Source organism: Haliotis cracherodii, unplaced genomic scaffold (genome assembly GCF_022045235.1).
Source record: "Haliotis cracherodii isolate W230 unplaced genomic scaffold, xgHalCrac1.p SCAF_2, whole genome shotgun sequence".
In the NCBI taxonomy this organism is placed as follows: Eukaryota; Metazoa; Mollusca; class Gastropoda; order Lepetellida; family Haliotidae; genus Haliotis; species Haliotis cracherodii.
The window spans coordinates 32456973-32571388 of NW_027266275.1; the positions used below are offsets into that span (position 1 = coordinate 32456973).

The 114416-nt window shown below is 39.4% G+C and overlaps 4 protein-coding genes across 12 annotated transcripts; 1 reads left to right on the forward strand and 3 right to left on the reverse strand.

Moving 5' to 3' along the window:
- Window positions 1–14522: 14522 nt before the first annotated feature.
- Window positions 14523–24226, reverse strand: LOC139469011 (cyclic AMP-dependent transcription factor ATF-3-like). Of its 2 annotated transcripts, none has more exons than XM_071251147.1 (4): window positions 24212–24226; window positions 17895–18090; window positions 16475–16582; window positions 14523–15743 (listed from the first exon to the last, which is right to left on the reverse strand). In XM_071251147.1, exons 2-4 carry the CDS (start codon window positions 18084–18086, stop codon window positions 15600–15602), a joined length of 444 nt encoding a protein of 147 aa, XP_071107248.1. In that variant the 5' UTR covers window positions 18087–18090; window positions 24212–24226; the 3' UTR covers window positions 14523–15599. The 2 variants fall into 2 exon arrangements, with proteins under 2 accessions (XP_071107248.1, XP_071107247.1); XM_071251146.1 differs by lacking the exon at window positions 24212–24226 and adding an exon at window positions 23099–23157.
- Window positions 24227–31200: 6974 nt separating this feature from the next.
- Window positions 31201–32886, reverse strand: LOC139469012 (uncharacterized). The gene has a single exon (XM_071251148.1). It carries the CDS (start codon window positions 32438–32440, stop codon window positions 31487–31489), a length of 954 nt encoding a protein of 317 aa, XP_071107249.1. The 5' UTR covers window positions 32441–32886; the 3' UTR covers window positions 31201–31486.
- Window positions 32887–35472: 2586 nt separating this feature from the next.
- On the reverse strand, window positions 35473–78715 carry LOC139467999 (palmitoyltransferase ZDHHC4-like). Of its 2 annotated transcripts, none has more exons than XM_071249638.1 (6): window positions 78628–78715; window positions 45923–46164; window positions 42496–42569; window positions 40842–41146; window positions 38142–38389; window positions 35473–36814 (listed from the first exon to the last, which is right to left on the reverse strand). In XM_071249638.1, exons 2-6 carry the CDS (start codon window positions 46049–46051, stop codon window positions 36515–36517), a joined length of 1056 nt encoding a protein of 351 aa, XP_071105739.1. In that variant the 5' UTR covers window positions 46052–46164; window positions 78628–78715; the 3' UTR covers window positions 35473–36514. The 2 variants fall into 2 exon arrangements, with proteins under 2 accessions (XP_071105739.1, XP_071105738.1); XM_071249637.1 differs by lacking the exon at window positions 78628–78715 and adding an exon at window positions 48608–48738.
- Window positions 48862–113425, forward strand: LOC139467997 (delphilin-like). Of its 7 annotated transcripts, none has more exons than XM_071249630.1 (29): window positions 48862–48959; window positions 50013–50508; window positions 55567–55763; window positions 69260–69414; window positions 70302–70430; window positions 73260–73415; window positions 74424–74515; window positions 77218–77336; window positions 77547–77617; window positions 81128–81276; window positions 83570–83620; window positions 84678–84822; window positions 88916–89061; window positions 92810–92844; window positions 93104–93281; window positions 93529–94158; window positions 94985–95088; window positions 95972–96050; window positions 96554–96613; window positions 97369–97496; window positions 99235–99303; window positions 99846–99932; window positions 100438–100506; window positions 100947–101033; window positions 102336–102465; window positions 103243–103295; window positions 104647–104727; window positions 105874–106038; window positions 109377–113425. In XM_071249630.1, the coding sequence occupies exons 2-29, from the start codon at window positions 50142–50144 to the stop codon at window positions 109407–109409; spliced, it is 3765 nt and encodes a 1254-aa protein (XP_071105731.1). In that variant the 5' UTR covers window positions 48862–48959; window positions 50013–50141; the 3' UTR covers window positions 109410–113425. The 7 variants fall into 7 exon arrangements, with proteins under 7 accessions (XP_071105731.1, XP_071105735.1, XP_071105736.1 ...); XM_071249634.1 differs by having other exon boundaries at window positions 93532–94158; XM_071249631.1 differs by lacking the exon at window positions 48862–48959 and adding an exon at window positions 49398–49607.
- Window positions 113426–114416: the final 991 nt, after the last annotated feature.

The window sequence follows — 114416 nt, forward strand, 5'->3', positions numbered from 1 at the left end:
TCATAAACGTCAAATTTGAAAACACCGTCAATAGCGTATCAAACGTTGAGTTGTCAAAAAAACAGTGATACTTTGATACCACCCAATCCAAACATCTCAAAAACTGTTTCTAATAATCTGCCGAGATCGATTTTATCGATCAGTAACCTGATATACACATATCGGTAAATGTATTCAAAATGCAACTATGTTTTCGAAATGATAAGACTTACGTCTTTGTCCTCCTGCATGTGAGACCCGTGAAGATCCGGGGTAGAATTTGTCTTCAGCAACCCATGCTTGCCGTAACAGGCGACTATGCTTGTCGTGGGGGCGACTAACGGGATCGGGTGGTCAGGCTCGCTGACTTGGTTGATGCATGTCATCGATCCCAATTGCGTGGCTCGATGCTCATGATATCAATCACTGGATTGTCTGGTCCAGACTCGATTATTTACAGACCGCCGTCATATAGCTGGAATATTGGTGAGTGCGGCGTTAAACAACCAACCGACCAACCGACCTCCTGAAACAACCAATACAGCTCATGATCACGTGCGTGTTACGTGAGTATCACGTGGGTTGTCAAGGTGGAAAGGCAAGTCTCCCAACTTGACGAACATTCCTCCGACAATCATGTCAGTAACAGAAGGCCGTGGTTCCACTGCATGTCCTGTATCCACCCAGACACTCGGCGTCTGTCTGGAGCGGATTTCCGGTTTCATTTGTTGGGTTGTTTAACGACGCTTTCGAGTCTGGGACCTGACAATCCAGTCACTGGCATCATGAGCATCGATCTACGCATTTGGAGCACGGTGATATGCATCAACCAAGTCAGCGAGCCTGACCACCCTATCCCCTTAGTCGCCTCTTACGACAAGCATTAGACTAATTCTAACCCGGATCTTCACGGGGGACAGTCCATCCTCCCGAGGTAAGCGTGTCCACTGGCCTATATCCAAGCCAAGTTTATATGCTTTGATTAGGATAGTGGACACGCTTGCCTCGGGAAGATCGGTCCAGTCAAGGTCTAGATGTAAGTGTAGTTTGTTAAACTGAAACATTTTGTTTGTGTATTTATCATTATATATGGCCTGGGCCGAATACCCCTTTAAGAATAGTTTAATAGAGGGGTAAATACCGTCGTGTCAATACCGTATTCAACACTAAACTCTCGTATCAAACACAGTTTCTCGACACACCAACCATATCGACGCTCTGGCTAACTCGGCACAAAGGTAGAAACCTGATTATCGATACATTGAATATCTCTACACTCCAGTTATCTCGAAACAAGTCCACAGTAAAACCTTCGTATCCCGACACTCGGATCTTCTCAAATATTGTCCGGATAAACGAGTTTCCACAATCTGACTCCTCCCTTCTCAAGTGGCCAGAGTTACCTCCCCTACCCAAATTCTTCCGTGGCAAAAACAAGTCTATTAATGCATATGCTTTTTCGAGTATTGCGCGCAGTAAAAACAACAACATCGTATCCCTTTAGCGAGTTCAGGTAAACAAACTGATGAGAAGAAACTTGCTTAATAAAAATGTAAAGATTTTAGGTAAAACATCACTAGACATGATGATTTACTATTAAATTGCATTTCCTGTTCTGCAAAGCATTTTTTTAAACTAAGCCGGAAATAGCTGAAATCAGCTGTACACATGTTCTCCTAATCTACCGATGATTCAGTTAAAATCTACCCGATAATATAACTCCACGGGATGTTGGTGCAATGGATGGGAGAAATTGTATCTGAAGCTGTTTATCAGGATCAATATATTCCAATATCGTGCCATTTTAGTTGTCACTTTTATTTCTTAAATAATAGTGAGTGAGTGAGTGAGTTGGGTTTAACGCCGCATTTAACAGTATTCCAGTTATATCACGGCGTGTCAGCTTAATGTGGGAGGAAAGCCCGAAGTGATGCAGGTTTCAGACGTTTACCACTTCGGTGAAACCCACGAGCACGGGTATGGTGCTGACAAACCTAGAAACATAATTGGGGCGAACCGGGATTCGAACCCACAATCATAGGTTTCTGTCGTGCCCAAGGGACGCGACTGCACAGCGAATCGCGGCGCCTTAGACGACTGGGCCACCCGTGCCCCCCAGTGAAGTAAGTAATATCTGGTATATAATGATTATGTAACATATGTTGTCTGGAACTGATATGTTTAGTCAACAGGTGTTGACTGCCATGATATCACTAGACATCTCTATATTCAGACTCTCTATTGGTATTGGTATTGGTAGCATGGCAGAAAGTGGGGGCCATCTCGGCAGTGGAATGGTTAGTGATGATTAGAGTGGGATCTGGCATGGTTAATTGATATAACTTTAAACATAAAACAGAACTTATATCTGATTTCACTTTTAAATGTGACCCATCAATAAAAGCGACAAACTTTTCCATAATCATAAGAAATTACTTAAGAAATGACAAGACTTAATTATACGATTCCGACTATATCATGAGCATGTGTTTATGAATCACTACCAAACAGGATTCAATCATGGCACATCTGTTATGTCAGAACAGAACATCAGAACAACCGCTTTAAAGGTTTAGATGACCCTTCGGTTTAAACATTCGAAGGTTGTTTTTTTTAAATATGAACATTCAATCACCCAGGTGATGACTAACTTGCAATCATCGTTGACCCTTTTCTCTATTATTTTGACGATTAATATTATTAAAACTGTTTCGTTTTGTTTGTGGTCTGTTTTTCTTCTTGCAGGTTACCGAAAATGGCGAGTGGTAACGAATGCGAACACAGAGTGTTATCGATTATCTATGTTGCAAAGTCAAGTCTCATCGGTTATCCAGGTAGACTAGAACAGTGTTATCGGTTATCCAGGTAGACTAGAACAGTGTTATCGGTTATACATGTAGACTAGCACAGTGTTATCGGTTATCCAGGTAGACTAGAACAGTGTTATGGAGTATCTATGTTGCCTGGTCAAGTCTCATCGGTTATCCAGGTAGACTAGAACAGTGTTATCGGTTATCCAGGTAGACTAGAACAGTGTTATCGGTTATCCAGGTAGACTAGAACAGTGTTATCGGTTATCCATGCTGCCTAGTCAAGTCTCATCGGTTATCCATATAGACTAGAATAGTGTTATCGGTTATCCAGGTAGACTGGAACAGTGTTATGGAGTATCTATGTTGCCTGGTCAAGTCTTATATCGGTTATCTAGGTAGACTAGAACAGTGTTATCGGTTATCCAGGTAGACTAGAACAGTGTTATCGGTTATCCAGGTAGACTAGAACAGTGTTATCGGTTATCCAGGTAGACTAGAACAGTGTTATGGAGTATCTATGTTGCCTGGTCAAGTCTTATATCGGTTATCCAGGTAGACTAGAACAGTGTTACGGTTATCCAGGTAGACTAGAACAGTGTTATCGGTTATCCAGGTAGACTATAACAGTGTTATCGGTTATCCAGGTAGACTAGAACAGTGTAATCGGTTATCAGTGTTGACTAGCACAGTGTTATCGGTTAACTATGTTGCCTGGTCAAGTCTCATCGGTTATCCAGGTAGACTAGAACAGTGTTATCGGTTATCCGTGTTGACTAGCACAGTGTTATCGGTTATCCGTGTTGACTAGCACAGTGTTATCGGTTATCCATGCTGCCTAGTCAAGTCTCATCGGTTTTCCATGTAGACTAGAACAGTGTTATCGGTTATCCAGGTAGACTAGAACAGTGTTATCGGTTATCAGTGTTGACTAGCACAGTGTTATTGGTTAACTATGTTGCCTGGTCAAGTCTCATCGGTTATCCAGGTAGACTAGAACAGTGTTATCGGTTATCAGTGTTGACTAGAACAGTGTTATGGAGTATCTATGTTGCCTGGTCAAGTCTCATCGGTTATCCAGGTAGACTAGAACAGTGTTATCGGTTATCCGTGTTGACTAGTCAACTCTTATCGGTTATCCGTGTTGACTAGCACAGTGTTATCGGTTATCCGTGTTGACTAGCACAGTGTTATCGGTTATCCGTGTTGACTAGCACAGTGTTATCGGTTATCCATGCTGCCTAGTCAAGTCTCATCGGTTATCCATGTAGACTAGAATAGTGTTATCGGTTATCCAGGTAGACTAGAACAGTGTTATGGAGTATCTATGTTGCCTGGTCAAGTCTCATCGGTTATCCAGGTAGACTAGAACAGTGTTATCGGTTATCCGTGTTGACTAGCACAGTGTTATCGGTTATCCATGCTGCCTAGTCAAGTCTCATCGGTTATCCATGTAGACTAGAACAGTGTTATCGGTTATCCAGGTAGACTAGAACAGTGTTATGGAGTATCTATGTTGCCTGGTCAAGTCTCATCGGTTATCCAGGTAGACTAGAACAGTGTTATCGGTTATCCGTGTTGACTTGTCAACTCTTATCGGTTATCCGTGTTGACTAGCACAGTGTTATCGGTTATCCGTGTTGACTAGCACAGTGTTATCGGTTATCCGTGTTGACTAGCACAGTGTTATCGGTTATCAGTGTTGACTAGAACAGTGTTATCGGTTATCCGTGTTGACTAGCACAGTGTTATCGGTTATCTATGTTGCCTGGTCAAGTCTCATCGGTTATCCAGGTAGACTAGAACAGTGTTATGGAGTATCTATGTTGCCTGATCAAGTCTTATATCGGTTATCCATGTACACTAGAACAGTGTTATGGAGTATCTATGGAGTATCTGTGTGTATGCAAGTCGCTATATACGTAAGTGCAATAATCTTGGACGCGACTTTATACCCAATTCACCTCACTTTAAATGGATTAAACATATTGACGATAGTACAGCTAGTGTCTTATATATTATCCATGTTGATTAGCAGTGTTTTATATATTATTCGTGTTGACTGGAACAGTGCATTATCGATTATTCGTGTTGACTAGTACAGAGCATTATCGATTTTTCGTGTTGATTGGTACAGTGTCATATCGATTATCCCTGTAAATTAGCACGGCGTTGTCGATTATCAATCTTCTATTGTACAGTGGGTTGCCGATTGTCACTGTTGCATAGTGTGAACGCTACAATGTATAGTCGATTATCACTGTTGCATAGTGTGAAGGCTACAATGTATAGTCGATTATCACTGTTGCATAGTGTGAACGCTACAATGTATAGTCGATTATCACTGTTGCATAGTGTGAACGCTACAATGTATAGTCGATTATCACTGTAGCTTAGTACAGTGTATTATCGACTGTTCTTGTTGACAAGCAAAGTGTTATCGATTATAACCATAGACAGGTAATTATAATGTTTGGTCGACTATCCTTATTGACTAGAACAGTGTATTCTCTATTGTCCAGACAAGTAGAGAGGTATGTTGATGATTCCTGGCAACGACCAGGGTGTATATTCGATTTTCCTGGCTAGAACACAAACCCCAAAGCCTGTTTGTCTAACACTCAAAACAAAGAAAAAAATAGTTCAAGCAAAACATACTCTTCTCTGTTGCACAAAAAAAACCGTTCAAAATGTTCTTGTTTTAAACACTCCCTTCGACGTCCGGTTAGGTACCGACAGGAAGTACCCATGTGACGCCAGAGCCAGCGTGCCGCCCCCTGCATCATGCTCGCTGTAGACACTACATTGTCTGGATCTGGGAGGCAATGATGCGTGGCCGTTTCCATGGGTACCTAACGTGACGTCAACGAGGTCATGTGACAACTGACGTCCTAGCTGGGGCATTCTGACCTCGTCACCACCAGCTAAGTTGAGTTAGACCACACAGTCGCGTTGTCACTGAAGGGACTGTTTTAATTTGATTCAAATTTAGAATAAACGTATTCAAGTATTGGTGTGTGTGCCAACAGTATCAATTCAAGTGATTACCAACTAGGGCGTTTTTCACAAATGACGCGTTGGTATGAGAACGAGGCTAATTATCATATATATATCTTGTATGATAGTCACCATAATAGTGTTAGAACAGGTATGGTTATATGGTTCAAAGTTGTCACTTACCTCGTTCGCTTGATGTCTTTTCCATCTTCGGAGAACGCTTCAAAATGCGGACCAGAATTAAAACTATTGTTTACTAAATCTTCTGAGTAACAGTAGTCGTAACGCTGAAAATGCTTAAAGTGAGTGAGTGAGTAGGGATTACGCCGCTTTTAGCAATATTCCAGCAATATCACGGCGGGGGACACCAGAAATTGGCTTCACACATTGTACCCATGTCGGAAATCGAACCCGGGTCTTCGGCGTGACGGGCGAACGCTTTAACCACTAGGCTTCCAACCGCCCCTCATTGCTTAATGTACTTGATCATAATTTTAAAAGAGGTCAAGTGTGTATTATTTATGATATTACTCAATGAACAACGATCACGAATCACATAACAAACACAATAATACTAATATAAGACATTCCTGCAAATGATGGTCCAGTTTTAGGTCCAGAATATATATACTCGTATCTGAATGCTTGCATGCGATGAGAGAATGAAAATATTGTGCCAGTGTGGGGAGTCGAACCTGGGTTAAAGCAATGGTCAGATCGGAAGTTTATAAAACTGGACTATCAGTTGACGAACATATCTGAAATTATATACAGACCATCGACAATGTCCGTAGATCGACACAAGCAGAGTGCAGACATAACACCCTAGTGTCGATTCCGCGTGGACCATAATGTAACAACGGTTAATACGACCAGTCGAGTCACAGGGATTGGAATTCACGAGGTGAGGTGAGGTGAGGTGAGCTGAAATTGGGTTTAACGTCGCGTCCAAGATTATTGCACTTATATAGCGACGTGCATGCACGTGTGTGTGGGGGTGGCTGCTTGTACTAGTCCGGACTGATGCAGATTTATAGTGCTAGCTCACTGAGATACCATGCCGCACTTTAACATGAATTCCCAACTCAGACACAGTATACTGACTCCGAGCCGACCAGTCCTTGTTTTAGCCCCTTAATGCCGAGCGGCAGACAGGGTAACAACAAGTACCATCTTTTAACGTCTTTTGGTATGACGCGGTCGGGGATCGCACCCGGACCTTCCGCTCTCAGGACGGACGCTCTAGCACAAGACCACGGAGGCGGCTTGGAATTCACGAGGTTTTGCTGTATTTCACATGAAGGTATGATGATAAAAATGATAAAATGTAATGATAAAATGATATGAACCAATCGGGAATTACATTTTTAAAGTGAAGGAACATGCTCGCAGTATATTAGAAAATGGAGTGACAGACATTTCAAACCGTTGTCAAGGTAACCCGGCTGAGATATTTGTCCTTTACATATATTCAAAAATAAAAGTAAATAAAAATAACTTTTGATAAATAATGATGATAATGTAATAATATTACTGATGATCATGATAATATTAATATGGACTATATGACTGTACCCATTAATCAGTCTTCGTTTTGTACATAACAAACCACTCGTTAATGTGGACAATGTGGCTCAAGCTGTTTTAATACGTATTTTTGTCAAAAGAAAGTCACACTGCAAATCGCGGCGTTAAACAACAAACAAACATCGAACCCTAATTACTAACGGTGCCAGTAAATAAAGTTGTGGGTGATTCTTAAAGAGGGACGCCGCGGTCAAATCAGGCAGCTATCGAAATTACGAGGTTTGGCTCGTTACTTCGATTATTTTCTCGTTATTTCAAGTTTATTTCAAAAAATCCAAATTTCAAGTTTTTGAGAGAAACTTGAAATAAAGTTAACGAGAAAATATTCGCTCTCTTAGACTTTAACTTCGGAACAACTTGTACGCCTTTTGGTACGAAAGCCTAATGGTGCCCCTGTGGTAGTATTATACGTTCTCTCGTTACTTGAAGATTTTTCGCCTTATTTCAAATATTTTCTCGTTATTTCAAGTTTATCTCAAAAACTCGAAATTTGGATGTTTTTAAATATACTTGAAGTAACGAGAAAATAATAGAAATAACGAGAGAAAACTCGAAATTTCGAGAAAATAATTGAAATAACGAGAAATTTCGATTTAAAAAAAAGGCTACCAAAGTGGCACTATTAGGCTTTCGTACCAAAAGGCGTACAAGTTGTTACGAAGTTAAAGTCTAAGAGACCGGAAACGTCATCACTTCTTATTATTCTACTCCTCGGACAGTACGTGACGCGTTAAACAAAACTTTCTCTACTTCGCTTCAGAACATGGCGTTACATAAGAAAGGATCGGTCCTTGTTAAATACTAATAAATAATTGTTTGAAAGTCTTCACACAATAGTTAAGAAAAGGTAAAGTCTTCAGGACAATTAAGTCCAATGTGACATGTTATATTGTTTTCAGTTGAAACGTAAGAGTACAACACAGACGGTTTTAATGACGGCACCCCCTGATGGCTGGCCTAAATGAATATGATGAGTTATCTTGGACTGCTCTTGTCAGGGAAGGGGGCATCTTCCCGAGCCAAGGGAGTTAACTGACTTTAAAAGTCGAGTTTCCACCCTTGCCGAACTAGGCTGGAATTCCTGGGCTCGACCGTAGCGCCACCAGTGGTTATCACGAGTTATGTCCCTTCTAAGCCTCTCATATGGACCAATCAGATTCCACCTCTCGTATCCCTTGCATTTGTTTCAAACCAGATGGCGGCGCCAAGTCAAGACGATCTGATCGATAATCAAGATCTATATGATGATAAAACGGGTCTTACAAAGCGAAGTGCATCAAATCACATGAGAAACTTGATTAAAAACAAGAAAGGACTTGGAAAATATCTGTTGACAACGAGTTGGCAGTGCACATGCTTTGCAAATCCTGCAATCGACAGAAATCTGCACAACAGATTTCGATTTCGGTGTGCGATTTTGATTGGACTATGCATAGACTCGTTAGTCCAGCCAAAATGTAACTCCACGATACCAGCCTAGTTCGGCAAGGGTGGAAACTGGACTATTATAGTCAGTCAACTCCCTTGCCTCGGGAAGATGGGAAGGGGGGAGGGAGGAAATGTGTGTGAGTATTTAAGTTCTTATTTTCTTAAATTCAGAGGAATTCTAACGTTGTACTTAACTATTCGATGCAAATATATAAAACTAAGTATTAAAGCCTCTTTTTGTCTGCTGGTTATCATTGGAATACACGCCACCTCTACATAACAATATAATTAGTTGTATCAGAGAACGAAAATCGATGTCTTGGCAGATCGACATAAATCCCTGAAACATACAGTACCGTGCAAAAGAAAGTATACATCCATGTTTGATTGTGGCTAAAAGTGAAACAAACAAGAAATGGTTATTCGATGGTGAAGTATTTAATACGAGTATCATAGTTGTGTTTCGGCGACTGATTCGGCCTAGTAACGTTTAATAACCTTTGTAATGTTTGGGTCAAATCCAATTTTCAATGTATACGTCCTTTTACCCGGCAGTCTCGTTTCAATATTCATACTGAATGAAAACGTTAGTTAATAAATTATACATATAGATAATATTTCAATATTATTTCTACATTTAATGTAAAATTAAATTAATTACTCTAAATATTTTGCTCCACCTTTTATAGCATATATATAGGTGAGTGAGTGAGTGAATATGGTTTTACGCCGCTTTTAGCAATATTCCAGCAATATCACGGCGAAGGACACCAGAAATGGGCTTCACACATTGTACCCATGTCGGGAATCGAACCCGAGTCTTCGGCGTGACGAGCGAACGCTTTAACCACTAGGCTACCCGACCGCCCTATATATATAGGTACAGTGTTTGTAGTGTGTATACATACCGGACGTGGCGTGATTTCTTGGAAATGTTCGATAAATATTCATTAAAAGCTAAACGTTTTCAATAAGAATTTAATACCATTTCATCAATATTCGATTTGAGGAAAGCCGGGATTATGTTAATGTCATAATGTATACATGTATATAAAACAAAACTGTTTTTTGGTGAGGATACTTTTCCAAAAGGTCTATCAATTAAAATGCATAAAATGAAAATACCAATTTACACTCTAAAACTGTGTGTTCCAATATCAAACACTGGACGTGTCCCCACGTTCTCCCACAGAACACATCGGCATGTTCTAACTGTGTAAGGGGACACGGGTGACCCAGTCGTCTAAGGCGCCGCGATTCGCTGTGCAGAAATGCGTCCCTTGGGCACGCCAGAAACTTATGATTGTGGGTTCGAATCCCGGTTCGCCCCGATTATGTTTCTAGGTTCGTCAGCGCCATACCCATGCTCGTGGGTTTCACCGAAGTGGTAAACGTCTGAGACCTGCATCACTTCGGGCTTTCCTCTCACATTAAGCTGACACGCCGTGATAAAACTGGAATACTGTTAAAAGCAGCGTTAAACCCAACTCACTCACTCGCTCTAACTGTGTAACATCCATGTGTTCTGTCTGGTGTTCAGAAGTAGAACACTTGGTTTTAGAGCACAAACTAAGCACTGTACTGACGCTCCAACGTCTCGATTGTTGAAAACATACACAGGAAACACTGAGCCAGTACATGAAGTGTTCTCGGCAGGAGGTCAATGTTCGTGGACGCGGTCCGTATTCAAGTAACAAGATGCCGACCAAGGAAAACTAACACGCTTGCTCACATTTAGGAGATCTTACATACAGTAAACTACGTTTATAACGAACATGCTTATAACGAACTGACGGATATAACAAAATGTGTTTTGATTCCGTCAATTTGCTGTATGTTTGCTGTATATATTCTGTATATATGCTTACAACGAACTACGGTTATAACGAACTAAAATAAGTGGCCGCTTTGAGTTCGTTATAACCGTAGTTTACTATAGGTTATATTATTAAAAATGTATTCAACCCTTTCTGTATAAAACCATGTTTATCTCAGCGAAGGAAAATTGAAAATTATTGAAACAAAGACCGTTTATTTCATCAATTTATTTTGGTATTGTAAAATGTATCCAATCCTTCTGGTATAAAGCCATGTTCATCTGAGCGAATGAAACTTTATATTAAAAGAATCCAACCCCTTGTGTTCAATACCACGTTTACCTCGCTGAGTGGAGTCTACCTGTTAAGGGAACACGATATGAAACCCAATTTCACCTCACATCACCTTCCTAAGACGTAACAACTGCAATATTTATTATTCAATTGTGTAGCAGTAAATTGTAAATGCATAACACTATACCAACGCTAATTTATACGCCAAGGAATAAATAAAGATTCGCGGTGAATAAGTAGACTAGAATCCATACTCAAACGGGATGTTCATCGCTCCGTAACAGTGTAGGACGACAATAATAACTGGTGGCCTAATATAACTACAACCCGGAACAAGATATCGCCGCACTTACCAGTTAAATATTGCCGATAGCGTTGTTTACAGTATCCGTTATGGAGTATTCAGCATCCAGTATTCTGTCGTCTATAACAACAATCAGTTATTTCTAACAACATACTGCTTTGTGATGGACTGAAAGGTTTCATTGCACAGCTCATGTCGAGACTGCTGACACGAAAATTCAACCGCTCGAACTATGGGAATTCCTCTTCTATTTATAAACAGTCTTCATATAACCTCGACATATGTGTGTTTTCCGTGACGGTTGATAGAATATACGACGCAGATCGGTGTATTAATAGTCATTTTGATGGAATTCCCGTGATAAATTTAGCAGATCCCAAATATTTTATTCACCCGTCAAAGAAACACATTGAAAGAGGCACACCTGTCGCACCTCAATGTTCAAAGATTAATTTAAATGCAAATTTATTGAAATTATGGCTATACGACAAGCATAAGCTCCTCTTGAGACAAGCATGGGCTGCTGAAGACCCATTCTAACCAGGAACTTCACAGAGGCATTTGTAGGTTAAAGGAGAGTAAGACGTGAATCACGTCACTGGCAGTATTAAATACAGTCTAGGACAATAAGAAGAGGATCCACATATAAAAAAAAGAATAAAAACTGCAGTTTTAATTAATTTTCGAAAAATCTCCTCCAAAACATGTTATTGCCTGTGCCACCAAATTATTCCCATTAAATCGTTTCGCGCATTCCACTTGTTATAATGACCCAGACTTGAATACAGTATTGACGTAACGACTATGTATTGAGGGGCGCTTTCAGTCGTGCACCATGAATGTGGAATTTATATTTTTTAGGTATGTTTTTTACTAAAAGCCTAGGCAAGTCTTTACCAAACTAACCAAGTCTAGTTTTGCTTGATCCCACAACAGCAGAAGAAGAAAGGTTCTTCCAAAAAATATTTTATTATTTTAAAGGCATGTTTTCATTGACTAAGTGTTAGTCTAGGGCGCTTTTTGATCATACCAGATCATTTAATTCAACTAAAGCCTTGCATACTCACACTGGGGTGGAGAAGGATGTGTCCTGGCGCTGAACACTGAGGGTCCTGATTACGGCCGGGTGGGCGCGGGTGCCCAGGTTCATGGCACTGTATATCACGTGTTCCGGAGACACATACGTTTTGTTCCCGAGCAGTTTATGGTTTGTGTCATGTACATTTCAGTCAATCAGTTGTATATGACAGCGTCATGACAACCACAGCCGACATCCCGCTCAACCGTTACTGTGGTATACACGCAACCCAATACTCTCACGGTTGAGCGACCACTGTTTGAATACAGCATGGGGAACGTTTTGAAGGGGTGTTTACACAAGATAGACACAATTTTTTTTTTTTTTTTTTTTTTATGGATAACAACTTCTTTAATACTGTAAAAGGCGACGTTTCGGTATAGATCCCTATACCGTTGTCAAGCAAGACTGAATAAGGGACATAGTGTAGAATATATATAGCAAGTGGATGATAACAATAGAGGATTAACAGTAACAACAAGGGCATACATGAGTGGGATAACATAGGTAGGTGTGACACACACGATGACACACACGTTTCAAGACCGCTGACTGACGATACGGAACATTGATTGACGTCAGGGCGGTATTGAAAGTACCATGTTTGAGAAACATATTTCAAATACATGCTGTTATTTTATTATAGTCAATGTATGTAGTACGATGTTTGTAGACGTTTTTCGTTTTACCATATTTGTGAATACAGTGAAACCCCGTTCATCCAGCCGGTAGCTTTCAAAGTGATGTCTGGATTAACGAATGTCCCGATTAACAAAGCATGGTATTGATGTTTGTTTGTTTGTTGTTTAACGCCGCATTCAGCAATATTCTAGCTATATGACGGCGGTCTGTAAAATAATCGAGTCTGGACCAGTCAATCCAGTGATAGACATCATGCGCATCGATCCACGCAATGGTATTGATGCAGTGAACTTAAACATTTTCTACTCAACTGAAGTTAAATAATACCTGATTCTTTCAAGACTATGGAGATGTGAAGGGGTTTTTTTTATCATCTGTCGTTATCAAGGCTAAACCATGTCTGCTCTTCTTCATAAACTCAATATTGACAGCATTAGAAACACTAAGATATACAACTAGTAGAATGTGAATCGACCTGAGAAAACATGAGAATTATCTGAGTGTTCGAGACATCCAAAACGTTTTTCAGCGTCATTCACAATTGGAGACGGCGTTAAACGCAACTCACACACTCACATACGATCCAATTCGACTTATCCGAGGCAATCCATCTTCTCGAGGTAAGGGAGTTAACTGACTATAAAAGTCCAATTTCCTCTCTTGCCGAACTAGGTTGGAATTATAGAGTTATATTTGGGCTTGACTAACGAGTTTATGCATAGTCCAATCATAATCGCATAACATGGCTGCTGCCGCGCAGATTTCGATCGATTGCTGGTATTGCAGAACATGTGTACCGTCAACTGGGCGTCGAAAGATATTATTCAAATATTTTCATTTCACATCATATCATTTGCTTCAAACACAATGGCGGCGCCCAGTCAAGAGGATCTGATCGATAATAAAGATCTTTTATTATTTAAACTGGTTTTACCTCGCTAAGTGCATCAAATCACTTGAGCACCATGATTAAAAAAATGAAAATATTTGGAAAATATCTGTCGAAGCCCAATTTTCATACACGTTGGCACAAGCGACAAGCATTGGGTGTAGGGGGCATTACATATGGGTCAAGCTGACCCGGCTCGACCCCATTCAATGCACAATGCTTCAAAACTATTCTTGGTGTTCCAAATCGTATTATTGCTGGAATATTGCCTTTAGGCGGCGTAAAACCACACTCACTTACTTATCTTGACGCACGACACTGTCGGAATCCGGAACTGATGCCAGAGTTTTTCTTCAGACATTGGCGGCGAGGATACACATTCTTGAAAACAAATATACTCGAATGACGCTGCTATCAATGCTATTTGAATAGGTTGATTGCATTCGCGAAAAGATAAATACTCAATTATTTATACTAAAAGACAGACCATTTTGAAAACCATATACCTTTACATTCATCGAGTTTCCTTTGGACGTTCATATTAAACTGTACAAGACAGGGCACATCGTTCTGCCATGGACCCTTAACCAAACTATGGCCATTAGAATATGACACTTTCGTCGGCGATATAAATAACAACAAAAGAATATCACAGGAATCAAGCAAAAGATCCATATAGCTCGATGGGTCTCTTTATTCTTGTTCCATCATAGAAATAAACGTGTAATAATAACGTCAACACAGAGATAGAGGTAAACAGATGTATACGTCTAGCACGTACATAAAACAACAATATCTGCAAAAGAGTGCACATTGTAAACAATCACGTCATCGCATACACTAGTAGAATTGGACAGTCAACTAAAAAATATGATTATGATTTTTGTCATTGTCTAAACACAGTACACGTTCCCTTATCTAACTCATTTAAGAATTGACTGTGGATTCTTTTTCGGTTCATTGAGGTATGAATCGAAAACACGATGAGCAAACTATGAATCCGCGTAGTAAAAGTAGTCCGCGTCGATGAGCGTGGCATAATTTTGTACATGTTTTGGGAATGAATGCTACAAACGCGTGATCTATTAAGCTAATCAGAATGCAGGAATTACAATGAACACAACGAACTTTAATTATTTCAAAATGACTAGGGCACTCAATCTATACCACACGACAACTAAAAACAAAAGTGTCACGTTTAAAAGATATCTCAGCACTACGAATGACGTCACCCCATACACATACACAGACTTGTAAGCTACTCTTACTGCTAAGGTGGTTTATTGAAACGGTTCCGTTTCACAGACCGAACTTAGCGCTTTAAATCATGACTCCCATACTTTAACATATATTTCAGACGGTTTTGTCGCTAACACCGCTTTATGAAACAGGACTCAACTGCAGGCCGTATAGCGTCAGTGTTCAACGTTAAGCGTGACGTATCAGGTGATACATGATGTCCGATCAGGGAGCATTACACTATCTTCTGCATGTTCTCAATCGAAGCCGATCGCCATATCACGAACTGCTCTTGGGAAGGTACGATGGTGCTTGCGGGTAAATCTTCCTTCTGGGCATTTGTAAGTATTACCCTATTAACAACACTATTCCCAGGCACGATCCGTACAGCGATACTTGAATAAATATATAAACATATATACAATGCTCTCTCCGTAACAGCAAATTGTTCAGTGTCACGGTGCCCTCATGCACATGCGTCAGAAATCACGTGGTGGGTCACAGTCTTTATTGGGCTACGGAGGTCCGTGTGGGGTCACCTGTCGGTCTGTATCAACACCCACACATAGCCACCCTCGGGTGTGACCGGGGTTGAGCACTGTCGGGTCTCGTGGATGTTCCGCCATTGTTGTAGTTCTTCTTCCAGACGCTTGTTCTCAGCAGTGAGTTTGTTTGCTTTCTGCAACAGACAATATTTACCCGTAAGAGCCAATGCCCGTTTCTTCCTTACTATGTCCCCTCTTATAAACTTTATAACGAGTATTTACAGAGACCATATAGCAATGTATCTAGAACACTGCGGTGAATAAGGTAGACTGACATTCAGTTCCAGAAATTACGAAAAATATATATGCTAATTTCAGGGAATATGTCTAAAACTACTGATGTTAAATCAGGGAATATGTATAATACCTGAAAATTTAAGAGATTATGTATATTCTCTGAGTAGATCAGACATTAAATATATTCCCTGAAAAGTTCAGGGATTATACATATTCCCTGATTATACATATTCCCTGTAACATATAGACAACATAAAAAAAATCAAATCCAAATTGAGCCCAGTACAAAGTTTATTTTTTGCTGAGGCAATCTAGACTTGCCCAATCATTCTAGACTTGAGTTGGACTCCTTTCCTTATTTATTCTCTAGGGTCTGGGAGACAGACAATGAATCACGTCTATGTTAACACTGATGTTAAGAATGTTATTTGAGCTTCAAATGCAAGTTTGTCTTTTTTAACGACAATATTTTGATAATATGCCGCTTAATGGAACCTTATCGTATTTTTAATAAGTGTGTCACCATAGCGACAGGGAGGTTCGTGGTCACACCATTAACCACCGGGTCTGATAAACCGACATCTGTTATGCTGCTGACTCAGTGACTACATCCATGCACGTGACTTACTTCCTCCAGCTCCGTTATCTTATCCTTCTTCTTCCTCCGGAACTTGAGCGCCGCCATCCTGTTGACCTCTCGCCTCCTCGCCTGCTTCTGCTTCTCCTCATCCGTCAACTACAACCAACAGCATCATCACTACAACATTGTCACTGCAACTTCAACAGCACTGCAACAACATCGACACTGCAACATCATCAACACTTCAGCAACTTTGCACTGAAACAACAGCCTTGCAATAACAGAAGCTGCAATGATTCGGTGGTATATTTAGAGGGTATTCGGAGGGTATTCGGAACTCAGCAGTGTGGTACGCGGGACGAAAATAAAATCGTTCTTGGTACGCATATTCAACTCGTAAAAAAGTAATGGTGCACGTAAAAAAATCGTTTATAATATAAAAAATGTAGATATATTTTCATAGATTATAACTTCAAATCGCACCACTTGTTCAAAAGGATTTTTGTTAAGTGGTATTCGGGATTCCGGGCTGAGGACTGTGAAAAAATAGAAAGTATTCAGGATTCAGGAGAGGAGGGGCATAGCATCCTCAAGACCCTCATTCGATGTAACGACACACAGGGTTGCATGAGCTCTAAGGGACGTAACTCTTCACGGCGAACCACGGACCACAGGGGACTAAACATCAATCTCATTAAAATCAGATCTTAGTTCTCGCTACCGCCAAACAAAGATCTGAGGACATCTTATTTCGGGTCACGTCAGACCGACCTTGCGCGAACTTTGACCGACCAATTAAATGACCAATCAGAAGGCAGCTTTCTCGTGCTTTACGGCACAAATTTCAAATTGGCGACTACGCTTCCAAGCATATTTTGACAAATTCTCGATTACAAATTTGAAACCTGAACAAAAAAACATTCTGGAATGACTAATAGATGGTCTAGATTCTAAGGGTTCAGTCGTTAAACCCGTAACTATCGTTCGGAATACCCCATGTTAAAGTTTTCGAGATTGCATGATTAGATTCCGACTGTCACTTTCCTAATCTGGTAAGCGACGCACTGATTGGTCAGATAAAAAATTCGTTCTGACGTGACACCTAATGGGATATCTTCAGATCTTTGTTTAGCGGTAGCGAGAACTAAGATCTGATTTTAATGAGATTGGACTAAACATTGATATAGACATCTAACGCAAGATCTTGTCTGTTGGGGTGAGAAACAAGACACAGCTGTACTGTCACCGAAAAATGCCATACAACAAACTCTATCAACTAAGTAGCTTCCAAAATACTTATACGGCACCTCTTGATAAAACAGGTTACAAATAAAACTAGTCCCGCAAAAAAGAATTCCACAGCGTGTGCGCGTGTGCGCGTGTGCGCCCGTGCGTGCGTGCGTGCGTGCGTGCATGTGATTGTTCTGCTGCGGGAATATAAACTCTAATTCGTATCCATTTTATGTACCTCGTGTTTTGGTTTCGGTTCAAAGGTGACCTTCAGTTCGCCTTGACCTTGCCGAAGACGTCTGATCTGGATCTTGGACTTGAGTTCCTGCTTCAGCAGAGGGATGCAGGTGTTGGATGTGAGGGAATCCTGGAACGCCGTCTCCAGGCCCGACAGCAGCGGCATGCTGGTGGTGATGTCGTAATGCTCCATTGTGCTGTCATACAGATACATGTTAGTCTCAATGAGAGTGAGTGTATTTCGTTTAACGCTGCACAGAACAGTATTTTCAGTGATATGACAGCGGTAAGGCCGCAGTGATGCAGGTATCAGACGTTTACCACTTTGGTGAAATCCACGAGCACGGATATGGTGCTGACAAACCTAGACACAACCAGGGAGAATCTGGGATTCGAACCCACGATCGTCAGTTTTGGCCCAAGGGACGCAACTCTGCACATCCATTGGCGGCGCCTCAGACGACAGTGCCATCCGTGCCCCTGGTCTCAGTGGGAGAGTGAGTGAGCGAGTGAGTATGGTTTTACGCCGCTTTTATCAATATTCCAGCAATATCACGACGGGGGACACCAGAAATGGGCTTCACGCATTGTACCCATTAGGGGAATCGAACCCGGGCCTTCGGCGTGACGAGCAAACGCTTTAACCCCAAGGCTACCTCACTGCGTCGTCAGAGTAAAAACATAAGACTTTGTTGTCTTGTATATTACATGTAAATATATACACCATACGCCGTGTATGCCACTGTCGGTAAAGACAAATGCATATCAGAGTTAAATGTCTTTGCAATTGGGGATTTTCTTTTTCTTTCCAAAATTATATTTGATTACACAAATCTTTGTCAGCCACCAAGGAAAGGGTTCATAGGGTATCCTTATCATTCTTATTCTATAAATATTCCCGGTTTACATTTGGAAGCCTATTTATTTTGTCCCAAAGTTGGAGATATTTCTCACTGAAAGCGAAAGAAAAGGGAAATAAAAATTTCACGATGAACCTCTAAACATTCTACTGTAACTGTTTATTCCTATATTGAAAAACGACCCGTGAAGATCCGGGGTAGAATAGGTATTCAGCAAACGATGCTTGCCGTAAAAAGCGACTAAGCTTGTCGAAAGAGGCGATTAACGGGATCATGTGGTCAGGCTCGTTGTCGTGGTTGATACACGTCATCGTATCACAGTTGCTTGGATCGATGCTCATGATGTCAAACACTGGATTGTCTGGTCCAGACTCGATTACTTACAGACCGCTGTCATAAAGCTGGAAGATTGCCGAGTGCGGCGTTAAACAACAAAACAAACAAAGAAATATTGAAAACGTGTGTGTTATCTTTGCATGATTGTAACAGGACTGGTTACGGAAATGAATGTGAAATCTGTTCGAGATCTCCTGGTAATATGTATTGTTGTGTCTGGTATGTAAACTTATTGACAACTTTCCGTCCTAGATTTCCTTGTAATATATATTGTTGTGTCTGGTATGTAAACTTATTGACAACTTTCCACCCTAGATTTCCTTGTAATATATATTGTTGTGTCTGGTATGTAAACTTATTGACAACTTTCCGCCCTAGATTTCCTTGTAATATATATTGTTGTGTCTGGTATGTAAACTTAATGACAACCTTCCGTCCTAGATTACCTGGTAATATGTATTGTTGTGTCTGGTATGTAAACTTAATGACAACCTTCCGTCCTAGATTACCTGGTAATATGTATTGTTGTGTCTGGGATGTAAACTTAATGACAACCTTCCGTCCTAGATTACCTGGTAATATGTATTGTTGTGTCTGGTATGTAAACTAAATGACAACTTTCCGCCCTAGATTACCTGGTAATATGTATTGTTGTGTCTGGTATGTAAGCTAAATGACAACATTCCGTCTTAGATTTCCTGGTAATATGTATCGTTGTGTCTGGTATGTAAACTAAATGACAACTTTCCGTCCTAGATTTCCTGGTAATATGTATTGTTGTGTCTGGTATGTAAACTAAATGACAACTTTCTGTCCTAGATTACCTGGTAATATGTATTGTTGTGTCTGGTATGTAAACTAAATGACAACTTTCCGACAAGTTTTCGTAATATCCAACATTTCATTTCTTTCTCTTCGACGTATCATCCATGCCTAGCTTTGTACATAAAACGACTGGTCACTTATTTAGGAGGGATGGTTGAATCGGCGGTTCCTTATCACGAACATATTTGTTATGTTTGCCAAAGTGCATCTCCAATATTACTCTGGAAATACACATGACGAACATAATTTGGATATCTACAAATAGTGTATATAACTGCCAGCTATTCAAATACATTTTTGGGGCACGGGTGGCCCAGTCGTCTAAAGCGCCGCGATTCGCTGTGCAGAGTTGCGTCCCTTGGAAACCTATGATTGTAGGTTCGAATCCAGGTTTGCCCCGATTATGTTTCTAGGTTTGTCAGCACCATGCCGGTGTTCGTGGGTTTCACAGAAGTGGTAAACGTCTGAGACCTGTATCACTTCGGGCTTTCCTCCAACATTAAGTTGACACGCCGCGATATAACTGTAATACTGTTAAAATCGGCGTTAAACCAACTCACTCACTCCAATACATTGTACATCAGTAATCATAATCATCACATCTTAGTCTGCCTGACAGTTATCGGTAATGTAATGCTGTTTCATGTCAGCCAGTACTATTCACAATCAAGCCATTTCACGAAGCCCTGTAAATAATCAAGTAGGGCCAGACAAACCGGTGATTGAGAAAAAAAGCAATTGTCCACTCCGTCGATCCTTGTCAGACCTTACAAGTTAAAGAATCATGTTATAGATGTAAGGTGGATGCCATGCGGGTCATTCTGAATTTGAACATGGCAATACCTCAGCATTCTTTAAAGAGCACATGAGCCGCATCAATGAGTGAATAAACAATAATTTCACAACAGATTTTTAGCACAATCCTATACCACATTCACCTAATACCACGAACTAACACTAGAACAAAGTATACAGTAGCCGGCATGACGCCTGTCGTGTATTCATTCTGAACATGTATACATGGGGAACGAGAAACCGATAACTGTCCTCACATTTGAACAATGGTTAAAAACATTTAAATGGCTTGTTTTTGTACAAAACAACCAAATGTTTATCATGTATGACATGATAGTGTATCTATGAAATTATATGGGGTTTTTTTGTCTAAAGTTTGATATTTAAACCCAACTTTGCCTATCAGTGTAGAAATGTATTGTTACAAAAATATTTTATATAATCTATATGTTCTCCTTTCAACTTAACTAAATTCAACGACCATTGTGGGTTCTTTTTTAATATTAGTTGCAATTACGTGGTGACAAGTTGAATACACACTTGTTAAATATGTCGCTGCATTTAAAACCCGCTGCAGCCTGACATGTAGAGTCAATGATAAATCAATTGAACAATTACCACCACCCCATGCCCCATGCCATGCCGTGCATCGCTGTTTTGTATCCACAGACGAAGGAAATTTCTATGTGTGCCTTGTTCTCTTTTTTCACTTTATAAAATACACGATAAAAAGTCGTACAAAACACTCATTCTTCATTTGAATATCATCTGTCGACAGTTAATGTATTTATCAGTTTTTTTCAATGAATAAAATATACAAATGCCTCCAGTTTCTCATACAGTTTCTATTTTAATGATAGTGGGTTCGAATCCAGGTTCGCCCCGATTATGTTTCTAGGTTTGTCAGCACCATACCCATGCTCGTGGGTTTCACCGAAGTGGTAAACGTCTGAGACCTGCATCACTTCGGGCTTTCCTCCCACATTAAGCTGGCACCGCGTGATATAACTGGAATACTGTTGAAAGCGGCGTTAAAACCAGCTCAACTCAATTTTAATGATAAAATAACCTTCTCGGATACAAGATCCGTCATATAGCTGGAATATTGCTGAGTGCGGTGCTAAACAACAAACAAACAAACACATCAAATACACTTACATCTCGTTAACAGGAGTGAACTGTTCCCAATGAAATCAATGATATGAACGAACCAAGGGTACGGAGTAATGTCCCTTTGTAATTGAATGCACCATCATTTTAAGACTTGGTTTTAAGAATCCGCTTACTCCAAAAAATTAAAGCTTTAAAAAATCCTGTACTGTCGCTCTCAATATAAATAAATTATTTAAAATATTATAATTTAAACGTGTTAAACATTTATCTTAAAAGAATATCGAAACTGAAGGAATTATGACGAATCGCGACACATTATTAATCTCTCTTCTTTTCCCCAACCTACATAACATCGACAAAAATCAAAATGTTATGTAGGTTGGGGAAAAGAAGAGAGATTAATAATGGGTCGCGAAACTTCGTAAACAAACGATGTCTGACCTAATGGTCCTGAAGCAGAGATTTCCGGATTATCGAGGTTCAGAGTAACGAGGTTTCAAGGTGTGCAATATCGCTCAGAAGATTAGTGAGTGAGTATGGTTTTACGCCGCTATTAGCAATATTCCAGCAATGTAACGGCGGGGGACACCAGAAATAGCCAATCTCTGAGTAGAAATTGAAATAGCAAAAGGCCATGTGACACGTCTTTGAAAGGTTTTCAGCATTTGGAAAACAAATTTTATCATCAATAAGACTACGTAAACGAATTATCCTACATCCAATAAGAATATGAAAAACTGACTTTTACAAATTGACAAAAAAAAACATGCTGAAATATAGTACCGGCAAGAATTCTAGGATCGACAGTAAATAAGAAAAGAATGCATATTTTTATGTGAGTGAGTTAACCTTTAAAGTCCTGTCAGCAATATTATAGCCATATTGTTGTTTTTCTGTAACCTACAGAGAACATACTGACGCATAGGACCAAGAAACACATGTTCTATACCAACAAACTCTAAGACCTCATCTGTGAGGGTTTAAGTATGGATTATTAGTCACAATGTCCCGTGACTGACGGTACATACCTCTAGTTGTCTTGACTGGAGTCAATTGGATACGCAATGTCAGATAATTCCGTCTGAATAAATCTATATTTAGTTTAGCTTTTTCTATAGCCCCACGTCACTCCTATTTAACAGTATAAACTATTTCGCTATGATTAACATCTGAGTAATATATCCCTCCCCAAAAGACATTACCTGATTCCGAGAAATTCATAAATATGAAGTTTGAAAAAATTAATATGCAGTACCATCAAAAACGAAATACCTACTTGTAATAACCTTTGCTGACCATAACTTGAGTATGGAAAATAACACTAAACAAGAGTAATATGGCGCAAGTCTACTTGCATTGGACGGATACTCACTGGCTGATCTGTTCGGCTGACGGCTGTGTATTGCGTGAGCTCTAAAAGGGGAATACCCTATATCGCGGCCATTAGTCACGTGACCGAAGGTGTGCACGATACAATACAGTGTATATAAACGCTCTGTTTGACCAATACCTGCAGCTCATTCACAAGACTGGGATTGGCACTTTGACTGTGATATGTTGTTTATAGTTAACTAATACTTGTATCAATGACCATGCATATATGGTATCGGCTTTATGAAACTACGCACATATCATTCATTCTCTTCCTGTCGTGGTTGAAATATTTTGAATCATTAACTGTATATTTTATGAATAAGCCTGATTCTATACCGACACTAGTCAAGGAAGTGAGAAAGTAAAAAAAAGAACGTTGTTCATTTCAGCTAGTCTTATCAAATGTTAAAATGTGGGAAATTCCCATCTAAAAATAGATTGAGTTCTGGAAAACCCCTGTTATTTATAGACACGGATTTTAATTCATAATGCCAAGCACGGATTCATTCCACTAAATAGTTTATGAATTAGATTTATGTTGAACATGATACTTGTAACATGTTGACATAAACCACAATATCTGTCTATAATGATTAATTCCCACATTATTGATGCAAACGTTCAGGCAGAGACCATATTGTCTCAGATAGAAGGAAGTGTTAGCCAAAGCCTTATCTTATCTCACCATTTTTTAATCGGTGTTATTTACAGTATGGGCTTTGTGAAATAATTTATAGCTTAACAATCGGATTACTGTCATACATCTGACAGACAGACAGACAGACAGACATACATAAAAACAGAGTTTACAAGCAGGGTTTTGAACAATTTGAATCCAATCAGCTGGGTACTGAAGTTATAGAGGAAAAATACTACTCCACTTTTCATAGGGATGATTTGATATGTCTGATATATTTAAATATTGCTCAACATATCATGAGAATCCTTTTCGTGTATCATTGAATGCTAAAAATAATATTATATAAGTGGAGTGGTATATATTCAGTGTACATACCAACTGGCTTAATCTGTGTAGTTTTTGTCAGTCTCTCTTCATTACTAGTCCTGTTCTGTCCGACCAATGTACAGCCAATTCAACATGAATGTTCTTCAATGTGACTGTGATTCATTATCATATGTAGATCAGTGTGACTACTTGTGAACTTTCGAGTCATACATACAAAACACAAATCATTATGAGTCTGGAAATATTTAATCAAGATGAAAAACAAGAAAATGCATAGTTTGTTATTACACAGTGTAATATGAAACAAATGTAAATATCACTGAAATAGTCAACAATAAGAGAAAACACTACTGTATATCTCTCACAGACATGACAGAGCCAAACAGTCAAATGACGAATAGGTGCTTGAAAATCAACAAGTAAATAATTCTTTACAGGGAGAGATCAATGTATCACTTCTTGTACAAACTAGGTCTGGGACGGGTAACGCAGGTACTCGGGTCAATGGGGTACTGAGGAGGACCCGGGTACCCACAGGACTACCCGGACCCGTGGATAGTCACATGATATATTGTTAATGGCAAAAATTATCTAGACCTCCATGGTTACACTACAAGTCACGAATGTTCGCATTTCTTTCGGACTATGAATGCATTCCTTTTGATTTTTATATGTTTTAATATGAAAGATAAAGCTTCAGTCTACTTCAGTGTAAGCATTACCAAATCATTTTATAGGGTACCTAAATGCTTATTGGTCAAACAATTCCAAGGCGGACATTTTGTACCCAGCTCCTGAGACCTACAGCAGGTACACGGGAAGGGTGGGCAGTAGGGGTCAGGCAAGGGTAGGGCAGTAAATTTGGACTCGTCCCAGCCCTGGTACACATAATACCAAAGGCAGGAAAGGTGTTGGGGAAACGAGGGCAGAGAGAAAGAGTGGGTCGGGTTGGGCGGGCAAGAGTGAATAAATTTCTTTTTGAAATAAAACTAATCAATGACTACTGCACGGTGCCCATAAACATTTTTTTCGTTTATCATCCAAAACTGGCTTCCGAAGAAGCTATCACCTGGGGGAGATCAAGGGATTTTTGTTTCTCGGAGACATTGCTGCAATTAAATTTGCAGACCATTGTGACATCACTGTTACAATGAGGTCACCATCAAAACATTTCTAATCTCTCTGACACTAAAGCTGATTAGCTGTACCTATTATACTCACTGCATTATAATGATTAAAACTGTTTACAAATGGAAGAATGATTTGGGATGATAAATAAAATATCTCATCTTCTTTTGTTATTAAATATATTATCATGAGTTGATAAAAGTTTTAAACTCTGAGGCTTGATCGCACCCAAGCAATACCTACTGTGAAACTGCAAATCAATTTTTGGATGAAACAAAGTTGGCAAACCTCAGTTTTAAACTTAAGATTCATTTTTTGTTCTTGTGTTATGGGAAAATACTATCCCTTTCCTTTAGGTGAAGTCTAACCTGAAGCAAGTGAGAGAGTGAGTGGGTGAGTGAGTTGGGTTTAATGCCACTTTTTAACAGTATTCCAGTTATATCATGGCGTGTCAGCTTAATGTGGGGGGAAAGCCCAAAGTGATGCAGGTCTGAGACGTTTACCACTTCAGTGGAACTCACGAGCACGGATATGGTGCTGCCAAACCTAGAAACATAATCAGGGCAAACCGGGATTCGAACCCACAATCATAGGTTTCTGGCGTGCCCAAGGGATGCAACTCTGCACAGCTAATAGGCCACCAGTGAGAATGAGAGAGCATGCGCAGTCAAAATGTAATTGTAAATTTAAAGGTAAAGTTACTGGATATTACAGACAACATACATGTTATAATTGCTACAAAGTGACAGGTGATCTGTAAAAAAAGTAATTAAAATAGTCAGCCCTTGTGAAAATACCCCAAAATCAACATGTGAGCTTCCTCTGAGGGCGATGACAGATCACTGAGACCTAAACAGAGCCTGAGGATCATTAGATTTGTACTGTAAAATCAAGGTGTGGCAGGTTGGAATAAAAGATGAAGTGATGCAGGTCACACACATTTACCACTTTGGTGAAACCCATGGCCAACGGTTAGGTCCAGACAAACCAATGTCCATAATCAGGGCAAATCTGGGATTCGAACTCCCATTCATAGGATCATGTCATGCCAAAGGGATGCAACTCTGCATATTGAACTGAGGCACCTTTGACAAAAAGGCCACTGATTCTGCCCTCACACTATCATATATTTGCCTTGGAGGTGGATGAGTTTGCCATACAACAAGCTTAACACTTATTGTGTTCATTCCAGCAGTAAGATACAAACTTGGATACAATGACACCTCATCAATCTGGACACTCTGCCGTCCAGACAATTACCCAGCTGTTGATGACATGCTTGATAAAGGTACTAGCATCTGTACCATAATGTTACATTAAAAGAATAAGTCAAAATCCATGAGTCAAATCTGGGGACAATAACTGACGGGGACATCTATATATGAAAAAGGTACTTCACTACATACATGTACGAATAAATGGAAAAAATAGAGATAAAATTGGGCAATTGTGTATCTGGGTTAATTGGGGGCTAACATGAATAATTAAAAAACCTACAGTAATAATTATCGGTGTGATTGACTATGGTTTTGATGATAATAATCATCATTTGTATTGCATTGTATCACCCAAACTCCTCAACATGCTCAAAATACAACTTCAAATGTCAACCTCCCCTTCACAAGTTAAACCAAGGGCTTATCAATTATGGCTGTATGTGTGACAATGCCTGTAGCAAGGTCAATTACAAGTCTAAATACTAGCAAGGTTGTATTGTGACAATATTCTTGATATATTTTACATAATCATTGTGGCAGAATTTGGTCAAAAATATTGTTATAATTCTGATAGATATCCAAATGGTTGGCATATCTGATTACAATCCAGGTTTCTTTTAATCTCAGTGGTTTCACTGGGAACAATTAACAAGATTTCACTATACTAATACCACTATGACACAGGTTTGTTTGTTGTTGTTGTTGTTGTTGTTGTTGTGTAACGCTGCACTCAGCAATATTCCAGCTCTATGATGGCTGTCCCTGACAGGGGCTAAAGACTAAAGGCTTTCTTCAGATGACAATCCTTAATGCTTCATCTACATTTGTTTAAATGTGAAACTACAACAGTAACAGCATATAAAATTAAAATAAATTTCAAGAAAATTTAATTAAAAAATTCTAACTATCATTGAAAGATAATAATCATCTTCATAAGTGAGTGGACAATATATCATGGAGTAATACTATTGAAGAAATATGTACCAGTATACAGCTGTGCTGCTGACAAAGGTCTGTTTTCAAGTACACTTCCTATTTTAACTGGTTACAAAGTTGACATTCTAGTGGTATAAAACCCATGCCGGAATTTTCCCAAGCCAGCCTTATACATCATAATACTAAACATCATAACTAAAACAGTCGCGAGTTTGTATAACACAATCACTATTTAAAAGTCACAATGACATCTAGACAATTTACCAATTTGTGTCGCATTTGCTTGCATATTGTCTCGTTCATTCAGAAATGTTTTAGAACAAAGTATCACTTTCACAAATTTTATGTAGAAGTATGCTATCAATACTGAATGATATAATTCCATGAGTAGAATTTGGGTCACTTGGGTCATAGGCCTTCCCAAACATGAACAACTGAATCACATGAATCACTTGATATTCAGGTTATGAAACTATGACATACAAAATGCCACTGTGTGGCTGTTTCTATCTTCCTGCCTCATAGGCAGGACATGACTAGATCCGATGACAGAAAGGGATTGATTGATATTGCCTATGTACACACAGCACTGGCTCACATGCATGGCGCAAAGCTAAGAATTGCTACTTATAATGATTGCTTTAAAACAGGCCCCGAGTTCTGTACTGCAAACACAATGTGGTGAAAACCGTTCAAACATCTGTCTGTGAAATAATAGGTCTCTGCTCTTTAATATCATGACTATGAGGTCGAGGAATTTGCATAGAAATAAACAAACACATGACAAGGTAAACCTGCCAGGGCAAGTAGCATCTTACTAGGGCTGGGAAGGGTAACTAGGGTCGGGAGGGCCCTGAGTAGGACCCAGGGAACCACAGGACTACCCAGACCCCTGGTTATAGTCATGTGACATATTGTTTACCCAGTAGACAAAAACTCGCTATAGCTCATCAGTAACACTACAAGTCGCTAATTTTCACAATTCTTTCTAACGATGCACGATTCTAACGATAACGTTAAATAATAATCAATAACGATTTTAGTGTACGCAATTTTGAACCATCGCAGCCCTACACCTTCCACCATTTTGGGAAGTGATATGCACAAGCTTCCTTTATGGAACAATTTCTACATTTTCCAGATGCCATTTGTAGCCACATTGCTAAAATAGCTGGATTTGTGGGGCTTGCCCCTACACCTTGAATTAAATGCTTTCATAAGTAAATGTGATTTTTAGCTACCAACATAAATGGAAAAACACTGTTTGTTGAAAATGGCCCCAAGTGACATCAATGATGAGATTACAGCGCACAATATTGGACCTTCTATTTTCAAGTAACTTGGACGCTGACATCCAATTATGTTTACAAATTGCTCTGATTTCCAATTCTGTTTATTCATATTAAACCAAACAAAAGCAAGCAGAGTAATTTGTTCTGTTTAGTTAGAGCATCATTTTCAAATAGTAATGCTGTCGCATGCCATTATGGTGGATAGATGTCAGGTAAAATGCATTTGTGCCCACACCAGAAGTTTACGTCCTGATTCAACATAACACAAAGATTCTAGCAATATAGCTGAGTAATTAAACATAGTTGGCTGGATGAATATGTTGAACGTAACAAATAACACATTATCATCAGCTTGACAGGCCAGGTTATCACACACTGAAACAGGGTAACCAGTAACTTATTATAGGGTGGGATTGGGACAGCCCCTACTGTCCACACAGCAGCTTGCAGACACTGTCAGAACAGTAGTAAGTCCATTTCTACAGTGTCAAACTGAATGAGGCGTTCTCTTATAAACCTCCCGGGACTTCATCCCATTGGTGTAATGTCAGCGGGATTTTACATAATATATCTGGAATTTTATAGGAAACTCCATGATATTTGCTATATTATGTGTTAAAATATCCCGGGATTTTATTAATACAACTTCCATTCAGATTGTGACCTGTAATGAAATGTAAAATCAAATCAAAAATTTATTTTTTTTATATTCCTGGGGATTGAACACAAAACCTTTGAATCTGTAGCCCAGTGAGTGTACCATTAGGCTACACAGGCTGATAAATCGCAATGCCTTTTTAAAAAAATGCACCCCAGCAATAGATATTTTACGCCTGTTTCCTTAGGTTCAAGAAAAGTATGTTTGAAACATACAAATCCTTTGTATCTGTAGCCCAGTGAGTGTACCATTAGGCTACACAGGCGCTGATAAATCGCATTGCTTTTTTGATTGTCTTTTTAAAAAAACATATGCCAGCAATAGATATTTTACGCCTGTTTCCTTAGGTTCATGGAAAGTATGTTTGAAACATAAAAATGTGGATAAATGTTGTCTTAAGTTTTTTTTTTTTCAGGTCATAAGTTAGATAAAACACTTCCCCTTGAGTTTTTATGATATTTAAAGCCATGATATGACTTATCCCCCAGAAAATGATTTTAATAATAGGTTGGATTCAAAGAGTATGAAAAGATGTCTTCGGCTCTGAATTGAATAGTGACAGAGATTCTACTGATCATAAGGACTCAATACCTTACTCACGATCCGATATGTATCACGATACATGCATGTGCTCTTATCTGTAGTGCGTAAACCATCTTTTTCACAGAGAGGATGGTCAAATACCTGGCACACTGATGATTTACAGTTGGCAGTGTGAAGTATGGCACAACAAATGAAAATATGTATGTTTTCACTATTAGCTTGCACTACTGATCAGTGTTTAGTGGAACAGTTATTCAAGCAAACATTTAAGGTCAGAATTGATATTTTTACTTAGTGTGCGACTGACGCATCGGTGCATTGTCCCACCACTACTGGTTTGTCACACTGAAATCCTGGAATAATGCTAAAAGCAGAATGAAACCTCACTCACTCACTCACCATACTGAGTTTTATCAGTCATAAGTGAGCAGTTTCTGTGATAATCAAATGACAGTTTGTAAGATTCTTGCATACATCATAAATATTTCACAACCAGGTAACTGAAAGACAACCGTGTGTAATGTGACAACAAAGAAAATTATCCATATTATTATTATTTTCACCTGATCACAATGTCCTCTGAATCAATAGGATTAGCTTAAAACTTAAAGAATAAATTGTCCATGACTTTAATGTTTTTGCACATGTAAATACAAAAACAAATTCGCATTTTACATGAAATAGATTTTCTTTTAATCCATGTATACATTGATTAACTCCTTATCTAATAAATGTATAACATGCTACTAGAAGCCATTCTGAGACTGGTTCTTTGTCTTCTTTGCATTGCATCATGTTTATGATGTATAAATATATGTGATAAATAATAGATGGATTATTATCATGATCTATTCAGCTGAATCTTTTATCAGCCATATTGGGATTTTCTGACATTTAATGCCGATATCACTACACAGGACAGGGATATAAATGCCATCAACATCGGTCCAAATTTAAGCAAAAAAAAGGTCAGAAGAAATCCTGATTCTTTTTAAATGATGATAATTAGCCAGCCAAGAAAAAAATAAGATTGTGTCAAAAACTCTTCAACAAAAAAAAACATACAACATTATTACATTAAGGCATCTTAGAACATAAATTTTGACCATCAAATTTTAGAACTGAGAGTTCTGAGAATTAGCTAATGAAATACACCATGGGATGCTAAGATTAAAAATAGGAGACTGGAGGGTCACACCAAGATGGAGATAAGCTATTAGAGCTATCTGCCAAGTGTTCATGAAGCATGCTCAACATGCTCAATGTAGCTCCAAGTTGATCACTTTTTATGATGATGCACTGCATGAGAATACAAAGATCAGAGTTATAGTATGCCCCTGGCCCACGCACCTTATGATACAGACATCACAAACATGATGAAAGGAAGGTCATTTCATTACAGATATAATCAATATATAGTGTTAAACACATGCTAAGCTAATTCAACAGAATAATATGCCATGTTTAATGGATCCAAAAAACCTAAGAGGAGTATGCTAGTTGTATAGAAAGTGAGTGAGTTATTATTTAATGTCACATCGGCAGTGTCTCAGCCATATCGTGAAGTTGTATAGAGGAGCCTGACAGTTGTGTAGAGACCTAGCTCCATGAGTAGCCTGACAGTTGTGTAGAGACCTAGCTCCATGAGGAGCCTGACAGCTGTGTAGAAAACTAACTCCATGAGGAGCCTGACAGCTGTGTAGAAAACTAGCTCCATGAGGGGCCTGACAGTTGTGTAGAGACCTAGCTCCATGAGGAGCCTGACAGCTGTGTAGAAAACTAACTCCATGAGGAGCCTGACAGCTGTGTAGAAAACTAGCTCCATGAGGAGCCTGACAGTTGTGTAGAGACCTAGCTCCATGAGCCTGACAGTTGTGTAGAGAACTAGCTCCATGAAGAGCCTGACAGGTGTGTAGAGACCTAGCTCCATGAGCCTGACAGTTGTATAGAGAACTAGCTCCATGAGGAGCCTGACAGTTGTGTAGAGAACTAGCTCCATGAGGAGCCTGACAGTTGTGTGAAGAACAAGCTCCATGAGGAGCCTGACAGTTGTGTAGAGATCTAGCTCCATGAGGAGCCTGACAGTTGTGTAGAGACCTAGCTCCATGAGGAGCCTGCCAGTTGTGTAGATATCTAGCTCCATGAGGAGCCTGACAGGTGTGTAGAGACCTAGCTCCATGAGGAGCCTTACAGTTGTATAGAGATCTAGCTCCATGAGGAGCCTGACAGTTGTATAGAGATCTAGCTCCATGAGGAGCCTGACAGTTGTGTAGAGACCTAGCTCCATGAGGAGCCTGCCAGTTGTGTAGATATCTAGCTCCATGAGGAGCCTGACAGTTGTATAGAGATCTAGCTCCATGAGGAGCCTGACAGTTGTATAGAGACCTAGCTCCATGAGGAGCCTGACAGGTGTGTAGAGACCTAGCTCCATGAGGAGCCTTACAGTTGTATAGAGATCTAGCTCCATGAGGAGCCTGACAGTTGTATAGAGATCTAGCTCCATGAGGAGCCTGACAGTTGCTGCAACACATCTGTCCTCTTCACTGACTGACACACTGAAGCATGTACCTCCACAACAGTTTACCACACAAACCAACGCTGTAATTACTGTATGACACAGGAAGGAAGGATTGAGTTGCAGGCCATACCTCAATCAGTCATAGTAGTTGTTGGATGGCTGGACAAACAAGATGTACATACCTATTGCTGCGTGGAATACCATGCCATTGACACATTATTGCTGGTATTGACTCACAATGGAACAATGGACATACCTGATTAAAAACCTGATTAATAAGCAGTGTTTTCATCAAGTTTTAATGTGTTTGATAACTGCCAACAAATAGAAATCTTACAGGACAATCAGGGCAAGAAAGTGGCTTTCTAATGAAACAGGTGAGGTGGAATCTTTACATCTTCCCGAGGCAAGGGAGTTAACTGACTAAAAAAGCCCAGTTCCCCTCCCCCAACCCCCCCTTGACAAACTAGGCTGATGTTATGTGGCTCGATTGTAGCGCAACCAGTGACTATTTTGAGTTACATCCCTTCTATGACCCTCCGACTGACCAATCAGATTCCACCTTTCATATCATTTGCATTTGCTTCAAACAAAATGGCGGTGCCCAGTGAAATTGATCTGATTGATACTCATGATATTTACTGTAATAAGATGAGTCTTACATCGCAAAATGCATCGAACCACTTGAGCACCTGATTAAAAACATGAAATACAGAAAAGATTTGGAAAATATCTGTTGAAGCCCAGATGACGGTACACACGCCATGCAAATTCTGCAATTGTCCGAAATCTGCACTGATGTTTATGAACAGAATGTCAACATCGTTACATGATTCTGATTTGACTATGCATTGACTCGTTAGTCCAGCCAAAACATAACTCCATACCGGTAATTCCTGTCTAGTTCGGCAAGGGTAGAAACTGGACTTTTACAGTCAGTTAATTCCCTTGCCTCAGTAAGATGCATCTTTGCAGCTTGGTTGGACCCTGCAGTCCTGCCTAATGGTTAACACATCACTGTCATCATTCAATGTTCTCTATTGCAACGAGTGACACTGTTACCCACAGGAAAATACTCAATCCTGTAGGAGAGCATCATTACAGGGAAATTCATCACAGAACTCGAAGACTATGAAGCTAGTACACCATCCTCCACTTCAGTTTACACGGAGGGAGGGTAGCAACAGATCACAATACAACGACGGCACAACACACTTAGATTGCTTGTCTAACCTGTGTTTCAGCCTGTACTACACTAATATTGACATCCACAGCATATAAAGGTATAAAAGCACATACACCACCTAGTTCGTACATCGTCAGTACTTCACAGCCTTGCATACTGTACATTCCTCCATCATCCATGAAGATGTGTCCACGATGCCAGCGAGAGCACTGACCAATGAGTGCTGAGTGTACTGTGAATTAACAGCAATGTTTCCCTTATCAACCACAGCCACAGATTGATTAGGTGTCATCGTAACCCAACTGCATAGGGATGTTAGGCCTGGGATGGGTAACTTGGGTACCCCGGTCAGGTGGGTACTGAGAAGGAACCGGGTACCCACTGGACTATCCGGACCCCTGGTTAGTCACGTGAAATATTGTTTATTGACAAAAATTATCTATAACTCTATAGTTACACTAAAAGGTCACTAATTTTCGCATTTCTTTCCGACCATGCACCATTCCTTCTGACTTTTCATATGGTTGAATAAAGATAATACTTCAGTCAACTTCAGTGTATGCATGACAAAATCATTTAATACATGTATCTAAATACATTTTGCCAGGGTCATGGTAAAATAAGTCCCAATCGGACATCTTGTAATTATCTCTTGAGACCTACAGTGGGTACCGGGTAGGGTCAGGTAATAAGGTAGTTGGTACCCAGGTAAAAAATCTGGACTCGTCCCAGCCCTATAGGATGTTGTTCATAAAATCAATCACTGGTTTGTCTGATACACACCTGATCATTATACACACATCCCTCATATAATTGAAATATTCAATGCAGCGATACACAACAAATCACATCTTGCTTCAATGTCAGGTGACAATAGGGTCCACAAAAGTAGAGTACACCTCACTTGCCTTCTACCCGATTTCATTAGCTGACCAAAATAGATATGTACAACATGCAATGGGAACAATTGTTTTCAGATGATGGAGGAATGTAGTGTATAAAAGCCAGACCAAGTATAGATGATGCATCTTGAATAACTCAACTCTTCAAAAACTCACAAACTCCATCTAAACTTAATGGAAGATGGACGGCAGGGTAGGTTGGTGGTTACATGACTTGAAATGAAGACAGTCTATGTTTGATCCTACACTGCAAATATCTTTCAAAGCTCTATTAATACTGGCATCGCACTATGAATTGTGTGATTATTAGTGTCAACAGAGCCTGAGAGTGAGGCTGTGCTCAACTGGGTTGCAAATATAAACAGAGACTGTACACGTGTGATGTCGTCTTCAAAGACGTGAATATTAAAGCCTCATTTCATGAGACAAATACAATCCCAGAGCATATCTCGGAGAGAGTGAAAGAATGTTCCTGAACTCTCCATTATGCTGCAAGAAGTCCTGTAAGTATTGAACACTGGAGGAGACACACCAGCGACTGAAGACATTGAGCAACTGCCGGACAGGACATGATGACATGAAATAACATGTCGCCGAGTCTGACCATCCGATCTAATTAACTCACCTCACTCATGCTGCTTGGAAGCTATTCTTACCCATGCTCCACTGTCAAATCAATTTAGGAGATCTCTTGTAAGGAATTTCACAAACAAGGCTTTGTAGTTCACCTAACACAATACAACCATAGTTAAAAAATTATTGTTTTAGTTATTGTTATCAATAACTACACGAACAGGTACAAAAATATCACGTAGCTTTGGTACAAAGATGTGCGTAAGGCTCTAACGATTGGAATTTGGCTACTGGTTACGAATAAATTCAACACAATTTGTAACATAACTATCACAAAAAATGAAAAATGACATCATCAACATCAACATGAAGGATGAAAAGTACCATGGTGAAAAGTAAGGCATTAAAGAAAATATATACATGATATAGATCATATACTACAAAATAAATTATCTACATATTACAGTTTGTAAACTCAAGGATACCCACATCATGAGCATCCTCATGTATGGCTTGTCATCATCTCCCCTCCGAAGCATGTTAGTAAATGTCTAACAAGGAGTATCAGTACATTAGATGGAAGGTGCGATTCATGAACAGATGCTCATGATGTAGTCTGAATCATACAATCGACACTGTAGGACACTGTAGGACACTGTAGGACACTGATAATGTTCCAGCAAAAATTGCTAAAATCCTGATTTCTCAAGTTTCCTAATGCCATTTGCGTGCGATTTGTCTCTAGCTAAATCAAGAGTTAGAAATTGGCACTAGTCCTGGGTGCCGTTGTACAAAGTGATCTTAGCGCTAAGGTGATCATAACTCCATACCTTAACACAGTCGCAGCGCTAAGGTTGGGTTTTTTTACAACGGCACCCTGTAGTCCTAGCCAAACTGCCCAGTAGATAAGGTATCATAAGGACTAGTAGAAATTTGCCCTTTTCAAGGGGTTTGCTATATATATTATCATTAACAGGACTAGTGGACTAAAACTGTTAGTTTTTAATGCTGAAATCACAGCTTAATTACTTCATAACAGTCATTACCATCTTTTGATAGTTCCTGTTATGGAATAACTACAAATGCATTTCTATAACAAGAGACACAAGCTTATACTAGATGTAACCATGAGAATACTTGCGATATGGTCATTTACCTCATGATTTAATTCAAGCACTCTTTCAAAGCAAGCATTATTACAATCAGTTTGGCGTCTAGATTAATACTGTTAGCAATAAGTCAAATTTAAGTGTAAACGAAATACTACAGACCCTATAACATTCAGCATGTATGTATACACATGAAACCCTGGCATGGACCATACACATCTGGGTTATCTTGCATTCAGATAAACTGCCTTGAAAGGATCCTGAGTGATGGATATAGGAATGTAAAGAGTTATCTCCCTTTGGCTTTCAGCGCTGACTTGATGACACTCCAAGGGAATAAGACTTCGGAAATATTTTGCAGTAGGCCTTTATCATAGGGTCTATGAGCCAGGAGTTTCTTTCGCCGTTGAGCATCTCCAGTTTCAATGTATTCCCTCTCAGCCAGATATGACACTTTGTATCGTTCATTGGTGGTTTGGTTGGTGACCACTAGGTAGAGATGATAGCCCATGAATGTGCCCAGGAGCACGATGAGCACAGACAGGGATGCTGCCAGGAACACACAGCGGGGATGCTGCATGAACAGGTGCTGAAACAGAGGGATACTGCATGAACAGGGGCTGAAACAGAGGGATACTGCATGAACAGGTGCTGAAACAGAGGACTGCTGCATGAACAGGTGCTGAAACAGAGAGGGATACTGCATGAACAGGTGCTGAAACAGAGAGACTGCTGCATGAACAGGTGCTGAAACACAGAGGGATACTGCATGAACAGGTGCTGAAACAGAGGGATACTGCATGAACAGGTGCTGAAACACAGAGGAATACTGCATGAACAGGTGCTGAAACAGAGGGATACTGCATGAACAGGTGCTGAAACAAAGAGGCTGCTGCATGAACAGGTGCTGAAACAGGGAGACTGCTGCATGAACAGGTGCTGAAACAGAGAGGGATACTGCATGAACAGGTGCTGAAACACAGAGGGGTACTGCATGAACAGGTGCTGAAACACAGAGGGATACTGCATGAACAGGGGCTGAAATAGAGGGATACTGCATGAACAGGTGCTGAAACAGAGACTGCTGCATGAACAGGTGCTGAAACACAGAGGAATACTGCATGAACAGGTGCTGAAATAGAGGGATACTGCATGAACAGGTGCTGAAACAGAGAGGGATACTGCATGAACAGTTGCTGAAACACAGAGGGATACTGCATAAACAGGGGCTGAAACAGAGAGGGATACTGCATGAACAGGTGCTGAAACACAGAGGGATACTGCATGAACAGGTGCTGAAACAGAGAGACTGCTGCATGAACAGGTGCTGAAACACAGAGGGATACTGCATGAACAGGTGCTGAAACAGAGGGATACTGCATGAACAGGTGCTGAAACAGAGAGACTGCTGCATGAACAGGTGCTGAAACACAGAGGAATACTGCATGAACAGGTGCTGAAATAGAGGGATACTGCATGAACAGGTGCTGAAACAGAGAGACTGCTGCATGAACAGTTGCTGAAACACAGAGGGATACTGCATGAACAGGTGCTGAAACAGAGAGGGATACTGCATGAACAGGTGCTGAAACACAGAGGGATACTGCATGAACAGGTGCTGAAACACAGAGGGATACTGCATGAACAGGCGCTAAAATGGAGGGATACTGCATGAACAGGTGCTGAAACAGAGAGATTGCTGCATGAACAGGTGCTGAAACAGAGAGATTGCTGCATGAACAGTTGCTGAAACACAGAGGGATACTGCATGAACAGATGCCATTTTTAAGTGAAGGCATATTAGAGATATTCTTGTATAAAAATAGAGAGCTTAAATTCAAACATTCAGTTCAATATTTTAACTATTTGGGGCTCATTCATCACACGTTAATCATGTTAAACAAGTTAAAACGTACCTGACACAAGACTGCTAATGAGATGGGCTTCACCTCGCCCGTCCTCATGTCCACGTACGATGTCTGCAGCAGCTTCATGCGACTGACGATGAGGTACAGGGCCCGGAAACACATGTAGGCCCCGTTGAGGCACATGACCACAAGGGAGACGAGGAAGGAGTTGAAGAAGCGGACATTGGCTGCCCCCACACAGTTGTTGGTCCACACGCAGTGGTGGTCGAAGCGGTGCACACACTTGTCACAGATACCTGCCAAGAAACACATGTAGTTTGTGTACACATCAGACAGGAGACGCAAACAGAACAAAACATCAACAAATCATCGTGGGGCGGTCAGGTAGCATAGTGGTTAAAGCGTTCGCTCATCACGCCAAAGACCCGGGTTCGACTCACCAACATGGGTACAATGTGTGAAGCCCATTTCTGGTGTCCCCCGCCGTGATATTGGTGTAATATTGCTAAAAGCGGCATAAAACCATACTCAGTCACTCACTCAACAAATCATCCTAATGAAGGAAAATACTTTATGATGACAAATATGACTGCAAATCATTCAGCAGAATGTTGTGGTTAACTCAAACACTTCACGGAGAAAAAATATGTGCTAATAATATATTATTTTAAGAATGACATAATATGATAAGATCATTACCCTCATGTGGTTAAATATCATATATTAGAAATACAAAATGTGTCATGATGTATTACACCAGCCAATAGCTCAAGTAATACAATTTTTATTCCTAACATATGATATTCACAGAATCACACATCTACTAGTTACTATTTATCCTAAAGAAAAATCTGTCTAATTCCAACGATCCACGCAACTGAAACATGATGACACACAACCAAGTCAGCGAGTCTGACCACCTGATCCCGTCAGTCGCTGCTTACAAGCATAGTCACCTTTTACAACACGCACGGATTGCTTAAGACCTTTTCTACCCTGGATCCAAGGTTTATTTTATGCATCTTACTGTGCACTAGGCACGTTAAGCCTGTTCCTTTGTTCATTTAACATGCTTGTCCAGATAACTATTGTCATGATTGTTAGAGTGAGTGAGTGAGTGAGTGTTTGAGTGTGTGAGTGAGTGAGTGAGTGAGTGAGTGGGTGGGTGGGTAACGCCGATTTCAAAAGTATTCCAGTTATATTAATTTGGGACGAAAGCCCAAAGTGATGGAGGTCTGAGATGTTTACCACTTCGGTGAAACCCACGAGCACGGGTATGGTTCTGACAAACCTAGAAACATAATAGGGGCGAACCGGGATTCGAACCCACTATCATAGGTTTCTGACGAGCCCAAGGGACGCAACTCGGCACAGCGAATCGTGGCGCCTTAGACGACTGGGCCACCTGTGCTCCCCTATTGTTAAAGCACAATTACCACTGGCTTCATGTGATGTACATCATCACATTGAACTGAAAACATAAGATTTCTCAGTGTGCCCTTTAGCATGTTCAGTCACGAGAAACATATCCTAACTGTGCCTTTACGAAATGATGTGTGCTGTTACGTCTATTTTAGAGGTGTAATGATACGGTGGGGTCGTGATACGATACATATCCCGATACAATACTTTTATTTCATAAGTTGATATTCTTTCTTTTTCCAGGAGAATCACAACCCCGAGTCATTTGTTTTTTAATGTCAGAGATCAAAGATGGGACAATGTAAGGCATACACATATAAACTTGAGGCACTGTGAAGGTTATGTTGTTTATAGTCAACCGGGAAATACTAGCTATTCTGCATAAACTGGTTGTTGAACAGTTTCTGTTATTATTAATGCATTTAACACCAATATACCTTGTAACGTATTGTATGGTATGTATCCCGAAAGAGGGGTTGAATATTGATGTATTCTATCATGGGCCTTGTATCATGATACCATACTGTATCGCTGTATCGTTACACCACTAGCATATTTATTTATCAATATCGCACTCAGCAATTCTCCAGCTATATGACAGCAGTCTGTAAATAATCAAGATTGGACCCACACCCAGAGCTGTGCATCTATGATATGAACCATGCCATTGGTCCTCTAATATAAGTAATTTTGAACCATGCACATTATACTATTCTCCAGGGTGCCGTCGTACAAAGCGATCTTAGCACTCAGGTTTTCGTTACTCCCATACCTTTAAAAAGCAGAGCTCCAGATAAGCTGGGTATCTGAGTAAAATATGCATCAGAAATGCAGTAAAATAATATCCAAGCGTATCAAATACGCAACGAACATTACAGAAACGCTACAAAAATAAAACTTGTGCGTATCATCAAAATATTGTGAAGTAACCCTGCGTATTCGATTAGCAAATCAGCAACTTATTTTGAAATTATAAACAGGCATTCCGTCAACCTTGCCAAACTCAACGATGACAGTTACATCATGATCATTTGCCATCACACTTTCTTGTGGAAGTATCGTGGTATTTTTTAGCCCTTTAAAGCTCACGAACCCACACGACATCACTTTGCAGGGACTAGATGAATAGTGTTTTTAAATATTTAACTTAAATACCCACATGTGTAAAAACTAGTGGGTAACAGAAAAATTGAATACCCAGATAGAATTACTGATACCCAATGATTTTAAAATGCATGGGTACAATACCCACAACACCAAAAGCTTATCTGGAGCTCTGACAAAGACTTATGACAGTTGTAGCCCTAAGGTACCCAGTCCACTTACTACAGTGCTTGGACCGAGGGGGCTTCTCTAGTTTACATGTACAACACACAGCCCCTGATCTGTACAGCAGCTTATCGGGCTTGTACACAGAACACAGCTTTTCCTGGTTGATCGGAGTTATCTCCCCTGCACTGGTGGTGCAGCTGTAATGAAAGCAGGCCAGGTTGATGAAAGCGATGGAGATGGGAACGATGATGTGGTTGGCGTCGGGGTCCAGGGTGTAGAAGACTGGGAGCAGATCAAACATCCAGATAGCATGGCCGAGAAGAACCAACAGACCAAACACACACTGCATGATGTGGTTCCTGGAAGAGGTGGAGCATGGTTTTACAGCAGTATCCTGATTTCGGCAACACTAGGAATGATGACTATCTGAGGAACAAAGCTAGCTTATGCTCAGTCCTCTTAACATGGAGCATTAGTAAATAAACACCTCAGGTCCAACTTGCTTTATTGTTTGGGCCATAGGAAAACAATCCTGAATAGTAGCCACGTTTGGCATGTTTGGTAGGAACAATAATAATAATAGACATTTTAGGCTTAAAACAAAAAGGAAATGGCTTTTGAATATATAGTGTGGGCTGGGAGGGTTTTTTTGTTGTTGGTTTTTTGGTATGTTTTTTTTTTTTTTGGGGGGGGGGGGGGGGGGGAGAGAGTTGGTTGTCCAAACAAGGATGTAACAAAATAAACAGGTGTGTACAGTCAACCTGGGAAAGGGCCTCCCTACATCAATGTATTCCTTGGTGAGTAAAACACTGGAACACAGTATTTGACTACCCTTGTACTAGGAATATTTAAGGATTTGTTTTGTTTTGTTTTTTAAATGGAAATAAAAAACGAAACGTGTGGGCAAACTTTACAATGATGAGGGCGGTGCCTGAAAACCAATACTATTTTTTTTAGCCTTAGATTTGTTTTTGGTTCAGGCAATATATCTGCGCATGTTGATCTTGCAGTTTTACCTTTTGTTTACACATTTATCTGTTGTGAACATGTAAGTATGCATTTGGAGGAACAAACAAATAGGACTTTCAGTTTGTTGGTTTTTACTCTTAATTTTTAAGGGTCAGTGGACTCTGTAGGCCAAATGAAAATATGTCTTGCATTACTAAACACATGCTACATGCAAATTCTGATACCAACTCATACATATTCAGTCAGCAGAATATATTTTATATCTATTTATTATTGAATCATGTGACTGTGCATCAATTTTACACATTCTGATAATCTTTCCTTACTTCATAATTATCTTATCTTTCGTACACACTGGTGTTAACGGTGTACAGTTTTCATGGGTAGGAGAGAGAGACAGTGACAACACCAACTGGCAGCTTTATAGTGTAGAGATCACATGATTCATGGTTACATCAGAAATGTACTCCTGACATCTGATAAGAGCAAGGTTACAGACAGCAAGGCTCATGTATATTTCCCCACGCTGTATTAATACAGGACAACTGAGTCTTATAAACTTCTGTGAGTGAGTGAGTATGGTTTTATGCCAATATTTCAGCAATATCACGGCAAGGGACACCATAAATGGGCTTCACAAACTGTACCCATGTGGGGAATTGAACCCGGGTCTTTAGGGTTATGAGCGAAGGCTTCCACCACTAGACCAACCCACCTCCCTATTAACTACTGTCCCTACCTTGTATTAAACAGATAGTGTGCTGTGTCTGAGCTGATCTGGCGGACTGAGCTTGGGATGCAGAACATCACAGTCTGAAACACAAACATCACCAGTATATTACATCAAGTTACACCCAGGTCCTCACACACTGATTCTATCACCATGTGGCCAATTAAATGTTTTGTTCACTTATCAAAGGATCAGGGATGTGAGCAGGTTTTCCCGAAAAAAGAGGAAAAGTCTAGGGGGGTCTGCGGGCAAGCCCCCCCAGAAAATTTTTAAACATTTGATTGCATTTTAAGCAATTTCGTGCAGTTTGGACAACATTCACACCAAGAAATGTAATAAGTCAATGGCAAAAGTCAAATAAACAAGATGGCAAATGCAGTAAAATTTCGATTAGGATAATGGTCACAAATTGTATGAAGTCATTTCTCCATAACCATTTTCAAAGAAACATTAATTCTGACATTATCTAATCTGTGCTCTTGTGTTCTTTTCCAGGGGCTATTACTGATGACATGACAAGACTTTACAAAGGCATCCAAGTGCTAGGCAGGGGCAGATTTAACAACAAATTTGGATGTAACCAGAAGGTTTTGCTCCTTTCAAAAGTTACTGGCCCTTCTACAAACTAACTGGCCCAAAACTAAATGTTGGAGGCCATGACTGAGTTACCCAGGGGGCTCTGAAAAGATTACAGGTAGAACTCCTCACCCCTAAATCGTCATTTCCTGCACTTATATGATGGCTTCCATTTGCCCCATGTTGTTGTGATTAATGAGCAAATAAAGATGTTGTTGCACACACATTGTTGTACATTACAAAATGGACGCTGATTATGTCATTCTACCGAGATGATCTTCACACGACCTCATCTCCACCCTAAATATTTTCTCATCAAAGTACACGATTCACATGCAGTGTCCAGTTAAAAATATTAAACATACACAGAGAAGGGGTAAAATTTTGACAAGCAAGATGGGCCATCTACTTTATGTTTCAGCAAGCCCTTTGTAATTTTAACTGGCCACAAGCCAATGGGCCAGCTGTTCAATGAACCCCTGCTAGGGCTGTTAGGATACACTTGGTTGTGATACAATACACATCTTGATAGTGACATCATGACAGGATACTTGACACAATACATGAAATGTTGACACTTGACTGTTGAGGGAGACATTCCATCATAAAAAAAAAAGTGAAGAGTTGCCCAACTCAAACATATAAGTGTTGTCTGTACTAGGGCTGGGACGGGTTACTCAGGTACTCGGGTCGGGTGGGTACTGAGAAGGACCAGGGTACCCACAGGACTACCCGGACCCATTGTTTATCATGTGACATATTGTTTAATGACACAAATTATCTAGAACTCTATGGTTACGCTACAAGTCATTAACGTTAGCATTTCTTTCAGATTCTGCACCCATTCCTTTTGAACTCTATAGGTTTGAATAAAGATAAAACTTCAGTCAAGTTTAGTGTATGCATGACCAGATCATTTTATATGTGTGTCTAAACTTTGACAGAAAGTCAAACTATTCCCAATCGGACATTTTGTACCCATCTCTTGATACTTACAGCGGGTACCTGGGTAGGGTCTAGTAATAGGGGGTCGGGTAACTGGGTAGTAAATTTGGACTTGTCCCAGCCCTAGACTGTACATAAATATAATGCACTATCATTATTCATAAATGTACAATCTCTGTTATACATAAATATAACCATAATGTAATGAAATGTATATAGAAGGCCTCGTAAGTGTATCATATGTGGCAAATCCATTTAAGGAAGAGAAGTTATGGATGTCAATAAATTCCATAAATTCTCTTCCTAATGTGTATCACTTCTAAATGCCATTCAAAAGACTAATTCAACGTTAGAAACAAACAGTTTTCATCCACTAGTCCTTATAGTGATAACATATAGCGAAACCCTTAAAAAGGACAAATTTCTACTCGTCTTCATGATACCTTAACTATTGGGCAGTTTGGCAAGGACTATAGGACTAGTGCCAATTTCTACTGCTGTAACCCAATTGATTTTTCATAATGTAATATGTTTAAATCAACATATTTAGTACATTTGAGTCAATTTAACAGTGACTTCAGACCTCTGACTTATTCAAGTAGTACTTAATAATTCATATTCATACCATTGTACATGTCACCCCTATGTATATTTGTATCATCTTGTCATTATTCATTAAAGATTCTAGCTGGCAGGCAAGTTTCCATCTTGTAAAAACCCATACAAGACGGCTGGCGAGACTAACCCTTTGTCTCTGAATTTCATAAAATTTTGATAGAAACAAGCAACTACATATAAATAAAGAAAAGGAGCCCCAGTGTACCTGTAGAAAATCTAGACTTGCTTCATTTAGGGCTTTAGCATTACAGTAAGGACTGGGCAAAAGGGAAAGTATTATGGTTCAGGGATTGTGAGACAGACTAGTTGGCCAACATGCCTGTATGGATGTACATGAGGTAACGAATAGTAGCCATGTTATTATGATTGATGTGGTGTCACTTGTCACTTGACAACTGACCCTGTTTGTACTTCGGGTTACCACACAAATATGATGGCAGTCACAAGACAGATCTAATTGTAACGCTAAAAGATTTCATCGAAAATAAGTCTCTGAAACTTAGCAACACAAAATGACATATTTCTCACAGGAGTGGGATGTGGAGAATTTTACCACCCGAACATGTGTATACACCCTCGACCTTCGATCTCATACATCCTGTCTTGACACACATAACCCATGTTATTGATATAGGACCTATCAATAAAATGCTCGTAACATGCCACGGAGTAGCTTGGTACATCAGAGTGAGTGAGTTTGGTTTAACGCCGCTTTTAACAGTATTCCAGTCATATCACGGCGTGTCAGCTTAATGTGGGAGGAAAGCCTGAAGTGATGCAGGTCTCAGATGTTTACCACTTCGGTGAAACCCACGAGCACGGGTATGGTGCTGACAAACCTAGAAACATAATCGGGGCGAACCGGGATTGGAACCCACAATCATAGGTTTCTGGCGTGCCCAAGGGACGCAACTCTGCACAGCGAATCCCAGCGCCTTAGACGACTGGGCCACCCGTGCCCCCTGGTACATCAGAAGTTTAACAAGAGTTTGCGACTAACGTGGCTATATCCTCTGCCCCTGTTGCAGAGTTTATGACATAATTAAAACTAAACAAACCATAACCATTTATAACCGAGGTGGAACTTGTCATGGAAATTGTAAAAAAAAGAAGAGTTTCGAACCTATGTCCATCTTTTTGCCATGGAAACGTAAAAAATAAAAATTTCAAAAATTTCTTAACAGCAAAAGGCACCAGTTCAGCTTGTACCTGACAAACCTGCAAAGTTTCATGAAAAAATATTGAATGGTTTAGGAGTTATGCAGGGGATAATAATATTTCCAAGTCTACTCAGTACCTGTATGACGTTTTCCTTCAGTCTGCCAACCACCCCGCTGTTCAGCAACGGGTGATCTCCAAACAAGTAGAAGACAACAAACAGTCCAAAAAGGGAAAGGTAGATGGTGAAGAGGAGAATGAAGTCCATGATGGCGCAGGTCGGTAGGTCGGTTCAAGGCCGATGGGTAAGGTCACGCACTACTATCAACGGTGGCTTACTGGCGTGAAGACGTTATAAGCACTACATCACAGTTTTGTCACCTGCAGATAGAAAGAAATCAATGTGATGTGATTACAACATTACAGATTTAACATGAAATAGTCAGGAAAGATTTTGACAAAGGGCGCATGTTAATTCATTTTTTCAGCCTAAACAATATGCCCAGACAAAAAGAACGTCGGAAGCTTATCGGATGTCGATATTTGGAAATACCCCTGATGGTTATAGTTTAATAATAAAAAAGGTATCCCTGCAGGGAAAGCATTTTCGCATATCGGATTGTGTGGATAATACCATTACTACTTTTGTCATCTGGTATAACCCTACACTTGTGTATTTGTCGTCATTCACTTGATGTTCAGTTAATGAGTTTATTACAGGTATAATTAGTGGTAGCACCACTTAGATTACCTGATAAAGGTTCCCATTTGGCATTTATTGTGTCTGGGGTAATTATTCAATCTGAATCCAGGTTTGGAGAGAGGTGAAATGTGTGTTCTGTAACATGCACGTGGCATCCCAGCAAGAGATGAATGATCAGTTGATTTACTTTGTTGTAAATCAATGGATCATTCCTATCCATCAAAGGATCAACAGAAAATATGTTGATTGATTAATCACTGTTATCTTGCACGGTGGATTTGTCAGAAGTAAGTGTTTACATGTGTAGGTTCACTAAAGCCGATGGAATACACCCATATATGGGCATGAAGGGCCGATGTAAAAACAACATACTTTGTTCAAAGGATTAGCCGATAATACATTGATTGACATCGAATAAGTTTCTTTGGGACACATGTAGATGTATGACATATTGTTCCTTTACGTGGATATTCACGGATACATTCCTTGAAGAAGGTAGCTGCCTAAATTTATACATATAACTTTGGTAGGCTGTAATTCTGATATTTGCATTGTGTTTTCTTTCATTTGCAGTTGCATTGAATAGAATCATGCTTGTTCCTCTATGTTTTCGTTGAAAAGTTCTTCAATGCAAGACAGACATTGTTTTCACAAGCCTTTTCGTTTGTAGGCATGTATATGTTACAGTCAATGTATAAAATGTGATTCACTTAGGCAATTCATAAAATGTCAAAATATTTCATTAAATTACAAATTGACTGAAACATCTGTCCATTTATTTAACAGATTGACTAACAATTCTTAAGAGGTTCAAACATGTCAAAGGGGCTTAAAACATCACAGTAAACTAATTATGATAGGATTAGAAGCCAAAACTACAGAAATGTACACTGAATTTCGTTTTCTTTTACACATTTTGACTATAAAATATACACACAATAAAATAAGCAATGCTGAGGTGAAATATTTACTTTGCGCTGCAAGTAAAAAAAGTGTTAACGAAAACCACACAATACCAAGGAAGTGACTTATCAAAACTTCATAGCCATTACCGATGCAAAGATACCTACATTTCCTTTTTTATTTCAATAATAAACTGTATTTCAGTTTGTTGATCATTGTGACCATACAGCCTTACACAATCAATAATGTGCTTACAAAGGGCACAACACAGGTCACGAACTAGTCTATTTTTCTGCTATATCATCCGGGTACTTATGGGGAAAAAACAATAACAAAGGCAACAACCAGTCCCGGGGACTTGCTGTAGATCAGTGCCCCTATAATTTATGTTTCCATTATTTAAAAAACAAAACATACTCTTTAGTAACTTTGGCAACTAAAACTGACATGTACTTGTGACAGCATTTGCTTCAAGGTGTTGTGTTGGAGGCAAGCCCCCCAAACCCCCTGCTATTATAGCAAGGCGGCAAAAAATTCATAAACTTAAACAAAGAAAGGAGCTTGTGCACATTTTTTCCAATATCACGGAGGTAATCTCTTATTTTGTATTCTAGCCTCATTATCTTCACTGTATCATAAACATCTAAAAACTGCCCTAAAAGGAGATACAAAAGTGGCAAGATGCCAGCATGTATACAAGATATATGTCTAAAATAACAAGATATATGTCTAAAATAACAGAAGCTGTCTCATTACTCCATGCCTGTCAACAGAGCATCCATTTCATTAGTGTAGAAGGCATGATTGAAGTTTCGCCGATCGTTGCCTCCAGAGTTCTTTTATGAGGACATAAATCGCCAACACTCAGGGATGAATCAAACTTAACGTCAAGATTCTCTCATATCATGCTGTTATCTCAATTATTGGGAATCAATAGTATGTTCGATGTCTGAATTAGAAAGTATCACCTCAAACATGTCAAATTGGCTAGTCATCTTACACATTTATAGCGAAATATAAGTCCTTGGGAAGAGAAATATTTTTTGACAAGGTGACTTTGACATGATACATCGATTTGTCAAATGTCAAGATAAGATTCATTTCCACCGCAGAAATGATTTCCATTTGCGACGTATCGACAACACGCGACATTTGAATTGGCGATACCAAAGCTCTATTTTACTTCCTGATCAACAAGTAGGCTAGAGAAAGCTTTACCCCTGGTTCCACGTGCAGCATATTCTGCTCTATCATCTGAAGTACAGCGCCAGCGCTTTCCCGTTGCCAGGACGCCGCAGATCGTCAAAATAAAAGCTGCTCTCTCGACGTGTTTACAATTTCTGCAGCCATTCTTCTGCACGTGTGAAACCGGAAGTTTACATCAACAGCTTCTCACGTGGCGTCACGTGACATAATATTGATCAGCGCGCTAGCTTCGAACGCAACTTGTTGCTGTTGATCGATATGGGATTTATTCACCATGCAGCGGTGAGGCATCATCGTTTGATCGGACGTGCTGGACAGGTAAATGTGTGTCACTGTGGTTGACTGCGAGGAAACAGCTTCAAAGGTAACTTTTCTAAATTTGACGGTTTCACATATCACGTGATTAGATTGTTTTCAAGTGAAAGTAAAATGTGTTTGCTATGAGATCTTTACAATCAATGCATTTATCGAGAATATTCTGGATATGACTTTCTCCATCTGATATACGAGTGTGTTTCTGTCAATACTCTCGAATTGAAATCCTTAAGGGTTTTTTTAATATTTTCATAGAATGTTTAACAAATATTGTTGCCGTTAAGAGATAAAATGTGGAGTTATATCTTTTGTGGAAGGAACACGCATAAATTCCAACAATGCTTTACAATTGCAGTCATCCTGTTCAATAATATATTCTCCATTTGGCACAATGGCTTTATTGATTGTAACAAGTACACACCCTAATAGCTCAGTATATAAATATTATGCATGTCAGTGTTAGACACATAACAGAGTATGTGGCGGATATCCCCTTGAAAATGAGTTCAGCATAAGGAAGTATTTTCTTGCCTCAACATGGTTGTGATGAACTCCACCAGCGGGGAGAGATTCCAAATCAAACGCTGAGTGTCTAAATTAATGTGATGATAGTGAATAATGGATGAACACCTGGAGCGATGAGTAAGGCCAGGTGACTGTACTTTTGACCTAATTGAGTTGGTTCGGGATCATAACGGTAAATTTTGAAGAGATGCAGAACTTCTGTTTGCGTAAAAGAGAAATGTTACATGTTTGTTTGTGTGTGCTTCATAATGTTTTATACAGTGGTAAACTTATATGTTATGGGAAAACATGATTGTAAAAATTTTCTGTATTAATCAGATTCCAGGGATAGACGCTATTGTTCATTATCCAAATTGTCAACCATTTGGAGTAGTGGGTTATGTAAATTGTAAATTCTTAGGATAAAACAACGATAGTCCCCCTAGATTTTCACTAGTCTCTGACTACTTAACGGTCTAGTGGCCATGTCTATCCCTGGATTCACTGCAGATTTATCAAGGTTTATTCTGGTTTAGTATGAAATTTAACTTGTTTTTAAGAAGAATTTATATTTAATATTACTGAACTTAAATTTCAGATTTGTGCTGACCACAAAATGGACTATACCTAAAGAAAGAATGGAATAAGAAATACTGCTGCCATTAAAGTACACCCAATCTCAGTACCATCTCAAATAGTGTAATTTGTGACTCGTTTAACTAACAACATGCCTCTTAGGGTGCCAGTGAAGTGGCCCCTGTCATATGGCTTTCAGATATATGGGCGTGGTCCATGCTATGTTATCTATGTGGAGAAAGGCAGTGTTGCTCATCGGTCAGGGCTTATGCCCGGAGACCAGATTCTACAGTTGGAAGGGCGAGATGTGACGTCTCTGTCTGCAGAATCATTGAGAGTACTCGCCAAACAAAGCCGTGCCCAGCCCCCGGGGGTGGAGGTTGTGTCGTGTTTGTGTCAGGTGGATATTCCTGCCCGCAATGCAACAGGGTACGGATTTACTCTTGTGGAAGGCCGGCCGCTGGTTGTGGGAGCCGTGGACTTCGGAAGCCCGGCATACAGAGCTGGACTAAGAATAGGTGCGTATAAAAATTATTATGGGGATTCTGGGTTGGAATTGGTCCCCATCAACCGATGCTGGTCATAAAAGGTGTTTAAATGGATAAGGGGGTCAGGCTTGGTGGTGTGGTCGATTGCGTATACCCCAACAGCGTGATTGTTACTCACAATATCGATCACAGGATTGTCTAGTCTGACACGGTTATTTACAGGCCGCTGTCATATAGGAATATTGCTGAGTGTGTGTTAAACAACAGACGAACAAGCATGTAAAAATCATCACATCACCAACTTGCCATCTTCACTGTTTACCTGATAAACAAACAAACATGACTGTCCTATATAAAATAAATGGAAATCTCCAATATATTTCTGTGGCTAAAGCTGCTATCCCGAAGCACAGATCTTGCAAGTTTACTTTTGTTGTGGTAAGCTTGACCAAATAAAAGTCCATTATCTATAACAAAATCTACTGGAAATAATGTCAGGTGACTAGTTCCAGGGCTCGGAATAACTTGCCCAAGGCACACACAGAATAGAAAATGTCACCCTTGAATTTTATGTACAGTGCCTCATGGTCATTTTCATCAAAAGTGGGGCGGTGGGTAGTCTAGTGGTTAAAGCATTGGCTCGTCACTTCGAAGACCAGGGTTCAAATCCTGACATGGGTACAATGTGTGAAGCCAATTTCTGGTGTCCCTTGCCATGATATTGCTTGAATATTGCTAAAAGCGGCGTAAAATCATACTCACTCACTTTAGTTTGTATTTCATGTCTTGACAAAATTAACCTGTGAAATGAAAGACTTGCATGTTCCACTATCGACTTCCGTTTGTAAAATCCGTTGACAGTATTTCCAGTGATTTCCATTGAAAGTATCTTACAGATGTGTGACAAGATGTTCAGGACTGCAGGAAATACACTTGAATGTTATCACATCTCTCCGTAATTTGACAGAGTATCACAAATATTACGTCGATCTTGCATTTCAAACAAAAGTGGTAGTTCATGTTAATTGTTGTGAAAAAACCTAGCAGACAATCACTATTTGTTATAATTACTGGGTAATATAGACAAGGCACACCTCAACTGGAAATGGCACACCTGAAAAACAGGCTCAGTGCCCTTGGGCACACACAATTTTTTTTCTAATTTTGAGGATAATGATGCAAGGTATTTATGTACAGTTGTAAACACCTTTCACTCAAAATAACAAGATGTTCTCAGTAATTAATCCTCGATTAATCAGTGTCAACTCAGTTTATTGCCTATTACAGTGATTGACCGATTGGACTATCATGTAGGTACGATGTATTTACAGCAATCAAAGAAACAAAGCTTGTCAGTGTAGATAATCTTCATTGTGTTACATCTGCAGACAGAAACTGCTCAGTCCTAACTGTTGATCATGTCCGGTCAAAATTTAAGAATGTCCGGACAATACTTTTTAAAATGTCCGGACAGAAAAATTTAAATGTCCGGTAACCAATATTTTAAACCGGACATTTGAGATTCCCAATCGGACATGTCCGGCGCGTATGACGGTTTCCGGACCCCTGTTTTGAGCCCTGAGTTCATGCAGTTCAGAATCCAAAGTTTTTCCACAGACTGATTAACTAAGCCCCTTCCCCCTACACAAACACTGTTCCCACTGACCTGACTTAGCCTGCATAAAGAAAGTAACTGTTTATCAGGCAAATTAAGTAAGGTGGGAGGTAGGACTTTATTTTATATTCTATTGAAAGAAAGTGATGAAGGAGATTTTTTTCGTTCATGATTACCAACAAAAACAACGGGGAATACATTAAACTCTGCCCTTTCATTCAATGTCATTTGTCAAGCATAGATAAGTCTGCCCTATATGATGCAGGGAATTTGAAAAAAATATCTTTTGGAGCCGAATGACTCATGCAGGATGTAAAGTGGTGCATCGATGCTTGAGAAACATTTCCTTTTTTGCCTTACCAGGAATTATTATGTCTTAAAAACATAACTGGACGCAAAACATTTCACTTGCCATGCTAGATTTATTGTTAAAATATCTAGCCGTGTTCTTGACCCCTTGTATTTTATCATTTTTACTAATATGCCACATAATACAGTAGTTCCGAGCTCTAGACATGCTAGATAAGCTGGGTATTTGCGTTAAAAAAAACACATTAAATAAACTGAAAAACGCAGACAAAATAAATCCTAGTGTATCAAATACGCAATGAAATCGGCTATGAATATGCTATTGAAATAAAACTAATGTGCATATTACAACTATTAGAATAAATGAATGCAAATATTACAACGAAAAATTCCCTTACAGACAGTGACATTATGCTACAAAAAAACTCGAATACTGATAGATTCCAATTGAAAAGCACATCGTGTCTAGTCAGTGTATCTTAAACAGTTGCTTATTGGTGATAGCACCTTTCTTACAATGTCAGGTTTAGCAAACAAAACTGGCTTCCCAGAGACAGAGCTACAGATAAGCAGCGTGTTTGCGTAAAATACCCCCCAAAACTATTCAAAACCCAATTACTTTCAATTAACTTGCGTACAGAAACGTATGCATTAAATGAAAAACTCAAATGTATAAAAACAGCATGCGTAAAAGCCAATGAAGCTTTTTGAGCATGTGTACAATGAAGCTAATCTCCGAAACACAATTACAAGCTAATTTACTTTCCGTGTCAAGCCTATATTTAGAACCGTTCTATACATCTAAAACATTATTTCATTTTTTTTTAAATCTCAAAATGCTTACTCATTTTGGGAAAAACCCAATAGAGTGATGAATAGATGAGTGGAAAAATATTGGTTACCCAATGAAAAATGTAATAACCCAATAAAAATAGAAACCTTCGAGTAAAAACACTATTGCTCAAAAAGTTATCTGGAGCACTGCAGAGAGGGAGCTGCAGGCAGACGCAGACAGGCATACTACTGTTCACATAGTTTTAAATGATTCACAGGGATTGTTACAAAACAGGTTTTCAAGTTATAATACCCAAATGTGAAGAAACATGTGGGTAAAGTAAATTTGAATACCTTCTAAAACTTGTGGATACCCACTGCCAGTGTATAAGAAGGATTATCAGGCCTATGTTCCTGATGTCATACTCTTTCTTTTGGAAGCAAGGGAATGGTTGTCATTAGAAGAAGAGGGAATGAATATGGTTTTACGCTGCTTTTAGCAATATCCCGGCAATATCACGGCGGGGGACACCAGAAATTGGCTTAACACATTGTACCCATGTTGGGAATTGAACCCGGGTGTTTGGCATGAAGAGCAAACGCTTTAACCACCAGGCTACCCGGCCGTCCCATCATATTTCTAAATTTCTATTATGTTTATTGTTTAATCTATGATATAGATCTCACTGAACTTTGATATTTGAAAACCAATCTTCTTTCTTACTCTGTCCACAAACATTCGTGAATAAAATTAGAAAAATTATACATTTAAAGCTTTCTTATCTCAAATGACATTTAACTGTACCATACTCTGCAACAAGCCCACCTCTTCTAGAAACCTTGAACCACTCTTGTTATCACATGCCAGATGGTTTACATGTTATATTTAGGAAACAGCCAAGCTGTGTTTTCAATGAAGAGCTAGGTTACTTCAGATTTAAATGAGCTAAATTGATTTTGCAACCGAATGCTGAGTCAAAACAGATGTTTCAGTCAGAGGTGTATTTTGTGTTATTTGAAACCTCAGATTGACCAATCAGAATCATGTATGTTCTAAATTCATGATGGAATAAATTTCATCATCCAAAGAAATTCAATAAAATGAAGAGTATGATTGGAAAATAATCCATCACAGATTTCACAATTATTCCTTCGATTGAAACTAAAATCAGTTCGACAAAGCAATCGTAGCAATAAGGTAACTGGCATACTTCAGGCACCGATTATTTGATATTCGGCGGGGAGGGGCTTGGATTTTGCATCAAGATTAGATATTTTTTCATTTACAACAACAAATCCTGATATATATTTTTTATTTAAAACTCTAAGGCCTGAATTTTGTTTTTAGAAAAACACCTTGCAACAGTGTAATATTTGCGACAGACAAGTCTTTTTTGGTCAACAGTCTGAAGCATAATTATTGTCTTCAGTAATTTTTGGGGACAAGACATTATTTTTCTTATAAAATCTGCATGCAAGCACGCACGCACGCAAGCATGCACACGGTTAGAAGTTTCAATTCCTGAATTGTCCTCTCTTGTCAATTTGCCCATAGTTATCAATGGCGTTCCAATCCTAACAGTGAGCACATCAGGAACATTGAGTGTGTGGTCATCAAAGCTCATGGCCAGTGCTGACTTAACAGCCCCAATCTGCCTAATTACTGCAGCACAACCAGCATGCATGATTTATTTACAACTGGGCCTGCAATATTAATGTTCCTGGCAAGGCAAGGATCACATCTCTCGTAGCACTGCTCAGTGTAACAGGGACAAGTGGAGGACTTGATACAGATATATCAAAATCATGTGTTTCCATCATTCAAAATACAAGTGTTTTTTCCTGATTAGTCATTGAAAAATGTGAGAAAATTTGAAGTTGAATTGATGCCAGACCCACTGGCTATTGATTTCCTTTTAAGTTTGAAAAATAAATATTCACACTATTACTCTACAAACATCATCGATCCAAATTGCGTTGATCGATGCTCATGATATCAATCACTTGATTGTCTGGTCGAGACTCGATTATTGACAGGCCGCTGCCATACAGCTGAATTTTTTCACCCATGATTTCTGCCCCAATAGTCATGATACCATAAATGACTACCCAGACATACATGATATAAGCCTCCGATCAGTGACATTGTCTGAAATATCAAGTTGAGAAGAAAATGCAAGAACAGACACAATGCCAACATTCTTATACAATGTATTCACTTAGGATGCTCGTTTAGTAATTAGAATCAGCATCCTTTGATCCTCATAGTACCCATACTTGTCACACAAGGTAAATATAATTGTGAATGGATTATGACAGAGTGAAACTCATTTCACTGACTCACACACACACTCACTCACTGACTCACTCACTCACTCTGTGACCTTCAGGTGATGTAATTCTGGAGGTGAACAACCAGCCCGCCCTGAGTCTGGATGATGTGGGGAGACTGTCCAAGGCGGGGCGCATGAGTCTCCTGACCATCCCGGTGGGAAGGACCGCCAACATGCTGCAGGTGGAGAAGAACCTGAACAAGTCCACACCAGCCAAACACCGTGTCCAGCGGGCCAGGGACCTCCATGACAAGGTAGATACAGCAATCTTAGTCAGACGGTGCTTTTTTCAGTTTTTGTCTTACACATTCGACTGATTGGACCAAAACCAAGATTCAGAATGCAGACAGCTACTGTACACAGTGCCTAAATACTTCGTTTAAAGGGGCGGTGGGGTAGTCTAGTGGTTAAAGCGTTCGCTCATCATGCCGAAGTCCTGGGTTCGTGTGAAGCCGACTTCTGGTGTCTCCCACCCCCTGTTATATTTCTGGAATATTGCTAAAAGCGGCGTAAAACCATACTCCCTCACTCACTTACTTTAAAGAAATAAAATATAAATAATACAATGCCTCCAAAACATTTTTGAAAAATTTGTAAGAAAATGTAATAATTATTTCATTGTGGCCTTATGGTACATGCATTACTCATCCATATCTAACATTGTCTGAGGTGTTTGACATTTTGTGAAACGTTTTACCAATCCTTGGTTATACATGATTAGCATCAATTGTACCAGCGTTAATATCAATGTGTGAAATAGTCTCAAAATATTGCGGGCCAGTGGGACTGGCTGGCCTTCAAGGCTGTATACCAGCCAGTTTCATATTTCACTAGCATATATAAATATACCACTGTATATTTTCGTCCTCCAATGTCTGACATGGGTAGTCTAAGTTTGTTAGGTAACACAGCTTGTGATTGGGTACACTACGAATTACAACCAATCAAAACGTGTTTGTTATACACAGTACTACAGTGTCAAAAGTCACTCATACAAGATGAAGGGGGATGACTCTAATCAATCAAAATCTATTATATAACACTACAATTAATATCCATAATGAACCGTTGTTGCAAACAACCATTCATTATGGATATTAATCATAGTTTTATATTTTTGATGGTCATATTGATCTACAGAAAGGAGAACCTTTTTTTAATCAACTAAGAGGTGTACGTAAAAAACACTTAATAATACAGTAGCCAGATGTTTTGGGGACATTTCAGAATCTTTAGTCAAACCAAAATTTTACTAGCCAGAGGTTAGAGGGCAGGCGTCTAGTTTGCATTATTTTATATGGTTAATATCCCAGGCTGGTGGGACACAGCTTGGCAGGTGCTCTATAGTAGTTGACAGTAAACTGTTGCTGCATATAGCTGAGAGACTGTCACAGTGCAGCATCAGCCAGTCAGTCTGTCAGTCGACCAGGTGAGCTTGGGCCCCCACCCGGGTTGCATTTCCTGAGAAGCCAAGGTGCCACTGCCGCAATACAGCAAACTGGCTCTCCAAACATGCTTCTGCTTTATTTAAATCGATGGTCATCAGTGGGTGGGCCAGAGTGGTGATATCACCAGCTCACAGTCACGCCTGGATATGTATTGATGTGCATATGCTGCTATTGTATATTGAGTGTTTACTCATTGTCCTCCTGGCCGGCCCTGTGGGAGTCGGCGCTGCAACATGTGCTGCCTCACCTTGGGCGTTTCTTTATTACTCTCGACTTCGTCAGGCACGAACTGGACATTAAACAACAATACATTGAAACAGGGAAAAAACAGAAGTCTCGGATGTTCTCATTAATGTGACCTTAAAGTCTGAGCAGTTATATCTCTTTCCCCATCATTACATGGCTAAATATTGACTTTTTTTTATAAATAATAGAACACATTCATGTTTGATGGTGGCAAAAAAAGAAACAAACAAGAAATGGTTATTCGATGGTGATGTATTTGATACAGGTATCATAGTTGTGTTTTGGACCTTAAGTTTGAAGTGTTCCGGCAACTGTTTTCAGCCTTGTAACATTTTCATAACGTTTCTAAGTTTTTGGTCAAATTAAATTTTCTAGTGTATACTTTCTTTTGCCTGGCTGTATAGAACAACCTTTATTACTTTGTATGGAAAGACTGACAGCAAGAAGTAAATATTTTTTTACATTTTTATATTTTTATAACCAAAGAACCTGCGTGCAAGAACATGCAACTACAAAATCTCATTATGAGGTTGGGAGTAAATACTTAGGTGTCATCAGCTTTGCAAGAGGTCTTTAACAGAATGGGTTATCTCAGAATAACAAGCAGTGGTAAGGATAGCAGCTTCTTTATGTATACTTTTGAACGTTTCAAATCTAGATGTACAAAGCACTTTTTATATCAGCTTGATAAAGGTGCTTATACATGTATCTGCATTGAACAAAAGTGTGAGAAGAGAAACATTGCCTCCTCTCCAATACATGCGTACTTACTTCCATTCCAGAATTTTAATGACAGGCTGAGCTGTTTATCAATATTAATGTTTGCATGATAGGGTACACTCTTTTTATTGTCACTTCACAGACTCAACCAACCACATCCTAATGCCACAATCGGTGAATAAAATCAAATCCTTTTATTTAGTTTTATGTCCTTGACTTATGTATCTTTGATAGGTCAGAAATATTAAAACAATTGATTTTTTTAATAATAGAACCTCTTATAATTGGAACAAAGCCTTTTCAGAAGTAAAAAGACAGAGTTCAAGATAAGCCGCATATTTGCGTAAAATATGTATTTAATAAACTGAAATACCCAGACAAATCAAATACGCAACAAAAACTATAAATAAAACTAATGAGTATATTTACAACTTTTAGAAAAAAAGATTGCATATACAACATGTACAAAAACTGTTAGATAAAATGATTGTGTATCAGTCGATTGCAAAATTCACTTACCAACAGTTACATTCGGAAAAAAACTTCTCTGAAAAACAAACTTGAATACCGATAATTCCAATTAAAAAGCACATTGTGTCTAGTCAATATATCTTAAACAGTTGCTGATTGACGATAATCCCTTCTTACAATGCTAGGTTTTGCAACAACAAAAATGGCTTCCCGGAGAGGGATCCCCAAGCATATACGGCTATACTACTATTCACATAGTTTTAAATGATTCACAGGGATTGTTACAAAACAGGTTTTCAAGATAAACTACCCAAATGTCAAAAAACAGGTAGTAAAAAACAATTTAGTACCCTCTAAAATTGTGGATACCCAATCAAAATCAAACCACTGGATAAAATACCCAAATAACGAAAAACTTATCCATGACCATAACACGAGATGCGCAGTAAAGCAGTGCGAATGTAAAGGGAAGTAAGTGTGTGCTATATTGGATCACGTTGTTTTTAAGTATTAGGATTTTTAAGTTTTGGAGGGAAAATAGAAATAAAAACGAAACATGTGGCAGACCTTATGATGATGTGGGCATCGCCTGAGAACCAAGACTATAATATTTTTTTTTAAACCCATGTTTTCAATTAGTATTTTGACTGTTTACAGGAAACTTGTAAGAAATTGACTGTGTTATCATGACTGCAACTCAGAAAAAGAAGTAACTCCTCATCTTCAAACATCTTCTCCCATCATCAGAAACTATCCAGGCATGGCTGAATGTTAAAAACAGGATGCCAACAATAAATACTGTATTCGACGTAATAAGCGCCCAGGGCGCTCTCAAAATTAGAAATAGGGGGCTCTTATTAGAATATAATTTTGTTGAGAAAAAAGAGAGTTGAAAGATCGAAAATTTCGTGGTTTATGCTGACAGCCTGAAATGATACAGAAGAAAAGTCGTATTATACATGACAGATATATTTTCCAGAATTTAATTGCCCATAATTAAGGGTGCATATGACACACAAGTGCGTATTATACCCGAATAAATACGTCTTGTGTACATTGATCAATTGGAAGGGGTGCTAATTGGGATTGTTCACTTGCCAATATATTAACAAATATCGCCGTGGGCGCTTATTAGGACGGGGTGCTTATTACGTCGAATACGGTAAATAGAATTACTGGTTTACCATATGAGGACAACCAGTACATGCAAGGTCACATTGTACTGACACAAGCAATCATCATTGTACTGATACAAGTCATGATGTTGATGACCCATGAAGATCCGGGGTAGAATAGGTCTTCAGCAACCCATGCTTGCCGTAAAAGACAACTATGTTTGTCGTAAGAAGCGACTAACGGGATCGGGTGGTGAAGGTCTCTGACTTGGTTCATGCATGCGTGTCTCAATTGCGATGATTGATGCTCATGATGTCAGTCTGGTCCAGACTCAATTATTTTCAGACCGTCGTCATATAGCTGGAATATTGCTGAGTGCGGCGTTAAACAAACAAACAAACATGATATTGATTGCAGAAAATGAACACAATGACCACTGCAGGTACAGCCTTGCCAATTCCTCATCATTTGATAAATGACAATGGCATGATGATTTATTATGTATTATTTATTAGTGCAGTATGCAGTGTACATGTGTCACATGCTGTCTTGTTCCCGATGACCCATAGTAGCGTCACAATAGTGACAGATGTTTAATTAACTCTCCATCAGGATGGGGTATGACAATGATGAGTGGTGTCTTGATTCACTGTGATGCATGGTTAAATTTACACCAGCAGGGATCTACCTGGTTTATTTATTTTGGGTGTCCAGGTGCCTCAAAGTCTTCAATTGTGAGGGTCCAAGGTTAAAAAATGAAGATCCCAATCTAAAAAATGGGCATCTCAGATAAATGTCTAAAATTTATAACATTTCGATACACAAGTAACGTAAGATTGCACATTCTCCGAGGCTGTTGGTTAAAAATAGATGTGGAGTTCTTGAACCATTCAACTGTGTAATGTAATGAATGACCAAACTGCATACAAATTTTCTGTATCCCTGTGGATGCACTCCATATTTGCTGTACGTCCATTTTGAAGTTTATAAATAGGATGCAGGATTTAATGTCCAGTAAATCCCTCTACCTGACAATATGATAAATGGTACACTTTCTCATGACTCCATTCATGATTTAATTAAGTAATGATATTAAAAAATATTGTTAGTAGTAACCAGACCTGATACGTACTTGGTCTGGCTTTTTTTAAGAGCCTGTCAGGACACATGCTAAATCTGATTGATGATGCTATTGGACCATACCTTATTTACCAGTACTGTCAGTTAAACTCAAATTACCATGAATTTTGAAATTACTCCATTTTTAAATTGGTCAATAAGAGGTATCAATTCCGATTTGACAACCACATTACCGCAGAAGCTATAAGGCCACACTTTAATGCTGCTTAATGGATCCATCGACTACAGTTTGTTACAATAAAAAAGAAAAAAATCAGAATTTGCTCACTTTTTTTAGCCCATCGATAAGCTGATAGCATATTGCACAGAAATATTTTCTAAACACGGAACCACGGAAGTTGACTTATATTAAACATGAGAATCAAAATAAAGGTTTTTGTTTTCCTGAAATTGATAGGATGCATTGGTGCTCAACAGTGTCTCGCTGATCATGTTGATTCTCCCGGTTTGCACAGCTAAAAGCAACAGCTGTGTTGCAGTCCGCCCCCACATTAAACCATTATTATTCCTTCATACCAGCCAACCTGTAGTGAAGCAGAAAACTAAAAAAATTGAATTGCATTTTTTATTTGTTTTCCCGACCTACGGACAGGTATTTTCCTGTACAAATATCTGTAAAAAGTAAAAAAGAAGTGTCACCTAATATTGATAGAAAAATACTTCTAAGTCATTATCGATAGTCTTTTTTAAACTGTATTCGATGTATAAAACACCCTGCTCCAATATGTGCAATCACACCAACTTAGACACGGTGAGTGAGTAGACCAATCAGTAAGTAATCTTTATAAGCGCCCCTTATTAAGACCATATTTCTTGTGTATAATACACATATTTTACCAAAAAAAGTGTATCATTGCTAAGTTACTATTATTTAAAGAGTTTTAGTTTCATCAACATTTAAACATTTATACCTAATACGGGACTCGCAAAACCACATGTACCCCGATTGATTCTTCTTCAACAAATCTATCCTACCGACATGTTTTAATATGACATTGTAAAAGAATTAAAACAAATTCAAAATTGATAGAAAACAGCTGTTCGATTGAGCGGAGGTTAGTTTGTGCTATGTCGCGTGACTTTCATTGACTCAGAATAAGCATGTGTCTCTTTTTGAGTGGAAGCGGGGTATAAGGGATTTAATAGGCTTTTTAGAAATCCACGTGCAGCCTGTCTTGTTCTTGGCGGGGTATATGGAATTTATTCAACCGCTGAGAAATTTATTTCCCTCCAAGACGGATACATGGTATTTTGTGACGATAACTTGGACAAATTAGATCTCACCATTCTGACATAAAGGTATTATAAAGCATGTTTAGCTCCAAAATTGATGACAGTAAGCTAGCCATGCTGCACTGAAAATTTCAGACAAAAACATCACATGATAAGAAATGATAAGGCGTGGCAGATGACATCATTTGGCCACACCCTCATTGCATTTTGAACACCCACTGCAATTCTTTCTTGTTCAGTTTCTGAATGCCTTTGGTGCTTAGTACATCTGATGGTGAAGAACATTTTATTGATTTTTAAAGTACATTCATTTTTCCAATGATGATGCAGTTTTATGACTTGGAATAATTTTCAAACTAGTCATGAGCAGAAACTGTGGTAAATGAAATTTATCTGTTCAAGTTTGCTCATTTTTTTGTTCAGCAAAGAAAATATAATTATCTAACATGTTTAAAAATCTCAGCCTGATGAAGAGGCAACTGTGAGAGTATCGCCTTGCCCTATCATAGTTGGAGGAATGTGTTGTGTTTGATATTCTGATCAGTGGCAGACATTTAGACTACCTCAGCTCACATTCTTTTCATTACAATTGAAATGAGCAGCAGGTGGTCTCCATTTTCTCATATTACAACACATACCTCATTTTAAAACTCCTTTCAACTAGAACCATTACACAACAAATAGATATTACAGTTGGTTTAACTGCAATTTATACTTGATGAAAAAAATATATTTGGGATATTCTCTCAATCATGAAATTGTGTTTATTCTAAAACAGGCGTTGTTATAGTGAGGTGTGTGCATCACGTCTTTAGGGCCATTATGTAGATTTATTGATTTTGCACATATTTTATTGGTTTAGCTCAAACTGCACACAAAGGAATATGACAAGGATATATAGATATTCATCCACCTATTCGAACTGACTTGTGGGCTGGAAGACTTGGACATATATATCGTGTGAGGGACTTGGCAGTGTGGGGGCAAGTTGTTGATGACATACAACTGTCTTCATTGTCAGAATGACCTTCCGTCGGGCCAACTGTCTGTTGGGAAGTTCTCATTTCCTGCCAGTCCTGAGTTTCTGTCCTACTCCCCCAAAAATAATTAAAATGTTTTTATTTCAACCCATTACCTGTCTGAACATAAAATTTATCATCTCCTTCAGAAAAGAAACCTAAATTTCTTAAAAAACATTCTTTTTTTGCAGGATTTTCGAAGATGCATAAAGTTTTTCTCCTTCTGTTAAATAGTTGCTAGCTCCAGTACACTAATCATTGCACTACAAACATATCACAATGGTGATGCCATAATGTTGGACAATGTATGTAATTAACCAGCTGTCATCTTTTCATTTATTATTAGCTCACATGACCTGAAAGGCTATGTCAGCTTATATCATCACAAGTTGTCTGGTTCCCAAAAGTGCGTTCAAGGCATCAAAATTGGAATTTCAAAATGGCTGCCAGGAAGCCATCTTTGATTAAAAATGAGAAAGAATTTTAAAAACCTTCTTCCCAAAAACTTAAAGGGCCAACGGCCTGAAACTTGGTGGGTGTACCTAGTGTAGTATCCACTTTGATCAAGACATCTTGATCAAAGATCAAATATAACTGTCAGTGGCCATATTGGTAAATTTAAAACATCAATGGTCATCTGTTGTGTACATTTTCTCCACAGATATCAGTTGACTAATGAAGCTGAAACTTCACATGCTTGTTCCAACCAAAGATGATACTACATACTTTTCAATAACAGGCTTGAATCCAATGGCCGCCAAGGTAGCCGTATTGAAATACATATTAATAGCCATATTTCAGTCACTTTTTTTCAAAATATCATGAAATTTGGTACAGGCATAGTCTATAGTGGGGCTCAATATGTTTGTTCATATTTTTGCTATAGTTTGAATTTTGGCCTCAATTTGACCTTTGCACTTCGACCACATTGAAAACTGAAACTTATTATGTTCTTTACTAAGCCATATCTTTCAAAATGGGGATTAAGGAATAGGTTCTGTTTTAGAGATATTTCGAATTTTATCCTTTATCATGTTCCCGAGGGAAGGGAGTTAACTGACTGTAAAAGTCCAGTTTCCACCATCACCAAACAAGGCCGGAATTTCTGGGTTCGATTGTAGTGCCACCAGTGGCTATTACGAATTATGTCCCTTCAATGTCCATCCTATTGACCAATCAGATTCCACCTCTGATATCACTTGCATTTGCTTCAAACCAAATGATGGCGGCCAGTTAATATGATCTGATCGAGAATCAACATCTATATTGTAATAAAACGGGTCTTACTTCACAAAGTACATCAAATCACATGAGCACCATGATTAAAATATGAAAATATTTGGTAAAATAACAGTTGACTCTAAGTTGAAGTTACATCATCTTCCCGAGGCAAGAGAGTTAACTGACTTTAAAAGTCCAGTTTCCACCCTTCCCGAACTAGGCTGGAATTACTGGGCTCGATCGTAGCGCCACCAGTGGCTGTTACCAGTTATGTCCCTTCTACGCCTCTCCTGTGGACCAATCAGATCCCACCTCTCCTATCATTGCGTTTGCTTCACACAAAATGGTGGCGCCCGGTCAGGACGATCTGATCGATAATCAAGATCTATCTTGTGATAAAACGGGTCTTACATCGCGAAATGCATCAAATCACGTGAGCACCTTGATTAAAAACATGAAAAGATTTGGAAAATATCTGATGACAACAAGTTGGTGGTGCACATGCTTTGCAAATCCTGCAATTGACTGACATCTGCATGACAGTTTACGAAGCGGATTTCGATTTCGGTTTCGACTATGCATAAACTCGTTAGTCCAGTCAAAAAGTAACTCCATAATACCAGCCTAGTTCGGCAAGGGTGGAAATTGGACTTTTATAGTCAGTTAACTCTCTTGCCTCGGGAAGATGAAGTTACACATGCTTTGCAAATCCTGCAATCAACCGAAATGTGCAGGGAATTATGTTGATTTCATTACAGGATTTTGATTTGACTATGCTTAGAAGTGTTAGTCCAGCTAAAATATAACTCATAATTCCATCCTTGTTCAGCAAGGGTGAAAACTGGACTTTTGCAGTCAGTTATCTCCCTTGCCTCAGGATATGGTCATTTATTTGATCTCTGCACTTTGACCATGTTCCTAAATTCTCCCAAACTGCATTTATTTGTACTGAAACCATTTCCTCAGAAAACACTTGACCAATGAAGCTAATGCTCCACACACTTGTTCCCACCAATGATGACGTCTAACTTTGTTCAAGAGGTTTGAATCTGATTTCTGCTTCTGCTCAAAATGTACTGTAATGATCTTAACTTCTCTCAAAATGCTGTTTTGGCTCTGTAAATATATTCTTTGAAATTGCCAGAATGAGGGAGCTGAACTTTGCCTGTATGGTTCACCATTTGATGACATCATGTTTAGTTCGAATCATTAGGATTTTACAGTCTGGGTTTTTTCACCTTAGAAGGTTGAAACAACGTTCTACAACAGTACTTCATTCATGCGGATTTGGAAACTTCATAGAGATTCAGTTACTTGCTTCATGTTTGTTAATACTTTTGTCCTCAGTGTTAATGAAGAAAATGTTTGAATATTTGTTGACATTTTAAGCTGTTGACTTCATATCCAGGTGAGCTACAGTGAGGTGGCACTTTTTTCTAAACTTTACTGTCCCCTGATCAGTTTCTGCTGAATTTGAGTATGGAGATGGGAAACACACAATACTATATAGATGGCCTTGTACCAACCTAATTCTCATCCTTTCTATACAACTTTTCCAATCTCACAAGCATACTTTGGCTGCGCACACCAGGGTTAGAAATTATTTTATTTTTACTCATCCGAAAAAATTATTTGCTACAGAGATACCATCTACAGAATGGTAAAATTGTTATTCCACATTCGTAGCGGACTTATGTTAATTTCGAACCCTGCCATTAAAGTAAATATTTGAGGTATGAATCAATATTTTTTACTTAGTGGGCGACTGTGATCAATACTTGTATCAGGAAGTTAAATATCACGATCCACCGATGCATCAGTATATCGTCCCAACACATGTCGCCAGCCTGTAGACATCAAGTTGGTCACTGTGGTCAACCTGCGGCCATGTTCATGGCTGGGACCCCCCAAAAGGATCCCTGAGTTTCACATGGACACACAGTTAGGGTAAATGTTCAGCAAGTAGGAATATGAAAAGCGCCACCTATGAGCAAGACAAAGGTGGTATGTTGATGACAATCATCATCATCATCATCATCATCATCATCATCATCATCAACATCATCAACATCAAAACTATTATAGTATTTTACACCACTTGCAGCAATATTCAATGTGCATCACAGTTGGGGAATAAAAAATATTGTACTCTTTGGTGTGGTTTTTTTCCTATGAGAGGAATCAAACCTGGGTCTTCAGAGTGACGAGCCAGTGTTTTCACCACTGAGCTACCCTACGACTCTGAAAATTCTATGTTTATAAGTTTTAATTCACTCTTAAGATGCTAAAACATGTACAATTCTTTGATGTTTTAACTTACAGTTCTTCCTTTTAGACCTGGAAGGGAAAACAGATGTCAAATCTTGCATCGAGATTTATTATTCATAATATACCTAGAAAAGTTGTATGCTATTCACATCCATGGAGAAGAAAGAACTCGCACAGACATGCTCTATGATTGAAACGTTAACTTCCACAGGACAACACTTTAAATTATCACAGCTACTTCAAGCCATTGCTTCCTCAAGTAGACATGAGATAGCAGTCCCCAGCATAAGGATTAAAGAGGAAAGCTAGCATTATTGATTGCCTTGTGTTGTTCTTGCCCATAGGAACTGCCCGTATTTATTAGACACCCTTTAAACTTTAATGAAGCATTCCTCAGAGCTAATTAAATCTGACATCGGTTTCTCCCAGCTCCATTGATTGTTGATGGTTTGAAGAACCAGATGGCTGACATTGAGTGCCACCATTTTAAGAGGAAAGCCTTTTAGTGGATGGAATATTTCTACATGTTCTAGCTCTCTTGTCTGATAAAATAATTGTTTGGAATTATTTGGATAAGCATGGTTTCAATCATGCTATGCAACAGTTTATAATATTATATAATATTATAGTGCAGAAAATGATTGTTTCGGACCCATTTAGCGTGTATCTCATGCTCAAATGATGAAGATATAAGCACCTACAATTTTAATATTCATATGGAGATATGGTTGTAAGACAGCATTTGAAATATGGATTTTTTTCATGATGGTTGTGTTTCAAGTAATCATTTCTTGCAATAAAAACATGAAACACAAACATATTTGTTGGGTTTTTTTAAAACTTCAAAATAATCCTGAAGGGCAGGGGTTCCATTAAAACAATTGTTAAATTTACGGAAGATGTTCCATTATGTCCTTATAACAATTGTTGCATGTATTATTAAATTTACGGAAGATGTTATGTTATGTCCTTAAAACAATTGTTGCATGCATTATTTTATTTACGGAAGATGTTCCATTATGTCCTTAAAACAATTGTTGCAGGTATTATTATATTCACGTAAGATGTTCATTTTGATAATTGAGTGAGTGAGTGAGTTGGGTTTTACGCCGCTTTTAACAGTATTCCAGTTATATCGTGGCGTGTCAGCTTAATGTGGGTGGAAAGCCCGAAGTGATGCAGGTCTCAGACGTTTACCACTTTGGTGAAACCCATGAGCACGGGTATGGTGCTGACAAACCTAGAAACATAATCGGGGCGAACCGGGATTCGAACCCACAATCATAGGTTTCTGGCGTGCCCAAGGGACGCAACTCTGCACAGCAAATCGCGGCGCCTTAGAGGACTGGGCCACCTGTGCCCCCTTCATTTTGATAAACATTCGGTTACAAAAATACACAATAATATACCTTCAAAGAATTTTGATGTAATAATCAGATATGTTGTATCTGAAACTATTGTTTTATCCGAAATATATTCCAATATCGAGTTATTTTAGTTGCAGATTTTTCATAATAAATTATGTACTTAAAATAAAAATAACCATAAGTGTAGCACTTTGAAACAACTGATCGCTAATGTGGGATATTTTTACGTATGGAACAATTTGATCAGTGACTATTGAGGCCTCCTGCGTTCTTGTTACAGTAAATGAATATATAAATGCAAATATTGGAATTACAACGAATGAAAATCTCGGGTAATATGTATAATATCAGGCAGTTACCTTGTTCGAGGAATGTAGCCATCAGTGTCCATCAATTGAGACACCTGTATACTGAGATTGCACAACAAACTGAGTGCCCACCGCACTCTTCCTGTTGTTGTGTTACAGATGAAGCTAGTCCCCCTTTAACTGCCCACCACACTCTACCTGTTGTTGTGTTACAGATGAAGCTAGTCCCCCTTTAACTGCCCACCACACTCTACCTGTTGTTGTGTTACAGAAGCTAGTCCCCCTTTAACTGCCCACCACGCTCTACCTGTTGTTGTGTTACAGAAGCTAGTCCCCCTTTAACTGCCCACTACACTCTACCTGTTGTTGTGTTACAGATGAAGCTAGTCCCTCTTTAACTGCCCACCACACTCAACCTGTTGTTGTGTTACAGAAGCTAGTCCCCCTTTAACTGCCCACCACACTCTACCTGTTGTTGTGTTACAGAAGCTAGTCCCCCTTTAACTGCCCACCACGCTCTACCTGTTGTTGTGTTACAGAAGCTAGTCCCCCTTTAACTGCCCACCACACTCTACCTGTTGTTGTGTTACAGAAGCTAGACCCCCTTTAACTGCCCACCACACTCTACCTGTTGTTGTGTTACAGATGAAGCTAGTCCCCCTTTAACTGCCCACCACACTCTACCTGTTGTTGTGTTATGGAGGAAGCTAGTCCCCCTTTAACTGTCGACCACACTCTACCTGTTGTTGTGTTACAGAAGCTAGTCCCCCTTTAACTGCCCACCACGCTCTACCTGTTGTTGTGTTACAGAAGCTAGTCCCCCTTTAACTGCCCACCACGCTCTACCTGTTGTTGTGTTACAGAAGCTAGTCCCCCTTTAACTGCCCACCACACTCTACCTGTTGTTGTGTTACAGAAGCTAGACCCCCTTTAACTGCCCACCACACTCTACCTGTTGTTGTGTTACAGATGAAGCTAGTCCCCCTTTAACTGCCCACCACACTCTACCTGTTGTTGTGTTACAGATGAAGCTAGTCCCCCTTTAACTGCCCACTACACTCTACGTGTTGTTGTGTTACAGATGAAGCTAGTCCCCCTTTAACTGCCCACTACACTCTACGTGTTGTTGTGTTACAGATGAAGCTAGTCCCCCTTTAACTGCCCACCGCACTTTACCTGTTGTTGTGTTACAGATGAACCTCATCCTTGGTGATGACTATGAGAAGAAGATGGCCGTCGTGGGGATACTGAAGCAGTATGCCGAGGATCGGGATGTGGATGTGTTTTGTGAGGCACTGGGTGTCATTCTTAAAACTCCACATCAAAGGCGGGTACTCAGACAAATCAGGTAAAAACTTGTTTGATATATGTCTACTTTTTGTCAGATTTTGACAAAATCCAATTTTTTCGATTTTCTTTTTGAAAAATTCACTTTTATTAATAATCAAAACTCTGAGAAAACCCAAAGTGGCAGATAGAGCTTCTATGTGTTCAGTCGACCATCTGCCTATCAGCACTATCACATGTAAAGCTGCATAAACACACACATCATGCAAGCTGCCTACAACTGCCATGCCTAATTGTGACACAACTTTTTATTTGTTTCACATCTAAAATTTTATGGCCATAATTAAAAATGTCTCTTGTTTCGGGCAAAGTGACGTAGTTGGATTGGTAGGGAGGTTAGGATTTTTCACCCAGCCCATGATTACATATAGACAGACACTCATGCAGACTGCTGTGTCTTCTTGCACATATATGTGCAGTGGTATGTAAAAATATTAGGGCTGGCTATCGATATCGATCATAGAGATCGATAATTGCTAACTGAATATCGATCAATTATCAATAAATATCGGAGAACAAACTTTAAGCCAATATGCAAGAAAGCCTTAAACATGTTAAAGGAAATCAACCGATTTCATACCACTGGTGAGCAGTGACACATTTATGCACAGATTACTTTGTGGACTTTTGAGATGCAACACTTGCCTTTCTACTTAAACAAAATAATTATTGACAATGACAAGTCTGTTTCGTAAATCTAAACTTTATTTCATCACAATAGTTTATGTGAGTATTTATCGACGACAATAGTTTCATATCAATAATCATTAATATTTCTTCCCATCGACAATAATTCCTTTTTAGCCAGTCCTAAAATATATATATATATATATGTGAGCTGACAAAAACATTTCAGTCTGGGCTATTATATTTTTTCTTGTCTTCCAGACCTTTTGTGCCCCCATATCACCGCCCCCGATTTGAAGAACTGATGAAGATGAAAAACCCATCTCACATGCCCAGTGATCAGTCCAGCAATGTGTCCGGAGGCCTGTCCCACAAGATCGGATACAGAAGGTAGAAGGACGCACTTTTTTTGTTACCTGTTTTTCACATTTTCACAAACCAAGCAGTTTGTTGATAAAAAAAATAACATAAATATTAATCTGTTTAACTCAAGATGTTTTTTTTATGTTATTTGACATTATGTTGTTTGTATTGGTTGGCATTGTGGGAAAAACTTATTGCTAACAACTGTTTTTATTTCTGCTGGGTTTTTTTCTGCAGGATGTTTGACATAATTAGAGTAACATGTGTATGTCTTAACATATGTCAGAGAAGGCTTTGTGCCAATCATAACCATATTTACCATATTATACAACACACTCTAATAAGCACCTTGACCAACTTCTTGACCAATCAATAATCTTTATGACCGCCTGGTACTGAACCCCCAAATATTTTCTTGTACATATTCAGCTGTAGAAACTAACATTTTTAGTCAACTAGTCCTTATAATGATAACATATAGCAAAGCCCTTAAAAAGGGCAAATTTCTTCTAGTCCTTATGACACCTTAAGCATTGGGCAGTTTGGCAAGGACTTCAGGACTTAGTGCCAATTTCTAACGCTCATGTTACAGATCTTTTTACAATAAACACAGCGGTGTAGAAAGTGTATGTAACTGCCTAGTAATTATTATCAAAAGCGTTTTAGTTTCATGGTTACTAAGTTTGAACTCAATCTTCTTCTCCACTCTCGATCTCTGAAAACAAATTTAACTTGTGTATGCTTTTGATATGTGCCCTCCTTTGTCTATTTTCTTAGCACCCATGACACTTATTATGGCGAATACGGTAGGGACCAGAGACAAGAAACAGCATTTGATCAATTATTTTTTAAAAACTTAACAATTACTTTTTGTTTGATTTTGGTTGTTTTCAATTTTCTAATACATCAAAGAGAAACAGCAAATAAAAATTCAAGCTTTTGTAAATTTAAATTCTAAAAAGATGTTTTTGTCTACTGTCAATGGAATCTGTAAACCACAAAATTTCAGAAGTGTCCCCAAAGCATTTTGCAATGATGAGATAAGAAAAAATATAAGCAATGTTGAGAATTTCATGAAATGCAGCTCCAGCTGGTTTGGTTCAAGAATGCTTTGAAGTATTTATAGTGGTAGTCAGTGAATAGGAACAGAATAAGCAGTCTGGCAGAAGTTACCGACTAAAGGATGTGCTTCACATTTCAATCACCAGGGTTTGTTCTGCACCAGATGGTTTTGTGCAGAACAGCAACAAAACACCACATGATTTACTGGCTCTAAAATTTCTTTAAGCAGGTAACGTTAATTGGAACTCAGAATGAAATAAATTTTCCAAACAATTTATCCTTGATGATAATGAGTGAGGCTGTGGAACATTTTTCTAATGCAAATAATTTACAAATACTTCCATTGTACACGTAAAAGATGAAGGAAAAATAATTGGGAATTTGAAGTGATCTTTTACAATAGATAAATTATTCCATGTGACATTGGCTTTTGGAGATAGATTTCCATTCTCAAGTGACAATCCTTAATTCTAAGCTTTAAGTGTAATGTAAAACTGTTTTCCATGCTGTGTCATCAGAATGTTGTTCTCTAAAAGCAAATAACAGACTTTATTCATCTTCCCGAGGCAAGGGAGTTAACTGACCTATTGACCAATCAGATTCCACCTGTCTTATCACTTGCATTTGCTTCAAGCAACATGGCTGCTCCCAGTCAAGACAATCTGACAATAATCAAGATCTACATTCTAATAAATGGGTCTTACCTCGCGAAGTGCATGGCAGTTTACGAACCAGATGTCAGTTTCGTTACTTGATTTTGATTGGACAATGGATAGACTCGTTAGTCCAGCCAAAATATAACTCCATAACCCTGCCTAGTTCGGCAAGGGTGGAAACTGGACTTTTATAGTGAGTTAATTCCCTTGTCTCAGGAAGATGACTTTGTTAAGTCCATCGGCTGTTTTAAGCAGACTGTTTACAATGAGGAGGACATTCAAGAGGGACTATGCTAAACATTCTAAAGTCATTTCCATTCTCGCTTTTGACGTCATGATTAATAAGTATCATAATTATCATAATTATTCATGAAATTTGACGCAAACCAAAAACTAATGCTGAGATCCAGACAGGATAACGAGTACTATTTTTTTTTTTAACATCTTTTGGTATGACGCAGGGATGGAAGCACCAACCCTTCATAACCTGGGAGATGCTCCACCTACTGGACCACGGAGGTGGTCGCTTTGGTACACAAAAGTTAGGAGAAAAACAAACTGTTGTGAACTTAACAATTTGAATCAAACTTACTGTGGCTGCAATCAGACCTTGAGTTCTTATTATGTCCTTATCTGCTGTAACCCACAATGCACCAGTCTGACACTATATTTCTTACTGTTGGACTATTTCAAGAATAACCCACTCCACAAATCATCAGCAGACTTAATTTGCCTAAATGATTTATTTTTTTCCCTGCAAATGTCAAATTAAGAAAAATGCTAATGTATCAACATAAAGGAACTTGTCATGAAGTGAAAGAAACTGATGTTAGATATATACAACTTGCTCAGCTGTGGTAATAATTGGCAGCCATGTTTCTTTTTCTGCAGCCAGACAAGCTACCATTCTTTTCACAGACTTCTCCAAGAACAATGATGCTAGGTTCATCCAGTGTTATTTGTCAATATGACAAACTGTCTTCTCAACTATGAAATCCTATCTATTGTATACAGCATTACAGCTAGGTACCAGACAATTAATTCATCAGGGATTATTTTGATTTTTTGTCTTTCTCAAAAGATTTGATCTATATTTCCATGTAATGGGATACTCATACGATATTTATATCCTCTATAGAGTGATCCAGGTCATACGAGATGATGGCAGTTTTGGCTTCATCATCAAGGGAAGTAACCCTGCCTACATTGAGAACCTGGATGAAGGTGGTCCAGCCGACAAAGCAGGTCTTCAGCCACGAGACTTCATCATGAGACTCAATGGCATCGATGTCAGGTGTGCTTTACTTTATACGCTGCTTGTTCAAAACAACAACTTTGATGAAAAACAATTAACATAAATCTTTTGCACTTAGAACTAAGAACAGGAAAAATGGCCTGTTTGATATGTTGTCCAATTACAATGTTAAAGTGATGCATTATATAGAAAAGTAATTACAGACAATGTTTGTAATTCCTTCTTAAAGTCATCATTTAGGCACTTTAAAGTTCTCATGGTGTGATTTAATTAGTCATCAGGCAAACTTACATCTAAGTGATTTGCTTATTTTTCTTAAGGTAAAAGTTGATTTAGTGCATTATAAAGAAAATGAATTTGGAGGTGGAGATTATGAGTTTGACTGACTTAAAAAAAACAGGAATTAGAAAAAATATGTTTATTGACCTTTGACAAACATTTTGGTCGCGCTTTTTACATTTAGGTGAAATGAAAAAAACATGAGAATTATCACTGTTATTTGTAAGAAGTAAAAAATGGTGAATAAAAAATCGTTATTCTAACCAAAAAGCAATGGATCATCTTTCTGTATCTTTTCGTAACTGTATTTTATGGTGTGAGTAACAGGTTTGTTTTTCATTCATTAGTGTCCCTTGGCAACACCAGAAACCTATGATTGTGGGTTCGAATCCCGGTTCGCCCTGATTATGTTTCTAGGTTTGTCAGCACCATACCCGTGCTCGTGGGTTTCACCGAAGTGGTAAACGTCTGAGACCTGCATCACTTCAGGCTTTCCTCCCACATTAAGCTGACACGCCACAATATAACTGGAATACTGTTAAAAGCGGCGTTAAACCAAACTCACTCACTCGCTCATTCATTAGTAGCCGTACTACTGGAGGTTGAAAATGTATTTTGTTTTTCGACCACCTATATTGATATTAGTAAACTTACTAACAAAAAATAAAGGCTTAAACAACTTTTATTACCGATATTGTCGTCATATTAAAGTAATTACATACGACATTTCCTTGTTGTATCTAAAGTGACGCTACCATTGCCTTGCAGGCGTGCTGACCACAATCGCCTTGTGCAGCTGTTGAAGGACAGCGGGACGGCGCCAACCTTGGAGGTGCTGCGCTGTGTCGGGGGACTCAACTGTGAGTAGCAGACGTCACATGACCAGAAACACTCACTTTTAATACTGTTAACAGAATCATTTTATATTAGATTAAGATATTTTGCTCTGAAAAAGATTGCTCTCTGAAATGGAGTTGATCTGATGTGATCACTTTTTAATTCTATAATAGATGTAATTACCACAAATACCATAAATATTGGCCCTGGAACCATTCAACGTGTTCAACTCTCTTTATAAAAAAGACTCTGATGTGCTTTTTGAATTTGATGCCAATTAAACTTGATTCAGCAAATATCAGTCCTACCAGCGATATTAGGATGACATGTATAATTGTATGAAGTTAATCACAATACACCATTTTCTGCCAGTATATACGAGAGGTCTCAAGGCACATTTTCATTCATTAACTGAAATCCACCCGTATCAACCGTATTGAGCATCCTGCTCCAATTAGCGCTCCCTGACCGACTCCCTGATCGAGTCTAGACCAATTTGTAATTGTTCTTTATAAGTGCCTCCTACTAAGCCCAAACATTTACAGGGGCGGTCGGGTAGCCTAGTGGTTAAAGCGTCGCTCGTCACGCCGAAGACCCGGGTTCGATTCCCGACATGGATACAATGTGTGAAGCCCATTTCTTGTGTCCCCCGCTGTGATATTGCTGGAATATTGCTAAAAGCGGCGTAAAACCATACTCACTCACTCACTCACCCCAAACATTTACAAAACATATTTTCTTGTGTATATTGCAGATTTGTTTACAATAAACAGCAGTGTAGAATGAGTGAGTCAGTATGGTTTTATGCCGCTTTTAGCAATATTCCAGCAATATCACAACGGGGACACCAGAAATGGTACCCATGTGGGGAATCGAACCCAGGTCTTCAGCGTGACAAGCGAACGCTTTAACCACTAGGCTACCCCACTGCCCCTATTAGTGTAGAAGGTCTGTATTATTGCCAAGTAGCTATTATCAAAACTGTTTTAGTTTCATCGAATTAATTTTGTTCACTACCCTAATTAAACATGGTTGGAAGGGTGGAAAATGGATGTTTATAGTCAGTTAACTCCCTTGCCTCGAGAAGACAAACAAGGTTTGACTTTACAGAAGAAACAACTGATGTAGTGTTGATGATGCTCCGTGGTTTACTCATCACAGTCGCTCTGTGTTCAAGCTGCACATACAATGTGTAGAACTGCCATGTTTATGTTTATCAATCTTGATGTTTTGCCTGCTTACCCCTTGTTCCTCACAGAGCATGTCAACTTTCATCACAAACAATACCTTACTTCACACTGCCAAGAGCAAGCAGTGGTGACAGAGTAGAGTAATGGGAGAGTGAGGGAGTGAGTAGGGTTTTACGCTGCTTTTAGCAATATTCCAGCAATATCATGGCAGGGGACACCAGAAATGGGCTTCACACATTTGTACCCATGTCGGGAATCGAACCTGGGTCTTCGGCGTAACGAGCAAACGCTTTAACCACTAGGCTACCTGACCTCCCCCGAGAGTAATGGGAGAATGTCTGTACATAAATCTACTTTAGGAAGCATGTGGTTAGGGATTAAATCTCCTAAAATTGAATTATGGACATTTCTTTTTACATCTGAAGTCCTTTTCAAAATTTTGGTTGTTGTTATATTATTATGATAATATCAATAATGATGATGATGATGATGATGATGATGATGATGATGATAATGCAAAAATATTTAAATTAAGACATGTGTTTTCTATTTAGTTCTAACAGCATATGTTTACAGTAATTTAATTTCTTATTAAATTAAATTTATTTTTGCACCTGAAGTCCCAATCAAAGTTATTCATGATTAATGGTATTAATAAGATACAAAAAATTAGCGAAAGGTACTTGAATCTGTTACAATGCAACTGTCCATAATCATTCTGGTGTTAGGAAATACAGATGATATCAGATGTTACTTGTTGGTGGATAAATAGGTCATTTTCCCCCCATTTTTCTGGAACGGCATCAACATGCTTCCTGGAATGCTGCACAGGTTCAGTGGGATCAGCTGGCACCGACTGTTTCCAAACGTGCAGCACTGAATTACGGTTTACTGGGTGAGATCGGGATAAGATGCAAATAGCAGCAGGATTCCCATCATGGCCTCATACCCTTTGAGGAACATTTACCACACTCCTTGAACAATACACATAGCTCTCCTGGTATACATTGGATTCATATGTTACACTTTAGACTGTTATCAATCCTTGTGTCATTTGCTATATAAATATTTGTCAGTTCTTAGAAATGGGCTGTTTTGCCCATACCCAAACTTCACTTTCACATTGGAAGTTTAGTTGAGATTTTGTTTATTGAAAACCTGTTTTTTCAGTCTTAATAAAAATGTGCCCCAAAATCCACACCCTAAGCGTGCTCAGAGTGCTACATTATTACCCTGGTCAATAGATCAGTGTGATCTCGATTTTAATTCTCAGCACCATTGGAAGTATACAACCCAAGCCGTCTGTGAGGCACTAGAATGTTAACATTACCATCTCACCCTAACCGGTACCCATTCACTGCTGGATGTGGAGGCACGTTTCGCACAGGACATGCATGAAGATGTTTAGATGTGTTCTTTAGAAGCAAAGTGTGGAAGTATAATTTTGATTCATGACCGAACTAGAATTAATAGTATTAATTGTAGTAGTTGGTGATTTTTATTTTTTGAGTTGTCACCTCTTCTTTCTTTTGAAGCACCAACCATCAGTCTGAGTTCACTATCCACGGATTCATCTGAATCAAGCCACGCCTCCACAGAGTGGCTGACCAATCAGAAGTTTGTTGATAAAGAGGGTCGCACATTCAAGCACAGGGTAGGTTGGAAACTATAAGAATTTAATTCAAATTCAGTCTTACTTTTTATTCATTTATTTTAATCTTATAAGTTTGAAAAATATCAAAGTATTAGAAGTATGTTCAAGTTCTTTGTGTTTATGTTGATTATTTGTAAAATTGATTATAATAATATCAATATTGATTATTAATAAAGTTATTGTATAATGTGCTGTATTTTTTCCTTTAAGGTTGATTTTCTGTTGACATCGAAGGAGAGATCTCACCTGAAGAGATCCATGCAGACCTATGAAGTGACGCGGTGAGTGACAGGGATTTAGTGCAGGTGTGAGTGACAGGGATTTACTGCAGGTGGCTGTTATGGGAATTTAGTACAGGTGTGTGAGGGATTGAGATTTACTGCAAGTGTTGGTGTGGGTGACAGGGATGTACTGCAGGTGTTGGTGTGGGTGACAGGGATGTACTGCAGGTGTGGGTGACAGGGATTTAATGTGGATGTGAGGGATGGGTTTACTGCAGGTGTGGGTGACAGGGATTTACTGCAGGTGTGGGTGACAGGGATTTACTGCAGGTGTGGGTGACAGGGATGTACTGCAGGTGTGGGTGACAGGGATTTAATGTGGATGTGAGGGATGGGTTTACTGCAGGTATGGGTGTCAGGGATTTACTGTAGGTGTGGGTGACAGGGATTTACTGCAGGTGTGGGTGACAGGAATTTACTGCAGATGTGGGTGACAGGAATTTACTGTAGGTGTGGGTGACAGGAATTTACTGCTGGTGTGGGTGTTACAGGAATTTAGTACAGGTGTGTGAGTGATTGAGATTTAGGGCAGATGTGGGTGTCAGCGACAGGGATTTACTGCAGGTTAAAGGGTATGTCAAAGTATCCTTAGAGCCTCCTACCACCGTAGCACACCCTGCTATCAACACTAACATAACATCCACAGCTGAAATTATTATTGAAACACTTCATGTTAAGACAATTTACATATTCATTTCACCATATCTATCAACACCCATATTTCCTGTCCATACACACGTCATGAGATAAATCCTCAGTTTGCCGTATCCATCGCCAACCATTCACATAATAGTCGTGATCCTGATGATCACCATGTGCAGTGCTGTCTAGTTTCTGTCATCAGCAATGGGTTTATTGTTCTACATGAACAGAGACAGTACAACTATGAAATTCACTTATAAACCCAGTTTTCTGACCTGACTAAGTTGTGAATGTAGAGTTATACACTGCTGCATGTTCACAACCATCTGTCAGTGTTGACACCCAGGAGATACAACACTCTCACTTACCATGTGATAGGGTCCACACGTGTCACTGAGGGAGGTGAAGCACAAACAGTAGTCCCGAGGTCCTGTGCTCCTTCGCGCTGAGTTCACCTGTAGCCCGCACTGACTCCTGCCAAATGTTTCCCCATTGACTGTAAACTGCCTTCCACTACTGCCTCCCGTACACTGCCTGGTGAACCCTTCTCACTGCCTGGCACTCGTGTTGGACTTGCAGCTGTAGATGTACACCTAATTTCTGACATGATTTAGTGTTTCCACCTCTTTGCTGCACTGCGAAGCTCAGCGTGTCTGCCTTGTTTTGAAATGTATGTAGATCTAAGGAGCGTGTCTGCCTTGTTTTGAAATGTATGTAGATCTAAGGAGTGTGTCTGCCTTGTTTTGAAATGTATGTAGATCTAGGGAGCATGGCTGCCTTGTTTTGAAATGTGTGTAGATCTAGGGAGAATGACTGCCTTGTTTTGAAATGTGTGTAGATCTAGGGAGCGTGTCTGCCTTGTTTTGAAATGTATGTAGATCTAGGGAGCGTGTCTGCCTTGTTTTGAAATGTATGTAGATCTAGGGAGCATGTCTGCCTTGTTTTGAAATGTGTGTAGATGTAGGGAGCATGGCTGCCTTGTTTTGAAATGTATGTAGATCTAGGGAGCATGGCTGCCTTGTTTTGAAATGTATGTAGATGTAGGGAGCATGGCTGCCTTGTTTTGAAATGTATGTAGATCTAGGGAGCATGGCTGCCTTGTTTTGAAATGTATGTAGATCTAAGGAGCGTGTCTGCCTTGTTTTGAAATGTATGTAGATCTAGGGAGCGTGTCTGCCTTGTTTTGAAATGTATGTAGATCTAGGGAGCGTGTCTGCCTTGTTTTGAAATGTATGTAGATCTAGGGAGTGTGTCTGCCTTGTTTTGAAATGTATGTAGATCTAGGGAGCGTGTCTGCCTTGTTTTGAAATGTATGTAGATCTAAGGAGCGTGTCTGCCTTGTTTTGAAATGTATGTAGATCTAGGGAGCGTGTCTGCCTTGTTTTGAAATGTATGTAGATCTAGGGAGCGTGTCTGCCTTGTTTTGAAATGTATGTAGATCTAGGGAGCGTGTCTGGCTTGTTTTGAAATGTATGTAGATCTAGGGAGCATGGCTGCCTTGTTTTGAAATGTATGTAGATCTAGGGAGCATGGCTGCCTTGTTTTGAAATGTATGTAGATCTAGGGAGCGTGTCTGCCTTGTTTTGAAATGTATGTAGATCTAGGGAGCGTGTGTGCCTTGTTTTGAAATGTGTGTAGATCTAGGGAGCGTGTCTGCTTGTTTTTAAATGTGTGTAGATCTAGGGAGTGTGTCTGCCTTGTTTTGAAATGTGTGTAGATCTAGGGAGCGTGTCTGCCAACCACTCAACCACTTACCTTACTAAATAAAAAACACTTAACCAACCACTTACTTAACAACTCACTCAGCCAACCACTACCTTACTCAATCAACCACTCACTTAACAACTCACTCAACCACTTACTCACTCAACCAACCACTTAACCAACCACTTACTTACTCAATCAACCACTCACTTAACAAGTCACTCAACCAACCACTCAACCATTAACTCAACCAACCACTCACATAACAACTCATTCACTCAGCCAACCACTCAACCAACCACTCACTTAAGAACTCACTCAACCACTTACCCACTCAACCAACCACTTAACAAACTGCTTACTCACTTAACGACTCACTCAAGCAACCACTCCACCGACCACTCAACCAACCACTCACTTGACCACTCACATACACCTGTCCATTGTACACATTGTCCTACATGGCAGGCTAGTAAAGGCTCTTCAGAGAGTGTTGTGAGCTTAAAGTATTGATCAATCTGGATCCACATAAATTCAAACAAAAACCTTCATTCCCTGTTGTGTCTGTGCTGGAGATGAAACTGAATGATAAACAACAGATTTCATTTATTAGTTTGTATTACATGGTATGACAAAGCAGTGGGTTTGCTCTTTGGTGGAAGAATCCTAGGTTTATGGGTTGATGGGTTTCACATTGTAATCTGTTTCTCTGTATTGGTGATATAAGAAATCTGACCATAACTATTTGTATAGTTGTTGGTTGGTTTGTTGTTTAACGCCGCACTCAGCAATATTCAACTATATGACGGCGGTCTGTAAATAATCGAGTTTGGACCATAAAATCAAGTGATTAATATCATGAGCATCGATCCACGCAATTGGGATCGATGACATGTATCAACCAAGTCAGCAAGCCTGACCACCCGATCCCGTGAGTCGCCTTTTAGTTTTGTTTTGGTGAATGATGAATTTGTACTGTTAAAAATATAATAGTATTTATTCACATCTTTTAACTAAAACAGATTGTATGTTGTGTATGGTATGTTCCTCTCAAGCCTGCCTATTTTTTGTATGGTTTCAGATAGTGCCGAGTTGCAGTATCATTGCAATTGAGTAAGGGATTCTTTTTCATATATTTTATGTTTTGTGCCTTTTTTTCCTCAGAGATGTGGTGGAACTTGAAACAAGTCTGTCTGAAATCCTGGACACACCATCAAAGAGAACATTGTGGATGTTTGTGATCGCCCGTCTGCCTCCGCAGCATCAGGAGTTCTGTATTCACCGAATTAGTCTGCCCCAACATGTACTGCTGGGTGAGTTTACCCTACCCAACCAATACCCACTGTTGTGAGTGATCAATGTACCCTGCCCAACCAATACCCACTGCTGTGTGAGATCCATCTACCCTGCCCAACCAATACCCACTGCTATGTGAGCTCCATGTACTCTGCCCAACCAATACCCACTGCTGTGTGAGATCCATCTACCCTGCCCAACCAATACCCACTGCTATGTTAGATCCATGTACTCTGCCCAACCAATACCCACTGCTGTGTGAGATCCATGTACTCTGCCCAACCAATACCCACTGCTGTGTGAGATCCATGTACTCTGCCCAACCAATACCCACTGCTGTGTGAGATCCATCTATCCTGCCCAACCAATACCCACTGCTATGTTAGATCCATGTACTCTGCCCAACCAATACCCACTGCTGTGTGAGATCCATGTACTCTGCCCAACCAATACCCACTACTGTGTGAGATCCATGTACTCTGTCCAACCAATACCCACTGCTATGTGAGATCCATGTACTCTGCCCAACCAATACCCACTGCTGTGTGAGATCCATGTACTCTGCCCAACCAATACCCACTGCTGTGTGAGATCCATCTATCCTGCCCAACCAATACCCACTGCTATGTTAGATCCATGTACTCTGCCCAACCAATACCCACTGCTGTGTGAGATCCATGTACTCTGCCCAACCAATACCCACTGCTGTGTGAGATCCATGTACTCTGTCCAACCAATACCCACTGCTGTGTGAGATCCATGTACTCTGCCCAACCAATACCCACTGCTATGTGAGATCCATGTACTCTGCCCAACCAATACCAACTGCTGTGTGAGATCCATGTACCCTGCCCAACCAATACCCACTGCTATGTTAGATCCATGGATCCATGCTTGCCGTAAAAGGTGACTATGCTTGTCGTAAAAGGCGACTAACGGGATCAGGTGGTCAGGCTCGCTGACTTGGTTGATGCATGTCATCGATCCCAAATGCGTGGGATCGATGCTCATGATATTAATCACTGGATTGTCTGGTCCAGACTCGATTATTTACAGACCGCCGTCATATAGCTGTAATATTGCTGAGTGCGGCGTTGAACAACAAACCAACCAACCAACCAACGTAACACATACACACCCAGCTCCATGAGCTTCATCCACACTTCCACATCTTCACTACTCCCAGTCTCCCTTCCATTAGGGTTCTGTATCCACAATTTAAATATATGCACAAAAGGAATTTCTAACACACATGCTAGTTAACCCAAAACAGTCAAGAAACATTTGAGAAGCGGTAATTTTCTCTGCTCCACGTGCCAACTGCCAGCCTGCATGAGATAGCCCAGGAGAAGCCCTCTGTGTACATGGACGTGTTAAGTGGTTCAGACAAAGTAGCAGCTAGAGAATTAAGCAAATGTGTGGAATGAAGACGGTATCCTGATAGTGTTATGTGCACCTCCATGAGCAATACACCATGTCTTTACCATATTCACTAACAATTAGGGAATGAACGACTTGGGAGGTACCCCACTGGTGAGGCAGAGGGGCATCCTCAGCTTCTCCATCAGGGAGCGGCACTGGCACCTTCACAATTACTTCCCCTTTTTCACATCCTTAGAAAACAAACATTTCATGACTTCCAGAATAAACATCTTCTTGAAAAGTGTCTGACTGGAAGATCGTTTGACTTGAAAAGTGTCTATCTTCATGAAGAGTGTCTGACTGGAAGAGTCTCTGACTTATAGAGGGTCTGACTTGAAGAGGGTCTGATTTATAGAGGGTCTGACTTCAGGAGAGTCTGATTTGAAGAGGGTCTGACTTGAAGAGAGCCTGATTTATAGAGGGTCTGACTTATAGTGGGGTTCTGACTTTAGGAGAGTTTGATTTGAAGAGGGTCTGACTTGAAGAGAGTCTGATTTATAGGGGGTCTGACTTGAAGAGAGTCTGATTTATAGGGGGTCTGACTTGAAGAGGGTCTGATTTATAGAGGGTCTGATTTGAGGATAATCTGACTTATAGAGTGTCTGACTTATAGAGGGTCTGATTTATAGAGGGTCTGACTTGAGGATAATCTGACTTATAGAGGGTCTGACTTATAGAGGGTCTGACTTGAGGAGAGTCTTACTTTTAGAGGGGTTGTTACTTATAGAGGGGCTCTGACTTATAGAGAGTCTGACTTAAAGATGATTGTACTTGAACAGTGTGTTACTAGGATAGCGTCTCACTTGACGAGCGTCTGATTGTCTGATGATTCTCATTTTCAGAAATGACCATTGCATGAAGTCACTGTGTTGGAACTTTATGTTTCAGAGGTTTTGAGAACACAGCAGAAAATAAATGGCCATGGGCAAATGACAGCAAGTAAGAAGAAAACTTATTTATACATTTCTTACATGAAAAACAATTTCTTAACTTCATAAACAAGAGAAACGGAACAAAAAAATCAAATTTACTTGCCTCTCAGTCAAATAATAGGAATCAGCTGCAGTAAGGAATGAGTCAGCAGTCCCGAGAGAGGCATGTTTGATATACAGTAAAACCCTGGTAGTCTTGGGACCCTGCCTTCCACACAACTGCTGTTTTTTATAATGTTACAGTGACATTACTAGCTGCCCAAGTAGTATTACTCTGGACAGAACTTGGCCCGCTGGAAATGTTCAATTTTCGAATTTGAAATATGGTATAAAAATTCTCAGACATGTTTAAATGATCTACAAGCCTGTTTTCTGTTTTTACACTTGGAAGTGTTGGACTATGGTTTCATCAAATACATAAAAATGCCTAAAATGTGCAGTAAAGACTAACTTTTCATACTTTAGAGAAAAGAAACTGTGAGCAGGTCTGTGACCAAAGACAATATTTTTTAACCATTTGTTTGTACTGTCTCTATCTACATCTCCAAAGAATATCAGCTTGGTTAAAAGACCTGCTCCTGTTCAAATGTTGAAAAAGAATGCTTTGTGAAAACTTCTAAAGTCAGTCTCTTTGATACATCAAAGCCTTACGTATACAGGGGTAGATTTAACAACAAATCTGTATGTAGCCAGCAGGGCTTGCTCCTTTTTAAAGTTACCGGCCCTTCTCCAAACTAACTGGCCTTGATGCAGGAGGAAAGGCCAAAGTCTTACATGTTTACCACTTAGGTGAAACCCACAAGCATGGATATGGTGCTGACAAACCTAGAAACATTCAAAGGTAGAATCTGGGATTCGAACCAACAATCACAGATTTCTGGCACGCCTAAGGGACGCCACCATAGATGGCAAAATGTGCCGCCTTTGACAACTGGGCCACACCTGATAGTAATGAAAATACTGACATTAAGAATGTATGTAAGCCATGTCGTTCGGGTGTATGTAATACTCCTCGTGTAAATGGTAGCTTGCTCTGGTTATCCCACATTGCAATGTTTTGTCAGATGGTCTCCAGCAGGCAGGGTGGGAGACCCACATCGGGACGTCTGCCCGTCTGCCCGCCTCCTTCCAGCAGCAGATCGAGTTCCTGCTCACATCACAGGAGCGAATACAGATCAAGCGCTCCCTCCATATGTACGAAGAGAACAGGTGGGAAAACATGGATTAAATATATTTTCATATAAGCTCCTTGAATGAATTGATTTTCTTTCTTGGCTGAATTATTTTAGTTGTGGTTCCATCTTGTTTCAGTCTTGTTGGTGAGTCGAATAAATTGGAAAAAGGGTGGGTGGGTGGTGTTAGATTTATAGGGAAACTTGGACCTTTTAAAAGGTCTATTTGTGCATCCCTATTTGAGTTTTTGGGGAGGACAAGGTAAAGAGTAAGTTCCCTTTTCCTATTGGCCTGATTTGAAGTTTAGCTGAAATTAATATATGAGACTCCCCATGAAGATCCAGGTTAGAATTGGTCTTCAGCAACTCATCCTATAGCTGGAATATGACTTTGTGTGGCGTTAAAAAACAAAACAAAGTTAAGAGACGTGACAGGGTAAAAAAGACGTCTCAAAATCTTAGAGAATATTATTGTTAAAGATTTGTGTAAGGGGATGTGTAAACTAGTTTTAAAAAAACATCTTTCATTAACATGCCTTTTTGAAATATTCTTCAATTTGTTTTAAGTTAGGGCATAACTTCCATTTGGTAACAATTACTTTTGCAATGCAAATGAGACACATAATTATGAGGTGACTAATGGGATCGGGTGGTCAGGCTCTCTGACTTGGTTGATGCATGTCATCAATCCCAATTGCGTGGATCGATGCTCATGATGTCAATCACTGGATTGTCTGGTCCAGATTTGATTATTTACAGACCATGGTCATATAGCTGGAATATTGCTGAGTGTGGCATTAAACAAACAAACAAAACATAATTTTGAACAAACCCATGTATAAGTATCTCACTATTTTTTCTATGTGTGTAAACAATCCTGTCTTTATGGAACTGGCTTCAACATTCCACGTGGGTAATAACACTCATAAGCATGGAACAACATGCTGGCAACGTGTACAACTTCATCATCATGTCCATCTCATTAAAATGCCCGGCTAACACTCAAAGCACTTAAATTTAGGCACAGAATTATCTTCATCAGCACCAGATTGAATTAGAGCTGCTTTCAAGTTTCTTAACAGTTTCTGTATCAGTTCTTTATCCACTTCCTTTTTTGTCCACAGAGGCCTTACATTTTTCCACTTGGTTTATTGATCCGCCAACCTTAAAAAAACTAAAAACTCAGGAAAAAAATATAATCAGTATTGCTGAGGCTTTATGCTGCAAATAGTAAAACATTTTGATGACAAAACTAATCGCAAACATTTTGTTTTGGCATCAACTGAAATAATTAAATAATACTTTAAAACACAAACTCTGGTGTCATTTCAAATTATTTAGAGATCCAGTGAGCATCCTTTATTTTCATTTCCATCTTCTGACCTGATTAAATCTCAAAGCCACTTAAAAAGCCTGTTGAAGGCATTTGTAATTATTATTTTTCCTTATTGCAACCCACCATCCAAAGCTTTCAGTAATAAAACCTGTAATCAAAGTCTGACCTTAGGCTAAACAACTAGTATATGATTTCCACACCTGTGTAGAGAGTTAGCCCACATCCCTATGTGATAAATAGCCATATCCCCCATGTGTTGACAGCACCCAGAGGCCTGCAAGCACTGTGTATGGCAACATAACCCCTAGTGTTGGGGATATGTTGTTTATAGTGTAGTAACTTCTATTGTGTGTTCTGCCTCTGTGGAGCGTGTATTGCTGGACCTGACAAGGCTGATAATATTGCCAAATGTTGGGCTGTTTGAGTGACCCAACCCTGGCCATCATTTCCCAGGGAATCCATTTATCTTCACTTCACCAAAACCTTGCATCTCAAAGGAGCCATGAAGCAAGAAATTGTCTGTGCTTTCTTTGCTGTTGTCTCTGATGTATTGGAAATTGATTTCAAAACTATTTTTTTTCGTGAATGAGATCATAGCAAGACTGTGGTATAGGTTTTTTCGGATGATTTCCTTGTGGTATATACGTCATACAGATAGGTTTTATTGTTTGTTTTTTAAATAGTTCTCCTTTTTTAACCCTTTGAGAGGATGCTACATGGATACTTCCTATCTTGAGTATTCATGGTTCACTATTTGTTTGTTTGTTTGTTTGTTTGTTTGTTTGTTTGTTGTTTAACGCTGCACTCAGTAATATTCCAACTATATGCTGGCTGGCTGTAAATAATCGAGTCTGGACCAGACAATCCAGTGATTTATAGCATGAGCATCGATCCACACATTTGGTATACGAGGGTAGTAGAAATTACCTCAGGCTAATAAAATTATAATTCTACTAGCCCATAGGGCCTGTAAGTGTTTTGACATATGCTATACATTTTGTATGTCCATTCGATTCCCCTGTTAAATTGCTGCACTAGATAATTTGGAAGAACCTTTCAAATCTTTGAATATTGAAATTTGAAAGCCTTCTCATTTCATGAGGACTATATTTTTACTAACTTTTTGCAGGGCTAGCAGAAAACAAATATCCTACTTCCCTTGTGGTGGGCGTGTTTGGTTTTTGAGTTAATTTCATCCCTGGCCCAGGGTTTCAGTACTTGCATCATTGGTCAAGAGGATACATTTCACAAATCTCAGTTGGCCCCTGTCCACCTCTCAGCAGAGCTCCAAATAAGCTGTGTATTTGTGTAATACACAAAATATATCACCAATACCTAATTCTAAGTTGTATTTCATACAAATAAGCTTGAAATTTAAAAACAAACAAACAGTAGAATGACAACACTCTGCATGCTTACCCAATGTGTGATTTTATACTTGCATATCAGCACAGAAGATACAAATTAAAAGTTGCTTGAGAGAGCATTTTTAGCAGAATTATTTTAGAAACGTCTATAAATGTCCATTAGAAAGGACTCAAGGGAATTGAAATATATTGAATTCCCGAAGAAAACTATCAATACCCAATGTAAATGATAATTTTTACATTATCAAAGGCTCAAGTATCCCCATGTTATGGGTTTTCAGACACTTAAGAAACATTCATAGTTTTCTCTCTAATCACATGAAAAACTGTAAAACATCTCGTTCACTTATGATTAACAACTTTCTTATAAAAACAAGCCAACATCTAAGTATTTACAATGTCTGTGTGATGCTACTCCCCCGTTATATTGCGAGTAATCACGATAAACATGGCTGTCCGAAAACCTATGATCCAATGATATATGTGTATGACATTGTTCTGCAGAGATGTGAAGGCCCTGTACATGTGTATGACATTGTTCTGCAGAGATGTGAAGGTCCTGTACATGTGTATGACATTGTTCTGCAAAGATGTGAAGGCCATGTACTTGTGTATGACATTGTTCTGCAGAGATGTGAAGGCCCTGTACTTGTGTATGACATTTTTCTGCAAAGATGTGAAGGTCCTGTACATGTGTATGACATTGTTCTGCAGAGATGTAAAGGCCATGTACATGTGTATGACATTGTTCTGCAGAGATGTGAAGGCCCTGTTCATGTGTATGACATTGTTCTGCAGAGATGTGAAGGCCTTGTTCTTGTGTATGACAATGTTCTGCAGAGATGTGAAGGCCCTGTACATGTGTATGACATTGTTGTCTGGAGATGTAAAGGCCCTGTACATGTGTATGACATTGTTCTGCAGAAATGTGAAGGCCCTGTACATGTGTATGACATTGTTCTGCAGAGATGTGAAGGCCCTTACATGTGTATGACATTGTTCTGCAGAGATGTGAAGGCCCTGTACTTGTGTATGACATTGTTCTGCAGAGATGTGAAGGCCTTGTTCTTGTGTATGACATTGTTCTGCAGAGATGTGAAGGCCCTGTACATGTGTATGACATGGTTGTCTGGAGATGTGAAGGCCCTGTGCATGTGTATGAGATTGTTCTGCAGAGATGTGAAGGCCCTATACATGTGTATGACATTGTTGTGTAGAGATGTGAAGGCCCTGTACATGTGTATGACATGGTTCTGCAGATATGTGAAGGCCCTGTACTTGTGTATGACATTGTTCTGCAGAGATGTAAAGGCCATGTACATGTGTATGACATTGTGCTGCAGAGATGTGAAGGCCCTGTACTTGTGTATGACATTGTTCTGCAGAAATGTGATGGCCCTGTACATGTGTATGACATTTTTCTGCAGAGATGTGAAGGCCCTGCTGAATGAGCTGGAAGAGATGCTGGACACACCATCCAAGAAGACGTTGTGGAAGTTTATCCTGCCGCTGCTGACGCCGTCGCACCAAGATGTTGTCAAGCGTAGACTTAATTTCCGACAACAGTACATAAGTAAGTTCCAGTATTTCTATAGCAGAGGTTTAGGTCTTATTTCTAATGTTATTAATATTAGAGAAAGAGCCTGGATAGGTTCATTGTATAAAATATTTAAAAAACTGTCAACAACAATTAAGCAATGTAAATCAAAGATTTTTATGGCTGCTTCACTTTAAGCAAAGGATGCATTGAATCAAGATGTTTTAGGAAATGTTTTGAAAATGTGAGAATATATTTTGATGTCAGAGTCTCCATGTTCTACCCTATTGTGTGGGGATCTGAAATACTATTTGTAAGAGTCTTTAAAATAATAGTAATAACTGAACAAAGTCCATGCTAAGTTAATTATCAGATTCTCACCCACCTGTCTTCATTCAAAATTCTTTGCCTCACTCAATTTAATACGAACAAGAAGATTTGATCACAATGGCTCATTCTGCAACCAGTAAGATGGTTTCCTTGTATGGTACAGTCTGTTGCAAAAGAAAGGATTTTTTACGTTTCAACAACTGGGTGAAATCTATTAATTGCTTCAGCAAGATGATGAAGACTCTAGCCTGCCAGAAATAATAATCTTTAGAATATAGTCACAAGAACTCCTTTGAGTGTTAGAACTGCAACCTGGTAATCTACTACACATGCTATGGTTCTTGTATTCATTGGAGTGTGTCCACTGATGTGTCATGGATTCTGGCAATCAAAGAGGTTTGTTTTCTGACCCTCTTCAATCAGTCAGTCAGATTTCTGACGCTACATTGGTTTCTGTCAATCAAAGTGGTTTGTTTTCTGACCCTCCTCAATCAGCCAGTCAGATTTCTGACTCAGCGATGGATTCCTACATTGGTCCCGCTGACGATGACCTTCACGATGACCTTGCAGTTCAGGAAGAGATTGAGATCGGTAGATAGGTGTTGTGTCTGCAATCTGTCACATTGCTCTGTTTAAGCGCACAACATATTTTGTTTACTGAAATTCAGACTTTCACAGCATGTAATTGTGTGTCTTCACTTGTGATTCTGTCTTGACAGTTGTACATCTTGTTTCATTATGTCATCTGTCCTGTTTGAACTAGAACTAATTACTACATTATTACAGCACAAATATTTCAAGTACATGTATCATGTAAGTAAGATCTAATAAGCAGATTTGTAACATCGAACACTGCCTAGTATTTCATTCATACAAAACTTTATTGTTACTGCTTGTATTACATTTTGATTTCGATGACACTGTCAGACATTCTGAACACTTATCAGTATAAGTCTGAATGTGTCAAAGCACATGACACAGTGTCACTATGCACTTGAACACTGTCCCACCCCTGTGAATAGACAGAACACATCTGTCATTATCAGAGGAAGAAGCTTTTTCAATCACCTGTGGCAATGTTAAGTGGTTGGAGCAGTATCTTGACAACACAAAAGACCATGCAGGTCCTGTTTCTGACCAAAATAGGTCATGCCTTTTCTTGTGTCATCATTTACACATTGGTGCAATATTGCTGAAAGCTGAGTAAAACCTCATTCACTCCTATGCTGAGACTGCAGTCACAGGTGGACTGCTCCAGACATAGAGAATTGGCCACCGGTGTTGACAACAACAATCCATTCCACACGACCAACCAAAGAATCAATTTGCTGATTGTCCATATCAATCCTTTGCCTGCGTGTTCTTGTCCCACCATAATGTAAGACCCAGCTATGTGTCCATCAACACAGATATGTCCCCCAACACTGACCAGTAAGATGCCTCCCAGGCTAGTGCTCTGCCCATGTGACTGTCCTTGGTCTCCCTGCAGCCTTTGCTGTGTGTGCCAACCATTCACATTTTGTAGTCCACATCCTCCTGATGTCCCACATGTTACCGATGGCAGCATCACAACACATCCACCATACTCTTTGCATGACACCATGCCACCACTGGCCAGTAACCTGTCCTTAGGGACTGAAGATTTGATATCATTGTGCTGTCTCCTGTACCCTATTGTTCCTCAAGGCGTTCCACCGCTTAGTGTAATGCAAATTATGTGCTGTCTCTGCGATCCAATAGTTCCTGAAGGCGTTCCATCGCATAGTGTAGTGTGCTGTCTCCTAGACACTATTGTACCTCAAGGCGTTCCAACGCATAGTGTAGTGTGCTGTCTTCTGGACCCTATAGTTCCTCAGGAAGTCCGAACACTTAGTGCAGTGTGCTGTCTCCTGGACCCTATAGTTCATTAAGAAGTTCCAACACTTAGTGTAGCGTGCTATCTCCTCAGTCCGATAGTTCCTTAAGGTGTTCCACCACTTAGTGTAGTGTACTGTATCCTGGACCCTAAAGTTCCTCAAGAAGTCCCAACACTTAGTGTAGTGTGTTGTTTCATAGACCCATCTTCCTGAGGCAAGGGAGTTAATTGATTTTAAAAGTCCAGTTTTCACCCTTGCCAAACTAGGCTGGTATTATGGAGTTATGTTTTGGCTGCACTAACAAGTCTATGCATAGTCCAATCAAAACCACGCAGTGAAGTCATCATCTGGTTCATAAACTGCCATACAGAATTTGGTCGCTTGCAGGATTTGCAAAGCCTGTGCATCGATAACTCAGCCTCAACAGATATTTTGCTAATCTTTTCATGTTTTTAATGAAGGTGCTCACATTATTTGATGCACTTCATGATGTAAGACCCGTTTTATTTCTATATAGACCTTGATTATCGATCATAACGTCTTGACTGGGCGACGCCATTTTGTTTGAAGCAAATGTAAGTGATATGAGAGGTCGAATCTGATTGGTCAATAGGAGGGACATAACTCGTAATAGCCACTGGTGGCGCTACGATCAAGCCCAGCAATTCCAGCCAAGTCAGTTAACTCCCTTGCCTCGGGAAGATGCCTAGACCCTCTAGACGTTCCACCACTTAGTGTAGCGTGCTGTCTCCTGGACCCTAGAGTTCTTCAAGATGCTCCACCAGTCAGTTTATTATTCTGTCTCCTAGACCCCAATCTCTAGGACAAAGATCTGAGGGCATACCATTACGGGTCACGTCAGACCGACCTTGCGCGAACTTTAACCCGACCAATGGAATGACCAATCAGAGTGCAGCTTTCTCATGTTTTACGGCACTAATTTCAAATTGGCAACTACGCTTCGAAACATATTTTGACAGTTTCTCGATTGCAAATTTGAAACCTGAACAAAAGAACATTCTGGGATGGATAATAGATGGTCTAGATTGTATGGATTCAGTCGTTAAACCCGTAACTATCGTTCGGAGTTAAAGTTTTCGAGGTTGCATGATTAGACATTACATTCCAACTGTCACTTTCACAATCTGGTAAGCGATGCTCTGATTGGTCGGATGAAAGGTCGTTCTGACATGACCCCTAATGGGATGTCCTCAGATCTTTGTTTAGCGGTAGCAAGAACTGAGGTCTGATTTTAATGAGATTGCCTAGACTCTAGAGTTCCTCCAGACCTTCCACCGCTTAGTGTAGTGTACTGTTTCCTGGACCCTATAGTTCCTAAAGGCGTTCCCCCACTTAGTGTAGTGTACTGTTTCCTGGACCCTATAGTTCCTAAAGGCGTTCCCCCACTTAGTGTAGTGTACTGTTTCCTGGACCCTATAGTTCCTCCAGACCTTCCCCCACTTAGTGTAGTGTACTGTTTCCTGGACCCTATAGTTCCTAAAGGCGTTCCCCCACTTAGTGTAGTGTGCTGTCTCCCAGACCCTATAGTTCTTCCAGGCTTTCCACCACTTAGTGTAGTGTGCTTGTTCTTGTTCCAGGGTCTGGGAAAGTCCACCACCATCAGGAGGAATTGGTAAGACATATATCTTTCAATTCTTTCAAAAGATTGTCATAAATAATCAGGACTACAACTATGATATACAAGCTTTCGATTCCAAGCACTCTGCTCAATGAGTGACTATAACGCAGAATCAGCAATAGTGCAGCTATTCGTGGTGAAACCCTCTGCTGTATGAGATATGGGCTATATCACATAGATGAAACATAACAATTATAGGCAAACTAAAACAAGCTTAAGTTACTCACCATTGCGCATTTTCATGGTCATTCAGTCATCATCTGATGATGAAGAAAAGACCAGCTCAGCTTCTTCTGAATCTATTGAGTGGCGTCCAAAATCCAAAGATCACAAGGAGAAGTCTGAGCGTGCGCTGCTGTGGGAGTTGGAGGAGACGAGGAGGGCAGTGCAAGAGGTCAGGGAGGCACTTATGAGCAGGACGGTCCTTATTGGTAAGAATTGGGAGCCCAAGAGATCCGTTTGTGGAACCCAGGTCATATTTGTCACTGTTACGTAGGTTACCAGGTTGCACGTGAGGAAAATGTCACTAGTTAGATATGTTTGTCTCATCACATAAATTTGAAAAGCCAGTATTTATGTCTATATGATTAATAGTATTGTTAAACATTACATGAAGAATTGTATGTTTATTGTCCATTCAATCAACGTTTTGTTAAGTGTGTCTTTTTGCATTATTAGCAGGTGATCCCAATGGTGGCCCCCTGTTGGCTAATGGTGATTATTCAGACTCAAAGCGGTTTGTAACGGTGATCCCGATTGGGTACCAGGGACAAGAACCTGTGAGGCACAGTTCTCACGGCAACATCCCAAATGGAATGCCCACACAAGTAAAGATCCATAATAATGTGAGTCATACCACCTCGACGGAATCGTCGCAGAGCTCTGTCGGCAACCATGTGCTATATAGTACAGATGAAACAGACTATCACACAGACAAGGATTTATCCAGCTACTCTGGCGACACGTTCAACCAGAAGGCCATGGTGGCCCTGAAGGAACTAGATGCTGTGATGGCTGCTGAGGCAGAGGAACTTGACCGACCCGTGGTCAACAAGAGTCATCAGACTAATGGCGTTTTGGGTCCCAGGTCCCCAGCCAAGAACATTACCATAGTGACCAAGAGTGACCAAGTTGCAGTCAATGGGGTTGTGTCGAGGTCAGGGAGTAGCGTAACTGCCCAGAGCATCCAAGTGTCCAGATCCAATAGTAATGCCACTGCTCGGAATGGCATGTTTGCTGCACCAGCACAAGGGCCACCACCACCTCCACCACCTCCGCCACCACCACCACCACCACCTCCACCTCCAGGTAAAGTGTCTTGCTAATGATATGATAAAGTAAAGCAACAAGACCAATTGTAGACATTGGGCAGAAACAGTGTAACTATGTCCTCTGATACAGTTTGAACCTCCTTTAGACATATAGTCTAGTAGAAAATACTGTAGTTAATGTAATGTACCAGTAATATATCAATCTGCAACTTAGAGGTAATAATCTACTTAGTTCACAGTGACAACACACTGGGACACTCGTCATCATGGTACTGTGAGCAGCCTCAGCCTCAGCCTCAGCCTCATGTCCGTGTGCTCATTAAAAACAGCGTTATGGCCATGTGACATCATATTTATGCCCATGTGACTTAATCTCCATGGTCATGTGATTACAGCTCTATGCCCATGTGGGGGTCGGGTAGCATAGTGGTTAAAGCGCATGCCAAAGACCCGGGCTCGATTCCCGACATGGGTACAATGAGTGAAGCCCATTTCTGGTGTCCCCTGCTGTGATATTGCTGGAATATTGCTAAAAGCGGCGTAAAACCATACTCACTCACTCACTCACTATGCCCATGGGACATCATCTCTTATGGTCATGTGACATCAGTTCTGTGTTCATAAACATCTGACCACTGACACCCATGTTTCAAATCGAAAAGTGAAACCCGACTTCCTTTGAATATCATGGATGATAGTAAAAGCCATTTGCAGTTGATCTTCATAAAATCTGATTGTTGTCAATATTTTGTGTCATTATCAATCAGTAAAACAATTTTCATAATGTAGGTTTCGGTTTTTGCATGTAACACCTCTTCTGCTGTTGTTCATGCTGTAACATATGGACTACGGATTGTTCTCAGGTCCCAGCAGCAAGATCGAGCCCGGCGGGATGAACGTGAAGAGGATCAACTGGGAGAAACTGGACAACAACATCGTGGAGAACACGATATGGAGAAATGTCAATGTGAGTAGCTATGGAGAACTAGCTTATGATGGAATGTCAATGTGAGTAGCTCTAGAGGACTTGCTTATGGTGGAATGTCAATGTGAGTAGCTCTGGAGAACTAGCTTATGATGGAATGTCAATGTGAGTAGCTCTGGAATACATGATATGGAGAAATATCAATGTGAGTAGCTCTGGAATACATGATATGGAGAAATGTCAATGTGAGTAGCTCTGGGGAACTAGCTTATGGTGGAATGTCAATGAGAGTAGCTCTGGAGAACATGATATGGAGAATTGTCAATGTGAGTAGCTCTGGAGAACATGATATGGAAAATTGTCAATGTGAGTAGCTCTGGAGGACTAACTTATGGTGGAATGTCAATGTGTGTACTTCTTGGGGATGTGCTTGGAATGTTTGGTTTAGCAAGCACAAGAAAGTTGGCAGAAATGCTTCTGGCTGATGGCAGACTGTTATACTGATTGTATACAAGCTATATTCTTTTTAAAAAAATAAACTAAAAAGAAGGTTTCACACATTATTCACAGCTGTGTATTATATAAGGAGAATACTAAAAAGAAATAACATTGGAAACCAAGGACATCACATTCCAAATCCTCTTTCAATCAGATTAAATGATTTCTTATTTGAAGTTAGATCCTGCAGCCATTCTAGTCAACACAAGCTGCCCTAGTTGTGGTTTGGTTTGAACTATTGAACATGTCTTGTATTCTCTGATACAAATACAGGAATTCAAGTTGGGTCATTATCTGTGAATTCAGGCTTGATTGAGATGTTCTTGCTGATGTGGCTACTGGTCATCATCTATTGTAGAGCAATGATAATTTTGATATCTAGATTTTATGGATGTACCTTGATGTGTGAGAATGTTTAAACCTTCAGAAAGACAACGCTTCCTTGGAAAAGATGGTGAAGCATATGGAGCTTGAAAACCAGTTTAGTACCAAGATGCAGAAAACATGTAAGTCAGACTCAGATTAGATCTCGAGGGCTTCTTTGTTACCTATGAAAGCAAAGATTGGTAGTAAGATCAGCATCAGAAGCTGGACCTTGGCCCTGTTCCACAAAGTGATCTTAGCTCTAAGTCGATCGTAACTCCCATTCTTTAACACTGACTTACGACAATCGGAGTACTAAGATCGCTTTATGGAACGGGGCCCTGATCTCATAGTCTGTGGGATGAGGTATCAATGGAACTAGCAGCACGGATTGTTCCTTGTATGCATCATCATCAATACTTGTGGCTGACATGTACCTGTTTTACCTCAAAGAAAACACACCATGTTGTAAGACGGTTCCTCCCTATGGAAGCAAGGTTAATTTAATGCTAAGATTCTGAAAAAATGATTACAGGGATTTTGTGCTACCTTTAAGGCAATGAATATAATATATATATACAAGTAAATGCCAATTTTTTCACATTTAAGTCCATAACTCAAGGTCTCTCCCTTTCTTGGATTTCAGATTTTCATGAGAAGCGTCAGGAGCTCTGCATTCTAAATCCAAAGAAAGCATACAATGTGTGTAAGTATATCCGAACCATGGGAGATTGTCTGATATTTTCCTTAAGGTTATGGTAATTAAAGGACTTTTCTACCAACAAAAAGTGTGAATGGACATGAAAAATGAAGGCCAAGGCTAGTGAATGTGGTTGGGTGAATCATTGAAATTAATATATCTATATTTTTTTCTAATCAGAAATACAATCAAATTTCAGGCACTCCTTGTCAGATTTTGTTTGCTGTATCAATAAGTTTAGCTTCACAGATACTTACGTGTTGTTTGTTTCTGGTACCGTGTTCATTTTTTATGGAAGTTCCCAGAACTCATGAACAGATAGACTCAGGTTAATCTTTGGCAGCTGGTTTGTCCATGTCCCGCTTCCTGTACTCTTCTCTCTGTTGGCAGCAGACCTGGTTCTGTCCATGTCTCTCTTCCTGTACTCTTCTCTCTGTTGGCAGCAGACCTTGTTCTGTCCATGTCACTCTTCCTGTACTCTTCTCTCTGTTGGCAGCAGACCTGGTTCTGTCCATGTCACTCTTCCTGTACCCTTCTCTCTGTTGGCAGCAGACCTGGTTCTGTCCATGTCACTCTTCCTGTACTCTTCTCTCTGTTGGCAGCAGACCTGGTTCTGTCCATGTCACTCTTCCTGTACTCTTCTCTCTGTTGGCAGCAGACCTGGTTCTGTCCATGTCACTCTTCCTGTACTCTTCTCACTGTTGGCAGCAGACCTGGTTCTGTCCATGTCACTCTTCCTGTACCCTTCTCTCTGTTGGCAGCTATTCTGATGGGCCACCTCAAGATGACCGGAGCCCAGATGAAGGAGGCTCTGTACAGAATGGATGAGCACATCTTGACTCCAGAACTCATTAAACAACTCCTGGCTTACTCTCCCAGTGGAACGGAGGTAACCTCAAGCATCTTGGCAAATACTTATAAAGGAATGGAATTATTGTGTTGATTTCTTGTGTGAAAGTCTAGTATAGGAAAGTCACATATAAAGCAACCCTAAAGGAGGACTATGTTCAGAACCAATTGGCATTCAAGCAATTTTGATTCCAGTAATTCAAACTAATGTGCCTGCAAATGTCTCAGTCGAGCAGTGATTACTGGTACCTACACTAAACAATGTCTCGGTGCCACAACTAGTACAAACTGGAATGTTTAGACCTGAAGTGGAATATAACCTGGCCATGAAACATAGTCCCTCTTTAGATGACATTATGTTAACTGCACTGCCATGTAATCATGTTCACTTTGACGCTGAAACAATGTACTGATAGTGAATCATGTGGAATGCCATTGAACATGTAGACTGACATTGAACATGTGGACTGACATTGAACATGTGGACTGACATTGAACATGTGGACTGACATTGAACATGTAGACTGACATTGAACATGTAGACTGACATTGAACATGTGGACTGACACTGAAACGTTGACTGACATTGAACATGTGGACTGACATTGAACATGTGGACTGACATTGAACATGTAGACTGACATTGAACATGTAGACTGACATTGAACATGTGGACTGACACTGAAACATGTGGACTGACATTATACATGTGGATTGAACATGTGGACTGACACTGAAACATGTGGACTGACATTATACATGTGGACTGACATTGAACATGTGGACTGATACTGAAACATGTGGACTGACGCTGAAACAATGGACTGATACTGAAACAATGGACTGATACTGAAACAATGGACTGACACTGAAACATGTGGACTGACATTGAACATGTAGGTGATACTAAAACAATGGACTTACCCTGAACATTTGGACTGACACTGAATCAATGGACTGACCCTGAACATGTGGACTGACACTGAATCAATGGACTGACCCTGAACATGTGGACTGACACTGAAACGAAGACTGACATTGAAACATTTGGACTGATACTGAAACATGTGGACTGACGCTGAAACAATGGACTGATACTGAAACAATGGACTGATACTGAAACATGTGGACTGATTTGAATATGTGAACTGACACTGAAACATTGAAATTGAAAGGAGTGCTTTTACACTCAACTTTCACATTTTCATTGACACTGAACTTTTATTGACACATATACACCCACACTGAAAATAACAGAAAGTGAGATGCATGGAATGTTAGAGGTAAGTTTTGCACTGAAACAGACTGGATATTTGCAGTCAAGGATTGTTAAGATCTTGAAATCATCAACTATTCCACTTATATAGTATATTTTGAAAGCGGTAACACTGCCGAAGACAGAGGAAGTATCTTGGGTTGCCCGAGAGGACAGGATTACATTAGGCTAAAAAGAGGAAAAGTTTCTTCGTCTTCTGCAGGCCATGTAATCCTCCGCGTCAGTCATTTTTATTACCAATTTATTTTTTTTCAAATTTCCTATGTGATGTTAAGCACACTGTGTTATCTATCCTTGACAAGTGACATTGTATTATATAGCCAAATTCAATGTGCGTCCAATTGTGTTTACTGGTATTCTTGGTGGGGAAAATTGAAAAGTGTTCCTGACTTTCATGAAAGTTACAAGTAGTTTTGTGGTGTAGGTAAATATTTTTTAATTTTTTTTTAAGATTCAAATGGATTATTCATATAATTATATTATTTTACCCCACTTTTGTCAGATGGCCAGCTATGGTGATTTCAAGGGAGACATTGAAGATCTTAGCAAACCTGACCAGTTCACATATGAGGTAACTCCCCCATGCTTGCCCACACACGCTTGATATGGCCTGACAAGATATACGAAGCACCAATAAAATCTGTCAGTCACAGCATGCAGAATGGGTACACAAGTGTTCCCATGTTTCTCACAAAAGACACTTTATTTGGGGACTAATTAGTCACAGCATATGTTGGGTATTGAGAACTTGATATTGGTGACAAGCTGAAGGACCAACTCCTTGCTGTGACTTGGCCATTTTAATGTGTCACTGTACCAGAGTACATTGTCAGCAATAAGCTTGTGGGTTTCATTAATGTCATGTCATGATGATAACTGAAACATTGTAGCAAGTAATTGTTAACCCAACTCACTCACTCACTCCAGTGGAGTAACCGATGCTCATGCTATCAACCACTGCTGCCACTTCCTGAGTGAAACACACTTTGCAGGGTTATTCTGTAGCTGTTATGCTGACACATCATTTAACTTGCATCCTGAGAATACAGAGACCGTTATTTCTTGTATTATGTCATTTGAGTTTGTGATGACCTTTCATGTTTTTTCTTCTAGATGAGCCGTATTCCAGGCTACGATCAACGACTCCAGGCCATGCTGTTCAAGACAAACTTTGAGGAGAAAATTACCGAAATGAAGGAGGTACAAAGCTATCTCCCTTTGATACTTCCCTGGTTGATCAATTATTGGGTTACATTCACAACAACAAAGGACTGTTGAATTGACATTCATTTAAAAACATCTTTCCTATATGACATCTTGTGCAATTGGAATTAAGTGATCCACAAATAAAACAGATAAACAAATATACATAATCACTACCTTATTCAGACACAACTAAAATACAAGAAGATTATTTTTAGCTATCTGTCAATAGCGGTCTTGTAAAAACTTCACTAGCTATTGTAATGTTTAGTATATTAGCCAGTTACATCAAAACAATGCCAGCAAGAGTCCTAAATGTGAAATCAATATGTTGCTGTTCCAGCTGATTAGAGACAATATTTATATCACCTTGTACACAAACTAACTGGACACATCCAACCTGGGATTCTAGTTTCTCAGTTTTGTTATCATAAAGTTGAGAACAGATGTATGCCTGTGGACATTCTCATGTTTTGAACTATTCATGTGAATATGTTTTCAGAATCTGCATTACATCAAGACGGCATCATTAGAAATGAAAGAAAGCAAGAAGTTGGCGAAGATTTTGGAGGTGAGAACATGATACCGGTACCTGTAGAATAACAAAATTATATGTAAATAAATTTTTCGGTTATTTTTGTTTAAGAAAATAATTAATGGCTCTAAACATTATCTGGAAATCTGAATTCCAATCTCATTAAAATCGGATCTTAGATCTCACTACCGCTAAACAAAGATCTGAGGACATCCAATGACAGGTCACATCAGAACGACCTTTCATGAACTTTGACCAACCAATGAAATGACTAACAAGAAGTTGATATTAGCCAATCAGAAAGCAGCCTTCTCAACCACACGGTATGTTGTTGACATCAGCGATGACCACATGGTATGTTGTTGACATCAGTGAGTGATGACCACATGGTATGTTGTTGACATCAGTGAGTGATGACCACATGGTATGTTGTTGACAACAGTGAGTGATGACCTCATGGTATGTTTTTATTTCAGCTGATCCTGGCGATGGGGAACTACATGAACAAGGGCAACCAGAGGGTTGGAGAGGCTGCGGGCTTCCGAGTCACCTTCCTCACACAGGTAGTACAACACACATCCCTGTCAATGTGTGCACCTTGGGGCATCAGTGGGCCAGATGTATAACATGCGACATTTAGTCAGTGGAGTTAGAGTCCCTGATTCACCCTGATTATGATGCTCGTATTATCAGCATCATGTGCATGCTAGTGGGCTTTACCAAACTGGTACCGTACATCACTGTTTATAAGGCGAGGTTTACGTACCTAGAATTAGGGGTCTTTCAAGGGTGTCGTCTTACACACAGGGTTGAAGCGTTTTCAGGTTTTTTTTACCCCAACACACTCCCGAAGCAGATATTACCATAGTTAGAAAGAAAACACACAAAAGACAGCATTGATAGTTTTATCATTACTTGTAGAATTTAGCTATCTGATTGGCCGGCAAACCTCTATGGATCTAAAAATGTTTGATGTGATGTCACTTGTACACCATATCACTGCTGTGTCTGTTGCACTGTGAGTACTCCGTGTCATACTTAGTATGGGCAGGCTCAAGGTGGATCTAAATATTTCACTTGATTTTTATCTGTGCTCCCTGGGGAGTATGCAACCAAAGCTGCCTGTCTTTGCAATTTGTGAACTGATAAGGCTAAATGAATTACATACAAGCATGTCAGGAGTCAGGTGTGCAGGGTGTATACAAGCAGAAATTCTTGTACTAGACTTTCAGCTCATGAATCCTGTCATCCTCTCATAGACTCAGGTAACTCACTGACACAGGTAACTCACTGACACAGGTAACTCACTGACACAGGTAACTCACTGACTCAGGTAACTCACTGACTCAGGTAACTCACTGACACAGGTAACTCACTGACACAGGTAACTCACTGACACAGGTAACTCACTGACACAGGTAACTCACTGACACAGGTAACTCATCATGTTGGTGCTCAAGTATAGGCTCACAATAACAAGTGGCATTTAATATACTGCACAGTTATCTGAATGAATCAGTTGATAAAGAAGAGTACTGCTATGGAACAACAATAGAAACATAACAGTAGATCAGGACATATTGAAGATGTGTTTTTTTTGTAGACAGCAGTCAAAACTAAACAGTGAAGATGCAAGTATGAAAATGAAATTTGTAGATATCTAAAAGACATGTTCGGCTATGGAACCAGCTTCAGTTTCTAATCGTGTTTAAGTTATCGGTATCATCACCATCATGGATACGATCAATATGTTTCAATATTAAACCAAGTGTTCATGTGATCAGATCAACCGATGAGTGAAGCATAGTTGGTTTTGTATGCTGACATGGACACAGTTGTATATGGTGGTTGTGTTTACCTCCCAGCTTGACGTTACGAAGACCAGCGACAACAAGTTGACCTTCCTCCATGTCCTGGTGGACACCATCAAGACCAAGTTCCCCGAGCTCATCACTCTCAGCGAGGAAATAAAGGCAGTTTCTAAAGCTAGTAAAGGTAGTGCTCCTTGTCATCTTTTCTTTCAGCTCTCACTCTCACGCAATGCAGAGACCCGTGGAGATCTGGGGTAGAAAAGGTCTTCAGCAACCCATGCTTGCCGTAAAGGGCGACTATGCTTGTTGCAAGAGGCGACTAACGGGATCGGGTGGTCATGCTCGCTGACTTGGTTGGTGCATGTCATCATATCCCAATTGCGTGAATCGATGCTCGTGATGTCAATCACTGGATTGTCTGGTCCAGACTCTATTATTTATAGACAGATTTATTTTATATTCAAGATGGATTAAAAGAGACTTGGCTTGTGTGTGTTTAAGGACTAGTCACTTGGTTTGATAATCTGTTCTTGAAAGTGCTGGAAACAAAGGATTTGTTCATGATGAAATAAAGTTTTAATTTACTGAAGCAGATTTGTTATTGTCAATAATGTCAATTGCCGAAGTTGGAAATTAACAGTTTTTGTTATATCTTAAATGTCCACAGTGTAATCTCTGTATAAATTCCCACCACTCACCTGAGTGAAGTGAAATATCTTGATTTCTTTCAGACCTTTTTGGCATGTTTGCTCGGAGTCAGTACTATATCTGAGTGGGGTATTCATGTTAACTGTGGCATGGAATCTCAACGGCTAGCATTATAAAACTGGCATAAGTCCAGATTAGTACAAGCAGCCACTCACACACTTATTCATAGATAATTTCAAACTGTGATTCAACAATTCCATTGTACTGTGCAAGACAATGAGTATGCTATATGTGTGATATATCCCTGTTGCAGTGTCCAACATTCTGCTTCACCAGGAGTTACAGGATCTCAGGAAGGCAGTACAGGTACAGCACTGTTCTCTCTCTCTGTAGGGGCGGTCGGGTAGCCAAGTGGTTAAAGCATTTACTCGTCATGCCGAAGACCCGGGTCGATTCCCTACATGGGTACTATGTGTGAAGCCCATTTCTGGTGTCCCCCGCCATGATATTGCTAAAAGCGGCATAAAACCATACTCTCTCTCTCTCTCTCTCTCTCTCTCTCTCTCTCTCTCTCTCTCTCTCTCTCTCTCTCTCTCTCTCTCTCTCTCTCTCTCTCTCTCTCTCTCTCTATAACCACACATTCTGACAGGATGCTCTACAAATATAGTTTAGCTGAATATCACAACATGAAATAATACAGTGTCACTGCTCAAGGAAACAAATGCGTTCATAATGACAAATATATCTGTGATGTATATTCTTAATGGGTTTTTTGTGAGGGAATGTCTTAAGGCCAGACTTTTTTTAAGCTTCATTTACAAATCCGTTGACTCCCCAAAAATGGAATGTGGGGAAAAAAAGAGAGAAAATCAATTGTTTTATTCCGTTGACCAGAAATAAGTAAAATGTTTATAAAAACTTCATTTACTATCACTGTTAAATATAGATGAATTATTTAAAATACTATAATCAAAACTTGTCTCCAGTTATTTTCAAAAAAAAAGAATATTTCACTACCTACTGATTATACATTTTAAGGAAATGGAAAAATATATTTGAAATTGGAATATACATTTTTGCTTAAATCCTGAACTACTGTGCTATTTGCCAAAAATCCATGAAAGTAAGAAGAAAAAGTCTGGCCAAAATACATGCATCAATTTTCCTCGATACAACACCTTAAAAGACTACCAGTACACACATGCATGCATGGATCAGTGTCTGTCAATACATCAATCCAGCAGTGAATGAGTTTCAGCAGATGTATGTCATCATGTTCCCCCTTCTACAGACATAGTGATGGATACTGTATTTGACATAATAAGCGCCCCGCTCTAATAAGCGCCCACGGCAACATTTGCTAATATCTTGGCTAGTGAACAATCCCAATTAGCACCCCTTCCGATTGATCAATGTTCACAAGACTTATTTATTCGCGTACAATACGCACTCGTGTGTCATATGCACCCTTAATTATGGGCAATTAAATTCTAGAAAAAAATATATTTGACATACATAAACATATCAGGCTGTCAGCATAAACCACGAAATTTATCTTTCAACTCTGTTTTTTTCACCAAAATAGTATTCTAATAAGAGCCCCCTATGTCTAATTTTGAGAGCGCCCTAGGCGCTTGTTACATCGAATACGGTAACACATGGGTATGTATAAGTGCATGATGTTTGACTGATGTATCCTTGGCACCAACTGTTACAGGAAATCTCCGGCACCCTGGAGAAGATGAAAGGCCACTCAGCACCGGCCGGATTCACGGACAGATTCAACGAAGTCATTGGTGTATCCTTCACTGTTGATATCATGCTCGGCATTGTCCTTCAATCACACCAACAATAAACAGATAATTTGCATCAACCTGAAAATTGGTCCAAATACATATATTTTGGAACATATGATGTCAGCTTCTTTTTCTTTCAATGTGAATAATTGTACTGCCCTGTCGGTAAGAATTATCCGGGGTTTTACCTTGACCTACAAAACTAGGGTTCCAGAGGACCCCAAATTACAAATTTCAAGGGTCCTCACAGGAAAAATAAGGGTTCTGTAAAGTAATGAAATGGTCTAGTGTACCAAACTGTAAGATTTAATAATTACTTTAATTACAGAAACTTTATATTTTGTGTCAAGAATTTAGTACAGTGAATATTAATGTGTGTCACTCGGGACACTATATATATATTTTTCTGTGTCCATTCTACACATTCGTGTGTACTGGAAGCACATTTCTGCATCGCAGAAAACCCTAAATAATCCATTATATTTAGCATATCTGAAAGGCAACTATAAACTGACGTTCCATTATTTATTTAAATATATTTATTTATAATTATTCCATTACATATAAAAATATGATTTGAATGACTAAGATGGATAAACTCAATCATTGTGCCCATTGTGAAACTAGAAGTTGACAAAAGAGTCAAACAATTGAAGTCAGCGTCTCCCTTGTTCATTTGGACAGTTATGTCTGATCAGCTATATTTTTAAAATGAGAATATGTACAAGAGCTCGTTTAAAACCTAATTATAATTTAGATGGATTTTCTACTTCAAACTTAGGAATAGATAGCATCATTTGTTTGTACACTTAATGAAGACTTCTGATGGGGATAACATGTGTTGCTAAAGATTATGTAGGCTGCTTCTAACAAACATAGAGCAATGATGCATAGCGCTCATACAGATGTCACCGATGATGTCATAGCAAAGGGAGATAATTAAGTCAAATTTTGGTAATATTTATATGACGCTACAAAATCAATTAGTCTATTCATGTTTTAGTTTACGTTTGGTTTAAATAGTCTGTTTTATTGTAATAACAGCCTTTTTGGTAAAGTTTTGTCATGTAGGAATATTTGTTTCTGCCACAGGACTAAAGCACTTTTAAAGAATCATTTTATCACTATCTTTCCTGAGTTTCCCACAGAAATTCATCGGACGTGCCACCAGTGAGGTGCAGTCCATGTCCCGCCTTCAGACAACTGCCATGGAGGCGTTCCACGAGATGGTGCAGTACTTCGGGGAGGACCCCAACAAGATGGACACAAGCGACATGTTCGGAATCTTCAACCAGTTCGTTGTTAAGTTTGAGGTGTGTTGTGGGAATTATGTTCCTCTGCATACTGACAGTCCTCGTGTTAATTTCAGCATAGATTAGGTTGTCATGTAATGGAGGGTGATGTATTTTGTGTAGGAAGTGTAGGTCGGTCGCCAGGAAATTACGTTTGATACTCCTTTTTACCATTTGATTTTCTCGGGGGTTGGGGTGGATTTGTTTACCAAAAAAATAATCTGTCCTCCAAATTGCCTGAAATAAATTGGCCTCAGGTTTTACAGGAAAAAAACTGTTCAGGGAACATGCTTGTGTTCAGAAATATAGTGTGTTGTTGGTTGGAACAAGGGCTCATTGAATCAATCGCTCATCTTACTCATACATCAGCTTGTGTGGGTAAACCAATGGTCAGGGGGTTGGGATCAATTCATGTCGTCAGGGTATGATCACACACTAAACCAGCCAGGTAACAGCTGAGAACTGGACTTTCAAAGTGGCTACTGTCCTCCCTCAGTATCCATTGTGTCCACCCACTATCCATTTATTCCATCTAACAAACATGGCATAATGAGGATCTCTCTACCAGAAACCCATCAAAGGGTTGTTAATGCCACTAAAGAGTCATTAGAGAGTAGTTCATGCAACACCAGTTGTCAGTTTTCTCCCAAGGATGAAGCCACCCAATGCTACTTTACACTCCTTTGGGATGACGGAATATTTTCACTATGTCAGACATAACTACATGCTATAAGCTTTATAGCCCATCAGTAGAGTGAGTGAGTGAGTTGGGTTTAACGCCACTTTTAACATTATTCCAGTTATATCACAGCGTGTCAGCTTAATGTGGGAGGAAAGCCCGAAGTGATGTAGGTCTCAGATGTTTACCACTTCAGTGAAACCCACGAGCATGGGTATGGTGCTGACAAACCTAGAAACATAATTGGGCAAACCGGGATTCAAACCCACAATCATAGGTTTCTGGCATGCCCATGGGACCCAACTCTGCACAGCAAATCGCGGCACCTTAGACGACTGGGCCACCCGTGCCCCCTATAATCAGTAGAACAGTGTTTAAATAGTGTTTATATTGTCAATATTTTTAGGTTGTGAATTATGCCTGAGATGGTCACTATGGTCACTATGGTCCATTACATGACTTAAAAGTTTGTTATTTAAAAAATACCCAAATTCGGGGTAGATTAGTTGACCATTAGGCACTGTCTCCGTCATTTATTTGGTGTAAAATACGTCCGCATTAACAGCATCTGGCAGGATGCAACAAGAATTTTCTAACACCATAGTTGACTTATTTTGATGATCTCATTTATTCAAGGTATTAACTTTGCAAGGCAAGAAAGTGGTCAAAGTCCTTATATTGTTTTTAGATAATATGTGCATTTCTCAAGCGAGAAGCATTCTTTGTTTCAAGAGTAGTTCATGACTACAATGTATCATTCCTTATCAGTGTGAATATGACTATAGTCACATCTGCTGATAGATCAATCTAGGGCTATCCTACTCCAGGTATATGTATGATTTAGAGACGTATTCACCATGACTCATGTTCACATATACAAGCCATTACTGAATCCTGCAGTCTTATTAATTCCATGTCATGCTGCTTATATTGATTTGTACATATACTACTCAAAAGAAGAAAAGGGTATTCTATTCTTTCACACAACTGTAGGAAGGGATTTATTAGATTTGGGGGGGCATAAAAAAATAACACCGCTAAAGAGGGCTGATGCCAAAATTTATCACAACTGGATGGAGCGGGGTCATGGAAAAAGGACAGTGACAGAAGGGTATGTCAAAATGTATGACAACAAACAGAGGCAGGCCAAAATGACACTGTTCTTTTAAAAATTGTCACATGTATTGGGCTGGGCTAAATATGATAGTCCAAAGACCAATCCAACGCCGTGCCCCAATGATGAATTACTAGTCTGAAATATGAAAGAATTGGGTGTTTTTAACTATTTTGGTGTTGTGTATACATTACTTATGCAATCCAACTGCACTGGGCTATTCCATCAGAAAGTGTATCCATGCCTGGAATGACATCTCTGTTTTACAAATTGATTTAATCTAGAAGTAGATTATTTTACAGTCAAGTGTACATCTGTTGCAGCATATCATTATTACAGAAGTCAGATATATGGGTACAACAGGTAACTCGATGCCAACTGCAATTACAGTGTAATTAACTGAGCCATATACCTGGACTCAGACTTGATTAGATATAGATGTACTTTACAAACTGGTTATATATTCATTGGATGTTCTTGTTATGTGTATGGAGATTGCTCTTTAATTGTTTTTGTTTTTTAATATATTTTTATACACTGTCACAGAATTAAAGTTTATTTGAATTTTCAATTATTGTCTACATCACTGGTTGATTTTACCATTTATATTTTCATTTTTGTCGCCAATGCAGTTGTATACAGGGAACTTCATACATCCCAGTTAAACCAAATATAGAGTAGTAATGAACATTTTCTCCCATCTCTATTTTCAACAAAATATTACCAAGTATCTTTAGCCAAAGAGATCCATATAAAGAAGACCCTCAGGTCTTCACTTGCCAAAATCCACAGAGATCCCCCAAAACCAAGATCTACTAATCAGGTCTCCTCTAGCCAAAATCCACAGAGGTCCCCAAAAACCAAGCTCGACTAATCAGGTCTCCTCTAGCCAAAATCCACAGAGGTCCCCCAAAACCAAGATCTACTAATCAGGTCTCCTCTAGCCAAAATCCACAGAGGTCCCCTAAAACCATATCTACTAATCAGGTCTCCACTAGCCAAAATCCACAGAGGTCCCCTAAAACCATATCTACTAATCAGGTCTCCTCTAGCCAAAATCCACAGAGGTCTCCAAAAACCAAGCTCTACTTATCAGGTCTTCACTTGCCAAAATCCACAGAGGTTCCCTAAAACCATATCTACTAATCAGGTCTCCTCTAGCCAAAATCCACATAGGTCCCCAAAAACCAAGTTCTACTAATCAGGTCTTCACTTGCCAAAATCCACATAGGTCCCCAAAAACCAAGATCTACTTATCAGGTCTCCACTAGCAAAATCCACAGAGGTCCACAAAACCAAGATCTACTAATCAGGTCTCCACTAGGCAAAATCCACTAATTAGGTCATCAAAAGCAAGATCTACTGTGGAGACCCCTACTAGCCAAGCTCTACAAACGAGACCCTCACTAGTCAATATCTACCAATCAGACCCTTACTATAGAGTTCCCTCTGTACCACTCTCTGCTCGCATGTTTACCCATTGAAATCGAGTTTATTTGCACTTGTTCACCTGTCAAAAATATGAATGCTTCACTTGCTATAATTTGTTTGTTTTGATTTTTTCAGAAAGCACATCGAGAAAATTTGAATCGTCACTGACACTTGCAGCCCCTCACTAATGCCACAACCCTGCACGTTTGATATGGCCTCACATTTGAGTTGATCTGTTGAGTTCAGGCAGCATAGGAACTGTACTAAGTGTACAGGAGTACGCTGGCACTACGTCCACAGCACAGGAACGATGACACCATTGGTCATATCCAACTGGTCCACAGCTAATTTCAGACTAGCGGCTATGTTAAATAACTGGATTTTGGGAGTAAACAAACTGGTCCTGGATTTTCACTTGTGTCAAACAAACAGACCAGTGGGCGTGTCTATCCTTGGAACTCTGTACTCAGTGACGAGTGTGCTGGCACTTCACTTCCACCAACAGAGGAACTCAGTAGTCTGTGTAGCATTATCAGACGGAGCTCCTCTGTACTCCATTTGCTGAGGTGCTCTGGCACCACTCTTGCAGCATTGTCAGCCTTGCCACGTGCTCTACTTATGATTACCACACGATGCAGGCACTTGTTACTTCATATGACACAGTTACTGTGTTTATACATTTCATTTACTGATTCATGTACAAACACGTGCTTGAGTATATGCTGTTATTGCATGGCATGACATTATACATTGTACAACGTCTTTGAATGTCATTGAGAAGTTGCGACGTACAAGGACAAGTTATATGCATGAACAACTTCTTTATTACAAATGAGCTAAATTTCAGGGTATATTCTATTCAGGGTGATGACTTGCTTGTTAAATGTTTTAGAATCTACTCTGAAAACATCTCCTCAGTTGTAACAAGAATTTGTTTATCCTTCTTTGCCCTTGTCCAACATTTGGTATATATTGAACATGCATAACTGCTTCTAGGAATAGCATACAGTGTTAACATTATTATGGGTCCTGTTTTTTTCAAATTAGGACACCCTAAAACATGTATATTCAACATCAGGGTTACAGACAGAACCCCTTGACATTCATTCTTAGATAATAATCATACTGTGATGTTAGTTATTGAAGTGTACCAACAATAGCTTGTGTCACAATAACTCCATATGTACATACCATGTATCTGAACAGGCTGTAGAGCTGGGTTACTTCCAGTGGATTCCAGTTAGCTTGTAGTAACATCATTGATCACATTCCACATTCAAGCGTTTGATTGCAGACATATTTGAACAAATTTATATTCCATGACACCTTGATGACTGGTGTCTCTTCTAAACAGAATCAGCTGCAATGTCGCCTCCATCCTATGTTAAACGTGCTGCTGATGGTGCTGTACAAGCTCACACACTTATGCACGGCACATTGTCCTCATCAGCAAGTATATTGGTATTGTCACTCCATAGCTAATGCTTGTATTAGCTGTTACATATTCAATGGATGACCAATACCAGACACCAAGACACTGCGCTACCTTGGGAGTCTTAATCTAGCCCATTTACTTAAAATGCAGGAAATCTAGTCAGCTTAGTCATGTAGAGATTTACAGATTTTGTCCTTGCAAAGACATTGTAGTCCTGTAACTGTGCAGCTTGTCCAATAGTACACATGGATGTCCCACATGTAGATATAACCATCTCTATGCGTGTGTATTAGTTTTGTGGAAGTCACAAGATGTAAATGTTGTCGATGGGGAATATCCAGAGACAGGTGGATAATAGGGCTTTAGGAGTTATTATGCTAACTTAATGGATCTGTACTGGTGCCGGGGCGGTCGGGTAGCCTAGTGGTTAAAGCGTTCGCTCATCACGCCGAAAACCCGGGTTCGATTCCCGACATGGGTACAATGTGTGAAGCCCATTTCTGGTGTCCCCCGCCGTGATATTGCTGGAATATTGCTAAAAGCAGCGTAAAACCATACTCACTCACTCACTCACTGTATTGGTGCCATAATCGCAGTATAATTGATTCCTGAAATACTTGCGTGAAACGTGATTCTCTTGTTGACACAAGACTGATCTCACTCAGATCATTCAGCTTGAACTATGGTTATGCGTAGGTGACTATGTTTTTTCATGACTTTAATGAACATGTTTGAACATGGCTTGACAAAATGTCCATACAGGGGTTTGTTACTAGAATAAAAGAATACATGATGTATTTTCCCAAGAAAAATAATTCCAGGTAAATTAAAAGGGGAAGTTATTAGTTACATTGTATTTGAAACTAATATCAACGTTTTCAGGATAGGTGTGCATTAGGGCTGGGATGGGTAACTCGGGTACCCGGGTCGGGTGGGTACGGAGTCTACTGACAAGGACCCGGGTACCCACAGGACTACCCGGACCCGTGGTTAGTCATGTGACATATTGTTTAATGACAAAAATTATCCAGAACTACAAGTCACTAATGTTCGCATTTCTTTCTGACTATGCACCAATTACTTCTGATTTTTCATATGTTTGAATAAAGATATAACATAATTCAACTTCAGTGTTTGAATGACCAGATTGTTTAATACATGCATCTAAATACAGTTTGCCAGGGCTATGCTATGCTGTTCCCAATCGGACATTTTGAGACATCTCCTGAGACCTACAGTGGGTACCCGGGTAGGGTCGGGTATTAGGGGGATGGGTATCCGGGTAGTAAACTCGTCCCAGCCCTAGTGTGCATATATTAACATATGATAATGAGATAATGATGTCTTGCATCACTTCCACACGTGTTATAAGAGTATACAAATTCATTACTATTACTCACTGATACTTGGTGTACATCTTGTACAGATAGATACCAAGGACGGACATAACTAGCAGTGTCGTCGAACAAGAAACAATATAGACACTCGTTAATTCTAGTCACCAAGCAGATAGCTTGGTATTATTTTCTAGCAATGAATATCAGATAAAGCAGCCATGTGGTAGAAAGCTAGAGTGTGGTCCATAATGTTACAGTACCTAAAACACAAGTCGAAAGGGTCGTGAAAAATAATAAACAACTGGTTTTTGATAATAATATTTTTGTGATTTATATGGTAACAATATCACATGCATTCTTGGGAAGGGAGAAAGACGATATAGAAAACAGTTCCAATTATGCTGCTGATTACGACATGGGTGAGAGTTGTGGCACTAACCATGGCCAATGTTTGGAAGGATGTGCTTGGTCACAGAATAGGTTCATGCTTGCCCTTGTAGAGAACTGAACCAGGGTAAACAACTGAACACACTCCCCAGAGGGCCACCTTCAGCCCTAGATCACAAGGACATATCATGTTTCTGCACATTTTAGAGACTTGCAGTCTACATGTCAGGATAATTGCTACAAGTATTGTGTGTTATGTTGTTGTTACTGTTGTTTATTGTTAATTTATTGTTTTTGTTAATAATTTATATTTATAGATTTTCTTTGAAGAACAAAGTTCAAACATTGTATATGAATTGAGATATTATGGGAGCAGAGAAGTTGATGTCCATCCAATTTATTTATTTTTTCTGACAGAATTAGGCAACTTTTTCCCATGACAGTCTACCAAAACTTCAAATCAGCTTGTGATAGCTATTACTTAGTTCAAATTACAACCTGACAGAAATATATCTGGACATGGATTCATGTTTGTGGTTAAGAACATTATTAATCCCCACATTATAATTTTATATGAGTTAGTGAGTTGGGTTTAACGCCACTTTGAACATTATTCCAGTTATATCAAGGCGTTTATATGACATATGATATTTATGATATGGTAATTGTGTATAATATACCAATTTGTATTAAGAAAATTGCAAGTTATTGATTTTATTGTACACAGCTTACATGATGGGAATAATATAACTGGAAAATAAGAGCACTGTAATATTTATAATCTCTTTTAAGTGCTTGAACAGAGTGGATGCCTGAGATATCACTTCATCTTTGAATTATTATCCCTGAAAAGCCTGACACATGAAAAGCCTTTCAATGATGACCCTTCTTTTGTTCTTCTTCACTTTCTCATTCACCTGTATTGAATTGTACAAACTTCTGTAGATTCCAAACATCCAAATCTGACATGGTGGGCGTTTTTCCGGATCCACTTACTGGAGGTTCAGATATAAGATGTTTTGTAATTTGTATATCGATTTGTTATTACAATGTAGTTTTAACTCTTCTTTTTTTCATTATTTATTTACTAGAATCTTTCTCTAGTTGATCAATAAACATATTTGAATTTGAGAAGCCTTCTTGTAATTTGACACTACACAAGTTCTTTTTCCTCAAATGCTTCTGGCGAGTCAGTAAAAGCATTTATCATTATTAGTTTGGTTTTTTTTGCCAGCTAAAAGTAAGCAGTCTTGTAAATAATCAAGCCTGGACCTGACAATCAAGTCATTGACACCACGAACATCTATCTTTTTTGATTTGGTTTGGTTTGTTGTTTAACCCTGCACTCATTAATATTAATGCTATATGATTCCGGTCTGTAAATAATCGAGTCTGGACCAGACAATCCAGTGATTGACATCATGAGCATCGATCCAGGCATTTGGGATACGTGTTTCCCGACTCATGGTTTGCAAGTCCTTGTTTTGATCACTTTGATCCGGACAATTTGTCACTGACACTATAACACACCTCTTCATTTTGCACCTCTTGGTCCGCTTATATTGCTTTTATGGCCAAAAATATCCATATAGCGTTTCTTCTTTTTTTTAAGAGAATATTAAAGTGTCACAATTACATCTATTACAGGCAAAGTTGCCAACAATACATACATTCACACTAAGAGATGTCTAGCCAATAAGATTACGGTTCACTTTAAAACAATAAATGTCAACATTAAAAATAAAAGATACTCTAAAACCATGCATGTAAAGTTGTTCAATCAGACTGAAGTCACTGAAGCGTACGTAAATTGTCTTGCCCAGCGTGGCTGTAAGATGACACATTCTCCTTGTTATTGTGGCGAAGTTACATAAGGGAAGGAGTTCATGGTGTCTTATGAAAGATACTTGATATTTTTTCATAAGCTGACTCGAAAGACACAACTCGTTTCACATTAACCAAAAGATAAAAACAAACTTAAAATAAATTAGAAAAACAAGTACTTCCTGTCCCAAA

What these genes read in the sequence shown, in the direction of transcription:
- LOC139469011 (XM_071251146.1), bottom strand. Translation starts at nt 23,121, where the DNA reads ATGGTCAGCAAAGGTTATTACAA. An exon ending in AACCGAAACCAAAACACGAG is followed by an intron (nt 16,583 to 17,894) that starts GTACATAAAATG and finishes TGTTGGTTGTAG; the next exon opens with TTGACGGATGAGGAGAAGCA. An exon ending in AGATAACGGAGCTGGAGGAA is followed by an intron (nt 15,744 to 16,474) that starts GTAAGTCACGTG and finishes TGTCTGTTGCAG; the next exon opens with AAAGCAAACAAACTCACTGC.
- LOC139469012 (XM_071251148.1), bottom strand. Translation starts at nt 32,440, where the DNA reads ATGGAGCTAGATCTCTATACAACTGTCAGGCTCCTCATGGAGCTAGAT.
- LOC139467999 (XM_071249638.1), bottom strand. Translation starts at nt 46,051, where the DNA reads ATGGACTTCATTCTCCTCTTCACCATCTACCTTTCCCTTTTTGGACTG. An exon ending in TGAAGGAAAACGTCATACAG is followed by an intron (nt 42,570 to 45,922) that starts GTACTGAGTAGA and finishes TTTGTGTTTCAG; the next exon opens with ACTGTGATGTTCTGCATCCC. An exon ending in CATTAGCAGTCTTGTGTCAG is followed by an intron (nt 36,815 to 38,141) that starts GTACGTTTTAAC and finishes CCTCTGTTTCAG; the next exon opens with CACCTGTTCATGCAGCATCC.
- LOC139467997 (XM_071249630.1), top strand. Translation starts at nt 50,142, where the DNA reads ATGCCTCTTAGGGTGCCAGTGAAGTGGCCCCTGTCATATGGCTTTCAG. An exon ending in CCATGGGCAAATGACAGCAA is followed by an intron (nt 83,621 to 84,677) that starts GTAAGAAGAAAA and finishes ATGTTTTGTCAG; the next exon opens with ATGGTCTCCAGCAGGCAGGG. An exon ending in CTGACCAGTTCACATATGAG is followed by an intron (nt 99,304 to 99,845) that starts GTAACTCCCCCA and finishes TTTTTCTTCTAG; the next exon opens with ATGAGCCGTATTCCAGGCTA.